We start from the raw sequence: 140,333 nt of genomic DNA on the forward strand, positions 1-140,333 counted from the left end.
ATTTCACCATATGGCCACAAATACTACACACTTGAAATAAAACCTCCCGTGTTTCAATAAAACTCAAGCATTATGTGTCTATATGATATAAAAAATTATAATGTACCTTCTAGAGTGCCTTGTCCAAAATGTGATGCAGTGCCTTATAGGCTGGTAGAAAAAAAGATGGCCATATGTCCCTCTAATAGGTTATATAGTTCCCTGTGTGTTTTTACTGCAGAGATTTTACTTCAAGTCACAGTCATATAATAAAACATTTTTATGTTAACAAGGAAGTATTTCACTAAAAATGCATCATGACTTTCTAGACACTGGTGCGCTTTTCCAAATTTTTTCCACCACTGTCACTGAGGCTGCAACTACTGATTATTTTTAATTATTATTAATGATTATCATTTTCACAATTAATCAGTCGTTTAGTCCAGTGGTTTCCACTCCCTTTTCCTTAATAAATTGTTATTTTAGTTAACATATGCATATCTAATTTTGATGACTTAACAGCAGACAAAGTCTTGGGGACTCCACTAATAAATAAAATAATATAGGCTCGGCTATTTAACAAGATAGACATAGTTTAACAATTAAGTGTAATGTTGGTCAACACCTGTGGGTGATATAAATGCGTTGTATTTAAGTGCTCCTGTTCTGTAATTGTGATAATTGGATGAGGCTTTTGATTAATTAGGCCTGGGACTCATTGACTTTAATTATCATGTGGGGGGGGGGGGGGGAATCAAGCTCTAAAGATTTTATGGCGACTAAAAAACTTTTTGACAAACGATGAAGCATCCCAAAAATGTTTTTATTATAATTTTTTTGTATTTTAACATTTTGCGTGTAGAATATTTGTGTAGGTGTAGGCGTTGCATGGCTCAATGTATAGGCTACTGTGACTTTAAAGGGGTGTTGGTTCCCTGAGAGGTAACAGATAGGTTTAATTTAGTCGCTAAGAACACATCGTGCATCTCGGAGGCTCTCTGCTGCCTGTTGTTGTCGCTACGCTGCTCTCATCACCTCAGAGCTGAACGTGTGAGCCGCTGCGCCCTGCTGCACCCGGAGCGATGGGAGGTACAGCCGCCGCCGCCGCCACCACCGCCGTTATTCTTCTTCTCCTGTCGTGAGCCTGTCATCATTTATTACCGATACAGCATCTGATCAGCATCTTCATCATGTTTTTTCCCGTGACAGAGGCCGAGACGCGCCAGAAACTGCTGCGCAATGTGAAGAAAGAGGTCGGTTGCGTTTTATTTCTTCCTCCCTCATCATCACAGTTGGTGTTTACTGGCGCTGTACGCTCAGACAGTGTGTGTGTGTGTGTATGTGTGTTTGTATATGAGTGTGTACGTGTGTGTGGACATCGTTCATCGGGGTTGAGCCACGACTACGCCACACAGGCCTGTTTATCATTAAAACTGACCAGTTATTTTTACATAACAAGAGTGGATGCACATAGGCTACCAGCAAAATGGTATACTGGTGTGTTTTTCACTGCTGGCGTAAAGATGATGACGATGATGGTGATGATGATGATGACGACAATGATACAGATGATGAGGTTTTTTTTATAGCATGAAAGAACTACACATTTAAGAAACCACGCACAGATTAATGTGTTTCTATCAATGCAAAACCTGTTTTTTTTAATATCCTAGTATAGTCTATCTATCTAAAACTTAAAGGTGTGACCTTGGCATCAGTTTCATTGCATTAAATGCACAAAAGTCCAATCCAAACCTTGGCTGGGTGATTTATAATAGCTGAATTCTGAGCCATTTGGAGATGATTCTACACAGAAATTAAAGAGAGCACACACACACACACACACACCACAGAGATCTTCTTCCAAACTGCTCAGTGATTCCCTCCAGGGAGAGAAAACAGGATGTTTTATTCATTGTTGAGGAAACCGGGTGCTTCCAGGCTTCTCGTGTCCGTGCTCCCCCTCACCTGTGACTCATTGCCTCTCAAACATCCATGACTCTGGTGCTGCTAGATCCACCATCCTGCAGCAAGGAGGGGCTTAGCTCCCATATATAGATTTAAAACACAGCATAGAAGTAAAATAAAGGATTTTTAGCATTTTGATATTTAGTTCAGGTTAATATAGATGTCTTGTTAGGCATAGTTCAGGGTGTTTGTTCATATGAACAACAGGGACACAGATAACTCTCCTGCAATTGTGTGATTCTGGACACGATGTCTGTATAATTTTAATAGAATTACAGTAAACAGCTAAAAGGGGCAGAATTTTCTTATAATAATTTATGACAAAATCATAACAGTACATTATTTTCCCAATCTGTCAACATACAGCACTCATACATGTTTTGCACAACACAACCTTTTCTAAAAAAAAAAAAAAAATAGGGCTCAAATTCGTTAAGGTAAGTAAATATACTGATCAAACAATCAAGATGTATTTCAACTTCTGAAATTGTGTTCATGACTTTTATTAGGGTTGCTTTCATGTTCACTCTGGAAAAAAGTATTAAATTCATGATGATGTGACATTTGTTGGGCTCTGTAGCAAACAAACATGTTTTCCTACATCTGGAGAACAAGATTTGTAAGACACTGCGTCTCTGCTGCACTACAGTACTTCATTATAATGCTGTTTTTGCAGCCTCTGCGATTTGGATGTTGCACTTAGCCATTTTGTGATTTTGATAATATTGCAATTAATTGTGCAGCAGATGATGATGAGGAGGAGACATTTTATGAAGTGAAATGGAGGGCAACTCATTTTATTTACCCTAATTGTACTTAAAGGGGAAATCCAGCGATTTTACACATCAAGATGAGTTTTATTCACGAGGAGCCAGACCCTTTAAAACAGTTATATAATGTCTCCTGTGTCTGTGGAGGAGCTTTGTCAAGACTGAGAAAACAACCCTGACAGTGTCATCATGGATATCTCAGGTTCAGCTTGTAGATTTATAAAGGAAAGTCTGCCTTATAAACATGGTATTGAAATTAGAAATCAGAATTCCCCAGTTGAAAAGCACAACTTCTGACCTCAAAGCGTTCCAGCTACACAATGCCAAACCTAAACAAAAAACATGGCTGACTGTGACAAATTTCTTTGGCAAGTGTACACACAATTAAACTCTCAGCAGAGCATTGTCCTTACATATATAAACAAATCAGAGGAGGAAACTGTAACAAGCTAGTATAACATACAGTAACATTAGCAACATTGCAGGTTTCACCATATAACAGTATGTATTATTTTAATTAAATACAAGTAAATGCTTTGCTATTTACAATAGGCACATCCATCGGTACTGCCACTGTTGTATGGTGCTTCCTCATGAAGTTGGGGTCAATGGGTCTGACTTTTTCTACAGTCCTTTGTACTCGGGAACTCGGGAAAAAAAAAAAACTGAAAAGTGCAATGGAGTGGTCATTCGATCAGCAGTCCAAGTCCAAGTTACCTTATTGTTTATGTTGTCGAACTGTTAACAACTTTGTATTTGCCATTTCCATTTCCATTCAGTTGATTTGTGCTTGATACAAGTTTCTGCAAGCATGTGGCACTAGCCGACTTCTCCTGTCTCTTTTTAAGTGAGCTAATCTATTAAATCAGCTGCTGTAGTGATGCATTTGCAGTTCTTAGACTTGGCATACAAACATCAGTTTGCTGCGAGCATCCATGTTTTTCCAGATGGACTGGGATACATTAGTTAGGACCACTGACTTGACACTATCGACTTCCAACTTGCAATGGATTGCAGGATTGTACACAAGCAGAAGCTCCGACTTTGAGTGTTGGTCTGATGTCCTTTTTGTAGTAGGATGTTGGGATTTTTCAGTTTCATGTTGTCTGAAATGCAGCAATACACTGAGATGCTTGCATTATGGGAAGTGTGGCAGTGTTTTTGGAGTTTGACCCACAAGGGACTAAGTGTCAGGATATTTTGGCCTCTCCTGCTTCGGTTTGTGACCATTAATAAAAAATTTTCCAACTTAATGGAAGTGCAATACTAAATTGATGGAGTATCCCTTAAAGCAGTGGTTCTCAACCTTTTTAGTGTCACAACAGTGTACCAACAGTGTGCAAAGCTATCATCAAAGCAAAGTGTGGCTACTTTGAAGGATCTAAAATATCAAAGAGGCTGACAAGAGCGTAGGAGAGGACTATGGGTTGACAATGAAAAGCAAAAAGTCACACTGGCACACTGTCTTCTGCACTGACAATCAAAAATTTAATAACAATGTTATTAAATATTTGATTGCAAATGAAGAAGACAGTGTGCCAGTGTCTTTTAGATGTTAGATTCTCAAAAAGCAAAAGCATATTTTGCCATAATTTGATATAATTCCATATTTCATAGGTTTGGTATCTCCAGTAAAAAAAAAAAAAAACATTGAGTGAGAAGATGTGTCCAAAATTTTGACTGGTACTACAGTCTTAGTAATCCTTGTCTGCCCTGCCTCTCCACTCCCCGGCCAGTCAGCATTCTCATTAATAATGTTCTGTACCTGCGTACACTGCATCATAACCTACACGACATTTGTGTTGTTGCTGTGGTGTAGAAAAGCCCGCAAATCACACAATCCCAATAGCAGTCTACTTCCTTGCTTAGGTACAGTTACTTTTCACACTCAAGTACCTTACCGGACCCGAGGTTGGGATCTTCTGGCTTAAAGGACGTAAGACAAACTTGGTCTATTTGATAATGCCTGCGCCGCTCATCTCATCTGTGACATTCCCCAAGGATCAGTCACAGGTGTCAAGAAATAAACTCCTCCAGAAGATGTAGAAAAAGTCAAAAAACATTTAAGACGTCTGACAGAAATAAACTTGTGAGCAGACAGATGAGTGTACACACTAAATAAATAATTTAGTCTGTTTGTTGTCCTCATGGATGTGTTGTGGGACTGTATTGCTCCATCGGAGCTCATCATAACCTCTCATACTTTTTGTTTTGACTCCCTCTCACCTTATGTAACTGTGTCAGACAGATTAAGTCTTGTCTCACCATGTACTTTTTCTCTCTTAGGTGAAACAAATTATGGAGGAGGCAGTAACAAGGAAATTTGTGCATGCAGACAGCAGCCACATCATATCCTTCTGCGGTAAATGGGCTTTTGTACTATTCTGATTGCATTGCACATTAAGCCATGTTTCTTGTACAGGGTGTTCTAAAATTCAGGGTACACGCTCAAGGCCTTTTCCATTAGCTTTGACATTAACTTAAGAATGGGTATTGTAGGCTACACAATGGGGGGGATGCTATAAAGAGGAAGAGACTAGACAAATTAAATAAGAGAGATTGTGGCATAATTTTGTTTTGTGTATCTTAGGAAAATGTGACATATTTGCCTGAAAATATTCAGCCTTTTGAGATTATAGTGCAAGACATGCTGTTAAATAGTATAACTTACAGTACTGGCTACAACTACATTTACATGTACAGTGCAGAATGATGGTTGACATCGGTGTGTGTCAAGCCGTCACCTCCTACGAGTTCATCCTCTCAGTGCCAAATGGTCCTTTACAGTCTGTTCGAGCACTGTAAATCCTAACGATTTATTTTCATAACGCTATTAGTCATGTCTATTTATATTTTATAAGGTGGATGGATGGATATGTATTAAAGTAGACTAACACCCTTCAAAGGTGTTGATACTAACCAGGAGTGAGGCATGTGTGATTCACATCCCTCATATCCTAGCAACGGTAGTCAGTGTTGGGCAGATTTCGGTCTATTTCCACTTGTGCCACCTGTGCTTTCACCTGATTTTTTTTTTGGTATATTAAGGCTTGAGGTTTTCACAGGGAGGATATTATATTGTACGATATGAGATTAAAACAAAATACAGAGGCAAATAAAAAGATCCCTTCTCAAAGAAACAACAACATGAGTAAAACTGAAATAAAAAATATCTAAATCAAATATTGACTAATACTCTCTGTGTTTGTGTGTGTGTGTTTGTAGCTGTAGTGGAGGCCTGTATGCTCCATGGACTGAAGCGTCGTATCGCAGGCCTGCTGTGCAGTAACAAGGTTGCAGCGCTCTTTATGAAGGCGGCAAAAAGCTTCTCGCCTGCTGAGGAACTCTGCCACAAGGTCCAGGAACTCGAGCAGCTTATCGAAAACAGGTGAAATGTCAACTTCCCTCTGCTTTCTGGTCAGTCTGCACTTTATTACACTTACATATCAGCAGACAGCAGTTACTAGAGCAACAAGTAAACTAGCAAGCTGCTATCTGTCCATCAGCTAACTGTAAGCGATATCACCTTGGTACTGTTCTCTGTTGTCAAACTGGCTTTATAACATGTAATGACATCATTATGATAACTCCAAAGACAACCACTTTAGTTTAAGTCCAGAAAATTATTCATGACACACTTATAAAAGTCACATGACAGCCAATATTAAAACCAACTACATATGACACCATTGTGTAATGTTAAAACAAAGCTAAACACGGCCTTTGAGTGTGATAATGTCAAGTTGTCATAGCAAAGACTTTGACAGGTCATTTTGTCTCGATCAGTGTCAAGTTATCATAACAAAGACTTCTCAAACAATGTCAACTTTGCTTTAAAAGTGACACTCAATCACAGTCATAAGCATTCATAAAGACTCCATGTTCAAGACAGGTGACAGGTGTGTTACGACAGTGGAATAACAGTCTTATGCACACCCCTTCAAATACTGTTTTGTATATCTTTCCTGTTTGTGTTATGTGCCATGATGCATCCTAATGCCTCGTCCTGTCCTATATGTCTGTTGCGTTTTTACAGCCTACACAGACATCTCATCAGTCGGGTTTCTTTTCTGTTTTCCAGCAAGCAGAACAGTTCTTCACTGAGTAATGACCGCAGTCGTCAGTCCAAGTTGGCCAATCTTCCTCCTCAGGCACTGAAACACCTCTGGATCCGAACGGCACTGATGGAGAAGCTCCTGGACAAGATTGTCCTGTACCTGGTGGAGAACAGCAGGTATTGTTATACATTATTAAATCCCATTGGCTATAGAAGGTTTTCCTCCTCCATTCAATACCATCATTTTCCTGGAACTAGTGAGAATGGATTCCTTTACTTTTTATTTTTGTTTATCCTTTAATTACGCAGAAAGATCCCATTCAGATACAACATCTCTTCTGCCAGGGAGTTCTGGTCAGGATGGGCAGCAAAAATAAAACAAAAAGCTTTCATACAAAAGTACAGACGGGGACAGAAGACTTCACAATGATGTACAGAAACATAACAGATACAGAACATGTGAGAATCAGGGGCTTTTTAAAAGCAGTAGAAGTGTTCTGTCAAAACTGAAGGTGTCTGTTTTTGTACATCTCTGTGTCACTTTTTTTCTTGAATTTCATGCAAAACATTTTTATTCTTCCAAATGCTCTTCTGTTGCACACACTGTATGTCAACATCCCATGTGCTCATTTTACAGATACCCTCAACAGCTATGATATGCAAATAGGAAATTAGGCATAATTAAAATCAATAATTAAAATGTTAAAAATGTTCTAAATGCTGTTCCTGCAGTGCCTTCTATGAGAAAGAAGCCATGCTGATGGATCCCGTGGATGGACCAATTCTTGCATCTTTACTGGGTATTTACAAACTGCACCAACCTATACATGGACCACACTAGAAGAGACACACCCTTTATTTTGCCATTCTGTACTAACATTCAATTTATATGATTATTTTTTTTAGCTTGAAATATCTAAATTACTGATTAACCTTTATTAAGCAATATTTTTTATTAATGTTTATCTGTTTTAACAAATATAAAATTGTCAGTCTTGGCAGCAAGTACAGTCAACAAATAAATTGCAGTGTAAATAAATACAATATCTAAATAATCTTGAAGATCACATGGGCTGCTACACTTGCTGTGCCCTGTCTTTGGCTTTATCGATCATCTCCAACATTTTCCACAAACCTCCCCCAGATATTATAAAAAAAATATAATTATAAAAAATCCACTTTTTTCCTCTTGTAATGTATGTTAGCATTTCATGTTAATGCGTCCTTAATATATTGATTCATACTGGGTTTATTCATATTTGTCCATCACTGATTAACTTTGTTTTTTACAGTTGGCCCTTGTGCTTTGGAGTACACCAAAGTTAAGACTGCAGACCATTTCTGGACAGACCCATCTGCTGACGAGCTTGTACAGCGGCATCGCATCCACAGTGGCCACTGTCGGCAGGATTCGCCCTCCAGACGGCCTGCCCTGGTCAGATAGTGAAACACTTAATTGATTTTAACGAAATATTGAGCTGTAAACTACTTAATGTAATATTAGATGTGTAATACTCTCCTCTTAATCTGTACCAGATCCAGAAGAGACAGTCCAGTGGGAGCATGGATGACCGCCCTCTCATGTGGGTGAGGGACTATGTTGAGTCACTCCACCAAAACTCCAGAGCCACACTTCTGTTTGGAAAGAACAATGTCCTGGTGCAGCCGGTTCGTGTTTTTCCTTTTTTAATATAATGATAATACAGTCATAGTTCCTGCTATAAAAGAGGGTTGTTTGCTTTGTGCGGACTTTCGGTGCATATGTTGATTTATACTCACTCAGAGAGATGACATGGAGGCCATCCCAGGCTACCTGTCTCTACATCAAACTGCAGACCTCATGACGCTGAAATGGACGCCCAATCAGCTGATGAACGGCAATGTGGGGGAGCTGGACTCTGAGAAAAGGTAAAGCTGCCAGAACACAAGAATAAACATAACACTTTCTATGACGCCCATGTTTATAATGTGTTAACAACATACCTGTGATGCATTATACTAAACATTCTATAATGATCTACAAGATCATAGTGTATTAATGTAGTAGAACTATTAATTCTCATAGTTGTAGTGTATTATAACTATTTTATAATGCGTAACAATCACAGTTGCATTATAATGTGATTATAAGTTGCTGTAAGTGTTCTTTGGGTAATTTAAGTAAAGCCAAAAAATATCAGTGTTCTTAGCAATTATGAAGTATTATGCTTTACCATGTGGTATGATTATTGTATAAAGCAATATGACTAAGTATGAGTGCTTATAACTATGATTATACATTGCTATAAGCACAGTCTAACACATTATTAAGTTTGCTTTTAATTCATTGCATAAATTAGTGTCATAATGTGTTATGATTATTATTATTAAGCATTATGAATATTTATGACTGCTTATAACTTGGATTATATTAAATATGTTTACTGTATAATCCGTTATAATGCATTATAGACATAGACATCATATAAAGTTTTATCTGAATAAATTCTTGCTTTTACGCTGTTGACTCAATGTCTTCTCTTCTCTCATCTTTCTGTCAGTGTGTATTGGGATTATGCTATGACAATTCGTTTGGAGGAGATTGTGTATCTACACTGTCATCAGCAAGGTTTAGTGATCCCCTCATAATTGTTTAAATACCAAAATTAGGAGTTTTAAGAGGTATTTATCTTGGTACATGTTACATTTATCTCTCCAGTGAACAGTGGTGGTACAGTAGTTTTGGTGAGCCAGGATGGGATCCAGAGACCTCCTCTACATTTCCCAAAGGGAGGCCACCTCCTCCAGTTTCTCACCTGCCTGGAGACCGGCCTGCTACCTCATGGACAGCTGGACCCACCCCTCTGGAATCAGAGAGGAAAGGTCAGCATGAAAAGAGGATAATAAAATACCTCTTTAGTCCTCATTTTCAATAATCGAGGCAATCATGCTACATTTATCTACATCTATGACCCGTTATCACAGTTCTTCTATTTCATATACTATTACTGTGAGCATAGATGAGTACATTGCCTTTCCATTCGTAGGGAAAGGTTTTCCCCAAACTGCGAAAGAGGAGTCCACATGGCTCATGTGATTCTGTATCGGATAAGGAAGATGATGAAGCAACCGATTATGTGTTTCGAATCCTCTTTCCTGGCAATCAGATGGAGTTCAGTAAGTGTCTTTAATCTTCCTCCTCTGCCTCCCTGAGGTAATCTAATAAAGCATCATCAGAGATTACATCTACGATTACATTATTCTCTTAATACTGATTTACAGTTTAGACAGTTTCACTCAATATAAATCTGTTTTTCCTGGGCATATACTAAGTGCAAATCTCTCTAATTAATTTCTCTATACTGTAATGTGAAACTGTTACATTTCATATTTTCCCTGCTTATCTATTTCACATTATAGTCCCATCGACAATAAGGAGGTTTTGCATGGACATACAGTAATTTGTCAACCACATCTCCATCTTCATCCTCTCACTTGGTTTGTTTCTTGTGTTTTTCATTTTTTTTTCTAATTATTTCTAGACATGCACTTTTATGTTGAATTTCATCCGGTTTTACTTGCTTATGATGATGATGATGGTGATGATGATGATGATTATAGCAATGGTAATGATTAGAGCTGTTATGCTGTTCAGTAGCCCTGGAGCTGATGGACCAGGGAGTGAACATGTGGCAGCCGACGCCCAGAAAGTCATCCTGCTCCTCTTGCTCACAGAACGGCTCCTCTGACGGCTCTCTGCCTAATGGCTGTAATCAGGAAAGGTGAGAATTTCTTGGGGAGAGGCGCAAATCTATATTCAGATTAACCCAGTTGACTAAAATAGTCATTTTACTTTCCCACCAGGGCTCCCTTAAAGCTCCTCTGTGACACCATGAAGTACCAGATCATCTCCCGAGCTTTCTATGGATGTGAGTACAAGCAACTGTGGGATGACTTTGATTAACTGGGGAATCACTTTATTGATTTTTCCCGATCAATATGAAATTGAATGTTCCTGTTAAACTTAGCAACTCTTATAAAGTTTATTATAAGCACATTCATAAACTGTTATATTGCATTTAGAAAACTTCACAAAAATATAGTTTTTTGTAATCATGCATGTCAACTCATAGCAAGGTCTATTAAGTATTAGTGATGGAAGAAATGTATTCATAATGCTTTACACCTTCATGTCAAAGTAAAAACAGTGTTTGAAAGCATATTATAACTTTTATAACTTTAACCAGCTATAAAGATACATAGAGAACTCCTCTAATGTATCATAACAGATTATACATTTTATTTTTTATATGTTTTTACATGGTTTTAATAATGTCTTATTATTGTTATTTACTTGAAGCTGACAAAGTTGTGTTATTGCATATTATTGATGTTTACTAGACAATATTCCCTTTCAGAAACCTCGAATTTATAATCTGTTACGATATGTTAGAACAGTTTTCTATGGGTCTTTATGACTGTTGGTTGTGTTGTTATAGTGGTTACAATGCATCGTGTAACGCAGGACTCTCAACTGCAGGTTAACCTTAATTAACTGGGAAATCTGAACTTGAGATGCTGAACTTAAAATACATGTACATCACTTACAATACTTTAGAAACCTTGTTATAAGTTGTCACATATGATTATAAGACATTTTAAATGCATTATAATTTTCTGCTTTTTAAATAATGCAGTATAACCATGACAGTCGTAGACGGTGTTTCAGAAAACTTTTATCTTTCCGCTGCAGGGCTTGCATACTGCCGCCATCTGTCCACAGTTCGTACCCACCTCTCTGCTCTGGTCAACACCACTATAGTTGACCCTGATGTGCCCTGTGATGCCCGAGGAGGCCTGTCTGTGGAGGTCTGGAGCAGGTTCCTCCAGGACAGCTCTGTAAGGTTCACACCGAGGCATCAGGCCATAAGATAGACTCCGGTTTTAATTCACTGCAGTATTAAATGGTTCTTTTAAGTTGTGTGTGACTAGACTTCCTGTTGTTCAGGCCTATGAGGAAAGGGAGATACACAGGCTTGTGTATTTTGGTGGTGTGGCTCCTACACTACGCAAAGAGGTCTGGCCCTTCCTGTTGGGACACTACCAGTTCACTATGACTGAGAAAAACCGACTAGAGGTATTTCAACATGCAGTCACACTGTATCATTTTAAGATTGTAAGATACACATACACGCCATTTATGTTACAGTCTTTGTTTACTCAAGGTTTCTGTTACAGATTGATGAGCAGATGCGGGTCATGTATGAGCAGACTATGAAGGAGTGGCAGGGCTGTGAGGCCATCGTCCGGCAGAGGGAGAGAGAGAAACACGCTGAGGCCCTGGCCAGATGTTCGTCCGGAGCCAGCGTGGAACGAGGACCAGTGCAGCGGGACTCCACCATCAGCACAGATGCAAGTTTGACCTTTTAGCCTAAATCTCTTGCGTAACCATTATTACCAAAGGGATCTTTTTTTATTGTATTATGAGGACATTGCTAAGCAAGCTGGCTGACAGTTCTGCTTTTTGTCTTTCGTGTGATGCTTCTCCCCACTGCAGTCGTCTCTAAGTAGCAGCTCAGATCAACAGAACGCCCAATCACAAAGTGACTCCACCAGCAGCGCACAGGTAGTTTCTCACAACAACAATGATCTCTCATAAAACAACATACAAGTTTTTTTCTCATGTGTTAGCCCACTTATCACAATTTATATGTAGTTTACAGTTTTCCAAAGCATACCATAACTTTTTAAATTGATTTTTCCGACCTTTTATTAAAATTAAATTACAGTCAACTTGTTTGAAAGAGGTTAAAGCTGGGGTAAGTGATTCTGGAGAGAGAGAGAGAGAGAAAGTTGATAGTTGAGTCTCATTCCTAGGTTGTCAAATACCAGCGCTTTGGGTTAGTAGCTGGGACTGAGCCTCACCGAAACAATCAACTATCTTTCTCCAGAATCACTTACTCCACCTTTACGTCAAAGTAAATGTTTTGTCAACTTCATTCTTTTTGTTCTTCTTTGTATATCATTGACAAGATATCGTGGTGCCTTCAAGAGCATGCCAAAATCTGACAATCACAGTCTATTGCAAAAAAGTTTGCATGGATGAGCTGTGTGTCATAAAGTTAAATGGAAAAGATAAATTATATGCAGATATGGTGAGCCTGTAAAGACTAATGTGAGGCCGATTAACAGCCATGCTGGTGGCCCTCTGTGAAGTTATACTCAGACTGTGCTGCCATTAGTTTTCCAGGTATTCAGGCATCAATAGTATTGGACAAACTGAAATGTATTGACCTGATGATGGCGCCAGATGAAAAGTACCCAGTTGCAATTCTTCCCGAGGGTATATGGGATTATCTGGCTGCCATGCCAGAAAAACAGATCAGCATCACTTAAAAACTTAAAAAAATATATTGTTATAAAAGGATGTTTTCATATTATAACAATATTATAGTTTTACATCATTACAACATATCCTGTCATAATGAGAAATAATGTGAAAGGTGGTATGTTACAACATGATAACTTAATGTTATAAAAATATTTCATGTTATGAGTTGATAACAAATTGTTAATATATAATGTATAATAAAAATTTAAGTTATCACATCATAACAAGATAAACAGTATATTGTAAAAATTTCTTGCTATAATATGATAAGTTTGTGGGGAAAAAAACGAATAAAAATAGGAAAAACATATTATTTTAACAATAAACCATAATATAAATTCTTCCATTTATAATGTGATACTGACTGTTTTTGTCTGTTAGCATGGACACAGTGCAGCAATTCATCTAATAGCTGTTTCACCAAAATATGTTAAATGTCAACCTCATGATAATGCTAGAGGAAATTTCAGAGGCTCACCAAAGTCACTAGGATTCATGGTCTGGGAATTCTTATAATTCTTAAGAAGTTGTTGAGATATTTCTCAGGTAAAATCTTTGACCCCCAGGTGGCACTAGAGGAAAGCTCAGTAGGTCACTGGGTGTCATCCTCTAACAAACACTGTCTGTACTTAATTTCACAGCAATCCATCCTACAGTAATTATATATATTTCTCTCTGTACCAAAGTGGTTAAACAACTGACCAACAAATGTTGCCATCCATAGACCTGTGCCCTGAAATGGATGTATCACTTAATTCATTAAGATAAGGCACAAATGCAAAGCAGTCTGTGGTAATTTGATTATCTCTGATGATGTTAAAAGTGACCAAATGTTCGTGGTGATGAATGACATATTACATCTTATGGATGTTTCAAATTGCAAAGAGATTTTCTCGCATTAATGATGAAATACATGGAAACCAAAGGCTGCCTGAAAGGTTGGAAATTCTAAAAACTTATATTCTGCCTTGGAACATTTCAGCTTTGACATTTATCTGATGTGTAGCTAATGGGCTAGCACATAAAAACCTCTGGTGTAATCCTTCAACATTTATTCCATTTTCTACAGGATAGAAAATGTGTTGCATGTTCACCACTTTCCTTTGGTTACTAGGTATTTGGATCAGTCGAGGCAGTGGATCAGATTGAGACTGAGCCCAGGGCTGAGGAAGGAGAAGCACAGCACAGTAGTCCACTGAAGGACATCACAAGTGACACTGCAGATGCCCCGCAACTTCCCTCAAGCAACCCTGCGTCCCCGGGTGCATCAGGGTCGGAAAACAGCCTTCTTGTGACGGAGGCGGCTGTTGGATCTGCAGCCATTCAGCAGTCAGTGGAAGCATCAGAAGTCTCAAAGGAGAAAACTGCAGCTGAGTCACAGTCAGGAGGGGAGGATGTAATGGACCCAGAAATCAAGGACAAGGTGTCAGAAACAACAATGGAGACAGTTTCAGAAAGCAAGGAGGTTAAGGACTGTGGGACCAGTAAATCACAAGAGATATCTGAACCTTCTGAAAAACCTGAAGTAGAGGACAAAGATAAAACAACAAATGAGCAATCTGAAGATGTAAAAGCGGTAGACACGAATATGAATTTAAGATCCGTTCCCGAGAAAACTAATGTCCTAAAGCTAGAAACGGAGATTCATAACGAGTATTTCCAAGCACCTCCACTTGGGCAGACCTTGACTTTTCAAGCACACACGAGCAAATCTGATCTGCAAGTGGAGTGTCCGCCTACAGCAGAAAAAGATACCAATCCACCAAGTGAAATAAAGACAGAGATGTCTGAAAAACCTGAAACAACGTCTGAAAAAAGCCCATCAGAAGTGTCAAAGGCTTATGCCACAGAGTCAGAACGAAAGGATGCTGGAGCAACAGTTTCCGACTTGTGTGAAACCAAAAAAGCTGCAGAAATTCCACTCGAGAAACCTGGTTCAAATTCCCCTGTCAGGCAAGTACTGAACGCTCTTCAGTCAGCGTCGAGGGGGAGCCTTTCATTATCGTCCCACTCTCGCCAGTCTCCAGACACGGCAGATTCGGATGACTCTCCTTCTGCCCTAGAAATGGAGGACATTCCTGCAGGCATAACGTGTGTGACCTCTGAGGAGATCAAGGCCAGGCCGTTGGCAGGCCTCGCCGCACCCCCCATCTCTTTTGCACAAAGAGAGAAAATGGCGTCAGTGGACTTTGTCCTAGATCACCATCTGGACACGGCCTGTAACACCAGTCCTGAGGGCACCGACCTGGGCCTTTCTGAAGAGGAGCCTGAGATGGAAAATGTGCTCACTGAACCAGAGTCTGCAGAGGCGGGAGGAGACGTGAAACACGACGAATCATCAGAAGAACAAACCTATTCTGTAAGCATTACACATGTCAAACAAATATTCTTTTTCTTTTAAAGGGATAATCTGGATTATTTGAAGTGAGGTCGATCACATAACATTTTCAGTCAAGAAACCACCATTATATAAGTCAAATTTTGCTCTCTCTGCACTCCATTGGCAAAAATCAGTAATTTTATCTGGCACAGTACAGAAGTTACTGGTCTTCAACTGCCTCAATCAGTTTTATTTTTTGTTTTTATGTGACTTCATGAAACCCCACTTCCAATAATTCGAACTATCCCTTTAATAATAAATATGCTCAAACAGAATTTGCTCTTATTTTTGTAGCAAGAAACACTGGACATGTACTTGATCAATTTACATCGCATTGATAAAGATGTCAGACGCTGCGACAGAGCATACTGGTACTTCACCCCCGAGAACCTGGAGAAGCTGCGTAACATTATGTGCAGGTAAGTGTGTCGCCATGCTGAATATCTCTGAAGTTTGTATCAACACAGAACTAAAATTCTGTAAAATCTTGTTATTTTTGTAGTTACGTGTGGCAGCATCTGGATACAGGTTACGTCCAGGGCATGTGTGATCTGCTGGCTCCTCTACTGGTCATTCTGGATGATGGTCAGTGAAACTTTACTTGTAAACCGTTAAGCTGTATATAAAGATGGATGACTATTTTGCATTCCCTCACTGTTGGGAGAAGTTAGCCTTCAAGGCTTTCTGGCAGAAAACCCTTCTTGGTTAGGTTTTGGGGCGTTGGTTTGGCTTAAAATTTCTGCCAGAAATGGCTTTTGTACCACAGCCTGCTCCTGATATTGACTGGAGCTGTGATAGTGAGGTCCCGCCCATATACCCAAGCAACTCAGTCACAAGCAGGACTCAGCTGCCAATCATCAGTCAAACATCCTTTTTATAGCATCAAATAACTAATTAAATTAAATTTGGCTTCACTGTTGGGGGACCTATAAAATATACTACAGTATATACAGTTAATGGTACAAACTTGCACATAAACTGCTAATTGAGTAACTTTAAATATTTGTTTGTGTTTGACAGAGGTCATGGCATTTAGCTGCTTCACTGAACTGATGAAGAGGATGAATCAGAATTTTCCTCATGGAGGTGCCATGGACTCTCACTTTGCCAATATGCGTTCTCTTATCCAGGTATGTACATATATGTGCACACATGTATCCATGCATATACATGAAAACTATAGTAAAGTGATGATTCTGTCTTACTAATGCTTATAGATCCTGGACTCTGAGCTGTTTGAACTAATGCAGCAGAATGGAGACTATACTCACTTCTACTTCTGTTATCGTTGGTTTCTGCTTGACTTCAAGAGAGGTGATGAGAAATGCAGGCCTTGTGATATTTGCTTAAATCGCCCATTAAAAAGAACACAACATTTTGCACATGGTACTGAATGTAATCTGATTTCTGTTTGTTGTTTTGCACAGAAATGGTGTATGATGATGTGTTCTCCTTGTGGGAAACGATCTGGGCAGCCAAGTACACCTCCTCTGAGCACTTTGTGCTCTTCGTTGCTCTGGCACTGGTGGAAATGTACAGGGACATCATTCTAGAAAATAACATGGACTTCACAGACATCATCAAGTTCTTTAACGGTAAGGCCAGATAAGAGAAACACTAATGCTCGAATATAGTTGAAACTGTGTCGAAATGCCAATTTTCAGACCTTATTCATAATTATACCATACTAGTATATGGTTCTTTAAAGGAATATTATGCAGGATTTTACTAAAATAAAATGTACAGAAATCACCACTTTTGATGCATTAGAAGTGTGATGTCTTTGTCTGCAGAGAGTCTGCTTTCTGCCTGTATTTCCTTATTTTCTCTTACTTTGCTGTGTTTGGGACATTGCTGGACTTCAGCCTGTTTAACAGTGATGTGTAGCTCACAGGCAGTAACATCATGCAGGTTGTGAGGCTGGGAATCTATGAAAATGTAATAACCAAATAATAACCAAAATTATATAATAACCAAAATTTACATATTTACATCAACATTTCTTTCCTCTGCTCTCTGGCTTTTGTGCAGAGGTGTGGCAGTGTTTGTTTGTGTTTAAGAGCATAACCAACAAACACGTGGTGAAACAATCAGAAGATAACATTTTGTTTCTCTGATTCACTGGTTTGTTCTTACAAACGCCAGTGCCGGTCCCTAGCTTTATTCACCCTCTACTTCTCTTGTTCATTAAGCCGGGGAAGAGGGACCAACTTCACTTTGTGTGTTTACAAACAATCCTGCATAGTCTACCTTTAAAGAGGTACAGAAATTGCTATAAAGGGAAATACAAAGATAAAAGGTTTGCCTTTACTCAGTGGAGAAAAGTATTTGAAATATGAATTATTAATATTTAATATTATTATAAAAAATATCAAATATGATCACAAGGAAGTTTATCTCAGGCGAGTCACAATAGTTCTCAAATTCTCCTCTCAGAAATGGCAGAGCGACACAATGTCCCGCAGGTCCTGATGATGGCTCGAGACTTGGTCCACAAAGTGCAGACACTCATCGAAAACAAGTGATGCAGGACGCTGCTGTTCCTCTGCTGCTGCTGCTGCTCCCATGTTTCTTTGTGCTAAATTGTTTTAAGATAATGACACGACCACATAATAGTCATATATTCAACAGGAAAGGAGTCAATGTTAATGAGATGCAGTGATTGGTAATTACTGAAAAGACAACTCGTTACTCTAAGATAGTTGTGTAACAACTTTCCAGTTGCTCCTTTCTATATTCTGGAGATGCAACTATTGCCAGTAAATTTATTTTGAAAGTGTTATTGTTCACTTAGTGAATGTACCCTTGTTGAAACTGCTTCAGGATGTTCTTTATTTTGCCTTAAATTTTTGCTATTTTTTCAGGGATACAGCAACCAAATTCTTCACTGTATTGTTACATATTCTGCAAGGTTAATTTTGTTCAGTTATACATCTTGTGACACACTTGAATATAGTTTCAGTATTGTTATTATTATTTCGCTGAAACTGTAGCTACCATGATGAAGCATCTTGTGATGCACTTGAATATATTTTCAGTAATAATATCTGGCATTATTAGATGATTCGGTCCTGTAAACATTAGCGGTACATTAGAGGAGGTTGTGTCAAAGTAGCATGTGTGGTTTGCTTCTCAATAGCCATTCTGAGGACCGGATGCTGGCTTCTCTTAGGCTCTATGGTCCTCTTCTGATGCGCACAAGCTTGCAGGATATCTAGACCGAATCTGTGAACTATGTGCGCGATTGCACACAGTTTGCATATACAGTTTCCCCCTTGCCTCTGGTACCTAAACAAAATTCTTATACTGTGTGCCCCCTCCACTTCTGACCTCCTCTATGCATTGATTAAGGTGTGATTCAGCCTGCTTTATTTAATCTCTTGACCCCTCTACTCACTTTCTGGTCTTTCTTTGAATAACACAATGCTGCTCAAGCTGATGAATTCATCATGACATCAAGACGGTGCAGTGCTAACAGATTCTCCTTCCTTGCAGCATTGCGAGAGCTGCTGTGATGGTTAATTTGAACTCAAAGGGGTGTGCAGTGAAGGCAGTGTGCTTCCTTTGCGCTCTTCTTTCAATTTCACCTTGTGATCAGATTCATGGTTTTCTACTTCAGTCTTGCCCCGACAGTCTTGGTTGTCTTGTCTTTAAGACACTCGAGGTTATTTCTTTTTATACTTAACAAAAATATAAATGCAACACTTTTCTTTTAACTCCCATTTTTCATAAGTTGAAGCAAAAGATCAAAGACTTCTTCAAGGGACACAACAGGTTTATATCTCTAAAATTTTGTTCACAGATTTGTCTGTTTGTGAGCACTTCTCCTTTGCCAAGGTGGAAAACACACAAGACAAACAAGAAGTTCTCCTTAACACAGATTTTAACAAATTTGCAAAGAAATTAATAAATTAACTTTTTGTGTGTACAGAAGAAGTCTTTACTTTAGGTCATAAAAAATTAGAGCAAAAACAAAAGTGTTTATATTTTTTAAGTCTTGGTCTAATAACTGTTGATACTTCCTGGAGTGACTGTCCATTTCTCTTCATTATTACCTCAAGATCTGTGTTCATACCTGTTGAAAAGGAGCTCTCATTTGACACTTAAGTCTACCTTTCCTCAGTTAGATTTTGTTTCGTGTAAAGCTTGTGTGTACCCAGTGCACTCAGCCTGCTGAATTTTATCTGGCATCCTCCAGGTAGAAGTTCTTCAGACTAATGCTCTCCAGATTTACCACTGCACACCTCTTTGCTCAAGGGTTTCTGTTCATTGTACTGTATTACAGTGCTGCTCAGACCGTCATGACGTCAGCTACTTTTAAATTTGATATTTTTGAATCCGTTATCAGGTTTTTACAGTCTATTTAGTACCAGAAGGTCAGAGGGTCAGTTCAGTGGTAGCTAGCCAGTGGTATGCAGCCATTCAGATATTTTCAGTTTTATGTGTGTAAGTTTTGAAAAATATACCACTGAATCTTCTGCTGCTAAGCCGATACGGTGATCGGAATTTCATTTGTTCAGCTGAAAATGAACATTTGGTGGCGACGTGTCTTTCCAGAAACAATGTCCTGGAGACATCTTTAGTGTAAACAAATTCCAGTGTAATCCCAGTAAAGTCAGAGAAAATCCAGATGGATGTCCTAAAATCTTGGCAGATAAATACTATCTACATGGCTTGATACCAGCAATTTGCCTGAAAATATGATTTGATCGGTGCCACTCACAGTTGCAAAATAGCCAAAACACACCCATGTTTGGTTCACTGTGGCTTAAATTCCAGTGTTTTGATATCACTGCTAATGTGTCTCCATATGATCTTCTAAAACATGCCTGAGTATTGCTGTGTGTGTATTGCTGTGTTTGTTGTCAGAAGATTTACTGTAAACAATGTGTTAAAAAGAAACTGACTTATTGTATAACTAAGCTAGTACATATTTATTAAATGCAATACAATGTCTGTATATGGGCTTTATCTGATTATAAAGGACAGGAAGATAAAAATATGCCATTGGAAATAAATATATTTTTTATTTTTTTCTGTGTCTTCTCAAATTGTCAACTGGTATAATTAATTTATTGCGTATTAAAAATATTATATTTTGCATCCTGTGTGCCTTATCTGAATTTCCACACTTGTCATGTTCATAATGTACAATATATATATATATATATACACACACACACACATACACATACCACGTTTTTTACGTATAACAAGATACAACCCCAATTCCAAAAAAGTTGGGACACTGTGTAAATTTCATTTACATTTCAACCCCACTATATGAAACCTTTTATTAAGGTTGAATGGGTTTTATTTCAGGATACACTGTATATTCTCAGAGTCCATTAGCGTGGGATATGTGACAGCTTCCAACTCAAGTACTTTGATTTCACAACTTTCTGTGGAAAAAGCTTATTTCTATTTTAAAATAAGCTTTTTCCACAAACAACATTTTGAGCTGATGCTTTAGGATGTCGCAGCTACAGATGATAAAATATCTGCTTCAGGACTGTTATCAATGCTTGCTCACTGTCAGGGCTTGCATACAACGGTTATCTTTAAGATACTACTAACTTTACTACTAACACCTGTGCTTTTCCCACTTAGCAAGTCAAAATGTCTGCTGTGAAAAAAAGGCCTCTCCTGCAGCACACTAGATGTGCCATAAGAACACAAGCATTTTTGACTTAATGAATACAGTAATGATCTATTAAAAGCAAGTTTGAGGTCAAGGAATGAAGCAGTCACAGTAAAAGTTTTCATTTTATTGATAAAGAAAAAACAAACAAAAATAATATTAGCGATGCATACAAATAATAGTCCACCAACAGGCCACCTCGGTCAGAGGTTCACACATTAAAAAAAAATTATCTGACAGGTGAGGCTCACAGTCAACATGTCACTACTCTAAAAGGCTCACTAATTGTACATGTTTTGAATCAGAGGAGGATATTGATTAGCTTCACAGGTTCTTTGATTGGCAAAAACTTCATACTTGACAAAGCTAAAGAAAAATTTGACACACAAAAACAGGAAAATTTTGCCAACAATTTAAGTAGCAGTATGACCTTTAAGCTTGATAGCTGCAGAATTCTGTAATTTGTTTTGGACAATGTGTGTATGTGTGTGTGTGTGTGTGTGTGTGTGTGTACTAGTTCAAGGTTCAACATCACAGTCCAGGATTTCTTTATAAAAGAAACCTTCAATATGTTAGATGATGATAAAAGACATGTAGCTCACTAAGAAAAAAAACTGAACAACAAGTGCGCTTCCAGATAACTCTTATGGGTGTTCAAAGATAAAAGGAGAAAGATTTAAGGCGGTGGGGAGGAGCAGGGTGTGTTCAGGCAATCCTGATCATGGAATGTATTGTAGCAAGAAATAATGATGTATTCTACAAGGAGGCCTGGGTTAAAAAAATTAAAATAAAAGAATTACAAAATGTTTTCTTCAATTCCTCTATAAACGACAAACCTTTCTACCGGTAATGACGTGGTGGTGGGCTATGGTGCTGTGGAGGGTGCCTCCTGGGGGGTGGACTATGACGTGACATCGCACGGCGTGGAGGTGACTGGTAGCGTGGAGGGGGAGATCCTCGGTTATGGTATGGAGGTGAATAGCGGCCTCTGGATCTGGAGCGGGAACGTGACCGCCCCCAGTTTGGAGTGCCCCTCTCCTCATAGACACGGATGAAAGCAGTCTCACCCTACAAAAAAGGGGAATAAAAATAGACATTTATTTCTTTACATCTACCCAAAAAATGTGAAAGGACAATTAAACCTCATCAGCACTGGAACTCACCTGATGTGAACGGAACTCAGTCCGATCCAATCTGTGCAGTGCATACTCCATGTCCTCCCTACGGAGGAATTCCACCACACCCTCACCATCGCGCTGCACGTCTGCAAAGCAAACATCTCCCGCCTCGCGCATGTGATCCTTCAGATCCTGCCAGCTCCCAGTCGGTGGTAACCCTGGAATGGGAAAAAGATAAATGTGACGGAGACAAAACGATGCTTTAAATCAGCTGGCACTTTAAACCTAAGATCACTGCCAGAACAAGTTTCATCTTTTGTTGAAAGTGTAAACCCTTTGAGATAAACAAGACCTTGATTGTTTCAATGACGTCTGAGCTAAAAAATCAACTGACATTTAAAAACTAGATGTACATAGATGGAAAAGTGGGAAGAGCTTGTGTTTTTTCTTACAAATTTATATACAGCAGGAATGTCTTCTTTTAAAGATACATTATTCGGCACACAGTGACATAATCCCATTATCAATTAGGTATGGAAGTCCATGGAAGTTTTGATGGCAAAAAAATTCTTTAAGTCATAATGAAAAACTATCAAAATGAGTATCTAAAAATATTGACTTAGTGCTTAGATAGGAAGTCTTTATATTTAAGTACCAAGTCATTATTTTGAGAGCTTCTCATTATTTTGAGATACTAACTCATAATTTTAGGACAGCCACTCATTATTTTGAGATAATCATGTCATTACTTTGAGATACAAAGTCATTATTTCAAGAGAGTTTCTCCATATAATAACTTACTTAATCTTATTTTTCATAACATTGGCAGAAATAGGCTCTCACAGTTAAATATGTCAAATGGCTCTGAAACCTACTGTACCTCTGAGCTTATGAACTATGTGATTGGCTGTTTCTTATGGCAATGCTTTTGGGATTTGTAGTTTTTTTTTTCCTCCAATCCAATGCATTGTTAGGTCTAAGATGTACTTGCTTTTCACTATGTTTGCTTACTCAAATGGACAGCCACCTTAACTCTCAACAGGAAAAAATAATTCTACTTAATTCCACCCACTTTTCCACTCAATATTCACTAGTCTTTATATATGTTGGCTGATAGTTTAAGAAATTTAACCCTTACAGACAAAAGAAGGTGTGCATGATAGAAAATTTCTATGAAATTAAATTAATAACCTCAATTTATTCAGACCAGAACCCCCAAGTGTTTTACTTTTAGAAATCTGCTTTAGTATGACTGGTCAAGTCAGGCTACTGTATAAACCTTAAACTTGAAGGGGTCGGTCTTAGATAAGCAGTCTAATTCTAACAGCTTATATAAACATGCTTGTATAAACATGAGATAAATGTAGCACACAACAAATAATTAATGACATACAATGACAAAATGACACCTACCAGTCACTATAGTTGCTGTTTGGGACCAGTTTCAGTTTACTGTTTTGTTTTTCATGACTTAAGGAGCTGAATTGACCTCATCCATTTAGTCTCCTTGACCTCCAGTCCGCCATGAGAGCGAGATATCTGCCTACGACTCATGACGTCCATCTACTAGTTTCCTTGTCCTCCAATCCGCCATGAGAGAGAGAGAGACTGCCTATGACTCATGACGTCCTCTACTAGTCTCCTTGTCTTCTGGTCCGCCATGATAGAGCAAGAGATAAACATATCTGCCTACGACTCATGACGTCCTCTACTAGTCCCCTTGTCCTCCAGTCCGCCAAGACAGAGAGAGAGAAACATATCTGCCTACGACTCCTACCAATCCCCTTGACCTCCAGGATGGCGTGAAAGAGAGAGAAATATTAACTGGCTATGACTCATGATGACGTCCACCTACCAGTCACTATGACCCGGAATTCAGATCTTCGAGTTGGGGGTCCAAACCTTCCCCTAGGTCCTCCTCCTCCTCCTCCACCACCACCTCCCATACCACCAAATTTAGCACCAGAGGATCGAGGGTACTCAACACGCAGCTTGGAGTCTCCATATCCATATCCATTCCTTCCATAGACAGCATCATCTGCATCCCTAAGAGAAGAGAGCAAAGAACTCCTTACCTCCATCCATTCCCTGCTGTCAGTCACTGGAGATGATATTATACGACAAAACTTAAGGTGTCCAACAAGGGGAATGTGATTCGACTTGCCAGAGAGAGCATCCCTAAAACTCACCGTGGGTCTTCAAATCGGATGAAGGCAAAGGGGATAGTGCCTCTATTGTTCTTCAATTCAATATCACGGATTTTTCCATATTTGTAGAAGAGATCCTCAATGTCTCTCTCCTGGACATCCACAGGAAGGTTCCCCACATAGATACGGCCATCCGACATGGTGGTTGAGAGAGTGGCACTGTTGACACAGAATGGAGGCACCTGCAGACTTTAAGATCACTTCTTGCTTTCACAAATAGCTGTGGAAGAGGTCCTGATCCTAATCCTAGTCCCAATCCAAAACTTTGTTGCGTCAAACTTTGTCCACCTCCAATTCCTTAATTTAGACAAAAATAAAAATCTAAAGCAGGGATGCAGCGATGACAGTAGTAAATGATGTAAAAAGAAAAAAAAAAGGCACAGGACGTTGGATCCAAGCCTGAAAGCTTAAAAACACAGGGTAATGAATGTCCATCAACCTCGATACAGAGTTACAGAAGTGTATTGCTTGAGTTTAAGGGCACCCTGCATAATAAACTTAAACATGCTTAAAGTGGGAATTGCCAACTTTTGCTGTCCCAAAGACAACATCGCATCACTCTCCTATTTGCTCAGAGCATAGCTCCGTGGAGAAATGACCAATACTGCTCTGGAAATAAGAAAGAAAAGAGAAGCATGTTTACTGTATAGGTGGGCTAAATGGTGTGCATTGCATAGTAAAAGTAACATTATTGTTTCACACAAATAGCTAACTACAACAGAGGTTGCCATCAGGGTGGAGGTAGAGTAACATTACAACGTTAGGAGAAAAAAGCGTGAATTTATTCATTAATTTAGTCTATAACAGAGACAATTTTCCAGGGAAAAATTGTGCTCAGACAGAATTGCATAGAGATAGCAAGGATAATAGGGAACTAATCTAAATGCAGAATGGTTTAAGTATTTCATAGCTATTACACTGTACAGTCAGCATTTACTGATGGGTGACTAATTAAAGAAAAAGCTGAGATAATTTGATTGTCCTCCAAAATCTCCAATAAGTGGCCAGTGGGGTTGAGATCTGGTGAAGCAAATGATTAACATCATTCTCGTTGTTGCAGCAGTCTGTGACCTGTTGTTGTGAACAGGTACAAACTTACAAGTGTTACATATTGAAGGTGACATTTATTTTATCTTGTTTACATTGCAATGCATCACAACATTATAGCCTTACATAATATTATAAATTTAAAACCAACACACCTCTGATAATGCCCCCAGCATACATATTTTAAATCTAACAAATGAGTGAGAGGAGACTTTACAAAACGCATGTTTTTATTTAGATGGACACTCAAATAGGTTAGTTATCAGTAATAACGTTAATCATGGTAAAGGTGCAAGGGCATTTCAATAACATGAGATATTTCAAAATGCGCTAGAATAACAACTGTCTGGATATCAATAGGTTTCAGGGGCCTTGGAAGTCCCATAAAAGACAACAGTTGGTGAACCGTCCAAACCTGTTTGCTGCTTACCAGCGGAACACTGGTATCGATCGGTTGATGATTAGGTTACTTTTATTATCGCTAGCGAATATCTTGAGGGAACCAATTGTTTTGCAACACAGTTTTGAGGCTACGGCTAAACCAGTCCGCAGCTGCCTGGCTAACGTTAGCTAGCGGCGAGTATACATGGCGGGTTGTTTACGTTACAGTTTCTGAAACGATATCTTGTGTCTGTGACAACACAAAAGAAAATAGTGGCACACTTGACATTTGTGGTTTGAACCTGGGCGTTAGTTTAAGCTATGTGCGTTACTCCAGCTGTTATGATAACAGATCAGTCTCTTTGTTGATAGTGTAGCTAAGGTCAGCTAGTCGGGCTAACGAGCGTCTGTTCCGGCTAAAATGCACAAATATTTCTCAAACGCGACGATAAAAATAATTTGGCAGCGCACGTTTAATGCATGGGGTAAATAATACTAAAAATATATTAAAAATGTACAATTACCTTTCAAACCACACAAGGACGTCTTCTTTTGTAGGTTTAATGCTACCAGTCCGCACGCTGTGTTGCTTCCGTGTTAGCTGAATATTAGCATCGCAGCTTCTTCTTCTTCTTCGATTTCACTGGCGGGCTTCAAATCAACGTTACAGGTGCACACCGCCACCTGCTGGACCGGAGTGTGAAACTTCACGGCTGTACAAAGACTTCATATTCTTGGTAATAAACCTGTTTCATATACTTATATAAATATATCCCTTTGTATCTGCAATTGTTTATCCCCTATCTCCAACAGGTCTTTGCTGCTCCACTCCCTCTCCATTTCTACATCCACTTACCTCCATTATACATTATATTTTTACAGTTTAAATGCGCTGTCCCGTTCTCAACTTGTGCACTGTCACTTTCACTGTAAACATAAATCCTTCAAATCTATATATAGTGTTGGCCCTATAAATACATTTTTATATGCATATACTGTATATGATCATTCAGTCCATCTAGATCCATCCATCATACCTATTTTTTTCACATTCTTCTGTGCATAACAGCCCCATCTACTTTTCATCTTTATTTATTAAGCTTTGTCGTACTTGTTCTTAACTGTTGTGTTTATTTTATATAGGTATACAGTATCTGTAATACTTACAGAGCAATGTAAAACCGGAGTCAAATTCGCTGTAGGGTCAATAAGATGAGAAAAGTAGTTTTGGGTTTTAACTGTATCCATGAAATAGACTGGACACTGGAGACTGTTCAGCATGTTCTAATTCCCTCGCTTCTCTGAGCCACCAGAGCAGCTGCTGAAACAGCATAACCACAGTGCCCACAGCAATTTGGTCACAAAAACAAAACACAACACTGATAACCCCCACTCCTATTATGTATCTGGAGTGACAGTTTCCTCATCAATTGACATAGCTTGGAAGTTATGACTCCATTTAATCACCAAATGAATTTTCCCTCTTAAATCATGGGATACTGTGCTTACTATCTCTTTCATATTTTCACATTTTCTCCCCTAAGACTGTCTATGGCCTTTCAGTTAGCCCCTGTGTTGGTTCTATCCTGTCCGGGTTGGTTCTCTCTGGACATTTCACGGATGAGGTGTCTTAATGGGTTGTTACACAACCAATTATATAACACCTTCTTTAAGCCATTTGCATTCTGTGACCATTAAATATGCTCTGCTGAGGCAACAAATGAGAATCTCCTCATTAAGAAACTTGCAATTCTTTATGGCAAATTACAGGCAAAAAGTTACAATAATATATAATACATTACTATACTGATATATTGATATAACAAACCTTGCAATGCAGTAAGGTAATCCAATAAAAGATAAAAAATTTGCATCAAAAGAAGACATCTAATGCTGTCAATATAAATGTGCATGTTAAGGGAAGGAAGTGAGACCCAAATTGTTGTGATTCTGAAGGGTAACATACTGTGCAAGTTAAAAGAGACTGCAACTAGAAAGACCAAACTGGCAGATAAACTGAGCTACAGTGGGTGAAATACCATGGACACTTATGCTTACATGTGTAATATGGAGTAGACATAATGCATCATCCAATGCATGATAAGGCTGGTAATAAAACGGGAAATATGCAATGTTCATTTTTGTCTCAGGCTGTGATGTGGTGTTGAATTAGATTTTTATTTTATTTTATTGAAATGGCCTAGGAGACACAAAACAATGTGACAGTGTGACATTTTGTAATTGTGTCTTACTGCAGTGTGTCCAAAACTTTTTACATCATGCCCCATCTCAGAAAATATTGAGCTTTCCAAGTACCATACTGCGCCATTCGGTGCAGATTTAAATGAATTTGCGCTTCTTATGTAGCCACTTTCAGCATGGCTTCTCAAAATATTCTTCAACAAAAGTATGTATTTAAAGTGTGTTTAGCTAACATCAGTAGTGTATTTATGCTTGACTGAATCACAAACCATGTGCCCAGGGTGAGAGAGAAAAATTGTCTGACTCATCAGCAGCACAGGTGGTAATTAGAGCCCTCCAGCTGAGCCCAGACGTGAAGTGTGGGAAAACCAGCCCAGCCAGAAAGTAACGGAAAGACAGCCCATCAAAGAACTCAGGAGGACTGTCACAGTACCATAGTTTGAGTCTAGGCCTGAACGCATTGGCACAAACCTGGACTCATTATATATCATTATATCCCGCTGTCTTATGAGACGTTCATATGTGCGGTTCTCAAGAGTCTGCTGATATGTGCTCCAGATGAACATCAACCTGAACAGAATCTGTTGGTGCTCCGTGATGTAAAATGTTCAGATAGAAATTGGGACAAGTTTGTTGTCTTTTACCTGCTGACTGCATGACCAATAATCAAAAGACTTTTCCACCACACCACTTTTGTTCATTCGTGGATGTTTGAACTTTGCCTTTGTGAACACAAACTGGACCAGCTGAAAAACTGAAACAGTGCATCATCCTGGCATTGGTTCGATTCAGGAACTGGACCTTTAGGTGTGAACGAGGCGTTTCTAGAGCAGGGGGGTGGTGGGGTGCCTGGAAATCTGACTGGTGACCCCAAGTGCCACCCCATTATCATCAAATATGATTGGTCATCTGTCCAGTGAGAGGAGGGGGGAATCACAGACTGCTGCAACAACGAGAATGATGTTAATCATTTGCTTCACCAGATCTCAACCCCACTGGCCACTTATTGAATGTTAAGAATGTGGGCGGCTTAATCTGCATCGAGCCTTTTTTTGATGTTCTGCACTTGTGGCCAATTTATTGATGTACTTGTTTCCTGTTGTTTGTACTGTGATGTCTGGTTTTGTTCAGCTTCCCTGTGTCCGAGACAAATTATTCCTAAGGGAGACAAATAAAGGAACCTTAAACCTTGACTTTTAACTTCAAAATATCTGCACACTTCTCTGGAATAAGTTGACACTTAGAGCAAACCAAATGGTCTTTTTCTGGGGAAATATTTGCATGAGGTGGTTAGACAGTTAGACATAATTTATTTGTTAACACAGCCACAGGAAGAAACTCAATCTCACTGTGGTTTGCATTGCAAGGACCTTTCAGATCAATGCAAGAAATGCTCGTGTACGCGAGATGCCAGCCAGCGTGACGTAACACGTGAGGCACCGCCCCCCAACATGAAGTGATTTAAAAATAACCGCCTGGCGCGCGCTCTTTAGGCAGCATCTTGGCTCGAGAAACGAGCGCAACGTAAAGGAGAGGAAGGTAGTCGTCGTTTGCGGGCTTTTTGCTTTCATAAAGTAAAGGGAACCATGTCGTATACTAAATTTCTAGCGGCTGTCGCGAGGGTGAACTCGAACAACGTCAACAAGATCCGCGTTTTACCTGGAAGATGTCGGTCAACAGTCGCATCCACAAAGACCCATGAGGAGAAGGAGCCGCAGATGGACGACTGCACCGTGGTGGAGACTGAGCCGGTTGAGCTCATCACACAGACCAGAAATGTCACAAATACGCAGTTAAATAAAATCCACATTGACTTCAACAACACACAGGAAGCCTACAAAAGTAAACGTAACATTGAACTGCTGCGAAGTCTGCTGGTGTTCAAGCTCTGTACCTTTGACTTCCTCGTTGAAAAGAACAAAGAGGTGAGTTGATTTAATTCAAAAGTTTGCCTCTGATATAAGAAAAAAAAAGATGTATTGATGTAACAACTTGATATATACACACATGTATGTATAACTGTGTAATAATCAGTAGTACGGTATTATAATAGTACAAAATATTGGAAAACTGAGGTAGAATAACTTCCTGTCCTTGTTTTGTGTCCAGCTGATGGATCTGAGTAAGAAGGTTCTCGGTCAGTGGATGTTTGAGAAGATGATGAAAATGACCTTCTATGGCCAGTTTGTGGCTGGGGAAGACCACAACTCCATCAAACCTTTAATTCATAAGAATCAGGCCTTTGGTGTGGGGGCAGTTTTGGACTACAGTGTTGAAGAGGACTTGACACAGGAGGAGGCGGAGAATAAGGAAATGGAGTAAGTACATAATGTTTACATGTGACTTAGCTGAAGTTCAGTAAAGACTATAATGCAGGATGCTCTCTCATTAAATGTCGTGGTTCACATAGTGTTAAAATTTGAAGCCAAGCACAGGTGATCAGTATCTCAACTTTAATTTATGCCATATGCGCCCCAGAGGAGCAGCCTTTCATGAGTTACATAACACACAAAACTGAAAAGGCGTGTGCAGTCAGGTTTATTTGAATACCCAGTATCACATGCTCCACAACAATATCAGTTTCTGGCCCAGCCCATGCTCTTACAAAGACAAAGAAATACCCTCTAAAAACCAAGGGAAACTGGAACAAACGGGAAGAAACTCCTACCCCCCATCCCTCTCTGTGCATGTTTATAACAGCAGTTGCACAAATGCAGTTACAGGAATAAAAGAAATTTGTTGTTATTTCCAATAATAATGGCTTTGCAGCAGTGTCATTATGATAAGTCGAATTTAAAACAGATAAATTGTGGTTAGTCCAATCCTGGCTCTATTAAAGTGAGTGAAAGTATGACTACTGACTTTATTTTAGTCATTGTCCTTAAACCAAAACATTTAGCTCCTGCAGTTTGGATATAGCACTTGTCGTATAGTAATTTCGATAGTAGTTTGAATAATTTTGCAGTACTTTCATAAAAGAAATAAAAAGTTAAAAAAACAGGTGAGGAGATATTAGTAACAGACTGGAATTAAGATGACTTGTTTACAGTACAAAAAACTTCACATTAATTGATTTCTGTTCTTCCAAACAATAGCTCTGTTTCTATGGAGTGCATATTATATGACTCCACAACTCATTTTGTTCTTGGCCTCCCTTGCAGGTTAAACCAATAATGATGCAGGCTAGTTTCACTCCTCAAAATATATGGCACTGATATTTGAAATCCTAGTTAAAAGTCTGGTCAGACCACTTTATTTTACTACTCTGTTTGTGAACTTGAGTTTCTCGTGCCTGTTTCTCCATCACATGTTCTTCCTCTGCAAATAATCTTCTGACACTGTGTCATAAACATTCAAATGAGGTATAATTTGATATCAGTTTATTTTTATTCCTTCAAGTCTGGCCTTTTATCAAATTAGCACGAGTGATATTCTTTACAGTGTATTTCCTCCCTGTAAAGAGAATGTGTCTTTCATTTCATCTCTAGTAGCAAAACAGTGCCTGTCCTTCTATTGGTCGACTAGGGCAGGCCTCCTTTCCTCTGATTGGTTGGGCTGGTTATTCAGCAGGGGCGGGGAGTTTACTTCATGAAAAAGCTGCCAGCCTTTTAGAGTCATGTCCTGGAGCCGTGCATGGGGCAAACACATGGTGTAGTTATGCAATGATCTACAGAGGAAATAAGCTTTTTTTAAAAAACACGGATTATCTTTCTAAGCACGAACGTACATATGCTGAAGCAAATACAAACAGATTTTTTTTATTAGGAGGCAGTTATCTTCCCAAAGGCTCTTACCACAGAAAGTCTCCTGGCTCCACAACAAAAAAACAACACATTGAGCACTGTGTGTTACTTGATGCGTCTCTCATGTCACAACATGCCTAGAAAAGGAGGTCATCATTACAACTGAAAAAAAAAAACCTCAGCAAAACTGGTTACAGTGCCTTGTGAAGTAAAAACATTCGCCTTTCTTGCGTTGCTTCCACCCTTCAATATAATCTTCTTAGATCACAGTAGAGAAATCACAACCTTCCTGTGTTCAGTGTTGGCATAGTGTTTGTTTAATTACCTGATCTGAAATGATCCAAGTTACATGAGAAATTATAAGACTGACAGAAAATATAGATGCTCTTTTTCGCATATCTGTAGAAAATTTTAGCATTTATTTGAGGAAATCTTTGCTTTTTTTTATTCTGATGTCAATCCGTCCTTCTTTTTCAGTTCGTGTGTTTCTGAAGCAGAAAAAGAAAGTCCAGGTTTGTATATCAGTTGAAATGAACTTATTCATTGCTTGTAATGAAGTGTTAACTGTTCAATTTCCAAATTAGTTGCATCATCTTTTATCATCTACTGCTAGCTCAGTTGCAGAAGTTGTAGTACAAACTAGGACAGAGCGCAAATAATATATAAAAACATATATGAAATTTGAAATATTCACAGTGCTAAAAAAAGAACTGATGGCGTGGCTAGGAACTGGCAAGACCAAACTACTGGTGTGCTTTGATATTCAGCTGCCTCATGTTGGCCTGAATGCAACACGAGTGTCACAGTTGGTGTTTCTAGTCAGGCAACCATGTGGTTTGGCGTGGACAGCACTGGTTATATCTGGATTTAGTTGGACCTGAACTGTCCAGTCAGGTGCCCACCATGAGAAGCTTGGCTCATGTTTCAGGGTTGATGTTTGAATCTTAAGTATATCATTCACCCACTAGTACTACGGTTGTTTTCAAACCTGTTATGATAATTAAATGTTAATTTATCAGTAAGAAACACAGCTTCCTTAATATATATTCTTCGGATCATTTTTTGTGGTGTAGTTTTAGTATTTTTGGTACCACATCAACAGAAACAGATGGCTGTTCATTGGCATTAGAAGAATATTATGATACTTATGATGCTTGTGATACACTTGTTGTAGCATAAATAAATAAATAAATGCACAACTCAAAGCAAAAGCTTATATAATTGAAATAAGTTTATTTCACAGTCAAGTTGTAGAAAAAAGAAAAATACTGTTAATAATTATGTGTAATATGTGTTTGATTTTAATATAATTTCTGAATATAATTAATCTTATGATGTTGTGAATATTATGAATTATTGATATTATTATTAAGTAATCTCAATGATAATAAATATAATAGACATTTACCTTCCAGTGAGCTGAAAATTAATAGTAGTTCAAAATCCAAAATTCTGTCAAAAGCTTTTAAGTTTCAGGCAAAGACTCTTTCCATGGCCAGAAGCTAATGTTAACCTTTGTTCCACCCCAGGGGCTGACCACCGTGAGAAGAAGTACAAGGCCCATCGTCAGTTTGGAGACAGGCGAGGAGGGGTCATCAGTGCTCGTACCTACTTTTATGCAGATGAGGCCAAATGTGACAATCAAATGGAGACCTTCATAAACTGCATTAAGGCCTCTGGTAAATAGGTTTCTGAAAAAGAAATTAAGAAAAATATTAACGTTGGTTGTTATTATTATAATAGATGTACAAACACTAAAATCGCGAGTGATGTAAAATGTGTTATCACTTTCAGGGGGAGCCTCTGCAGATGGATTTTCTGCCATCAAACTGACAGCTCTCGGACGCCCACAGTTCCTTGTAAGTGCACGTCTTCTGTATTAACTTTCAGTTAATGCAGAATTGCAACAGTAGTGCTGCCAGGTCTAACAAGACACAAGATCAACATTACAGGGTAACGGGAAAATAATATATGAGCCATCTTTTTATGGTTTTGAGACAATGCCAATTCATTAGTATGATCATAAATCTCATTACTGTGTACAAACCCTGGTATTTGCCTGTAGTGTTACCAGTCATATTCTAATATAGCAACCAGAATTCAACATTGCAGGAAATGAAACAAGAATGAAACTGAGTCAGGTGTAGGGAAAGCCACATTTTCTGAGTCACATGGTGGAGTCGTACTTCATACCTCACCAAGTCACACTTCCTCCAGATGTAAATTATGTTCCACTTGACAATGAGCAAAATGTGTGATTTTGTGTGAATAAAATACTGATGCTTCCAACTGACCGCATCAAAATATGTTTCATAGCCAGTATTTTCATTTTATCATTGATGAATCACTCTGTGTTTGAACAGCTCCAGTTTTCAGAAGTCCTGGTTAAATGGAGACGGTTCTTCAACTTCCTTGCAGCACAACAGGGGAAATCTGAAATGATGGTTCTGGAACAAAAACTGGAGCTGGAACAACTCAAGGTGTATCATCTTGCCCTCAGCACTGCAGGTTCATGTAATGTTCAGCCATAACGGCATAATAATCTGCTGAAACATCTTTTCTTAATGATTGAATTGTTTCTTTGTAGGAAAGTTTGACCAAGATGGGTGTTGGAGCCAAGGACGACATTGAGAATTGGTTTACTGGAGAGAAACTGGGCTTGTCAGGGTAAGATAAGTGCTAACAATGATAACAACAAATACTCCACAGTAATAGTTTTGTACTCTGCATCAATACAATAAAATCTCTGGCCTTAAACAGGGAGTGTATAGATGGACAAGTACCAGAAGTCCTGTTGTCTCACCATATTGCATTTAACTGAACTGAAGCAGTGATATTTAAGTATGTTTTAATAGAATTTCACATATTTTAACATAGATTTTCTCATCTTATTTCCAGAACAATAGATCTGCTGGACTGGAACAGTTTAATAGACGATACAACAAAAATCTCCAATTTGCTGATGGTGCCAAACCTTGAGGTGAGTCATGTAAACATTTAATGGTGGCAAGCGACAAGAATGGACCATTTTTTGTAGTTCAGAAATGACCGCAATTGAAGTGATCCTTGGTTAAATCAGTCCAAATAAACACAGATAGCATTAATATAATCTTCCAAGAGGGCATGTCTTCAGAAGTGTTACTGCATTTGATAGCAGTAAACCATATCATAAGTCAGTAAAATAGATGTAAAATAACAGTTGTTGTTTCCCCCATCAGAACTGGACTTCTTTATCATACTGTGGGAACATGTTAATATGATTCCTGCAAGTACAGTTGATCTTCTTCCCACAAGATAATAACTTGTATCATATGTTCTTCCCACAAGTAAACATTTGCTCCGGTGAAGAAAAATCTACTTTTCCTAACATTTGGGACATGGAGTGCTCTTCACATTTCTACAGCGTTGGTTTATGCCGAGTCATAGTGCCCTTGTTACTGTAGCCAGCGTTACTGAGGGCAGCTGAGAAACTCTATCAGCTTGAAAAGGGACACGAGACAAAATGGCAGGGACACTCATGCTGCTCTCACCCCAACCCACCTAATGTCTGCCCTGCCTGTCACATACTGATAGAGTTTGCCGTTTTAACCTGCAAAACAAATGCCAAATGATTCAGTGCTTTATGTGTTGGTTGTGCAGACGGGCCACCTGGAACCTCTGTTGAATACGTTTACTGCTGAGGAGGAGAGGCAGATGAAGAGAATGCTGCAGAGAGTGGACGTTCTGGCCAAGGTGAGCATACCAAAACAAATAAATGTGCAATTAATAAATTATTTCAAGAGCTGATATAGAACTCTAAATCCAATTTATCGCAAACAAAGAGCTGGGTTAAAGTAGAGATGCACTAATACACTGTCTTGCTTTTCTGTGTTTTGAGACTAAAGTATCTCCAAACTAAGGACATGTTGAGGTAGCCGACTGTTAATAGCTCACTCAGTTGCAGTCTGTCTCATGTTACGGCACAGTGGGTTCATGGTCTAAGCCAGTGCAAGCTCTGCCTGCACGTCTGGATATCTTTGTAGAACAGTTAAATTACTAATTAACTAACATTTTGGATATGGGATTAAAATAGCATTATTACATGTTTATAATTAATAAAAAGCAAGGATTGGCAATGTCAGTATCAGCATCCGATACTATTATCGGAACACATCAGTCCCAGCCAGGTCTAGTTAAAAGAAATCAGGAATGAATTGTGTTTGCTGAAGTGATGAACCCCTGCTCGTCTTGCACATTAATTATTCACTTATAAAGCCTAATAAACTGTAAAGACTCTTTGTCTATCCGTCCTAGTATGCCATGGAGAATGGGGTAAGGCTAATGGTGGATGCCGAGCAGACGTACTTCCAACCGGCTATCAGTCGACTCACCCTGGAGATGCAGAGGAAATTCAACAGAGAGAAGCCGATCATTTTCAACACTTACCAGTGTTACCTCAAGGTGACGGCACAGTTCCATCATTACTAATCATGACCATTTTAGGACACATTTCCCATGTAAATATTGTTTGTGTAGCTATAGATTTGCCCTGGCCTTAAGGAATGTTTGAATGCGGTCATATCTTTTGGTGTTCTTTAATTCTTTTAGGAAGCCTATGACAATGTAACTGTGGACATTGAGCTGTCACGACGGGAGGGCTGGTACTTTGGTGCCAAACTGGTGCGTGGAGCCTACATGTACCAAGAAAGAGACAGGGCCAAAGAGATTGGTTACGAAGACCCAATAAACCCAGACTACGAGGCCACAAACAGGATGTACCACAAGTAAGTTTTGAATTATCATCCAAGCCATTTGTGGTCCGGCTACGAAATGTCTTATATCCTAACCATCTGCCTTGTTTGTCCAGGTGCTTGGAGTATGTGCTGGAGGAGATTGAACACAACAGGAAAGCAAATATCATGGTTGCAACTCACAATGAGGACACAGTGAAATTTACCCTAGAAAAGTACGTTCTCATGCCTGCATGAAAAATTCAAAGATTTGGCATTTGGCACATACAAATTCCAGATTTTGTTTGAACATACTCTAGAGCTATAATCCTCTCATTCATAAAGAACTAATCCTAATGGTTTAAACTAATTCCTAGAGCACTGAGCTAAGTCAAATACATTCTTTGTGAACTTTCCAAAGCAATTAAAGGAATTATAGAGTGATATTGCCACATCAGTGGCGGAATACTGCACTTTAGCTCTTATTATGTAACTTAAACATATGTGTTTTCTTTGTGTTTTTTCAGGATGAATGAGATGGGCCTTTCACCCACTGAGAATAAGGTTTACTTTGGACAGCTGCTGGGAATGTGTGACCAGATCAGCTTCCCACTAGGTATGTTAACACTCAGCTCATATACCAAAAGTAAACAGTATGTTATGGAATCACGACATCTTACATCACATAGTCATGTGGTCATAGATTTTCCACTGAAACGTAGCCCCTACATACGTCAGCTTTTCAACACTCAGACAGCCATTGACCTTACAAAATGTTCTGTCCAATCTATAGATATCCCTGGAGCAAACAGCTCCAAGTTCTCAATTACCTTGACTGTCTATTACAGAATGTTATGTTAGTTTGGTTCAGCAGAGATGCACGCTATGGGTCTGAAGAGGAACACACCACTACCCAAAATTGTTGGACAGTAATGTAGTATACATGTTAAATCCCAGGATTATGATGATGTGAAACCAGTTAGCTCACCAGATTTTTCTCAGTAGAAATTTAAACAGTCAGTATACTACTGGGTGTGTAATAGCTTTTTAAGTTGTGCTAACATTAAGTTTTCTCTAAAAGTAATCTTACAGTTTCTCTTTGCATGGTTAAGATGATTTAAAATGTGTCATGCGACTGAGATATAGAAAATTGAGACATTACATCAACCTCATGCCAATGTGAAGGGCACTGAGCTTTGATTTTCAATAGTTAGCTGATGTTTAAATGATGGTGCAATAAAATGCTGTCGCAGTCCGACCTTTCCTCCCACAGAGCTGGTTCGACCTTGTCATATCATTTGACATTCAATATCAAAACTACATTTTTATATATGAGTGCTATCTTAATACAATATTTATTTGTGATAAATTCATTCCTTATTAAAAACATAATGTTTTAATCTACTTTACCATTATTTCATTGAGCTGACTAAATATGAGTCTACCTTGTTAACTTTATGAGCTACTGTCAGTTATTGTGATTGTGATATGATTCACAATTAGTGGGAACGGGAATTATCGATTCACATTAATCTTTTTTTTTTTTTTTTTTGATTAATCAATGTCAGAAAATTGTGAAAAAAGTTGAGCAGTGTTTCCTAAAGCCCCAGGTAATGTCCTCAAATGTCTTTTTTGTCCACAACCCAAAGATATTCAGTTTTCTGTTGTAGAGGAATGAAGAAGGGGAATGGCGATTATTATTTTTATATAATTATTACTTTATAATTGACAACTAATGAATTAATAATCTAATCGTTGCAGCTCTTTTTGCGTCACAATTTTAATTTTCACTGGAAAAAAATATATATGATACAACCTTTATTGGGGTCTGCACCAAACAAACATGTTTTCCTACATATGGACAACACTATTTGAATGCAGGGACATCTCTGCAGCATCACAGTACTTCATTATAATGATATTTTGTGACACATTAACTGGGTGGCCCTAGTGAGCTGTAACTATTCTGGCTATTTCTCTGCTACATTCATATTTAAATTCTGCTGCTGGACATGACATACAAAGTCCTTGAATGCACACACGGTGGAGATGGTGGACTTTGATTTAAGACTTGTCTTCTGGCTCTGTGTTGAAAACAGGTCAAGCAGGTTTCCCAGTCTACAAGTATGTCCCGTATGGCCCCGTCAACGAGGTCATTCCTTATCTGTCTCGCCGCGCTCAAGAGAACCGTGGTTTCATGAAGGGATCCCAGAGAGAGCGCAGCCTGCTGTGGACGGAGCTGAAACGCAGGATGCTGGCTGGTCAGATTTTCTACAAGCCTGTCTACTAAGTTACAGGACCACAACATACTAACTGCAGTGTAAGCATTCCACCATGTGTACTGTACCAATACCTGCTGCTAGCTGCTCTTTGTAGAGGAGGAAGATTAATGTCCTTCCTTGGCTTGTTAGGTTGCACTGTGTGAAGGAAAGTTTTGCAATTTCACTGATGGATATTTTAAAGTTTGGTATGGTTAGTGATAGAGATTTCTTTTATTTTTAGCTGTATTTTTTAACACATACGTGTTTAAAATGCAGCTGTAATAATACACTGTGGAGATACATGTGCTGTTCCATTAAGAAATGAAATCAAAATTACTTTAACTCAAAAATCAGCTACCAGAGTGGAATCAAAAACTTACTCCTTTTTATTGAATGTTTGTACCTCTAAACATTGATCCTTTCTGACATACACCATGGAATTATTCAGTACAGGCAAAGAAAAATATTGTGTATGTTTGGTTACTTGTATTTAAAATCTGTTTTGTGCTTTTTTAATGGTAAAAGACACTTTGTACTGTATGTTCTGTTCAGTTTAGTTTGTCGGATGTAGCTGTCATTCACAAGTGCCTTATTATTGTTTCCACAAGATTAACTGGAAGCATTCAGCTACTACTTTGTTTTTGTTAGGATATACTCCTCCAAACCAGTTGTATTGTAAAGTATGTTAGCATGGTCATTACCAATACTATGGATCATTGTATTAATCTACAGTATGAATAGCATAACGCTGCATAATGAAGAAGTAGTTCATTATGTAGCATGATTTTGATTACATAAAATGACTTAGATTTGTTAAGATCTATGTTCATATTCTTGATTTTAAGCCAATCTGTTGTTCATCAAAGTATAACTCTAATTTCAGCATTACAATCCAAATAAGTCAAATAGCAGATAAAATGTAAAATTTGACAAAAAGCAGATCCAGGTTTTCGTAATGTTGACATTAAATGAGCCACTTGTTATTTGGAAGTGGCCTTTCAATGTGCTGACAGAAGTCCTTTTACTGTCTACTGAGCAGTACAAGGATGAGGAGCGACTCGGTCTGATCCATTTCATGGAATCATTCACGCCTGTAGTCAAGAACATCCTCTGTTCATCAAACAGCAACAGATGTTCAAAGCAGAAAACCAGGAACTGTTGTGTGTCCTGCGTTCCAGAATGTTCCATAAACATGTCGTGGTTACTGCTGTGATTTTTTTTTTTCGTGGAAAAGTGCACACAAGTACTCAAAGAACACCTGCGCTGTTACATAAGCTGCATGGGTGGAGAAACGGCCTGCGAGTTCAGTCTGTAAATTGAAGTGTTGTTTTTTTAGGTGTAGAAATTGATTTTTTAAACCTTTGCAAAACTTAAAATTAGAAACTGAATTGAAGTTGATCCTTTTTAACTGAAGTTGAATAAAATATACAAGATGTTTTTGGAGATGAATTATACAAAAACAACTTCACTGTTACTGTTTTTTTACACAACCGATGAAGTGATGATAATTTGATAGTCATAAAAACATAAAGTAATTTAATTTTTTTCTTTTTCCAGTCTCAGTGTCAGAATTTTAACACCATGACAGGAACACACAAGCTGCTTTTGTTAGTGTGGAGAGAGAAGACCATAAGAGAATAACCAGTTTGAGTGGTTTACTGTAATCTGAGAGAAAAGCCTTTCATTTTAATATCTCTCACCTGTAATGAACGTCTGTTAGTACATTTTCTTTGGTGTTTTTCACTCTTTTGTTTTTGGTTTCCTCATCATTGCTGTATCAGTGTATACCATGTTTTGTACAGTTGTAAAATATTTGTAATTATTGATTAATACAATAAAGTACAGTTTACATAAAAGGAATTGCGCTGATGTATTCTTATTGCAGCTGTGGATGTTGGAAGTGGACATTAACGAAAACAAAACTGAGCTACAAATAACCAAATAAAAGCTCAGATATTGCACAGTAATCATAATGACAATATTTTTAACTGTCCTTTTCAAAGAAATGTATAAAATACATACAATTATAATAAAAGACAATAGAAGCAGTTGATGCAATATTGTGTTGTTTAATAAAACACAAAGTTAATAAGACAGTGAAATTATAAAAAACAATATTAAAATCCATAAAAAGCAAGTTTAAAATACTGACATCATGACTAAACTTTAAACCTTGAAGTTGTACAAACTTCACCTTCTGCCAGTGTAGGCGACCATCACTCCAGCACCTCAGACTGGACAGATCCAGGATCTTATCTCGTAGTAACAGAGATCTGTTTGTCCTCGCTGCTGACGTATTTTATTGTCAGTGACATCAACAACGATGCCACACAAACACCAGTGGACTCCCTGTGCCAAATCAATGTGACCTACTGAATCAGAGATGACTGCCAGCCAAAGTCAACAGCAGCTGAAGCAGCACCTGTGGCCAGATGTCTGGAAACGAAAGAACAACAGTCACTCAGTCCCACAACACAAAGATGTGTTATACAATTATTATTTTTTATTGTTTTGTTACCTCATTGTTTTGTCTTTGTTGATTTGGAACTAACAAACGTTCAGTCACATTGTTGAAAATCACCAACAAATGTCTTCAGTGTTTTCATTTTTGTGAAAACAAACCGTGGTTTGTCATAAGATGTTGAGACACAGCAAGTTTCGGTATGTTTTCTTGAAACTATAAAAAGAGAGGGTTTCAGGAGAGTTTTAACATTCACACAACGCATACTGGGGAGGCTGCTAAATGTTGCTTTGGCTCATTTTTTACTAAATTGCGAGTACAAGAACATAATGAGTTGGTAAAAACACAGGAAGTTGCTGCAGTTTAATGTTGCAACAGCAAAAGATTTTTTTGTATTTTTAAGTGAACACAAATTTCACTGAACAAGAGACTGAAATACGTGTGTATTTTTGCAATCACTTCTTAGTTCATTCAACTATCAAAATATATGCTGCACAACGTATGTGTTGTTGACTGATCTTGATCTTGATTTTAATAAAATCAACTCAAAAATTAACATTAAAAAAATGTCAGTTTCATAAGGGAGTATTTGTGACAAGTGAACATCAAGTGAAATTTTTCATGTTGTTTGGACAGTCCTGAACATTTGTGTGGATTCTGCACCAAAATATGTTGTCATGGATGAATTATGGTTTACAGTAAATGTAACAACATATTTCCTAACCTCAGTCATCTTACTGGGTGAGACAACAATGTAAAAACAGAAAAAGGCTCTACTGGGCGGACCAGTGTTCTCATGACTGGACCAACTAGTTTTCAAACAATAAACAAGATTTTCATCAGTTCATCATTCATATCTGCATTCTCTGATCAGCTGCTGGGGTTTAAATGGTCAAATGCAGACAAAAAAAAAAAAAAAAAAAAAAAACACTTGGTGAAGGTTTGGAAAATCTTGTCATAGTATGGTAATACTGGTGATAATTCACCATACTCACATGGCGGCTATGCTCAGGGTGGGACGCTCAAATGCTGTTATCAAAAGGATAATATTGTCCTACTGTGTTTTAAGTATAAATGGACACAATCAGACTAATTATTATTATATTATAACTATTTAAATTTTTTTTCTAATTGATCAGGAATTGAAAAGACAATGTACAGTGAAAATCATGGGGGATCATGGGGTCATATTTCAAGGTAAAACTACAAATTTGATAACTGGTAGTTGTTTAATTGCCCAGGAAGTGGTTGAATGCTAATGTTAGCAATTGTCTAATGCTATCAGGTTATCAAATATGCTGTTTTAGCTCCAAATTTTTACTATCCATTGTCTCTTCAGATTCTGATCAATCAAGAAGTGGTTAAATTCTAAAAAAAAATCTGGATAACAGCAGTATGACACTATGACACCTGAGTGCAACATCAGAATATGGTGAACTGAGCATTTTCTTTGAAAATACTGCATAATATTTCATTCTTCAAATTAGAGTTTGTTTACAGCTTATGCATTTAAGTACAGTTTTTATTACAATATGTTCAGTTTAACACGTCTTAAATAGCAGTTCTGTGTGTGTTGTTTTTCAGACTGCAATCTGTTCTGTCTGAACAGGTATATGTAGGTGTGCCATCCAACAGCAACCAATTTTACAAAACTATTCGGCGTCTGTGGGAGGAGAGTTTACATCTGATAGCTTCAGTCCTCTCAGCCAATGAGATCAAACCTCGAGGAGTGCATGCTGAGCAGTAGAGGATTTCCCTTCACCTTGTAGAGAATCCTCACCCTGACACTGCTAATGCTGTCGTCTGCAGGTAAATAAAGCTCTTTACTTGTATTTCCTCCACATGTTATGTTCTTTTTTGATTTACAGCATCAGTTATAATCTATCTGTTGTTCTGATTATCAGAAGAAGTTTTGAATTTTTGAAGAAAATTGGTCTACATAATAGTTATTTCAAGTGAAGACATCTTACATATAGGTTAAATTCTTTAATAATATACTACAGTTACTCTATGAGACAAACATGTGAAATGTAGCAAATAGAGAACATAGAGGACTGAGATAAGAAGTAAAAGCTGGTATGTAGAGAGACACACCTAACCACATGCTCCCACCCACACAAAAAATTTATGTGAAATGATTGTTCTATCAAGAGAGAGCATCTGTCCAGTGTCACCGGCAGAAACCTGTTTTAATATTTATCCATTTTCACGAGCCTTAAGATGCTTGTACTGAAACTGTTTTCAATATTAGTGGCTCTTTTCTTCTTCCGTTTTTGCTGTTGTTGTAAAGGCAATTTTACCACCATAAACATGTTTATACTGTAAACATGTGGACTCTGTTTTATTCGACAGAAAGAATGATGCAGCAGTTTTCTTGCTTAGGCAATCTATTCTCTGTAGCTGCCCTTTTTCTTATGCTACAGTTGATCATATGTCTTCCTTTAACCTCTTCTTTTCAGCAGGGATAAATACCAGGTTGCATTTAATTTAAATGGATCAGGTCTGTGCTCTACAGAATAATTACTCTAGTGTATTAAGGGATGAGGTGAGGTTAGGGGGTAATTAGCTGGCCCCTGTGTAAAAGAATTACCACAGGGCATTAGGCTACAACTGTTTATGAGCTTTGTGTAACTGCTCACACAACAGTTACACAGCGAAATCCAGCAAGATGTGTATCAAAACGTATTTTGCCTTCAATGTTCTCCTCATCTGTGGTCTCTAATTTCATTTTCAGGTTTTCATTTGGATTTCAGTGATGGGGTGCATCAAAGGAAAGTGCACATTTGTAATACGAGGCCTGATTCTCTGGGTTTTACTGACCAACATCATATTGCTGCTGTACTGCTTGACAAATCCAACCCAAGTGAAGATTAGGTAAAGATTTACAAGTAAAGTAATGCTGGACATTGTGGAATAATTTCAAATATTGCAATATTTTTGACCAAATGAGACTAATATTGTGGTGATGACTCTTGCCAGGGACGTAGAATTGGGTGGGCACATGTTTCTACCACTATCCAGTGATTACTGAGTTCCTTGCAATAATTATTATTTAAATATTTAAATATAACCACAGCTGTCTGTCAGTGTCTAGTAATAATAATGTTAGAGTAAGATTCTGTATTATGACAAAGCACATGTGCTAATTATAGATGCAAAATGGTTCATTTTTACATTTTGAAAGACTGCTTGCTTCCCTTCATTATGCCTCACTTTGGTTTGGTCCTCTAGCTACGGGCTACAGGTCACTTTTTACTGCCAAAATATTTAAGATATGAGTTGGGAGACTAGCAATTATTCAAATGAGTTATTTAGATCATCAGGGAAAGTGAGAAATATACACAAATCTATTATTTTATCATTTATTTACATGAATGCTGTCATCTTAGTCAGCACTCCTCTGGCAGCAGTAGTGTCTCCCCTTGCGCCATGTGGCTCAGTTAACCTCTGGAGACACTGTGTGTTTCTGTCACTGAAACTTTGTGACAACAGGCAACAGGAAAACAGGCAGAGGACACAGAAGGACAACAGGTAGACACGGAACAAATTTATTTTCCCCACCAAACATGACATGTAATTATCCGTCCTTTATTATTTGCCCATTGCTTTCACAAAACATTAACAGAATGAGATTTTTGATAAATAATCATCAATAATGGGGATATAATGACTTAATGAGTAAAGGCAAAAATTAGAAACTGCTAGAACTGTCTGGTTTGTTCAGAAAATTATATCACTTGACTGTAATGCAGCCTTTAAAACCATATCATGATATAATGAAATACAAAATCATAATCAATCAATATTCCTGCTGGAAAGCATTATTTTTATTGAGCAAAGCTAGTTGGCCTGTTTGCTTATCCATGTGTTTTATTTATAGAGGCTCCCAAGAAGACACATGTCCTGTCAGTATGGCCAAATTATTGAAGCAAAATGTCACCACACCTGCTCAAAGCACAACATCCATGTCAGATGAGTGCTCCCCCAGGAGGAACATCATGTTCATGAAGACCCATAAAACTGCCAGTAGCACCATACTTAACATCCTCTTCAGATTTGGAGAAAAGCACAAGCTTAAATTTGCCTTTCCTGATGGACGCAATGACTTCTTCTACCCATCGCCTTTCCAGTGCTCCCAGGTGAAGGAGTACAGGCCTGGAGACTGCTTCAACATTGTTTGCAACCACATGCGCTTTGACCACCAAGAAGTAGCCAAGCTCCTGCCTCCGGATGCTGTGTACATCACCATCCTGCGTGACCCAGTGCATCTCTTTGAGTCGTCCTTCCATTATTATCACAGAGCAGTGCCTCTCACATGGCGCATCAGAGGAGACAAACTGGCAGAGTTTCTTCACAGTCCTCAGACCTTCTACAGCCCAGAGGCTTTCAACTCGTTCTATCTCAGAAATTTGCTCTTTTTTGACTTTGGGTTTGAGAACAACCTGGAGGCTGATGATCCTCGTGTAATGAGGGATATTCATAGCTTATCGAAACGTTTTGATCTGGTTCTCATAGCAGAATACTTTGAGCAGTCTCTTATCCTGCTTAAGGACACACTCTGTTGGACCATGGATGACATCCTGTATTTTAAGCTCAACGCTCGCAGAAGCTCATCTGTATCTCAGCTGACCCCTGAGCTGAGAGCCAAAGCTTTACAGTGGAACGGGGCTGACTGGAAACTCTATCAGCACTTCAATGCTTCCTTCTGGGCTCGAGTAGAGACGTTTGGAAGAGAAAGAATGAACAAGGAGGTTAAAGAACTGAGAAGAAGAAACGCTGAGATGAAGGCCATCTGCATTGAGGATGGAGGCGCAGTAGAAGCTCAAAAAATTCAGGACAGACGCTTCCTGCCCTGGCAGCCAGTTGGAGAGTCGTCCATCCTGGGGTACAACATGAAGAAAAGTGTTGATCCCAAATTCAGGACAATCTGTGAAAAGATGCTCACACCTGAAATACAATACTTGTCAGACCTGGGCGTGAGCTTGTGGCTTACTAGACTGTGGGGATGGTTAAAAGATGCCATTTTTATACTTTGACTTTGATTCTCACATTTACGACTAAATACAGTCATTTATCCTGCAAAATATATGTGATACCTACTTGAAACAAATGTTTTCCTCATTGTCACTTTATCACCCAGAATGTGAATTGCAAATTCAGAAACATTTATAATACAGGTTCTCTCACATACCTCATCATCTGTTGGCAATTAATTGCTTCTAACTGTTAGTTGTATCTCCCAACACTGTGCACTACATAAAAAAATACTAAAAACCATGTTTACACTCTTTAAAAATGGGTTCAGGCTTAAGGTGCAAACACTAATACTCCTCTGTGTTGTTGTACCCATTCTGCAGCTGATACTCATTTCTATGGTGAGATTTACATAAAGTGCAAAGCTTCTGTGTGGCTCTCAGGGGACACAAGATAATATATCTGTCTAGATCCCGGTGCTTTTTGTCAAGCCAAAGACTTAAAATCAGGGTGTGACATCTTCCACTAGTCAGTCACTGATAGTGGTACCGTTGTTGTTTTTCAGCAGGGTGAGAAGTGTTAGTGTGCCCCCTAGAGGCCTATGGTTCAGGTTCACCTGTGTGAAGTGCATTTGAATAGCAGTGACCTTGCTTGACTCTGTCACAGTGGTTTACAAAACATGTCTTCATCCTTGACAGTAATAATGGTGTGTATATTTCATCTTCAACTGAGGCTCAAGGAAACGATTGATTAGATTCATGGGGCTAAATAATCAAGACAGTCATAATTTTTAGTCACAAGTGGAAGCTACTTTGTTGCTGTGGTAATATCATCTAGTTTATAGATACTACTATTTGCAGATTTAGCAAGCTTCAGTGACACACCAACCATACGCTAAAGCTATCCTCTTATCCATGGATATTCAGCATCGGGCCACACAAGTTAATCTGAATAAGAGCTTTATCAGTTGAGTTTAACTATTTTCTTTACTCATTACAATATTTGTGGCACACTAGGCATGTCCTTATAATCCATCTTGAATTAAGATGCTATTTCATTGGATAGTGAAAATATAAGTGGGGTAAAAAATACTTTCTTAGGAGGCCTCATGTACAATTTTGTGTGCATGAGAATGATCATTTACTTCAAGCAAAGCTTGTACATACATTATAAAATACACTGACAAAACTAATTACTGGTATACATCTGCCAGCTTGACAGCCCTTTTCTTTTGTAAATATAATGCTCTTTGTAAACTTGCTTCAAAATATACCATGTAATTATTGTTTTGTTTTTTTTACTCATTAGTCATTAAATTTTGTTTTAATATTGTAAATGTGACAATGAACATCTGCTTGTAGCATTTAGGTCTCAAAATGAGCCAGGAGCCTTTGCTGCTTGTAACATGTCCCTTCCTATCACCTGATTGTCCTCCCATCTTTAACTGCCTAATAAAGTAGAACTTACACAAAAATAAGTCAAACCCTTGCCTACCATATTTTGTAGTTTCTTTGAAATGATATTAATGTTATATATATGTATGTACATATATATATATACACACAACTAATGATTATTAATATAATTGATTAATCTCTTGATCATCTTCACAATTAATCAATTGACTGTTCAGAAAATGGTGGAAAAGGTTTATCACCATTTCCCAAAGCTCAAGGTGACATCCTCAAATGTCAGGTTTGTCCACAACCTAAGAATATTCCGTTTACTCTCATAGAAGACTAAACAAACCAGAATATACTCACATTTGAGGGTCTGAAATCAGAAATTTGGACATTTTCTCTCTAAAACAAGACTGAAAACAAGTATCTGGATTTTTTTTTTAAACACTGACAAATAATCAATGAATTGGCTAATAGTTGCAGCTCTAAAGCCTATAAAACAGCTGATTACCTATGAAAGGACACAAGTATCTGATCATTGTATATTTTGTAAATGACTGCAACCATGCGGTTGGTAAACAGAAATGATCAGTTGTACTGGAAGTAAGTGCATTATACAATAACCCTTCCAAGTTACTCATTAATTTGTATGAGGCAACTGACACAATCTGAAATGACATAATGTGTCTTGTGTGTACTACTAATAACGTTAAATAAAAGAAGGCTAAAAAATGACAGTATAATCTAATAAATATGCTTGGCACACATGCCATTAACGATATGATAAATCAAAACATTGCAAAATTCATACGACATTAACACATGTTTAATTTAACCATTTACAATCTGAGGAGAACGAAGGCATTACAAACAACAACAGAGAAGGGGGACGAGGTGACAAGATCCATTGCTCCATCTGTAAGGTGGCGATCTGGACTGTCAGTCAGCTCCCACAGGTCCCCTGGTAGCCGCTGCCAGCCTGGGCATGACTTTGAGCAAATTGTCCATGTTGACTGATGCTTGATTCAGGTGTTGGAGTCCAGGCAGGGAGAATGGATGGAGGAAGTGTGACAACAGTTGCACTTCAGCCTTAGATAACCCCGGGCCGCGTCCTATTCCTCGTCTTTTTCCTCGTAGTTGTGCTTGATGTGTTTCCATAATTTCTACAGTAAATTACAAATAAAAACGTTACACAGGTTGAACAGGTTGTATAAACAGATTAACAGAATCAACAAACAGATCTAAAAGATCTGATTGGTCGGCTTAGCGGGCAAGCTAGCTTAGCTAGCTAACGATAGCACCGCTTCACCCTCTGCTTACAAGGTCAGGATAAAACAAGCAGTAAAACACCAAATTACAAACTTACCCCGCGATTCATTTGCTCGAAAATCGCGTCGCCACCTTGGTCGAATAGTCGCTCGAAGAAAACCGCTCCAACCATGATGGTTATAGCGAAAGTGGACGTTCTCCTGAAGAGCAGATTGTAGACGGACTTTGCCAGCGCCATGTCGGTGGTGTAATGCGCATGCGTACTGCGCCAGAGCGGATACTCAGGCAGACGCTTCCGCTCGAGAAATGTGTTGAACGCTAAATGGCCCTGCAAGGACACCGTACTTGAGGAATTTGTTGCGTTTTCTCTTTTTCTAACGTGAAATTTTACTCAAAGTGGAGTGCATTGTTTCGTCAAATGGTTTGTGCTCTTTATTGTTTAAATTCAGTGTATGCAGGGTTTGAAACAAACGTTCCTCCGCGTAACAACAAATGTGAGCTAGTTAGCAAGCTAGCTAACATTATGTTAACGTTATGTCACGGTATACAAACACTATAATATTTATCGCTAAGGATTTTATAATGTTTATGTCGATTATCGAACCTCCCATTTACACGATTACTGTATTTCTTGCTGTTGAACCTTCAGACTTTGGATGATTGTATTCTCAGAGTAGAAGATGAAGTCATAGCAAGGCATATTCAAAATAAAAGTTAAGTAGTAAATAAAAGTCTTTCGTCAGTTGCGTTGGTACATTTCTCAGATCAGAATATAAATTCTTAAAACTGGTATAGTATTTGTTCTACCACCATATCAGCTAGTCACTCATTCAAGCCATAAAAGCAAGTCTATATTCTTATGAACTTGCAAACGTTTGGCACATACATGCTGACGATTATGTACAATTTATTCTGGTTCTTTGTTGGATAGTCTTTCCCAGACAAAGAAAAACTAGGTAGTTGTCGATTGCTTAACTTTCTACTTGCAAAATGATTGAACCAGCTGTTATAGTCTGACAAGCAAATTTTCTATACTTTTCTGGTACAGTTTTTATGGTAAATGCATATACAATTATGCCTAATGGGTGTTTCTCATGTTTACATTTCTTATTTTGTCTTTTTTTTCTCATTTGTACTATGCAGTGCTATTAAACAGTACTGTCTATTAACTAATAACTAATTAACTAATGACATGGTTTTTCAAGTGTCAAATAAAAGTAGTACAGTAAAGGCCTTAATGTGAATCCTGTCCAGTCTCTTGCAATCTCCTCCATAATGTGTAACTTTGTAATGTTTGCGTAAATTGATATATGCCAGAAAAAGTGCAGCCTTGTGCATTTTCAATCAAAACCTTAGTCAAATTTTAGGTTACATCAAAAATACCTATAATACACTGTTATATTGACAGCATGGCTAAGCATTTTGACTATCTTGTTTGCAAATAATGACACAAGGATTTGTCATTCTGATGGCACTGACATGTTCATTGACATCAATATTTTCTTTTGAGAGATAAACTCGGGATTGTGAGCAAGGTACAGCCTTTTGCAGATAATCCTATGTGTGGTGCCATTTGTACTAATTGTTTTGAGAAATGCTCTGCCTATTTTGCAAAATAAAAATGATGTACCAAAGCACCCAAGAGAAACTGGAAATGAGGCACCTCCATTATTAACCAGTAGATGGCAGCAAGAGAATGCTACTAATACCACCTGCCTTGCTTTTAATTATTGCTGATGTTCCTGACAGTAGATATTATCCTGGTTCCACTTTGTGCCTCTCATATAATCATTTTTAGTCCAAGGCCAATTCTGTAATTACATGTGTGACTTTTACATGAATTATTAGTATTTAGTGCAAAAGTAAACAAACAAATAAACAAATGAGACCATGATTACTTTAAGTAAATGTAGAAAGACTTGCATTGATTGGGAAATCTCAAATGTCAAAACAGGTCTATCACACAAACAGATCTGTCAAAACAGATGAATACTAGGACCATGCATGATTAAGCATAAATTAGATCTGCAGTGTACTTCATACTGTGCTTTTTTTTTTTACTTTTTAGTGCTGAAGAGTTATTTGAATTGGATTAGTGAATTGAAAGGGAATTAAGTATACATTCTAAAACTGATTTATATTTTGCAGCTTTTTTAAATGTGAGGGTTGCTGCCATTCTGTTTTCTATCATTGTAAATGAACAATATTTGGATTTTAGACTGTTTTGAAAATCTCGTCTTGGGATATGAGAAATTGTGGCAGACATTTTTGACTACTCGCATTTTATAGACAAAACAATTAATCCATCAATCAAAAAAACAACAACACATTTATTGATGACTGTACATAAAAAGTCTGCTAGGAAAGAGTTTGTGTTGTTTTGCTTGTGCGTAATGATGCTTAACATGGCAATGCTCACTCAATTGATGTTGTAGTATCACACAGAAACCATTTCACTTAGCACAGCAATTCACTCACCATGTGTTGACAGAGCAGTTATGTAAAATTGTTTCTTTTTCTATTCACTGTCTTTCAGAGATCTAAAAGGTGACATCTTGCTGCTTTGACCACAGAAACGGCACCATGGGGAAGAGATACTACTGCGACTACTGTGACCGATCCTTTCAGGACAACATGCATAACAGGAAGAACCATCTGAATGGTGTTCAACATCACAGAGCTAAAAAGGCCTGGTTTGACCATTTTAGAGGTGAGACAGCGGTTGCTCCCTAAAGGAATAGTTCACCCAGAAATGAAAATTCAGTCATTATCTACTCATCCTCATGCCGATTGAAGTTTTTCAGTCCACAAAAACGCCATATATATGTCAAAAATATCTTAAGAAATCAGTTCCTTTATATTCATATATCAAAAGCCAATCATGTTATCCTCCGCTAAAACAGTATCACATGTGTTTACAGAGGCTTGAACCAACTGATAATATCATGACATCCACCCACCAAATTTCCGCTTTTAGCAGCACAGGTCTAAGATTCAAGAAATAAACATTATGTCCCCCCTGCCTATCCTGTTTCACTCTGAAATATGTCACGTTACAGAAACTAGATACTCTTGAGACGCTTTTCATCTGGACTTTAATCCTTTAATCCTCCCTAAAGTAAATAAATTCCATGTTATATTTTTATGACACTTGATGATTTAGTGTAAATGTATTTTTTAACTAGTATGTAACTAATACAAATACTGTGTACCATAATGTATTATTTAAAAAAGCTAAGTTTTCAAAGAGATGTAGAATATTTTGACTGGAGAATTAATAAGCACGCACACAGTTTTCTTTTTACAGACTCTTCAGCCATCCTGTATGACGAGCAAACAAAGAAACCCTGCAGGAAATTTCTCCAAAAAGGTAACAGAGCAGCTTAATCTTACATCTATCCAAAAACGAGGAAATTATATTAAATGCCTTTTGATAATCATCTTGTTTTCCCCCTTTTTTGTCTGCGTAGGAATTTGTGACTTTGGCCCTAACTGCAGGTTTTCTCACATGTCCGAAGAGGATCTGTTTAACTTAAAAAGACAGGTGGAAGGTAAGCTGTAGCCAAACAGTAGTGCTGTCTGCCACATGACTGAGAACTTCTATAATGAATACTTCAAAGAACCCCAAAGCAATGTGCCGCATTTAATGCAGAGGGCATGAGACATAACGCACTTTATTTGTCATTTTCGTCATATAAAAAAAAATTATGTTTGGTAGCGCTCAGAGACCAGCAGCTATTGAAAACGAGATAAAAAAAGGTAAGAAAAACAAGAAGATAAAAATATAAACAAGAACAAGGATGAAACCAGATGAATAAACATGATAAATATGATGAGGTAGTGTTATCTATCTACTGTGTGTATTATAAAGGTAAACAGTGACGGTACAAACAGTATAGAAGCAGTATAAAAGTGTAAAAAAAAGTCGTACAAAAAAACAAAATCATACACGTGATGTGAGCATAGATAAGATTACATTTTTAAATATTACAATCTCTCTAAATGATTCTTTAATAATGAGTTGAAGTGGATTGTCATGGAATAGTATACAAGTATAACATACAAATTGTCAAGTAAATTTAATGCAGATTACTGTGTGAACATGTTCACATGTTCATTTCTTTCAGATGAAAGGCAGCTCAGAGAGGACTCTGTAGACAGCATCATGCCTGAGCGAAGTGTAGAAGAATGGCTCACTAGAAGGGAAAAGAAGCAGACTGCCCTCACCACCAAAGGGTAGGCACATCCGTTTTTGTGTATCATACATGGTTAGCATGACTAATGGTTATTCCTGTTGATGTTGAATTCAACTATTCAATTATTTTCTCTCTGCAGAGATCTAAAAACGAAGGAAGACAGTGAAGAGGGCCAAGACGAAAGTGACGTGCCTCAGCAGCTCCTCTCAATTCCTGACCTTCCACCCTCTCTTCTACCTCCTCCTCCAGGAGGATGGAAAGTCAAAGTGAACACAGAATGGGGTTGAGCGATATTCACTTTGTGGTGCAAATCAGTGCAAAGTGGATATGAGACATTGATAGAAGGAGGAATGGTACAGAATACATATGTTCTTAAGAGACGTGTCAGGTTCATATTTCAAGCACTGAGGTCTGCGTGAGGTTTTCAGTTCATACTGAAAATCTGTTTGTTGCTGTTTCTCATTTTAAAAATGGGAATAAAATGTATATTTCATATGCTGCATAGTATGTAGGTCATGTTGGTTTAATTTTGAATTTACACTATTAATTTATTGGATCATACTGTTGCAAGTTTCTTTTGTGAGAAATGAAGTCAACAGTTAAAAAAAAACAGCTTTAAACTGATAAAAAAATGTATTTACATAAAACACACATTTTTAAAACACAGCGAGGCGAATCCGAAAATAACCTTCAGTGAGACTCTTCTAAGGAGCTGCGTTTGACGTCATGAAGTCCCAAAAGGAACAGAGGATTGCTCAGCAGATGGAAATAATTTTTTATTTATTGTAATCCTGTGCTGCTGCGTCACAGGGGAATCACTGATCTGACTAAATTTTATTTCTAACCCAGCCGCTGGAAAACACCATTTTACTTCCTAAATAGTAAAGATGACAAACCAGTGATCTGGATTAAATTTCATCATGAAAGTTTTTTATACCTGGGAAGTTTATTGATACAGTTTTATCAGCAAGATTCATGCTGATCCCTTGGATTTGAGACTAATGGTTTTATAATTATCATTAACCTTTTTGAATCCTCAATTAGGCTGTTCCCTCTCAAAGGCAGCTATGCTGAGATGTATATACCTTAAACTGTTTTCACAACTGCTGTGTATTAACAGCACAATCCTCATTAAATTGTGTTTTTATTCTGTTTGTATCCGTTTGTGTAACTCTTATTCTGCTGTCTTGGCAAGGTATCCTGTGTAAAAGATGTCTCTTACTTAAATGGAACTTAAAGGACCAGTGTGTAAGATTAACAGGGATTTATTGGCAGAATATAGAATAATTCAATGTGATATTCACAAGTATATTTTTATTAGTGTATAGTCATCTGAAAATAAGAATAATTGGGTTTTTGTTACCTTAGAATGACCTCTTTATATCCACCGAGTGTGTAGCTCCTCTTCTGTGGAGACTGCCATGTTACCAAAGACTGACTTTAGATACAAACTTTAATTCTTTGTGTGAGTTTTATGGACACCACAGTTTCTCCTCCATGCTTGGAAGAGGAGAGTGAGATGATGTTTGCAATCTGCGAGTTCACTGCCCATTACACATTGGTCCTTATACCCCCCTTCTTACTTTGTTTAAGACACCCTGGGTATTTCTGACCACCAGTGGCACTATGGAGCTATGTTTTTACTTGAGGTTCCCCATTTTGTTAGCATCAAACTTTTCTTTATCATTACAGGCTAACAAAGGCAGTGAGGAAGAAGATGGATCAAAAAAAGGAGTAAAAATTAATGTTGCAAATGCAATACCTCACACACACAAACATTTTAGTGAGAAACACTCAATGTAAACATAACTTGTTTGTTTACAAGAAAATCCCATAAAGGTACCTTTAAATACAGCTTATGCTGTAAAGGTAGAAAGTTCAATAAATGTAATTTTCAGCCATATTTAAAGGTAGAATGAGTAGGATTTGTCAGTTGCTGTGTGTAAACACACCGAAAAGATCTCTAATTGTCGAGTCTTATTCTCAGGATGTCAAATATTGACGTTTTGAGTTGGTAAAGTGTCCTGAGCACAGCAAAGCAGTGAGAAAATAAAAACTGGTGGGTGGAGGGTGGGGTCTCTGGGGATTGCTGAGAAAGACTATTGTTGTATGAGTCTATGCATTGTTTTTGTTTTGGGAAAATCCTTCATAGTTTGCCATGGTATTGAGCTTGTGGCTTTATTTATTGCTGGAACTTCTCGCCCTGTAATCCCCTTTCACACTCGCTCCCCTCTGCAGCAGTCATTTGTATCTATTAAATCTCACTCTACTTGTAGACAATCAATAGTTCAAATGCTCATTAAGGCAAGTTTGGATCTTATCATGCTCTCTGAAGCTTGTTTGGTTCTCTCTTTTGAATAATTTGGGTCCTCAAATGGCACCTTGATAATTTGACTCGAGCAGTCATGACTCGAATCTAATAACACTGAAGAAAATGACACTACACCTCCTTATCCTGGACCTAATCCTCTTACATCTTAAATATTTCATGTCCATTGCTGCTGTGCTCACTACACTTTCTTGTTAGCCTTTAGTTTACAACTTCAGTAATTCTTAATTCCAAAACCCGGGCGCTTGTATAAATGCCACTACATTTATTGTACCACCATATAGCTGCAAGGAAATAGCCTTTTCCCTCTCTGCAGGCTGTGTGCTGCTGTGCTCTGTTACTAATGCGTGCTTAACATGCCAGATGCCGCACCATCAGGGCCATCACACCAACACATCCTGACTGTTCTCCCCTCTGATCTGAAATTGTCGAATGAGGAAAGAATTCAGAATTTCACTATGTTTCCCTGAAAAGCGTCCCCACCCAGACCCGCTCTTCCTCTCTTTTATCCTTTTTGGTTACAAATTAAAGCAGAATTAGACATGTCTTTTTTAAAAAAGGCCCATTTAATGTGTGCATTTGCACCACACTGTTAACACTAATGTCGAGTACAATGTCACATTTCGAAACAGAAAACCACAGACGGCCGGCTCATTTTCAATGCCTTTGTTTTTTATTGGACTACATGCATCTAGACACCACTTACATTAGTGTATAACTGATGCAGTAACCTCTACATGTGCAGTAACAGTTACAGAAAGAAAACAGCTGGATATTCTCAATCTAGACATTAAACTTACTTGTAATGTCACACAGCAGGATGGTACAACAAATATTAACTGGGAAGTTAGAGAAATTTTTTATCAAGACCAGGGGGGACAGAAAGATAATACATGAATACTTATTGGTACTGGGATTACTGATGAGTCATTTCAATTCAAAAATACATTAAACATTAGATTCATTTTTGTCAAAGGTAATGATTTTGTAAAATGGATCTCCCATCTTTCTAAAAGTCTGTCTAAAGCTACTTGAAGTCAAGGCATGAGAGTGCAGTTTTTACTCCAAATGACAAAGGCACGGAACAGAAGACATCCACAGTCCAAATCAAATTTATAATAACAACAATTAAGACAAAGTGTACATAAATCTGCTCATTAAAACACTAACATACAGAATAGGACACAATATTTGCTTATATGTCTTAAAGACAAGATCTGACACAATAACTATATTTTACATTCACACAAAACCCCATACCTTACATGATATGTCCACATGAGGAGGTAATGTGATGTCATATAAGTAGTTCATACATAAACAGCTACTATACACGAAATAAAATATCAGTTTTATTGCCAGAATGATTTCCACACTTTTCCCTCTCGTGATATAGCTTTGATAAACTTTAAGATAAAAAGAGCAAGAAAAAATATATAGAATTTCGTAAAACTTGTCAAATCTGACAAATATTTGTTAAAGAAATCATTCTGAAAAATGAATCTTAACAAATCAGAAAAGTTAATGTAAGTGCATGGTCTTAATACACACAAGAATCTGTATCTGAATATGTCCAGTCAACCTGGAAATTATACATCAGAAACCTGATTTGTTTTTGTATATTTTTGTATTGTTTTATACAAAACATTATGCTTACATTCATAATAAAATCACATAGATTTAATGTATCACTTTCAAGTAAGAAAATATAAGAATGTTATAGTTTAAACAATATGTTGTTTTGGTGGTCCATGTAAAAGCCAGAAAACAACATTTTTCATGATATGTTAAATTATTTTTCACAGCATACTGCAAAGTGTTTAGTGTTTTGATATCATCAGCACATCCACAAAAATTCGACATTTACAGGAAAATGTCAAATACTGAGATTTTTTTTTTTTTTGCAATGATCACTATACAAATTGCATAATTATTTGAATACATACATCAGAATTCAAAATTTGATCTCACACAGAACACACAATTATCTCTAGTTTAATGTACATGCAGGTGCGTCGTGTGAATTGAATATTCTTCATTTGATATAAACATGACAGTTAACACCTAGTTCTTTTGTCGAAACGTAAAGTTGTGGTGGTGAATTTGTTCACAGCTGGTAGCTCGGGTCATACAGCGGTTCAGTTCAGCGCTCGGTATGTGGCGCCCGTGACAGACGCACAGACTCGAGATACGCAGCGACATTGTGCATGTGTCGTGACAGGCTGAATATGAAACAGATGTGTGATGGTCGAGAGGTTAAAGAGGTAGTTTAGATGATCTGAAGTGAGGTTGTGTGAGGTACTTATATGTAGTCAGTGTATTACAGTTTGGAGAAGCAGCAGGAGTACCGGTGTAGGAAGCTAAGCTGCTGTGACTGGCTCTTAATATACAGCAGTACATTGCTTAGCTTCTTACACCGGTACTCCTGCTCCTACTCCTACTGAAAGTAATACAGTGACTATGGATTCGTACCTTGTACAACCACATTTCAAATAATCTGAACTATCACTTTAATTTTCTGAAGTCTTGAAGTCTGGTCTTTTTGCATAAATACCCATGCAGACACTCTTGTCTGATATTTCTTCAAGGGATTTAGGGATTTCCTTCTGTGTCCTGCTGCTTTTTACTGGATTTTACCGTTCACCGGGAAAACAGCAGTTTGATTTACAAATCAATCCCAAGCCGCTCAGCCACAAAGGCTCACTCTGAGCTTTAAAACAAACCCATTAATTTTTTAGAAAAGCGTGACATCTTTAGAAATGGACTGTGGGATTTCTCTGCAGATCAGCTGACAGGGGTTCACAGCTTGTGTAACGTCCACATGTCAGTCAGGCCCTCTCTTTTTTTCCGTCTTTCTTTTCGGCAGTGCTGTCCAGCGTGTTCCTGTGCTTGTTCACCAGTTTATTCCAAATGTTGGGTTTTTTTGTACTTCTCGTTGTCATAGTGGAAAAGTTTGGCATTTTTCTTCTTGTCATGTCTTAACTTGTAAATATCATGTGCCTTTACGTCAGTTTAAGCTGAGCTGGGTCTTACTGGAAAATAACATGATCCTTTAATATAATATATGTAACAGTTGATGCAGTATTTAATGAAAAATAATTTGAATGATTTCATGACACCCTCTGCATGTTCTGTGTAGTGTCACATCCAGCTGCTGTGAGAGGCTGTACATAGTCATAGCAGAGCTTTGAGCTAAATGCTAGCAAGCATGGAACAAGTGTGGCCTCAGGACTTTCTGCCAGAAAGCCTTTTCTGGCAAAAATCTTCTGTCAAAAAGCCCAGAAAGCTGTCTGCTAGAAGGGGCTTTCCGGTAGAAAGGCGTTAGGGAGTCAGGTCAAAGTTCTCATCAGGATCAAGCCCAGGAGACTCAAGTTTGACTCGCTTATTTATGACTTATTATTATTAGACTTGTTGACTGATTATCTGTCAATGTTTGGTGAGCATTAGGGAACAAAACTATGCTAACACATTGATGTTCAGCAGATATGAGCATGCTAACATTTGTTAAGTAGCACTAAACACAGCAACTGCAGCTGCGGCTGAATATCATTCATTTTACATGAATTTGCGGATAAAGTTTCGGACATGATAGAATTTTAACCTCATGGTGGTGAAAATTTTAGCGATACCAAAGTTATTACAGTTCCCTCAAAACCACAAATGTCAACCTCATGCTGATACAAGAGGAAAAATCAGGGGATCACCAAAGTCGTTGGGCTGCATCCTCAGGGAACCATCAACGCCTGAACCAAATTTTGTGCCGTTTCATGAGAAAAGTCAGTGGGAGTCATTCTCTGGGTACCATGAGTTCTGCAGATTGAGATCTTTCAGTCTGATTGAAATGGGGAACCAACAGACTGACATTAGCGACCCGAGAGCCATTAGTCTAACATAACCACTAATACGTTTTCAGTTATGTTAAATATTCTGTTCAACAACGACTGAGTCAGTGGGGCTACTTTTTTTTTTGTTAAGATATAGATCACAGATGATGCTGGTTTAGTAAAGCATGTTACAGTCAACTGGATGTGAGCTGGACTTCTGGACTGGAAATACTGGAACATAGAGACATAAAAGAGACACATTATGCAGAACCCAGTCATTTATCCTTATGTTTTAGTATGTGATTTAAAACTACTTAATATGTAGCCCATCAACACGTTTGTATTGCTTAATTACTATCATCAGGACTATCATTATTCCAAACAGCAGAGCTCTCATCAACAACATTAATTGTTTTGCTATATTAGACACGGCACAGCTATTACTACAGCACACACTGTACACCGAAATACTGAAGTCCTCTACAGTCATCTTATTTCTTAGAAAATGTCAGAAATTTGAATCAATGTGAATCATCTGTTTTACAATACTAATCAGCCCTTGAAATGTCTTTCTATTATTCCTTCCTTTCTTTTTTTTTACTGGTATGCTGTGATTAGTGGCCATACAAAACCATTGCATGACATCATTTCATCCGTTGTAGAGGGAAGCTGTGATAGCATCACCGTGGGTGTTGAAAACGTTGAACAAAACCGAAAACAGTCAAGTATCTTGGTTGATGTTTTGCTTATTCATTGTCCGTCCTTTAATCTCTTTGTAACCAGCTGGAAACAAGCGTTTACTTCATTCCTCTGCGGAGCATTTGATTCGCTGCAATGAGCATAACGCTGATGATAAATGCAATGGCGAAGGCACAAATCAGGCTTTTACGCACACACGTGTGTTTTTCCTGTTGTGTTGGGCTTGCTGTGGAAAGATTTTGAAAAGATTGTTAGCTCATCTGAGTGTCATAAAGGGACAGTTCACTCACAAATCAAGAATACACAGTTTTCCCTCTAACCTGTAGTGCTATTTCTCCATCTTGATTGTTTTGATGTGAGTTGGTAAATTTAGGAAATATTGGCTTTAGAGATGTCTGCCTTCTCTTGAATATATATTTGAAATATTTAACACCAGTGTCTCTTCTCAGATATCATGACCCAGTTACTCAAGATAATCAGCAGACCTTGCTGTGAGCAGTTTTATGTAGGAACTGTTTTCTTTTTATCAAACTACACCTGCCAACCGTATCACTGTACAGAAGGAAGCGTTCACCTACTCATGGAAAATGAGCACAAGCCTCTTGTCCAAGATTGGAGGCACAGCATATTCTATCTACAACTTTTAGCTTCTGCTGGAAAATGTGTTTTTAGTTTGTTAAGAATCATCACAACACATGAAAGAGAGACTTTTTTTTAATTAATCTCATTGTTTGCAAAGTTTTATATTCTTAAATGTAAATTAGTAAAACCACACTTTCATGTTTTAAAAAAAGGAATGGAGCATTATATTGAGACGGAAACTTCAGCAAAGAACAAGAAAGCTATCAAGACTGTGAATTTGCATAACCAATTTAATGTAAGGTTTCTTTTTATTTTTTATGTTGATCACTGGCATGTTTTGTGCTTCCTTATTACTATTATTATTATTACTATTACTGTTATTATTTTTCCTTCTCCTTTTTTCCCTTTTAAATGTATTTTTTGGTACTTTGAGCACCACAAGCTGAGTGCCATCTAGTTCCATTACATTAAAGAGAAGTGACATCTCTTTCCAGAAATCATGACCCACTTGCACAAGTTAATCTATAGACTTTGTTGTGAGCAGTTTTGCTGAACTTTTTTCCTCCTACCAAAATACACCTGCTAACCGTATCATTATGCAGAAGGAAGCATGCATCTACTCATGGATGAGAGGCTCCTGCTGGTGGTCTATGTCTGATAACTCAGATACTCTGCACTTCACACCAACACTAGCACTACAGGTAATATTTGATTTTGGGGTGAACTGTTCCTTTAACAGAATTTTTAAAAATGCCTGAACGATGTGTGAAATGTGTATACAACGTACTGTCAATGTCCACATGGGACTCTGGGCTGTTCAGGTGGCTCTCCTCAGTCATGATGATGTTCTCGATGTCTTTCATGGTGAGGTGGTCACGGAAAGTGTCGTAAAGCAGTCTCTTCAGCTCGTCCACAGTCAGTTTCTGCATGTCACACTGGGAGGACAGAAGACACAGAGAAGGGTCTAATTAGCAGAGGACGAACTTATGTCTCAATGCTCTGTAGGTCAGCAGTAAATTGCATTAGTACAGGAAAGCTCCTGGCTACGCGGCGATGTGAATATTCACTGGGCTATTGCTTCAAAAAAGTAAATATTTTCAGTGAAATTAGATGGTGATTATGCAATTAAATGCAAGGAAAGAAGGTACTGCATGTAACAACTTTTTTAGTAAAGTCAGAGAATATCAGAATATAATGTATAATGTTGTAATAATGCTAGAATTAGTTGTTTAAATGATGAGGTATTTAAACCAGTGAATTTTGTATTGTAATTTTAATTGAAACAGATGGGTCTTTATCACAAACAACAGAAACACCAGAGGGGAAACTCACTCAAAAGAAGGAAGGATTAATGAACACTGATAGACTTGATTGATGATACTGATGACAACACTTACCTTCCAAAACACTGAATCAAAGTCTGCTCCGTGGAACTTATCCGGCATCCCAGCACATGAGAGTTTAGGACCGAGCAATGTGACAAATTCTTCAAAGCCAACTTGACCATCACCTGATGGAACAGAGACGAATGGAGACATGACATTGTGCAGCTTGTGTTGGATTATGCGCAACTGAGTGAAAGAGAGAGAGAGAAACATACCGTCTATATCAAGTCTTTGGATGATAACCTCCAGCTCCACCTCATTGGGCATGTAGCCCAGCGAGCGCATGGCCATCCCCAACTCCTGCTTTGAGATGAAGCCATTCCCATCTCGGTCAAACACTTTGAATGCCTCACGAATCTCTGTTGGAAAAAGGAGGGCAGGAATTATATAAGAGTGAGGAAGAAGAAGGCATAGCAAAACAAGAATGTTTATGTAGATTTAGCATTTTGAGCAAGACCAGACGGCTCAGTTGAACATGTTGATTTGTGTGCGCAATGTGTATATTACGAGTTTAAAGCAGTTTAAAGCCATAAAAGATGTGCCTGTGTTGAACAGAGAATATCAGGTGGTTAAACTGGGTCATAGCTCAGTTTCTTAGATGTTTATGTATTGAGAAAAGGGAGGCATACCTGAATACCGAACGTTTGAAGAGTGAAAATTGGAGGGGTGAGAGCAGTTTGAAACTTGTTTTTTTTTCCTTGTTACAAACGTTGCAGAGGCCTTCAAGGATAAGTTTTTTTTTTTTTCTTTTTATATATATTTTTCTTATGGTCTGTAATTGCCATGAAAAGACCCCAAACAACAAAGTTCCTATCTAAACATTATTTGTGTAGCCAAATCCTGATAGACTGTAGCTTATTAATTAGCCATGTTCCTTCATTACAGTGAAAATGATGGTTATTTTGAGAAATTCTTACATACAGAATGCACTATTTACCCCTGTTTGAGTCGTGTTTTTAGAGATTTAAGTCTTTTGTAGGACTAAATGGACCATGAAGAGTAAAAGACAGTTAAGGAAGTCCAAAATGCTAACACTGTACTCCCAAATTTACCACAAAGTACACAAAATTTCTGAGACATTGTTTATATAATACACTATGATGTAACAGCACACAACTTTAAGGACATTTGTAAGTGTTTATTAAAGTACAGAAAATGAAAGCAACTGCAGCTTCTCATACAAGGACTTATTTTATATTAGAACAACTTTTATTTTATGATATTGTCAGTCATTATGCGTTTATACACCAGCCTCTGCTGATGGGTGCCCACAGTCAAAAGTTATGACACACCAATCTCCAGTTAGAGCAGGGAGTTTGATCACTTCAGCACAATGGACACACACACACACACACACACACACACACACACACACACACACACACACAGATGTGTCATTCGAATATTTCAGCCCACGGAGAGTGACAGTCACCATTTTAGTAGCACAGAGAGAGATAGAGAGACAGTATTTGATTGCCTCCAAATCGAAGAGACAGAGACACTGTAGTTGAATATTTCAGCACAACCCTGAAACCAGTCCCTTTAGTCAGCTGATTATAAAACTAACCAACCAGGCTCCCATCTGTTTCAAAACACTACAGCAGAATAAAACAAATTCAGTGAAAACATCCATAAACAGAGAATATAAATTGGTTGAATATCTTCACTCTGTTGTAGATAGGAAATAGAGAACTATTAATGCTGAGCAAATACAGGCTCAGTGACCACCGTCTGGGAATAGAAAAGATGTGTGTCAACAGAGGAGACAGAAACAGAGATGCACGTCCTCCTCCACTGTGAGAAGAGATTTTCACTACAGAGAAATAAGCCAAAAAGATACAACACTTCTGAACGTTAACACGAGAGGAGAAACTGACAGTTTTCCTGGGTGCCCAGTTGAAAATTTCAAAGCCATGGAGAGAAATTATAGTTGGATGTTTCAGCACCATGGAGAGACACTGAGAAACTGTAGTTGAATGTTTCAGCATCATAGAGAGACGGAGAGACTGTAGTTGAATGTTTCAGCACCACGGAGAGAGACAGAGAGACTGTAGTTGAATGTTTCAGCATCATAGAGACAGAGAGACTGTAGTTGAATGTTTCAGCACCACGGAGAGAGACGGAGAGACTGTAGTTGAATGTTTCAGCACCACGGAGAGAGACAGAGAGACTGTAGTTGAATGTTTCAGCATCATAGAGAGACAGAGAGACTGTAGTTGAATGTTTCAGCATCATAGAGAGACAGAGAGACTGTAGTTGAATGTTTCAGCACCACGGAGAGAGACGGAGAGACTGTAGTTGAATGTTTCAGCACCACGGAGAGAGACAGAGAGACTGTAGTTGAATGTTTCAGCATCATAGAGAGACAGAGAGACTGTAGTTGAATGTTTCAGCATCATAGAGAGACAGAGAGACTGTAGTTGAATGTTTCAGCACCACGGAGAGACACGGAGAGACTGTAGTTATATATTTCAGCAGAGGACAGGCTCTCTCCATCCTGAGTTGCATTAAAATAGATTATAAAGGATGAATAGTTGCCCCCCTGTTTAAAGGTAGGCCAGTTGATTAATTATCAAATGGTAGTACACATATGAATTTACTTGTCCTATTATATTATAAAATGTTCTCCTGATGAGATCCTATGGTACATATTCTTTGTTCGCTCTGGATGTAAACTAATAGACACCGTCAGATCCAACACCTGTTACAGTGGCCATAGCACAATTGGATGTGGCAGAAGGCAGTGAGCAGGTTCATATGTTTATAATTAACAACAACTTTCGGTAAATAATCCATAAACATTGCCATTTGGCTCCTGTCCTCACCCTGCATCACGGTATTCTGTTTGAAGTGGTAAAAAGAGCAGTTGCACATCAAAGGCAAAGAACCGCCGTGGTTCTTTTTGATGTAGATCCTCAAATATACAAGACTCCTCAACGCTTGCCAGTAGTCACGTGTCTTTGGATAAAACAAGATAGCCAATTAAAAAAATCTGAACCTGTAGAAAAAGAACGTATTCATGAACGATGCTAGCCTGATATACCAGAAGTAGAAAAGGAAACGTGTTGAGAAGAAAAAGGTTAAATTGGAGTAACTGACAGTCGCAAAACCATCCAGTCCCACTTACAGGCCTCATTCTATGTAATCCATCTTGATTTGAAGTTCATATGGGTTTAACGCATGTGATCATACTCAGTGCTTCTACCATGAAGAAAACTAATTTGCATGCAAGTATGTGATTGGGCAAGCAATACCTTTAATTTGCATGCAAACCCATGAGTGGACAAGCACTGACCATCCATCTTGTATACATGGATGACTGAGAGACTGCAATTTACAAGTGATGGCAGTCCATAGCCTTGTGGTAAAATGGAAGAAACTATTATAAGAGGCCATCCTCTTTGGCGCATTCATTGAGGTCCTTCTGAACAAGTGACACTGTCTGTACCGAACCTTGACATATCAGACACAACATATTTGTCTAAATTACAGCCAGCGGTGCTGCTTGAGTTTTGTTATCTTCCTCCAGCACCACCCTAGATTCAATGTCACGACCCCTGGTGCCTGTGACAAATAATGAATTCACAGAGCCAGCTGAGCAGTGGCTGGACTACTGATTGTTTCACACCACCAGGACTGAATATTTAAAAAATGTACAGATGCAACCACGAGACACACAACTCCGTCTTTACTTCTCCGAATAGGCAGAATGCTTCTCTGAAAAGGTACTCAAGAAATTCATTGTAACGTCATCTCTATCATCTGGTTTTAAAAGATAAAATTACCATAATACATCTTCTTGACATAGATAATTTGTTAAAGGCTGGCCTGTTTTGTTTTACGGTGCAACATTCACAAAAATGTTGCTTTCTTTTCTCTATTAGCCACTTTTCTCCATCACAATTGTTTACCTCAATGATGTGTTATGAATAATTAGATTTAATTCTAATATACTTTTAGAGTTGATATTCATTTATTTACCAAGATTTTACATCAGCAATATAGATATTTTCATTTCCAATAAGCCACTATATAATAAAGTGATAAGCTCCAACAGCCTGTGGTTAACAGTGATTTTAGAACAGCTAATGGATGTTGTTAGGCACATTGTGAAGCATAAATATATATATAAATCTACAAATATACACTGTGGATCATTGAGCATTAACATCAACAACATAAGTGTTGAAACTGTTGGGTTGTCTCGACACATCAGATCTGAAAGCAGCGAACAGGCCACGTAGTCTGCTTAATGGTCTCGGCTTTGTTTCCTGACCTTTCCAGCTCTTTAATTTCTCCATCATTAATTTCAGCCTATCTGCTTTCTTTTCCATCCTCTTTCTCTTTCTCTGTCCCGTCCGTCCCTTTCAGCCACTTTAGCCGATCCACTAAATCAAAATTCCCAACAAAATCTGATGTTTTGAAACATCTGCACAGCGATACTGATGTAATGCAGTCACAGGTGAGCGTTTATAGAGATTTTACACCGCTTCAAACACTGCTTAGCCAATCATAATCAAGGACCTGAACTATCCATTTTGTAAGTTCATTTGTATTGAAAAGCAGAAGGTAAACACATATGAATACAGTACAGCCTTGAAAATACACCTGAGATACAGTCTCAACAAAAACTGATCATTATAAGCTTCACAAAGGTCCTTTTGTATTTATTATTTATATTTTTTTTACTTGACATTATTGTGTGCAACTCATGAATGTCACAATGAGTATGAATAAATCAATTTCATTATATTTTCTAGGATGATAACAATGCACAGCCCATTTACACACACCTGCGAACATACAACCATGAAACAGGTTAATTTAGAGACAGATAAGTGCATAAGACTGTAGAAATGATACTACAGAGAGGCTACCATTCTAAAAAACAGTGTTTTTAGAAAATCTTCAGCAGACAAGGCTTTTGTTCCACTGTGAGTCCTTGGTCAGAGCTTCAAAGTAACCTTGTACTGCTCTGAGGGTGCACCAGCTCAGCTGTCTTAAGTCTGGGCCAGGCCATGAAAGTCCTTGTATTATATGTAATCACAGGTTTTCTTTAATACAGCATATTTCCCCTGCAGCAGCAAGTAATCAAGGTCTCTGTGACTACATTTTTTATTGTTAATTCTGCAGAGAGGAGAAGTACAATGGTTGTTTTACTAAATTACAAACTTGTTTTGTCACCATTAAGCAAATCATTAATAGCGGTGTGAAGTAAGTTACTGCTCATGTCAGTGACTGTAAAATGTTGTAAATGGCTAAAATATTGTGACACATCAGTCATAAAAGATGTCAGAGTGTCTGTAGTCTTTGGGCTTAATGGCATTGACGGTAACAGCGAGTCAAGCACAATACGTCATCAGTGTTCAGAGTCGAGCCAAGGGTAAAACATGGTGTGTGTGACACGAGTGTGTCCAGAATGACAAATGTGCTCTACCAGATTTAACTAATTAGTTGTTATTGTTTGTCTTAGGTCATGAACAATAATAATCATATTGTGCAAATACAATGAATATGACAATTAAGAGAAATTGCTTTTGTTTGATTTAGTCACATGAAGCTTGCAGCATACTGTCGCTGTTTACTTTAAATCTAACTAAATCTAGAATTTTCAGAATTTTGGGCGTGCTGCATGTAAATCATCAACAACAAAGTCTTGCACTGCCTCTTTTTGTGCATTATTGCAGAAATGAAGTTGATATGATGACAGAAACAGCATTTTATGGGACTGTTGTTTACATTAAAAAAGTACAAGACATTAATTTCAGTGGGCAGGCTCACAACAATACCAGTAGGTTATAGTAAGTTTTTTGTGATCAAATGTTTTATTTATTCATTTTGTTTTGGAAAAGACACTATAATAAACACACAAAGTAATTACGAGCCAAAGAACAACAGAGCAATAATGACAACAGGATAAAAACAAGAGCAGGGTAAAAAAAAAGAAAAAAAAGATCAGTGACTGCAAATTGGAACATGACCAAGTAAGATGGCTATATCCGCTCTTTCAGTTTTTCAGCCACTGACGCCCGCAAACCAATACTGGACTCCTGAACTCCAATCACACAAGCGGTGACTACCTCCAAGTAAATTACATCAAGAGCTGTGAGAAGCCAGTTGCTCACCGAGAGCTTGTCAGGGTGTTTCCGCCTCGTAGCAACCAATTTCTTGGCTGCAATGAGGCCAGCAAGAATATGTCTTTTGTAGTGGCCAGGAGTCGGCAGCTGAGATTAATCGTTCAGGAGTAAAGCGGTTACCAATATGGGCATAGTCGAGGAGAACGTATCCGACAACTTACAGGAGACCCCGTTCTTTCAGTGTGCTGGCTCCTGGTTGATTGGCGCTCAGGTCATCACGAAACGGAAGCAGCTGGTCACAACTTCCAGTTATTTGCTTTCTTGTATAGTTTATTTATCCTTTGCATAATTTATTTGATAAAATCTCTAATTCTTTTCCTGTCTGCTTCTTTTGTTAAAATCATACATTTTTGTTGCATTTGTCAAATTAACTTAATCTTTGTTACATAAAATTCCCTTCTTTAAGTTAATCCTTCGCATAGGCTGCCTTCATTTGCTGTGGTCTCAGGGCTATGCCATAATAAACTGGGGGCTCCTCCAGGGTTGAGAATTAGGCTGTTAGCAGTGTTCACAAGATGTGTGTTAAAGCATTGTTTCCCAACCCTGGTCCTCAAGGCACACTGCCCTGCATGTTTTAGATGTTTCCCTGCTCCAACACACCTGATTCAAATGATCAGCTCATCATCAAGCCTCTGCAGAAGCCTGACAACAACCTGATCATTTGAATCAGGTGTGTTGGAGCAGGGAAACATCTAAAACATGCAGGGCAGTGTGCCTTGAGGACCAGGGTTGGGAAAGCATTGTTAAAGCATTGATTGATGGCGTTTTCTCTTGTTAATGTGGAGCGCTTCCCTAGAAGTCAACAAGAGGGTGACAGCAGTAGTGGGTTCTCCGGATGGTGACGTCAAATCCGGATTCCTTTGTTTACATTCGGCATGGAAGCTTGTGTGGGAAGCTAAGGAAAAATTTTTCCTTACTTATTTGTCTGGTGTTGTGAGATTTGGGATCATTTCTGTGCAAATTTGGTCTTTGCTTCAATATAGTCATGGGACAATGGAAGAGGGGGCTTTTCCAAAAGGAATGTATCGAGAGCCCCGAGGGATGGTAGGGTCAGAGTTAACTTCTTTATTGACATGACCATTAGAAAATGCAGTATTGCCAAAGCACATTCAGAATACAAAACACATAACATGATTCACCAATTCAAATCACAACCTGTGATGTAACCGCCAGACGAAGTGATCAGTCAGCATTCATCAATGCAAAAAATTCACATGACACAGTGGATTTAACTCCAGCTGCAGCACATAAATGAACAGCTCAGGTCCTGTCAGATACAAATCTGATGAAGGCAGCACTGTTTGCTGAATACTGCTTAATGGATGATCCAAACAAATGTGCATGTGTGGTGAGAATAGCTACCTTTCTCTAAATCACTGAATAAGTATTCTTTACATCTGATGTCAGGTGCTGCATCATCTTAAAAATGGATTTGAGGTTTATCCAGGACATGTTATCCATACAAATACCTCTGAAACCAAGGCTTTCATACCAGGTTTATATACAGCTAATCATAACACCAGGAGCAGGCAACATTTTTTAAAATATTTTTTATTGTTCTGTCACAGAGAAAGGTCAGTAGGTTGTGTATAGGTAAATGGATTTCTGAATTATCAACAAGTCTGCCCTTACATATGGTGCAAAGGTAATAAATCATGCTTTCACAACATCCGGGGTCCTGCCATATGTTATCTTGAGAAAAGAGACTATATGATGAGTAGCTCTCTGGAATGTCTAAATCTGTCCAAGGTTTGTACGTATTTGTTTTTTGTCTGTTCAACCAACAAAATTATGTCTCTGTCTCTGAAGTGGGCAGTTGGCCATGCAATTGTTGTACCTTCAAAGCATCAAGTTGATTTAATATTGGCATATATTTAATTCTGAAATATATTTCTGTATCCTGATACTGTGCTTTTCATCTCTCTCTCTCTCTCTTTTAATGCTTACTTTTAACTGAACTAGGTTCAGTATGAACTGAATCCCACCATGCCGCCATTAAATGAGGGACACTGAAACTGAAAAAAATGTTTTATAAAATCGAAGGATTCTATTTTCCATTGGAAATAGAAACTTTTATATTAAAAAAAATAAAAAATATCCTTCAATTGAAGGGAATCATATTAAAATGCAATAATGCTGCATTCATGATTCTTGATGGGTGCTGCTTAATCTTATCCTAGTTCACAGTACTAGAAAATTATACATATATTAATATATTATTATTACATAGCTTTGTTAAATGCTTGACTCTGTCTGTCACAGCAGACTGCTGCTATTACAGGCTGTTGCTGTGAAAAGCTGGTCATTGCTATGGATGCAGTTCAATCATAGATTCTGGACAAGCAATAAGATGATTTTTAAAACCTTGAAATCATTTTAAATAATATTTATTGTAATAAGCAGAATAATGTACTGTTGTGAAATAAACCCTGACAGGGTGATGCAGGATCCCAGCATGAACCATTTCATGTACATTATCCCTTACATATCTTATAATTATATCATAATATTAAAATTAAGTACCTGTGTAAAAGTGTATTTGGATTGAACTATTAAAGTAGTGCTCTTAACTTTATCTGGGTAATATTTTGGATTTTTTTCTGAATAATAACAAGCAACAAAATTATTTCCCAAATTACGTATTAGGATTCAGGTGCATCCCTAGTACTTAAATAATACTGTACTGGTGATTTTGTTTACATGTTCAGTATTGTGGTTCTTTGATTTAGAGGTACATACATATACTGGTGTCTGTATGTAATTTAAATGAAAATCACTAAATAGAAGTTGGGGAAAACCTGGATGTGCAGAAGAAATATCAGTGTTGTTGCCTTTTACTTTGTGGCACAAGAATATCTTTGATGCCCTCTAGTGAATCCTGGATTACAAACGTTGGAAGGTTGAGTTACTCGAGGCGAAAAGGGGAACAGAATGATATCACATTAAACCACATTTTGAGTTTACCTGAACGAAAGCGATATCACTGATTCATTAAATTTTGCCATGCAAGGAAAAAAATGAAATATTGACTGACAATTTCATGGCAGGTTAATCCAACAGCTGCCAACAGAATCATGATGCTGATTGTTTCCTGGAGAGCAAACAGGCTGATTGATCGTTATTTATTCTTCAACTTATAGCTGTTTGTTTTAGGTTATCTGACCTACTGTAAGATTATTGCCTTCGTCTCTTAGTAAAACATCATCTCAGTAAAACAGGTGTTCTGTGCATCCTTCTTAGCCCTACTTCTTGGCCTGATCCCAAGAAATAAACTGACTTGCGAAGCTTTGGAGATGCACTTTCAGAAGTATGTATACAGTTTGTGATAAGCTTGAAATTATTTGTCCCAAACATCAAAGACCACCACCTTTTCTAACCCAGAGATCTAAACCCAGGACTTTAAAGTCTGCTGACCTTCCAAGTCAGCTAAAACAGAACATGAGGACCAACAGATCCTCCTGACCTTTCTGACTGACCAACAGAGTGATTCATGCTGTTTGTTGGTGCAGCTAAAAAAAACTCCATGAAAATGGTCCATGACGAAAGCTGATGCCAAGAAGCCCACTGCTGCACATTGGCAGAGTGTCAGTGCTACTGGCAGAGGCAGAAAAGGCATTGAAGCTCGCTCACCTAAATAATTGGGGGAAATCCCAAATAATGGCTTTGAGCCAAAAGAAGAATGTAAGAGACCAATATAGCAAATGGTAAAAGAGGACGCTGTTGTGCATTACATTGATATCCTAAACATGTCATTTGTATCCATAACAGAGGAGGACACTGTTAAAAAGTGTTGTCTTCTACTTTTTGTTTGACGTAAGAAGCCAAATCGACCTTGTCTGTATATATAGATACTGGAAAATTTGGGGGATTCATGTGTTGCCAAGGAACAAAATATGCATAAAAAAAAGGCATGCACCACCACCACTGACGGAGCCCTACAGTGATTGTCCAGTTCACTACAAAAATCCCTCTTCACCTTCAGTGAACGATCATGACATTGCTAAGGTAACGGTAATAGAGTTAATACAGCAGGAGGTAGATGAAGAGGTCTCTTCTCTCCACAGGAGCTGAAGAGAAGAGAGTAACAGCAGCTGTCAGTCTCCAAAGTTACTGCATGTGCAAGAACATAACTCACGGCACACAATATATTACATCTTAAAACAGTCGCCGTCCTCTTTCAGCTCATATTAGATGCAGATTCAGTTCTTTCTAATTCAGATCCATATTTTCTTGTGTCCATCATTCAGCAGACAGTCCAGACAGATTCAGAAATGGAATATCAATTCGCACGAGAAAAGGGAGAGTCAGGTCTTTCCGGTAATTGCACTCAGCCAGTCAGGATCAAACAGGATCTTTTGTGTCAGTCCAAGATGTAGCCAGTCACTGTGATGAAAGGGATGTAAATAAAGGTGTCGGATGTCTTAAATTAGGTACCTTTTTAGAGCAACGGCAGATTTCATGTCCGGAGGTAACAAAATATTACCAAGAGTTCCCGAATTGAATTTTAAATTTTAGATTTTTTTCTTAAATCAAGAGCATACTTTTCTTATCAAAAGGCTGTTTATTCAGGTAGTTACAGGAAATTGGTTAGAGGATAAAAATTCCCTGGGAGATGAAAAAGACTCTTTTCATTAAGTAAGAGCCCCTTCCATGTGGTTACGCCAATAATGGTTTGATGACACCCATGACATTGTTCTTTGTGAAAATGAAAGCAGGAAAACATGTGAATCATATTAACCAGAGGCTACAAAAATAAAATATGCCGTACAGCTGAGAGAGCTCCATTAAGGCTCTCTCGGCAGAATAAAAATAAGAAAAGAAAATACTGTCAAAATAATTCAAATTCAGAGGGCTGTGAAAATACCACTAAATTGTGCAGCAACTGCAAAAAGCACTACTGACGCAAGTAAACTGATTTTTCTGGTTGATGATAAACACCAAAATAAGTAAGCAAAGATCTGACATCAGTAACAGTCTGAAAGGGGTTTGATTTGACTTTAGATCTGTTATCTAACTATAGGAAGGAATCTCAGTCTGTATGTATGTGCGGAAATGTATATATGTATGCATGTATGTATGATTTGTATATGTCAGTTCAATTTAATCTTCTTGACAACCGTTCATCTGATCAGTTTCATACTTTGTTCGTGTAGACCCAAGTGTCAAATCTGGCCAGATGGTGGAATTTAAACCATGAACTTCGTGTTTTTGCCTGTCAATTTGAACCATAAATCTCACAAAGAATTTTTTTTTCAGATGAATCAATTCATATAAGCCACACCTATTTGCTACTCCTACAAATTCACAATAATTCAATTGCTGTGGGCAGGGCTTATATTATAAAAAAATGTCATATATCCTGAATGCTTTGTGCTCTTGCAACATGTGTAGATCTTAAGTGTGAGTGAGCATCACAAATCTTGTGCCATTTGGCCAATAGGTGGAGCTGTAGCAAAATCATTAATCTGTCGTCTGTCTATAGCCACGTTTCCACCACAGGAGCTTTCCTCAGGGACTAGGAACTTTTGGAAGAACTCCATGTATTTCCACTACAAGAACCAGAGTCGTACGTACAGGAATCTCTGAGGTGGGGCTTGCAGAACTGAACTTTTCTGATTGGTTGAGTACTCACAGCATTTTATTTCAGACACACAAATTGATTAACAAAGAAGTCCAGGCCACATGGTGCATTTATGCTCAGGAGAAAATCCAACAAAAATCTGTTTACTGTTATTACAGTGTCATTTTATATTTAATTGTTGTGTCAATCAGGGGTGTAGAAATGATGTGTGATTATGTTCTGATACGTCAGTGGACTGATTTGTTTATTCTCAAAGGGTCTTCAGACTGCGGTGGAAACAAAGACAACAACAGCCTGAAGGAACCCTTTAGTTCCTTGAAGCTATCGATCCTCTGCAGCGGTCGCCACTGTATCCCCTTTCTTTTCAGCTGTCCTATAAATACAGGCAAAAAAAAATCCCCCCTGAAATAATCTTAAAACAACGACAAAAAAAGTTGCTCCTAAACATTCTGGGTACTTTGTATGGAAACACAACTCATATGTATGTACTTGTGTATGACCGTCCTTTGCATAACTTGACAACAATTCATCCAATAGTTTTTTTACTTCACACTTAGTGTGTTAATTTGTGGGGACTGAAGGGAATGTAGTGTCCAGTGTGAAGCTGATCGGATGAGTGGTTATCAACATCGCTGCAAGCTGAACTTCTGGGCCTCCAGCAATCAGACCGTTTCAAACAGGCACATGATCTGAGTGTCACTGCACTAGTTAAGTAACTAATTACCTTATCTTCAGTGGCCTCAAAGTCTGTGACTTGGATGCTCTGGAAGTTGCTCCACTATCCTATACACCAACAAAGTGCTGTTTAAATACTGCCCTGAATACCTCACTCATGCATACCTTAATTGAATCTGTGTAATATAATAAACCATGGTGTGACAAGTCATGGTAAACTACACTTTATTGCCCCTGTGGAGAGTTGTACAAAAACACATGCAAATAATAAAAAAAACCCACAAAGCATACCATCATCACAGGTCCCACACATTTACACCGCACCTTTTATTTTCTATCAGAGATTTTAAAGCATCTTCCCTTTGTTACATTTACATTTACCTAAACAAACACACACACAGTCACCAGAGACGGCGAAGACGTGCCGCACGAGCCCTGCAGCTAAAACAACTCCTGCTGTCAAAAAGAACTTGAAATACTCCCACTACCTGCAGCTCTTGGCGGGCTGAGTTGACTTTATCGTTTTAAGAAAGAGAAGAATTAGTCAGAATTAGAGTTTGACTTTACAAGCGGTTGCTGCAGTTTCGCATGACCAAATCAAATTACTCATCAGGAATATAGACAGTACAGATGTGACTTAAGAGTTTATTATTATAAACTGCACTATATTTTACTTGGCGGGACACAAAAAGGGTAGCTAATGGTCAGGTAATGAAGAAGTCATAATGCAGTACTCAGTAAACATGTAGTATTGCGCACAACTTTACTTTAAGGGCCACAAAAAAGGTCATTACAAGGTATGTAATGTATCTTGATTGGTGTGATGATATTAAAACATAACTGGTCAATGGCATAATGTGTTTTGGTTGTTTCTATGAATTCTTGAGCACATTTGGATATAAACATAACTAGTTTTTGTAAATTAGACCCCCAAGGTTTTAAAATTTAATCCAATCGATTGGCTGTACCAGTGCCTCCAGGGCCATGGGCCAGTGGTTGAGAATGACTGCTTTAATGGGACACAAAAAGGATAAGTAATGATAAGTTAACGAAGAACTACTCAGTATTATGTATCACTTTACTTTAGCGGTTAGAAAAAGAGTAAGTAATGTTAAAGTAATTAGTAATTAATGAGTCGTTCCTAGTTTTGTGCCGTTCACTTGCCGGTCCAGTTAATCAGGGACCTCTCATAAAGGAAGAGGACTGTGTGATCAAGTCACAGATATTCATGAATGAATCATTATTATTCAATAATATGGGATCTCCCAATCTGTTCTGTAGTAACTCATCATTAGCACTCATTAATGATTCATCAGTTATCAAGTTGTGTGTTAAACATTAACTAATCATTAGCAGTTTAATAAAATTCGATTAGGAGTTACTCATTAACTAGTAGTTAGTCCCTTATTCATTTCATGGTCACTACAAGAAGTTCTGTCAAGGTTTTAATGATAAACTAACAGTTTAAAATGAGTAAACAGATGATTAATATGCTGCTCTGGCAGCACAGGGTCTTGTTAACCAATGTTTTTTTTGTTGAGAGTATTTTTCAGGTCTCCTACAATGAGACAGAGGCGTGGCTGTGTGAGATTAGGTCAAGACAGACCCATCAGACTTTGAGCCCTGCAATCTACTGTAATTGCTGTGGCCTTAAGTTGAGTCTTTGTGGGTTACTTGACCCGCAGCTCTTCTCTCCTCTCAGTTATTGAAGGATAATAGTGCCATAGATTTTAGTTTTTTTGTCCAATGGCCAGCTAAGTTGTCATCAGTTCTCATTTGTTTTGTGTTGCCCAGCTCAGTTTGATGATGTTAATGAAATATGGATGTTGTCGACAATCAGACAAGGGGAGAGTAAGGACACTGTCTCATAATTAACATGATGTTGTTTAAAACTGTGAATCTCTGTGGACGTCTATGGCAGTAATGACCAGACATTTGTCTTTAGCCATGGAAGAACTCATGTTTGAATAACAAAGACGATGGAGCATATAGTGTCCTGTCTGTAGGTATTTAACCTTGGTGTTGTTGGTTTGCCGAGACTAAACACAATTATTTGTTGTTTATATGCAACATTTCTCAAGAGCATCTCCAGCCACTTATTATCTGTGCTGAAAAATATGTGTGTGTACAGTATATATTGCAATTATAGATTCCTGACACTTGTAATACAGTAACACACACATACAGTAAACATTTACTTGTCTGTTTACAATGTTGCTGCAGAAAACACCCCGTTTGTAAGCACAAAAGAAGACGGCTTTGCATACAAAGTGGAAGACATGGTCTACACTCCACTACAATGCCTGATGTCTGGGGGATTCTCCTGCTGGCTGTGATCTATAAATACTGTTCACATCCTCCGTCAGCGATGCACCGAGGAGTGATACAAGCTCGAGGAGAGACCTCCAAGAGTGTAACTGCTGGGGAAGTCATGACTGTTCAGCCATAAAACGAGAGTCTTATCAGTTTCAACACACATGTGCAGTTGAAGTGGCTGCCAGTTAGCTGGAAGTGATGGTGTGTATTTCAGGGCAGTTACTACAGTCTTTTCATACAGCTTTTGAGTTTTTTGGTTGCAATCTAGAGCATCACCACTAGGTGCCACTAAATCACACGGTGAAATTTCAGTGTAATTTTCCAAAATAAAGCTCCATGTCCATATGGCATGTTTTTTTCTGAGCACCGGCATCTTTTTACAGTTGCCCCCAATGAAAAGATTGCATATGTGGCAGCATTTGGGTTTCTAGAGAAAAGCAGGCTTGGGGAGTAACAGATTACATGTAATGGGATTACGTAATTGGAATACAAAAAAAGGTAACTATGTTCAATTACAGTTAAAAAAGGGGTAATCAGATTACAGATACATTTAGTAAAAATGTATATTCAGGATTACAATTTTAAAATACGTTAACATAAATAACAGCATACTGCTATTCAAAGTGCAACACTTCATGAGTCTCACAACAATACTCTGGTCTCTCTGAAATCAACTAATATTACAGTCAATTCATTATGACGGCCTCAGGTGAAAAAAATGCTTCAACAGGTGGAAATTTCAATTTTCTATTTAGTCTTAAAACAGAAAAAGAGAAATAGCATCACGATGCATTGACAGTTATGACTTCTGGCTGTAAAAATCATCATCAACTCAACATTTATTTTAAATGACCATTTACAGGCAGGTAAATTGTTATTAGCTACACAGAAATCCACCTAGCTAGCTGACCTGATGATACTGCTACTGCTTAAAAAATATTATTATTATCATTATTACATTATTTTTAACTGTGAAGTGTGAATAGCATAATTAACAAAATACATTTAACATGTGCATATGTACTGCTATGAATTTAAATGTGTATAAACCTGACAACCAACATAAAACATTATATTAGGCTAAACAATATAAGAATGTTTGGTGTTAAGACAATCCAAAAGAAATGTGAAGTAATCAAGTTACTTTAGTTACATGTTGTGGTACTAGGATTAGGTCACTAACTATATGTTTTAGTTAGTATCAGAATACATAGCCCTCCCAACTCTAGGGAAAAGGCTTTCTTCCGAGGGCTCCGCCTTACTCTTTTGGCTGCTCAGAGTACTTCCTGCGCAAAATCTCTGAGTTTTTTGAGGTGCTGGTGTCATCACTGTCTTTTTTTTTTTCAGGCAACAAATCATATTTGATGGGGAAGAAAATAGAGAGAAAGCTTGCTCTGGCTGTGTCTGTCTATAGGACTGACAGAAACTTTCATAACAGAAACAGAAAAGCCCTTTTGTGGGAGCAGATCAGCTGGACCCTGAATGTTTCAGGTGAGTGTTTTTCTCTCATCACCTACGTGTTGTAAGCTTTTTGTTTGCTGTATTCAACCTTTAATGTGGTGATATGTTAGCTGCTCAGCGAATGTCAATCATTATATCAAACCCACATACAGTGTTTTTTTCTCACTTGGGTCATACCATATTTTGCAGCTTTCCACAGCGCTCTGCCAGCACTTTTCTGCAAGAAAAAACCCCCCCAAAAAAAACCAAAAAAAAAACAACCACATGCTATATGGGCCTAAGGCCTAACTGAGACATTTTAATGTATGTTAGTAACAGCATCATAGATGTATTCAGCCGTTCATGCATAATGGACTGAACTTGGCTCTTGACCTTGGTTTTAATATTGTGCTCATTAAATGGGGACACACTTGGCTCAGCAAAATGTCCACACAGACATTTAAAGAAAGTAACAGTAACAGTGAGCGTAACTCTCTTAAACAGAGTAAACACATACATAAAGGTGAAATGGATGTGTTGAGCATGAATAATATGGTAATTACTGTTATGTCACTGTCTAAGTAGCTTGAATAGCATGGGTGTTGATCTAATTTGTGATGAAAAAATGGGATTTTCCTCTGAGAGATAGCCATAACAAGAGAGACGACCTAACAGCCCAGTGCCTGGGGTTAATAATTTAAATGATATAATTACACCTCAAACTAATCAGGATTTTGAGGAGAGATTTAAAAAGATCAAATGTGTAAGCATATGTGGCCGTCTTAGCGGCAGCACGGCTGCTTTCACAGTAGTAACGGTTTGAATACATATCAGGGTTTGTGACAACTGCATGACACAAGGGCGAAGAAAAGGGCAGGGAGCCTTGCCACTGACCCTGCCCACCTAGGCAACCATCTGTTCGAAAAACATTCCCTGGAAACCGCAGATCCATTAAGAGCTGTGAGTGCTTAATCAACCTCCCTAAAGCTCACCCAGTATAAACAATCACATCTCCATTTACAGTGTCTGTAATCTTCACTACTCTTATGATTTATGGAGTTTTCTCTAAATATTGTTGCCAAGGTCCATTTTGGTCAATATAGTCAACACTGCAGATATTATTGTGATCCAAACAAAATGTCAGATTAAAGATCACCAATGTCATGATATGGCAGATTTACATATAATCTCTACTGAGTCCTGAGTCTGCTTCTGAAGTAATTATCCGTGTTTTACTGGTTAATCATAATCATTAAATCAATTCATGCGTCTAAAATGAAATTAAGTTATTTGTCATAATTACATTTTAATGAAGCTACTCAACAAAATTATTTGTTAGAAAGTAAGAAAATCCTAATTAAAAGATAATTCTGCATCATTAATCTCTTTGAATGATAGTGTCTTCCTATTATTTAACATCCTACAATTAATTTGTCTTCCTCTTTCACTTATGATGATACGGTCATTTTTTAAAATCCTACCAAGACACATATAGTTTGAAATTAAGTCATCCACTGAAGTGTCCATTTCTTATAAAGACAAAGTTTTCAGTTTTATTCTTTTATACAGAAACTGGGAATTGAGTCATTTGGTTAAATACAGTTGAATACAGTGATACTGAAATAGCACCTAGTGGTCATTTGAGAAACTGTCACCTGTTATGTGTCTTCAGCCTGAAGCTGAAACTGAGCTGAACTCTTTAATGTGTTTATAAAAGGCAGTATGTGTCATGTACTTTCCATGGCGTGACATGCCGTGTCTCCTTGCACAGGATGGAAGGTCTTTTTGTCCTTGTGTGTTGTGTTTGTCAGTGGGCTCTTGAAAATGGTAGTCAGCATGTCTCTGCAACAATGTCACCAAGAGAAACTCCTGTTGATTTAATCACCGAACTCACCGAGGTTTTTGCTCACTTATTAAATAGTGTTAAAGTTTCATGGTCAGTACTTGCAAAAATGTCTTTTTTAGCATCACTTTTTTAGAACTACGATTTATTGATGTTATATTTAAACCACCATACTGGTTTCTGTAAGACATTGTGCAGGTGGTACAGGATGATTTAGGTTAAGGTAAATATAAAACTACTAAAACCTAGATCTATTATAAAGACAACTGAGTGGTATAGTGAGCAGATAATGCTAAATCCATATATAATCGTCTCCTGGGGGGTATCTGTGGGGATTGGATTGTCCCTGTGGATATCTCTGGGGTTGGGCTTAGAGATGCTGCATTTTCTTTCTCTCTCAGTCTGAGGTGATCCTGGGTGTTCGTCAGTCCTGGCGGGTGCCTAAGACTTCTGTTTGGTTCTATAGACCAGTCAAAGTCTGGGTAAACCACTATGAAGGCTAAATGCAAGAAATGTTAGTTTTTCCTTCCAAAATTGTAAATACAGTTATCAAAAGTATTGTTATAATTATGAACATATTGGGGGTTTTTTGCTCATTTTTTAAAATCCACATATAATCGTAAATTGTTACTTGAGCTGCAGTGATCTAGATGTAATGTCTGAGAATTATTCATCTGGGTTTAAAGTCTTGTTAGCTGTGATATAAAACAAATACTGTCTAGCAGGAAGCTGACTGAATAGCATCTTAATGATGGTGTTAGTGTCTTCATGTCATATTTTATAACGTCAAAATGAAGACTCACCATTACTGTGCTCATTTATTGCTTTAGTTGCACAGTCATGTCCCAAACCATAAAGGACCAACTGGTAAGACTGGTAAGACTGGCATTCAGAAATGAATACTGTAGTCCAAACAGCAAGCTGGAGCCATAGATGGTTTACTGAATAGTTTGAAGTGAGCATGCAGGTTGCATGCAGGCTGCAGGGACATTGAACCCACACAAGCGCAAGAAGAGCGCAATACACTCTGACAATGACAAGTGACAACAAGTCCTAAACTGTAAGTAAATCAGCTGTTTTAATTGTCCATTGTCAGTCGATGTAGCTAAGTTCATTATCCTGAAAACAAAAGCCCACTGCTCAGAAAAAAAATACACACTCTGGAGTTGACTGACTTACTGCCTGCCAGACTCAATTAACGTCTTGCTCAGTTTAACTGTTATAAACATCTACTCCTTCTAAAATATTATTGATGATTTCGTAAAACTCATAAACAGACACTTACTTAGTTGGCAAACATTCTGCATTAATTTTAATTCTAATAAATGTGAAACAGCCAAACTAAAACAGCTGTTCCAGCACCGAAATAGAAATTTCAAAGGAGAAGTTACTGGCTGTAGTGTTGTTGTCAGAGAAGCCAGTATTTCAACTTAACATGTTTCCTTCATCTCTGATGACAAATCATCATCAAGTTATGATTTAATAAAGTAAATACATTACATATTTCTCCTTAAAGGATCAGTGCGTGGAATTTACTGGCATCTATCAATGAGCTTGCAGATTATAAACACCTGGTCTCACCCTCCCCTTCCTACAGGGGAAAAATACTTTCGAGAGCCAGTGTTTTGTTTGACTATTGTGAGCTACTGTAGAAACATGGCAGTGCAACAGGGCGTTGAAGACCACTCTCTAGATACAAATGTATCATTTTAAGGTAACAAAAACACAGCAATTCTTATTTTCAGGAGATTATATGCTAATGAAAACATACTTATGAATATTATTTTCAATTTTGTCCAGATTCTGCCAACAAATCCCTGTAAATCTTACGCCCCGGACCTTTAATATATTGCAGTTCACTAATGTATTTATAATCTGTTTCTCAGATGATCCCAAACATGTCAAATTACACTGGCTGTATATATATACACACCTTGGTAGGGAAAAGCTATTATCATGGATATGATTAGGGAGAGTAATTATGTGAGTTGAGCAATCAGGAAACTTCTGCCCTGCGGTAATTAAAGATCTTGCGGATGAAACAATATTTATAGGCTGAATTTCAGACCTCTGTGAAAAAAAAGAGCAATTTTTCAGTAAGGGACATTGGACTGCAGCACTGTTCAGAGACAACAGCAGCTCCCACACTGTTAGTTAAGGCGGAGCAGCTGTATTGTAGAAGGTAGGTGCCCAGTGAGTGAGAGGTTGCTGATTCAAACCTCAGTCTGGCTGGGGTTAATCTGAAACTCTCTTACCTCCCTGAACAACTACAATCACAGGGCTCTTTGACACAATTCATCTGGCGCTGGTGGAGCTGCTCGGTGACAAAAGGTAGAGCAGTGTTTACCCTGGGCACTGCCGAGGTGTGAGACCATGTAAATGTGGCAGTGCGTTGTGTGCTCAGTGAATCTTCCTTGGGTAATACAGTCATGCTTGAATGATCTGTCTCGCTACGTCCTGAATATTTAATGGCTCTCAATTAGTAAACTACAGTTTTAAAAGACCTCACCATTACCATAAAAGCTGTATCGTCATCGTCTGCAACACACAACACTTTGCCATTTTACCGTTGTTCCGATTCTTGTGTTTTCCATAGCCAACCTTTTAATTAGATTTATGTTGTCATTGCAGATAGTGGATTTTCAATGTCAAATGAGTGGCTCAAAGCAAGGGCAGGCAGCCACTTGTGGGCCCGGGCAACCTACAGACAGAAGAAAGGGGAAATGGAATTCCCTTCGCATAAAAGACTTTGTGATATCAAATCTGATCAGAGTTATCTCTTTATTGTAGTCTGCCTGGCTTTGCTCCAAATCACTGCCAGCTGTGCTTTCTCATTGTGAGGACCGTTTGCCAAAACAAAACCTCCACTCTTAACAGCTATGCATGAGGTTACTACAGCCAGAACGATAATAATGAATCTTTTAGGTGGCCATTGTGCTATTGATGGTCAGCGTTATTAATTAGTGACAAAATGCAATAAATCAAACAAAGCCAAAAGAGATGAGAGGATGTAATTTAAGACTCAAAATGAATCAATCTGCTGCCAGCTTATTAATGGATTTCATCTGCCATAGATTCTATAGAAATGGTGTTCTGAGCTACATTTTTATAGTTTTTAATTTGACATTCATCACAGCCATTAATTTTCTCCATTTCAGGCTCCTCTTACTTGTGGACATTTTAAGTCTCCCCGACTCTTCAGTCTCCTGACTTACAGTGAGTGAAATCAGGTGCAATGTAGCCACACAGGTCAGCCAGGAGATACAGAATTGTGTACGGTCAGACTACTTTGAAATCTAGTCATTTACTGAATACAATATTTTGTAATATTTTTGTACTTTGTAACATAATCTGTTGGATTCCAACAAAATGTAATCAAGTCTGATTACTTTTAGATCACACACTGAAACACTGAAAAAAATGGATGCAGCAACCAAAATTGAACTTCCACAAGTATTGTTTTCTTTCTTTTGTTGGTCCATCACAGCTATATCAGTCTCTATTGGTATCAGCCTATATGTTATCCAATATGCACCAATATGAAACTTTTTTTTCATTCAATTCTTTACAGATATGAATGAATTATGTATTATTTGATCCTTTATATACATACATGTAAATACATATATGTAAAATGTCCTGCCTCATTACCTTTGACAATGTAACTTTAATATAATTACACATCTTTCAAATGTAATCTGAACTGATAATAGTTACTAATCCTGATTACATGAAATGTTTTCTTCTACCCAACCCTGGATTTTACAGATGTTGCTCACTCACAGGTAATGACAATGCGCCCTGTATGTAGAACCTGGGGATGTTATGTAGGGAAAAAGCATGAGGATTACGGCAATAATTAGAGGCTGGTGTGGAAAACTGGACTGTTTTGAGTTAAATGTCTGTGTCTGTTTTGTGCTAAATATCAGAATCAACAATATGCAAAAGAAAAGGCAGGTGGAGAGACAAAAATGTATACTAGATTTTGCGCACCATTTAAACCCAAACCATAGTGAAGAACATGTGTACTACTGAACCATTTCACATGCAGACCTACAGTTTTGTGTGCAGTCAGATTTGCGGATGAGGAAAAGAAGCGCACACCGGCTGGAGGAGCTCTCCAGGGTGCTGAACTACTTTGCCATGCAGGTGAACGTTGCATTTAGACTCTTAACACCTCAATAACAAGTTGAAACCACAATCTAAGACACTCACCTTCCACCTCATCTTCAGGCAGGTTAACAGGGGTCCGGTAGGAGAGGACATCTGGAATAGTGCAAAGTCCCTTGTACATGAACCTGGTGGTCACAGCACGCACTGGCATTTCTGCGAGGGAAAACCAACAACTGTGTCGCGATCTTCATATAGCCCAGCTCTCCGGAGTTGTTTTGAGACAGACCCTTTTCCTACTGCCCTTGGTATCTTTGAACAAAAACCTCAAAGCAAATAAAACAGAGAAAAACCCTCCGCAAAGTTCAACACTCGATATTTTCGATAACCTTGCACTGGGCTGCGCGTTAAACCAAGAATGCAGCGCGTAAATCGCCTTTGGATTCAATGCATAGGATGTGGCAGCCTAATGTAAGCAAGATATGAAGCAAAGAGGCATAAAAATAAGATATAAAACTTTTACCTTATAGTCTTTCAGGCATTTACTGTACAATGCCTTAAAATAACCATGATATTAATTAGCTCATGTTAAAATATGGATAAACAGGCTAGTTTGTCATTTTGATTTCCACGTATAGCTCCTGCAATTCAGCATTTATCCTAAAAAAACGTTTTTAAAGGAAATATGATGAATTAAATTAAAAATATTTGCACTAAATCGACCTTTTCGCTATTAATTTCACTGCTTTCTACACCGCGTCTTGTTCTTTCAAACTGTCTCTTCCCGACACAGTCTGTCTCACTTTTCTTCCCCGTTTCGGCATCTTCTTAAAAACAAAAAGAGACACGAATCGATGATACAAGAAAGAGAAAAAAACAACAGCAGCAGCAGCAGTGACGAGCTGATTCTATCCAATAAACGATGGACAAAGAAAATCTTGTAACATTTCTCTTTTTCTTTTTCTTTTTTTTTTTTTTCCTGGAGAGCAGCTTCAAGGGAATCCTGGGTGACCCCCTCCTCCTCCTCCCTCCTTCTCCTCTCCTCTGATACAGACACGCGGTATGAGGCAGCGATCCTCTCTCTCCAGCTGTCTGCTCCGCTCTCATTTGGCCTCTCACAGACACACACTTATTCACTCACTCCACACAAGCACACACACACGCGCGCGCACGCACGCACGCACACTAGTCTCCACCATACTGCTGCTGCCCCTGCCACAGCGGAGTCTGCTGACCGTTTCCACGCTGTCCGCCTGTAATGTGATTATCTTCGTTTTCTGCACTCCACCAGTCTGTGTGTTAAATGTTAACACGAGTCATGAAGCATTTGTGCAAATATAAATGCTTGCCTGGATCAAAAAAAAAAAGTGAGCAACAAGTGATTTTCTTTTTCTTTTACATTTCAGCTCCTGTTCTGGCTCACATTGAGGTCAGAAATTTGCCCCAACAGGCTTGGGGCTAAATGATAAATTGAGGTATTACTACTGAAAAATTAAATTAAGCCTCAGGGCATTCAATAAACAGTTCATAATCAAACATAAATTCACTGAAATGTAGAATGTTAAATTTGAGCCATGGTTTTAAGAGGCTTATTTGATAAAGGGAAACTTGACACTTTTAATGTGGATGTCAGTGATGGGGGTAAATGAAGCCAGTGGCAGCAATAAATTTGTCAGTGGGTGCTATATTGAAAAAAAATTAAGAAAAAATTTGTTTGTCAGTATGCATTGCAGGCAAGCATCTGATGCCTACGCCCACGTTGCCAAGCATCATCAAAACATACTGGCTACCCAGAGGCTGAGAAATCCAAGATAGGGTCATGTCTAGAAGACAACCTCAGACACGTGAAGGATCTCAGGGGAGTGATCATTTTAACCCAAACCAGGATCTTTCCCAAACCTTAACAAAGTGTCGTTGTGTTTTTTTCTGTCACAAAACCTACTCAGATTTTAACCACAGTGTTGTTGTCATATTGTAAATCACAATTAGTCTATTCAGTGTGCACAATGAAGAAGCAATGGGTATAAATCTCGTGAGTGTATTGCAAATTAAAGGTCCTGTTATAGACATGACCCTGACACAGCCTGTAGTCGTTCCTTAAACCTACTACATCACTTTGACATCACACACTGAGGAATTTATTGCTTCAATCGATTTCATTTACCATCAACACTGACTGAACATCAGCGCTAAATTTTCCCTTTAAATCAAGCCTCCATCAAAGATGATGTAAACTGTAACCAAATTAATTAACCAGGCTAAAACATTGCTAAACATTTTGGGAAATAGACTCATTTGCTTTCCTTCCAAGAGTCTGATGAGAAGATACTCTCGTGTCTGTTTCTGAGAAATGAAGCAACAGTCAGCAACCAGTAAGCATAGCTTAACATAAAAGGAAAGCATGCGGAAACTGCTAGCCTGTCTCTGTCCAAAGGTAACAAAACACCACTATCAGCACCTCTAAGCGTTTAATTCCCCCTGGAGTCTTCACTGTTTTCCTGGCAATCTTACATCACTTCCTAACATACAGCGAGTGAAGGATCTCAAGAGGATAGAGGGAGAAACATTGTCCAGATATAATTCAAGCAATGTTGCAGCAATATTGCGTGTGATTTCTCCATCTGCAGATGTGTAAATTAAGTGTTTAAGTTTTTTATTCACAACTAACCAAACTGAAGTCAGCCTTATTTCTATATGATTAGAGGGAAATTTACTTATTTCTAACTCTCAACAGCTCCCTGTTTTCCTTCCAGTTCTTGTCCTTTTTGGGAATATCCCAATAATATGCTACGGATCATTTAAAACGTGCTGCTTCTCAATCTCTTAAATTAGTTTCTTGTCATCCCTGTTGACTGCTGACAGAGAGGAAACAGAGACATCAAGGATGTCAGTGTCATTTCTGACCAAAGAAAAAATAGGTTAGAGGTGAAGCAAGTGGTTGAAACTTTGCAAAACCAAGGCGACACATCTCTAGCCTGTACGCTGATGCACAGGGCAGGTTAAGGCATCTTCACTGGGAAAGACTGAATCTGCCGTTTGCCTACTGACTCATTCGCATTGCTTCCACTTAGGAAGCAGTGTCACATTAATGCCAAGACCACAGGGAGTCACTGCTCCCAATAGAGACATAGTCTATAGGCCTCTGTAAAACCCCAACTTGTCCTTTTTATACTTTGGTTTTTGTGCAGATTAAACAAATTAGAAAAAAATTGTTAATTAATGAGCTTTAGAGGAGCTGCTAGGCACATTTCATTACCTTTGGATGGAGCCAGACCAGCTGTCTCCTCCTGTTTCTAGTCTTTATGTTAAACTAAGCTAACCGGCCACTCAGCACAACTCAAAGCAAAGTACAGCGTCAATCACTTATCAATCGACGCTGAGCAAACACAGTATTTCCCATGTGAAGACGCCTTTCAAGAAATCTTGTGAAGGCCAAGGATTTGTGGGAGATATAACCTGCTTTGTATTATTTAAAAAACTGACAATGGATTACAGGACAAATCTGGATTTGCTAAAAATCCTGATAATGAGCAAGCCCACAGAGAGGGTTCCAGGCAGCACACTTATTTATATATTTAAACATGAAACAAAGCAGGATACACCCTCAGTTTCTGTTGAGAACCGGCTGTATGAATCACTGAGATGTGATGAATGTTGAGTGCAATGCATCCACATCAACAAAGCATCAAACCCTGAAAACACAAACAGACATCGCCCGTCGAGAATGCCTGCACCTTGCATGATGATGCCCTGCGTTAGTATCTTTCCACCCTGGTTCACACCAGATAACTGTGGCGTGTGCTGAGAGAGCTGCATGTGGTTCCACCGGTTGGTTCTTGAAGGGTTTTTTGGGACTGACAGGTCTATTCCCCCTCTAAATGTGGAGGGATTGTCTCTCTCAGCTGCACCTGAGCCTCCTGCTGGCTCTGCACTCAGACAGACAAACTTCTTAAAACCAGAATAACAGGCTTTGTTCTCTCTCAGATCCTACACTACATGGTGGATATGTGATGGCTCAGATTCAGAGGCTTTAATCATTTTCACACAGTTTTTAAAAATGTGGAACCACACGGTGAATAATAGCACCGACATCCAGTAATTTCATACCCAATGCAGCAATATTTGCTTCTCTGAAAATTCACGTTGATGGAAATGATTGTTGAAAATGTCATAATGCAGCTTGTGTTTGCAGCACACAAACACAATGAGATTATCAAATATCCAACACTGACACTGCATGCATGAGTATTTGATACTGTGAATCTTTAAAGGTCCAGTGTATAAGATTGTTGGGAGTTTATTGGCAAAATATGTCACAAATTGTGGGTGATGATGAGATGGGTTAATTTAGCAATGCATGCATTATGCATTCTATGCATTGTTTTTTGAGGAAAATCCTGCAGCATGCCCTTAAATAAGCACACAACACAATAAAATATTGTAAAGCTTTTGTTAAACATCCCATTACTCAAAAGGTCATTAAAACCAACATAGTCTTTTACACATAAAGTAAAATAATTCAATACAAATGTATTGGCAGTTCATCTTAGGATAACCTTCATAAAAAGTCTGACAGACTGTCCTTTTATTTACACAACATCTGAAGTTGTTTCTTATCCCCTGGAGAAGCCAGAGAGAGAAGACTCTGTGTGCAGCTTAGTCACTCTCCAGCTCCTCACGCCCGAACTTGCCAATATTTTATGAATTAGGAGAGTGAGTGTCACCTGCATGCTGAAATCGATGGCTGCAACTGTAAGTGGAGGGCTAATACATGCCTCCTAGGATGAAAAGGGAGCGATGGTGCCCATTCATTGGGGAGAAGCTTATCCCAGCCTGAGGGCTGCCACTGGTTGAGAGCACCTCCGTCCTGACATCCATCCTATCATCATCAAATTAAGCCTCCAGGGAGGGCTGAGGGTTGTCTACAGAGGCAACAGACCTGAAAGCAGGGAGGTAAGAGACATCAAAACCCTCTGCTGCTGACATCCAGGAAGTCAAATGTTCAGCGCTGGATGGAGGAAAACTCTTCTAAATTCAAAGACTGATTCCTCTTGTCCGTCCAGAGAGGATGAGGATAACCTATCACCACAATATGACCAGTACGGCTGGAGACATGTCATCTCTCTTTTTTATTTTTTTCTTCTAAGATTGGATGAGATGTGGAGAAGATTACCTCCAACCTTCAATGTCTGTAATCTGAGGCTGGTTACACTGATATTTTAGACTAGTCTGTAGTGTTAGGCTAGTCTAATGAATAGTCCAAAGCTAGTTAGATAGTTTCACAATAATAAAGCCTGATTTATTGTCTACAGATTTACCCCCCGGCTAACCAAAAGCCATGTTTCCATGGTAACACTCAGTGACACCTGCTGACCAGTGGCACCAAATGACAGAAAAGATGAAAACATGGCTCATAATTTGTGGTTGTCTGACAATCATGTGGAGTGAGTAATGAGAAGGGAAACAGAGAAACAGAGACCACAGAAAGCTGTTGGAAATACACAGCAGCAAAGGACGTCGTTTTCATTTGTCCAAGGAGAGGAGCCTGACGGACAAGTTGGCAGAGATACTGAGCAGTGAGCCGTGCTGCAGCGTCTCAGCTCTGTTACAGGTCTGCAAGGCACTGAGATTTTAAGTTGTTGTATTGTCACACACACGTTTTTCAAATTTTGAACTTTTCTTGAGCCTTAATATTCATGTTTTTTCATCTGAGAAACCATAATCTATGACAAATAAGTCCTACTTAAGATAATTAAAAACTGAATCTGAAGTCTGTTATTTTTATCTAAGTGATGGTAAAAGTATATCTTTAGGTAATCAGTTAAGCAGGTCACTAATATTAAATTACTCAGTGCTAGATTGGATAATTTCCTGTCTTGGTCTGGCCAGATTGATCACATCATCTCCATGATGGGAAGGGCACTGCTATTTCAAGGAAGTGTTTGGCATGTGTTCTACCTTCTGTTATGAGTGATGTTGTTTGGTCACTCGTTCTGTCACACCTGGAGTACTGCCCAGTCATCTGGTCAAGTGTTGCTGAAAAACATCTAAAAAAAAAAAAAAAAAAAAACCTTCAAAGTGCAGTAAAAAGTAGTCTTCTGTTATACAAACCACACCACCACGCTTCTTTTGTGAAACACTCCTGGCTTTTGTCACGGGTGTCTGTGCTTTACAGAGATTGCATGGAGTATGCCATGTTTGTTTAAATCTATATTAGGTGTCATTTATTTGTGGCAGTTTTGTTTGTTTGTTTTTTGTTTTGTTGTTTCCATTTTGGTTATTGGTTCATGTGTAGAATCATGTAATTTATTATCTAATAATTATATTTGACAAACATACAGCAGGCAACACAGTTCCTATTACTTTCCAGGCACAATTACTTGACATTCATGTACGGTCGCTTGTGTCCATTATTTTGTCTACTTCTTGTAAGTGTCGAGGAGATGTCTTACTATCTAGTCGTAATGAGATTCATATTTAACTTATGGAAACGCAGGTCATTTTTAAAATAAACAAACTGGAACAGCATTTTCCGTGCATGGCAAATGTAATCTATAAAGCCAACAGTGCAGAAAGAAGTTCCAGAAATCTCATCAATGGCACCTACATCAAAACAGCTTACCGTCAAAGATTCATTTGGGATTATTGATTGGTTTTGTAATTGACTAAAGAACCTCTGGTTTGAGAACCTATTAGGTCACACCACAGACAGCTTTTATGTGATCAGAATCGCAACAGTCCCACAGGGTCAGACACCTATATGTCTTTTACTTTTTTTCTTGAGGTTTTGTATGAAAAGTGCCTTGTCTTATCCATTGAGCTACAAGTGGAGATATAAATTTAGTCAACTTTATTTAAAAAGCCCCAAATTTTAAATACAAATAAAGAAAAACAGCCATGGTTGAATCCCCAGGAAGAGCAAGAGAGGAGGGATCCCTCTTCTAAATCAGAGAAATAAAAAGCAATTTTCTGATTGTTTCAGAGCTGTTACGTTCTAAAGCACAAGTTGACTGCAGCCAAAGTGATTCTTCATCCTGTCGCCATGTCATCCTGCATGTATGTGTGTGTATCTCGCTCTGCAGCTCTCACAAACAGAGAGCTGGAGAGAGAGACGGAGACAGGACATGTATTCACTGGTTGTTTTCATAGAATCCCAACCTGACAACCTGCATGCAGTCACTGACTAAAGGGTCAATGCATTGTATATTTTTAGGGAAAAAATAACGGGTGTTTTTTTCTTACATGATGAAAAGTTGACAGTCTGGAGAAACATGATTTATATGGGACAAAGCTGATATCAAGCAAGTCTTCTGGCAATAGCTGCTTGGTTAAGCACGTTACTGTGGCACAATGAAAAGGGCTTTTTGTGTGGTGTGTCCAATCAGAAACAATGTGCACACACACTCTCTACCACTCTCCAATCTAAAATAATTTCCTCATGTCCTATCATGCTTGCTAGACTGAGCAGTATATTAAGATTGATATCACAAATGTTTACTTTTATTAGTGTTTGTGTCTGTTCAGATCATGGTGGTTTATGTTGGCACTTGACATTTTTGTGTTGGTTTATAGTTTTAAGCTTTAGTAAGGTGGCTGTTATATTCCTTGAGGCCAGCTGTAATTTTTTGCATATTTTTGTCCCATGTGTTGAAAGTCATAAAGTTGCTGAGAGCTGCTTCCTGGCTCTTATTCTGCAATGCTTGCCACAGTATCTTATTTTATTTCATTTTCCCCCCTAACCCCTTGGGTGTCCCGACCCTCAGGTTGAGAACCACTGCACCAGCAGAGGAGTATTCAGAGTGTAAAGGCTGTAGAAACACACATACTAAGAGGCGTATCTTGACAGGAAAGGATGTGTGTTTTTCTTCGTTCACTACCAAAATGAAGGCTCTTAAGATGTCTGTATAGATGACACGTCTCTTTATCTCCATTGATGGTGTGGCGCTCTCTATTAAATTCTTCTCGAGGTCACTTATCTTCTAACAAAAGAGATCCTTCAACTGTCCTTCAGAACATGTTCATTAAGATGTTTATTATTTTTACGGTTTTTTTCAGCATTTTCTGTTATATTGTTGGAGTCGTTATCATTTTCACCATCGCGCTCCGTGAACTGCAGGTGTAATTGGCAATTAGACATTGGCGTACAACATCGCCTGTAATGCACAGTGATTCATGAATATTTGATAATAAAATGCATTTTTGTAATTCACATTCACCATGAGCACCTGCTCTGGCTCCGTCAACCTCCCTGACACTAATTTGTCCTTGGTCTGGTCAGGCTGTACCGCACTCCAGTTTATACATGAACCAAGGGTGTAATGTGCCGGCCTGTTTGCGGAGGGTTATGATGTCATCATGCTGTAAAACCTCTTCAATTAAAATGTGATGAAAACATGCAGTTCTCCAATTTATTAGTCGCTGCTTTTAATACGTCTTCCGCCCAGTCGTGCTGTGAAACACCAGGCCAGGCTGCGACATACTGAGCTCAGAAACTAAACTTATTACTTGGTTTTGTGGAACAGACAACCAGACATTTGGGTATCGTCTGCAGCCTGTTTGCAGTGTTACTGTATCATTCTCTGTTCACGTCTGTGACAGCAGATTATGATGGATTCCTTAAATTACCTGTTGCTGTGGCAGATGGCACGCTTTGTCATTAACAGGAATGGTGAGAATTCCCTGGCATCCTGATGAAATATTCATCATGAATCCTCACAACCAATAGAGATGTAATTCATTTCCTCTTGCACCCTGTAAGGGCCAAATGAGGGCCAGAACAGCACCTAAAAGTGCTTATTGAATTCTTAGATCATCACATATTCAAGTGATGAATTAAACTATAATGGGGACATCAACTGCTGTTCCTCTCTGAATATCTCTGACTGCCTGGGAACATATCAGGGAACTGGATGAGGATGGTATAGAAGTCTGATTGGGCACCCCCGGTGCAACCCCTAAATCCCAGGTTATGATTGGATGATGGCCATGTTAGAGGCAGGGAACATGCTTTCCAACAGCAGCAGCATCATTTATTTGGAGTTATGTTTTTGAATGCATTTGCCACTATAAGCAACATGTTCCACATTTACACATAGTTATTTTTAACTCTTAATCAATTTTAAAACACTGACTAAAGCAGCTTTAATTAAATAAGATGTTAAATAAGCAAATATGTACCAAATATGCAGTATTTGGTGCATATTTTTCAACATAAAATGTAATTCTGATGGTATATAATCCTTATTCTTTGCTTGTTCATCAGTGTTGGTTTGTCTAAACAGTGAAAAAAGCATTTGCTCTACAATACATTGACAGAACTTGAGTCCATTAAAAAAATATATAATTAACATAATTGATTTATGTATGCTAAAAATGTGGAATTGGCAAATAATATTTATTGTTATTTGAAACTGGATAATTTCAAGTCAGAGATTGTTGTTTTATGTACCCGTCTGTTCTTTTCAATAAATTTCGGATCAGTTCGGTGGCAAGTAGACATAAATAAGAACCAGACATGGTTCAACAACAACACAGCAGCAACCACGTTGTCCCGAGGACAAGTGTCTATGCCATCTCTATCCTTACCCCGTCCATTTAATCCCACAATCAGGAAAACATGGGTGCTGTCCACCCAGTAGACACAAAAACATCCTGACAGGTGGAAAACAGCTCTAAGGGTTCCTTCATGTTCGATAGCAAGGCCCTGGTGGAAGAAAGGACTCTTGGGAAAGATCTGGAGAGAATACCGAAAAAAGAAAGGCCTTCCTTGCTCTTTTATTATATTTCTTTTATTTGAGTTGTAGCTTTTGCCAGTCACATACAGTCTAAGATCTATTCAGTATTAAATAAAACTGGTCATCAAGTTGCTCAGCTCATTTCACAGTGCTTGGATATTGTCCCCACATCGAATGGAAACAATGAATTATTTCACATTTGATTTAAGTGAAAATAACTGGCTGCTGCATACCCCCAATAAAAAGGTTTCTTTTTCTTTTTAATTCCAATTTCTCCTCTGTATCACTGGGACTGATGCAGGGCTCACCCAGTGGGGATTAAAGATTTTAGCTCATTTTACACTTGATAGGAGACAGATTTCGCTCTGGTAAAACTTTCCACTTCTTTTCTTTCCACTTTTATAGTGTAACAATCAGACTTACGTTTGTGTGAAAACTCACTCTTCTTTTATTGCGGACTGCTGCTAAAGCATAATGCCTTTGTCCCAGACAACAGCGAATCATTGCACAGATTGTTCTATCAATGGACGTTTTACCACCAGGATAGTTTATTAGACTCTGAGTGGTTGCTTTTTGAGTCCATCTTCATAACCCGCTGCATCTTGCAATGAAACATTAACAGCGGTTAATAACCCTCACCAAGAATGAGCATTAAGTGCACATTCATCATATATTCTGAATACAACGCACTAGGCTTTCACTTAACATAAATAAATAAATACATGAATCCACCCGCTCGATTTATTGTGCCACAGTCTAATCCCAGGATAAAATGCCAGTATAGACCTTCTGCAAGAAAAAGTTTTTCTCCACCTATAAAGTGTAAATAACCATTCCCTCTGCAGTTTTATAGTCATGAATAATAGAAATCTATGCATATGTAGCATGCATCGTGCCTTGTAATAATCAGATTAAGTTGTTTACCCATTTGTTTGTATGTACTGTGTGTACTCCGGCGCAGACATGCAACTAACTTTTGCTCTCTGTTCAGTCATGGAAGCCTTCGAGCAGGTCATTAACCACAGATAGTGACACGGTGGTCGGATTGCTCACTGTTCACTATACACTAGGGGGTGACCATCAATCAGGGTGAGAGGCACAGCAGACTGACAGATGCTTGATGGGTGATGACACTAAATATGCTGTCATTTGGCCAAAGACTGAAGCCAGACTCAGTGAGCGAACCTCGTTAAATGACAGGAGCAGCTTCCACCTCCACATTTCCTGATGGAAAAATCATATGGCAGGAAGATGTATGTATGTATTCTGCATTTCACACACTGTTTCTCTAGCAAAATATCTCAGCAGTCCTGTAATGATTGATTGTACTCCTGGGAGTAAAATATTACTATCCTGGAGAAGCTCTTGTATTGTCTTAGATTCCATCACATGGCATCCAGAGTTGTTGTGAAATGTGGAGAGTCACACAAAATGGGAAGCACAATGATATTTGTTCATACATATTTATGTTTGTTCCCTATAAAAATAGACAGTGAGGGAGGGACTTGTCATGATATCACTGATAGCACACATTAATTCCACATAGCCCCAGATATAGCGCTTCATTAACCCAGCTGACTCTTCCCAGACTGGGAGCTCCCAGTAAACATGGCAAACCTGGGACTGAACACCACCTCCAAGACTGACATAGGTTGACAGGGAGTACAGTACAGTAGTCAGTTAACTTAGTTAGCTCAGCTCAGCTTAACTTAGCTACCATCAGTTAGACGTTAAAGCCCCTAAAGGTAAAGCCATCTTTCCATCATGAAACTCCTCATTGATGACCTTGGTACTGTAGCCCCTGTCTGTCTTGGAGGCAGTGTTCAGTCCCGGTCCTGGATGCTTTCACTGGGAGGGGACGTAGCCCTGTTCCATTGCCTGCTAACAGCACCTAAGTGAACAGAAACGCTTAAATCACTGACAGTTCAAGCTGAGCAGTGGAGTGACATTGGAGGGAAAAACAGAGAGCATTGTCTTCATAAAATATGATCCATTTTCACCCAAATCAATGACATATAATCATTAAGTTGTGTTTTTGTACATATACGCCATGAAGCTAATGCTGGTTGCTGACCCAGTCTACTGAAACGTACCTCATGCATAATCTGCTGTCACAGATGGTATTTTGGGAAACCAGGTGGTGAACAAGATAGTGATGTAGGTATATGGTATATGTTGCTGTTGCTAGCTAGCTAACTAATAAATCTTAGCCTTGGCTCTGCACTACTAAAAGCTGAAGATTGATTGATGGTTGGATGTCCTGATGTAGCTGGTTGAGACTGGTTGGTTTTAGCTTACATAAGCAGGCGTCATATGTTGTTTTACATGAGGAAAACATGATTAGATTTTAATACAAAGATATGTATATATTTTGTATTTTGCAACGCACCGGGGATGTGATCTAAACTGGTTTCATCTTGACTTTAAATACATGCTGCTGTATGCAAGGTCAAGTATAATGGATCTCTTTGTGTAGTTTACCCCTTTGTTGACACAAGCCTTCCCATACTTCCATTCTGCCCAAAACTGTGACCTTGAGGCTAAACTGTTAGCCCTTGGGGATCTTGTCTTGCACTAAAGTCAATTATGTTGCGGTAATGCATTATGTTAGGTAGCATTCCCCAGACGATCAGTCATTGTCCGCTCAAGATGGTTGCACTGGCTCATCCTCCTCATCTCCCATTCCATTACAGTGCAGCCCAGGTGGGGATCTGTGTAAGGACCATTCTGTTTCCGACAAGGTCACCCTGCACTGAGAATGGGCAGTCCCATGTATATTTACAATTGTATGACTCAGGTTCAATTACAGAAACTTTTAATCTTTATAGAGGGATCTCCTTCACTGTCAAGGTGTTCAGTAGGGAGACTTTCTGAAGGTTTCTATGAATAAATGTCCTAAAAAACATTTCTTTTATAAACTGACGGAAATGACTTCAACTTTTGCAAATTACACTGCAATAATGAAATCTCTGCAATTCATCTAAATCCATATCTTATGTCTCATGCTTTGGATAATAACATCACATGTAGCAGGTTGATTGGAGGTAAGACTGTGCAGAAAGAGAGCATTTACAAAAGGAGCATTATGAGTCTAGTCACAACAGCGCTTTGAAAAGCCAGATCAATACCATTTCTGTGACCAATTTTACAGTTCTCCAGGTCGGTTGCCTCTGGAGTAATAAAGCTGTTTTCTCCACACATCCTTCAGTCTTTGCTGTTTAGTCACTGGTGGCAATATTAAGGCAATACATTTGACAATCGTATGGGCATGTCAGTGTTTTCTAGTCTGCAGTTGATCAACGCCGTCATGATGGTTTTGAGAAGACTAATGCACAGAAAATTCAGCAAGAACATCGAACATCAAAGTTCATTTTCACTGATCTGGCTTTGACTAATACTGTGGCTGAGCCTTTGTTCTCCACTGTTAGAGGAAAGGCCATGAGATAATCAAAATCTTGGCGCTTATAGGCAGTTTATTTATGGCTTCATTGGACAAAAGTTTTATAATAACCCTAAGTATAACATAATTCAAGTAGTCTGAAAGAGAAATAGACTTTTGCTCTCCCTTTTGGCTCCATTGTAAAGCTTTGAAAAATTTTAAAATTTTTCAGGAAGTTGACTGATCAGTCTCATTCCCAAAATGTACTACCCTTAACTATTTAACAACCTGGAAATGAGACTAAACAATCAACTATCTTTTTCAGAGTTGTTTTCTACATAATTATGTGCATCTAATTTTAAGAAAATCTTTGTTATTCATGACATCAGTGGCCATTAAGTGAATTGCAGTCAGCATCCTGTTGCTTGGATGGCACGCAAGACTGAAAGGGATTGACCTGCATCATGCTTATAGATGAGGTAAATTAGGCTTCGGTTGTGGTGGGTGCTGGTTGTTTGACTTTAGCAGACTCCATTACTGAGCTAAAGTTAGCTAGTGTTGCACATTGTTGATACTGTAGCAGAGCTGAAGTGAGGCAAGCCACTTGGAGTACACATAAATGTCATATCCTTTGGGTTTTCCTTTCCCATAGATATCAGTCCACATGCTGTTATAGGCAAGAAAGAGAGTTTGGGAAGGTCTTACATTTCAAGATATTTTACAGTCCATTTACACATTGGCAATACAGAGCAATTACTACGCATAGACTGCTTTGCATAATACCTTTAAAGACAATTTCAGGTACCAACTCATTATTTTATTCTTGATGAATCAGCACCATCTCAAAGGGTTTTTGAACAGATGGTTAGTTTGTACAGGGTCAGTAGTCATCCTTCCTGCCCTCCCCTTTGTCCTCATGTCTTGCAGTTCCTGTATGTAGTCAGCTGACAGCCAATCATGGGTGTGAAAGAGCAGACGACATGCTGGAGTCTGTCCTTGGAAAGCAGAGAAGGTGAACAACGATTTTGACTACGATTTTGAGAAATTGAACCAGGCTGGTTTGAAAACATTTTTTGACCACTAGGGGTGCTGGGGAGCAATAAATCAGGAGCTCTCATATTGTCTGCATGTTTGTTTTACCAGCACATGGAGGATGCACATGCACACCAAAAGCACGGGGGTGATGTAATATTGTCAGCTGGTGGAGCTAATGTGTTGTAAAGATGCAGCAGTGCACCAATAAAAGAGATTAAGAAAACAACAAGCTGGTGTAAACAAATCAGGGGTTTGAAAAAAAAGGCTTTTGCAAATGTTTTATGAGGGTTGAAAATGCATTAAATATGTTTGTTAAGCCTTAAGCATACACGCAATGTGTTTTGTTGAGAAACACTGAATATAAACAAAACCATCTTTGTTTACAATGAAAACTCCACAGGGTACCTTTAAGTCTGTTGTTTCTTCATTTTCAGGGAACGAACATCCTCTGGCTGGATTTCCTAATGAAGCAGCAGATGCTCTCATCCAATTTGAAGGCTTGCTAGCACGCAGGAAGCCACGGTAACTGCCTTCCTCCTGTCAGGATGTCCAATATAAAACAGACAATTGCGGGGGTGTCATTCATTTAGAGGAGTTTACAAAGATGTCGCTCCAGGATGATGAGTGTGATTGTGAAACAAAAGAAACAAACTATTATCTAAATACTGCCATTATGCACTGACAGATTTGTCCTGAGGATCAATTATCACGCCTGTGCCAGATTTCAGACAACATGGTGTCAATATGAACATCACAGGAAGGATGGGGACTGATTTAAGGCAGGCACCCTTACTCTTAATCCCTCTCCCCATCACACAAGATGCACTAAAAGCAGCTCAGTCTTTTGAAAAGTATCTGATAATGTGGCATACAAGTCAGCTCTACACTTTAGAGTAAATAGAAAATGGAAAGCCGTAAAACTGTAATTGAATTTTTTAAGGATGTAAGCACTTTGGGAAACTTCCTTCTTGCGGCTCATTCCCACCAACAGGATGATCCGATGATGAAATTTCTCTGACATAGCAGTTTTGCAACTTTTTCGTGTTCCTCTTTTTTTTATTTTTCCATCTCTGGAACCAAAACATATTAGCTAATGTTGTGTTTCTCAAGAAAAGCAAGCTAACACATGTGCCCAGCATTTCAGCAAATTGTGCAGCCACTTGCCAGCAGAGTGGTCTCCCATGCCTGGTCTCCATCAAATTCTCTGCTGCAGTATATACATAATGGTGAAAAATGAACGTGCTAAACAAAAAAGATAATTCACATTGCCATGAAGGTTTTCATCTCTCAGAAAAGTCACTGTGTCAAAGGTCTACAGCTTGCTTTAAAGGGATAGTTTGGATGGGGTTGTATGAGGTACTTATCAATAGTCAGTGTGATGCCTAGTAAAGAAAGGCCCACCTAAAAAGTAAATATCAGGTTAAGTATATGCTTTATTCAAAATATTTTCACCACTTTGCCTCTGACTCCTCATTTTACCTCACAGAACACAGGAGTTGCTGGTTCACCGCTGCCTCAAATGGTTACTTTATTTGTTATTGTGTGATTTTAGTGAATCTGAACTAACCTTTTAAAAACACCGAAGTCACACCATAACCCAAACAAATTAGAGGTGTGCATTCAATAGAGTGCAGATCCCTGCCAGTCAACAGATGGTGAAAGTTCAAAGTTGCAAAGTTCCACAAGCATGAAACAAGATTTCAAACTGAAGCCGTTGTTGTTGATCACTTGTGGCCCCTAGCAGCTGGTTAAGAGGAGAAGTCAGCTGTTGATAGTCATATAAATTATATAAATAGAAAAAATATAAAATTAATTGAAGATGTTGTATGCCTCTGCCAACCAGTGAAGTTACAGTCTACATCCATGTCTGTCCAGACTCATATAATGTCTGTAGTGAAGACTTTGACACAATTTAATATGGAACCTACCACTATGTTGACCTGTAACTTTGAAGGAATTTGATTAAAGGTAGTGTATTATTTGGCAAAATGGGAATTATCAGTATACATGTGTGATTTCAGTGAATAATTTCCAGTGAGAATCATGCTGTCTTCACTTAGACACTATTCTTACAGAGGAGTACAGTGGAGAAAGCTGAACATTATGATGTCACAGTGAAGTTGATCTTTGACCTTTATAAACTCAACACCTCATCATTTATCCTATTAGATGTTTGTCTGTTAAAGTTAAGGCCAAAATGTATTAAGTGAGGTCACTGTGACCATAACCTTTGACCTTTGACCACCAAAATGTAATCACTACATCCTTGAGTCCAACTGGTCATTCATACCAAGTGTGAAAAAATTCCCCCAAGGTGTTCTTGAGATATCGTGTTCGCAAAAATAAGATGACCTGAAAACATGTTGCCTTTAGCCACAGCTGTCGCCAGCATGAAAGCATAAAAAAATGTTTTTTAAGGTTTTTCAAAAATTGTGAATTACAAAGGTTCTTCAGCATAAAGTCATGTTGTGCACACACACACACACACACACACACACACACACACACACACACACACACACACACACACACACACACACACACACAAAAATAGATGCAGAGTGAAAAAGCACAACTCACAAGCTGCGTAAAAGCAAAGTTGAGTAGATAGGCAGAGCCTTGTTCATTAATGTAAGAGGCAGACAGTCAGACAAGAAAAACAAGTCCAAAGGATCCTCAGGCAGCAGGCAAAAATTTTAAAGGCAGGCAAGCATTATGCATGGAAGGGTGCAAAACAAGGCTGGATGACTTGGGCAAGAAGGCCCAGCAGACGACCCAGCATGCTTCTGGGGCTAGAGGGCAGGCACTGGATTTTTACTAGAGAAGCTAATGAAGGGGAATGAGGAGGATGAATGACAGGAACACTCTGCAGACAGCTGCTGATAAGGAGGTGGTCAGAAATCACAGAAACAGAGAAATGCAGAGAAAAACTATAATCATAATCAATATATAATAATTATGATCAAATGTACTGTAAAATATATAATTAGCATTCTGATTGTATCTGTCTGTGTCACAATTTGAATACTTTTAAGATGCATTATGATTTTGTATGCGATTTTGTCACAAACATGACACATTATTATGTTGGAGAGATGTGTTTTTGTATTTCAGTGACCTTGTGAACTGTATTGTGGGGGTTTCTGTTGGCAAACGTGTCCCCGGTGTGCTTCCAGAGAATCAGACAGTGGCCCACCTCACCAGGACTGGCTGGCTTATCACCTGCGGGGAGAAGAAGTGTTGGTCTACTGCACCGCGGCTCCAGAAACTGGCTGAGAATACAATGAACATCATCTCTCTGGGGAGTGAAGCGGTGTGCAGGAGTGTTACCAACTAGATATGTTGAGCTAATTTCTACACATGAGGTGCTGACCTGGAACAAAGCTGCTGGAAAAAGACCGAACCCATGGTTAAAGGATTACTGTTAGAGGAGCTGGATGGATGCATACAGTATACTAATCTTTAAGGTATACATCAGGGGCTCTCGAAGACGTCTGAGTGCTAATTTAGGGAGCCTGCATAGGATTGACACCCATACAGGAAAACCTGTGAACTCATACGATTTGTGATTGGTCTTGTAATGACATTTAACATTAAATTTGCAGATCACCATTGGCCCACGGGCTGCACTTTGAGAACCCATGGAAGAATCAGGAAATGCAGCACTTGCACGAACCGTGGCTAATTAACTCTAACAAAGACACACTAATGTTTCTCCAAAAACGCATCAGAAGAACAGAGTACACAACAACAGCACACTAGAGAATCAATGTTTTCTAGTGTGGAGAATTAGTATGTAGTGTAGGTTCGGGACACGGCTGCTGACACAAGTCAATTGTAGCAGGAAAAGCACAGGTGTGACTAATAGCATTAACGAAGGCTCTGTTCTGCTCAAGTTTCCCCGTAAGTCATGACTTTGAGCCTGCATGCACAATTGACCTTTTTCGTGGCAGCCACTTCGGCATGAAATAGTAAACACAGGCGTTACCAGTGATACTAATTAAGCTTCAGTTCCATTCAGGTCAAACAGAGTCAAGTTGCTTCTATTGTGAAGTTGGCTGTTGTGGTTTCAATTACTTTAGCTCGTCATCTTGTCATGTGTGCATCTTTATTACATACAACAAACCAATTTTAAGAAGGTGTTTAGTATGTGGTGTGTTCCAACTGGACAGAATTATTAACTGTAAAGTATAAAAATACATATTTCTTCTCCTAACTCTAGTGCTATTTATCCACCTAGATTGTTTTGGTTTGAATTGCAGAGTTTTGGAGATAGCAGCTGTAGAGATGTTTGACTTCCCTCAAATATAGTGAAACTATTTGGCACCCAGCTCGTGGTGCTCAAAGAGTCAAAAATACATTTGTAAAAATCAACAGCAATGTCTCTTTTCAGAAATCATGACCCGGTTACTCAAGATAATCCGCAGACCTTGTTCTGAGCAGTTTCATTCATGAACTTAAGGAATTTTCTTACTTAACTACACCCGTCAACTGTGTCACCGTGCAGAAAGGAGAGTGCAGCAACTCATGGAAGAGATGTCACATTGTGTCAAGCAGGGTAGCAGAGAAGGAGGAGGAGGGACCCAGTATGTAGACAGGAGGCAGACTGATGCAGTTCGTGTGTTTAATACTCAAAACACAAAGTCAAAATACTTAAGGCTTATTTAGGGCAAGCAGGCATGAGTCAACACAGTCCAGGGCAAAAAACAATGCAAATAAGCAGGCAGGAAATCCAATTCAACTGGCAAAGTCCAAGAAACAAAGTAAATGTCTAAAAAGCACAGTGAAATACTGTGGCAAGGGCTGAAATGCTTGACACATAGACGAAGATGAACTGGCAACAAAAGGGGAAAAACACAGAGACTAATGCTGCATCCTGCACAACCTTGGAGGTACAAATTTCCCAGTTGAAATGTACAAACTGTGACCTCAAATTGTTCCAGGTGGATGACAACAAAAGTAAACAAAAACATGGCCGATGCTGACAAATTGGTGAGTTTCTTTGGCAAGTGTTCACACAAATGAACCATCAGCATCGCAGCCTCCTTGCATAAAAGACACAGAGAAGGGCAAACGATGCACGAGGTAACAGATGCCATTGTGCATTTCATTTTGTGATTGCGGCATATTTTGACATCAATTTACATGCAGAACAGGTGTTGCTGTATGAAAGTATGCATTTCTTTAGGCTTCCATGGGTGCTGTCATTACTGTGTGATTTCTTTATGAAGTCAGGGTAGATGGATTTGCTCCAAGTTGGAACTTCAATTTTGAGTGGCATCCAATTGTGCATTTTCTAGTTGGAGGTCGGAAATTTTCAAGTTTGGAGTTATTTGGAACGTAGCATAAATGCGTTGGGAACTATTTAGGGACAGGTGAAACAAATAAGTACTTTGAAGGAAAAAGACAAGCATAAGTAAGGGCCAGGAAGTCATCCAGCTGTTTTCATGTGTTACACTCATAACAGCACAGGGTGTGAACATCAATGGCATCCTCAGTAGCTGAGCTTTACTGTAACCTTTCATCCATAAGTAGATGTGTTTTTCCCTCTGTGTGAACTAAGAAGGAAGACATCTCTACAGCTGATATCTCCCAAAATTGGCAACACACAACAAAACAATCCAGGTGGATAAATAGCACTACAGGTAAGAGGAAAACCATTATATGAACTCAGATGAATCCTATTACGAATTAAAATAAAAAATGAATTTTACTCAAATAAGTGCATAGTCAATTTGTTAGTGTGCTGTTGATGGACACCCCAGTGCACAAACGGAATAAAGGACCTTTCCCAAGCTGCAAAGCTTCTAAATAAATTGGGGATGAAGGTGAAACTCTGTGACACAAAAATATATTAAAACTGTCATTAAATCTCTGCAAACACATTTTGGTTATTGGCTCTGGGATTCCAAGGTTGCAGTTTACGGTGCATCATCATTTCCTGTTAGTACAAAACAGTGAAGTGCATTGATCTCATATTTGAAACGACACCTCGCTGAAAGTAAAGTAATAAAGTGAGTGGAGTTTGTTGCACTGGAGCGAATCTTCATCAAAATCTTTAATCAGCCAAAATAATTTAAAACACCTGTATAATTGAACTGGTAGTGGACAGTAGTTTACATAATTAAACTTTAATTTCAATTTGGTTGAAAGTGAGGAAAGCCATATTTTATATCATCAAACACAGTCTTGTGTTGAGTTAAAATGTTTCTGCCTTGGCATATTAAATCTCCTTTGCTGCCTGTCTCTTTTGAACACCTAACAGAAACGAAAGACAGCTGTAGGATATGTTCAATTAAATGGCTTTTAATGGCCATGTTTAATGTTCATCTTTGAATTATTGCCTTTAAATGATCGTCTTCTCAGAAATGAGTCATAAAACATTAAATTGCCTTTCACATTGCGAGGATTCCTCTGGCTATTAGCAGCATGGTTTGCTTAGCTGTTTGGTCAGACAAGGACATTCCCCATATTTAATTTCGCCTCTTATCAAAGTCAGCAATCACATCCTCTTGATGCAGATCTCATGAAAGGCAAAAGAGCAAAAACTCTCTTTGAAGGACAATGACTTAACAATTTTAGCCATCTGCTGCAAAAAATATTATCAAATTAGTCACGTAAACTAATATACAGAGGTGTCTATATGAAAAGAATCATATTTTTCTTGTTATATAGCATCAAAAACCCTCTTATTTTTGTCTCAGTACTAAAAGAACAGCCAAAAAAGAGATTGTAATCTTTGGACTGAGAGGATTTAGCTTCATCTCTGAGCCCCGTTTCTCTTTTAACAGAAACACCTGTGCCACCTCTGTCTAGGGGCATGTTTTTGATGGTTTTTCTCGAAATATGTCTGAGGAGGAGAAACTTTAGGAGCAAGAGAGAGAGAAAGCTTTGTCATGGCTTCAGAGTTACAGATGACCTTTCAAATTAACCGTTTCCATTAATTTTCTTTAACTAGCCGTGTAATTGCGTACTTTGGGCTTCTTTTATCTCACTTTTCTAAAGATGTCTTTCTGTTTCTGTACTCCCTGTCTTTGTCAAAGAGATTTAATTGGAAAATGAAACATTGTTTAGATTCAAACACCGGATTCTCCACAAAGACTTTATTGTGCGTTCCTGTACCATTTTGATTAACCTGTTCTTTCTGTTTTATTCTCCTACAGTTGTAGCTGTTTTCAATCTTTTCCCATCATCTTTTGTGCTTTTTTTGCTCTTTGAGGAAGACCAATTCATGTTTCCATCCGCTGTCATGTCTTTATCAGCGGTTTCTGTCCCTTCTATCTGGCCCTCGACATCTTTGGGTTTCTTTTCCAACAAACTGTCCCTTTCCTTTTCATCAGCTCTAGCCTCTGACTCGACCAAGCTCAGAATTAAATGGTCCAAAATGCCAACCACATTCTTAAAGGAATAGTTTGACATTTTGGAAATACTCTCATTTGCTTTGTTGTCAAGAGTTAAATGAGAAGATCGATACCATTCTCAAGTCTGTATGCTAAATATGTGGTGACAGCCGGTTAATGGTTAGCTTAGCATAAAAACTGTAAGCCAGGAGAAACAGTTGACCTCTAAAGCTTGCAAATTAACATTTTATATCTCATTTGTTAAATAAAAAACTGAAACCACCTTGTTAAGACATGTGCCAATGCATAACCCCTTGTAACTTAAAAGTTTATTTTTCATTTCAAATGTGGCACGAACCTCAGCCTCCTGCGTCCTGTTGACCCAACCATCCATACACTGGCTTTCATGCTCCTTATATTACACCACATGACAATGTGGAAGGACTGTGAAATTGGGAAAAGTCTATTTAAAAGTCTAAAGTTGTGTTATTGTACACACATAGAAGAGACTGGCCTAGATTTAAAGTTGCTAGTTGGTGGAGTTTGTGGACTGGCCTGTGATTCATGGTTTTAATCAACATTTTTCCTCTAAAGTATTCCAAACTAGAAAATTACTGGAACAACTTTTTTTTTTACATCTTCACATGCAAGACACTTGAGCAAGACTAATAAAACACCTACACATTTTATTGCTTTAATTGGCTTTTTCCTTGTCTGTGTTCAGGATTTTGCATTTGTTTTTGTCTCCGTCCCCAATTATTTGTTCTTTCTGTGTATTTTAACTGTCAACCCTTTGCTGTTTTCATCTGTGCTATTTTTAATATTTTATATCAATGTCAAAAGAACTTTATGATTTTGTATCTGTGAAAGGTGCTGTGCAAATAAACTTTAGTTATTATGACTATGGACTGTCAGTAGCAGATGCTTCAACTAACGTTTAGAGCACAGAAGTGCAGTTTGATTAGCAGTTTCATCACGGACAGGGCAGAAAACACTACACACTAATTTGTTTGTGTTTCTTGGCATCAGCCTGTTCTTGAGACAGCTGCTAGTTAGCATTAGCTACTCAGCAGGGACAGGCGGACCAAGTGATATCCACACAATGCTCAGTCCATTCCCATGGATTCACTTGTTGTGACCTCAGATGATGACAAAACCAAACTGAGAGCTCAAATCAGTATGCAATAGTTGAATTCATTGTGAGACAACCAGGCAGCTAGCCACCTAAAACTGAGAGACACCTGGATTCACAACAGTCCAGTAAACTGCAGCAGATGTGCACATAATGTAACCTTTCCATTCATGTTGCAATTTACGTCACTCAAGATGGCTTTTTATGCCAGCTATCATTTGTGCTCTCTCTCTGCTCTGGACTGAGCCAAACCAACTGATTCCCCCTGTTTCCTGTCTTTATGCTAAGCTAAGCTAAATGTCTGTTTGCTCCAGCTACATACAGGTATTAGCATACAGACATCAGTGTCTCAGCTGGAAAGCAATTAAACATATTCACCAAAGCTGACTGTATAAGAAGCAGCACAAAGCCTAACATGAAGAATTATCAAAGATCAGCTGCTAGATTAAGATTCAAGATGTTTATTGTCCGTTTGGTTAGGCTATACAAGCATAATCGTATGAAATACTTTTGTCTCCATTACAAAACATTACAATAAAATATGTAATAAAACAGACAAATAATCATAAAATATGTGTAAGAATACATAGAAATAAAACAATACAAGAGGACAACAAGGTTGCATACAGACGTGGATCAGTAGGAATTTTAAAGAGGGATATTTCAGTACTGTGGCATGGCAAAATGTCACAATGTTTGACATCAAATAATCAAAAAAGCTGGTTGGACTCTTTCTCTTGGATAAAAACAGGGGTTAAGAGATGGGCGCAGGCTGTTTTGCGGCGAGAGAAGAGCAGATGGAACAGAGCCAGAGGTGAGAGAACTATTTATGAGACAAGACACTGGGGCAATCCTAAATTTGTGGCATCTTTGAGCAGCTTTGTGGTGACAGGGTCTCGGGGATAGAAAGGAATTCAGAGGTCATTTCATGTGAGAAATTATGTCTTTGAGTATTTCTTCAGACATGGGAACAAATGCATTCATATCAGCCTCTGGATCACTGATGTTACAAAACTGAGTGATCCTATCTGCATCAACTTTATTCTTTCTTCATTCAAAATTAAAGGAATATGTCTCAGTCCTCAGTGGAACAGCAGGGAATGGGTGACATAGTCAGTACAAACACTATATAAACTGGGTTATTTATTCATATGCAACATTTCCTACACTCTTATACAGACAGACTGACCTATAAAGTGCCATGTTGACCTACATTCAAAGATCCGCCATGTAAGCACTCAATTGTGTATTTGGAGAATTAGGCCACAAAATATTTCTGTCTTGCCCAGGAAAGATCAAAGGATGATCCGTCTGAGCAGAATAAGAAGTTACATAATTTTGAGTCTGGTCCCAAGGCATCAGCAGTAAAAGGCAGTATCATATTGCTATATTAAACATTTCATCTATCATTAAAGCTGTAAGCAACCCACTGAGGGCATTTGCAAAAACCATTAGATACACAAAAAAATGTGCAAATTGGGGAACGATTGATAAGAAAAAGATGATTTTTTTTTTTTTTTTACAAATCCTGACCTAATAAAACATGAAAGTCTACTGCAGAACCCCCTGGCTGTGTTGATACAAAAAGACAATATTATGGAGGATTAGGGTATTTAAATATGTATTTGTCTGATAAGCTATTGATTACGAAGATTTGGGAGGTAATGTTGCTTAATATTGAAAAAAAAGCGGATGAGAGGAGGGTAACACATCAATAATCTGCATGGTTATTTCCCATGTGTGATGTCCTCCGAGTCAGAATCCTATTGGACTGACTCGTGTATTCCATGTATCTAAGTCACCCTCTAATAGACACCCAATTTCATGGAAATTAAAAGGATTGCTTCCTTTTGAAATGTAAATTGGGTATGCAGATTTGGGATGAATCAAAATCTGCCTCCCTAGTTGACACAGAGTGAAATAAGCTTTTCATGACCCATTACGTCTGTGCCAGTTGTCGACTCCAGACTCATTAAGGATCGGACTCAACTCCAGGACAATTTTATCGGAGAGGAAGCAGCATTGTAATCATTGCTTTCCAAAAACAAGTCATAGGCTTCAAAATGTTAGTCTTTGGTCACAGTTGACAGCTTCTGTCTGAAAGGGAATAATTTTCACACTTCTACTGTGTTGAAGGTAGTTATAGACTCAGTATTCTCCTCTAATAAGGCAGATACTTTTAAGGAGGGGAATCCTATAATTAATCGTACTCTTGGCAGGCCTATACATCATAAAGTTTCTGTCGCACACACATCTCTCTCTGCCCACATACTTTATATTATCATATATTCTATACTTGTATGATGTACTATGAGGTACATACATTTTACAAGCTGCACATCTGTGTGATACCTGTCAATGTTATAGCGTTGCCTTTGGTTGCAAACTTTTTTTCTTTTCATCCTTAAGTTAGTAACTGCACTTTTCACATTTAGTTTGGAACATAGTGTTAATGGTATTTACCATTTGTTTTGTATATAATGTCCTTGAGCATTTGGATAATTACCTCAGTGTCTTAGATAACAATTAGTAACTTTAGGTAGCTAGCTAGCTAGCTTCGTCATCTTCATTCATATTTGACAGAAAAAAAATAAATGTAAATGAATTAAGGGTTCATTTCAACCAAACTAAGATTGGTGATTGTTGGAGCAGTGGAAAGATGTACCAAGCCAATTTTAGTGAATTTTATTTTATTTTTTCTGTCGAGTTTGAATGAAGACAATGATGCTAGATCACTAGCTAGCAAACATTGCTAAAGATTATCTAAGACACGGAAACAAAATACATGTTTGGTGAATTTTACTTTGTTTCTGTTGAATCTGAATGAAGATGAGGATGCTAGCTAGCTAGCTAGCTAACATTGCTAACAGCTATCTAAGACACTGAGGTGATTAGCAAAATGGTATATACAAAACAACAGCAAATATTATTATATGTACCAGCTGAATGTGAAAAGTGGAGTCACTAACTTAAGGATAAAAAGTTTGTTGGCAGAGGTAACATTAATATACTGTAGTGTTGACAGGAAGTAACCAGACGTGCAGCTTGTTAAATGGATATACATCACACTACACTGAGCAAGTAGAGAATTATTATGTTTAACCAAATATTCCTCAGAAAAACAAATAAAATCTAGTTATTTGTTGCTACACAACACACATCAGTCTCAGAGCGTATTCTCTCAATAACGAGTTGTGGAAATTTGCATGAAACAACTTCCCTTAACTAGTTCAAACAATAGTTTCGTATCAGAGATAATTATGTTCTGACAGGCGTTCATACCAAAGACAAAATCATTACCAAGTGAACAGTTTTCCGTCCTTTGAGATCTGGTTCAAGATTGCTCTTCTTAATGTAAACAGAGGAGTTATTCATGCGTATATATTACTGTACCAACACATGGAATAAACAAACACAAGGTCATTGGAAATTGGTTTGTTCAGGTAAACAGTAGCTCTTCTCCAGTTACTGAAATTTTGTCTTTCTTTATTAATTTCTTCCTTTTATCTATAGTTTTTTTTTTTTTTACATATTCAACAGATCAGAAAGAGTTTCCCCAAATGAATACCCTGTTATTAATGTGTATCGCACACCCGGCAATCGTAACAGTGATTGCCATCTGTGTGACACTTGATATTCCACTCATGCCTGCCTGCTTCCTTCCAGTGAGCGGACAGTCAGCTCACAGCAAAGTGATTTCCAAACTAGACAATTCCATCTGAATTAATCTATCAGCAAGTGGGGAGATCTTTAAAACACCCACATCTGTCTGTCTCAGCTTTTTCTGGCACAGTGAAGCTCTGAGTTTTCCAACTGCATGATGTTCTTGTAACATAAACAAACAAAAAGCAGTTTTAGTTAATTAATCACATTTGCATGGTAGGAGATTTGGATGCTTTGGGCAAAAAGCATGACTTTTAACAGGAGAAATGTTAAAGATTGATCACCAGCCCTACTGACCTTGGCCTTGGGTTAGGAGGTCCTAGAGGTCTGAAAAAGACCCAGAGATGCTCTCTGTGGATTCACAAGCTATAGCAATAAATTAATCACCCTTCCTCTTTATGTCAAAACAGGAGTCGGGATGTCATAAAAGCTCTCTGCAGCACTCAGGGTATTCAGAAAATGGGTCAGGTAAAATCTCTCTCTTTACTAATGAAGTCCCTGTGCACTGGGCCTCACACCTGCACAGTTTCAATTACCGCAGTGAAACAGGACGGGAAATCCCGACAGCGCCGGTCCAGCAGATGCAGCAGTGTAGCGTTGTTACTCCACATTAAGAACAGGAGTGAAATGTATCAGCTTTGAATGAGCAAAGTCCTCATGCTGGACACTTATTTATATGAAGATTACTCGGGGAAGTTTCTATCTAATTTATTGCAAGACAATTTATGCATTTATGTATTTATGCATGGTTTTCTGTGTTCATTTCCAAGCCATGAGTTTATTTACTTATTTGCTCATAAATATTTTTTGCTACAGTCAGGCTCACTTTGGATTGAGATTCTGCTCTCACTCTCATGATTTCCTCCCCTGTATTTTATTGATTTAACTGCTAAATAAACAGCATTTTTCATCCGTGATATGTTTCCTCTGCCAAGTGGTGATGCTACAGGACTTTTGTGACTTTTGCTAATTTAATCTTGTGCTTTTGGGAGAAAAGATCAAAGCAGTTTTTGGAGAGGCACACGTGTGTCAGTTTGATCATTTTTAGAGAGTCACATTTACTGGAAATATGCAGAAATTCCTCTTGTATCTATGAATGTCTTGTTAAAGTATCGAATGATTCATTTGGTTTATTTACAGTATAGCTTCAGATTTTTCTGCATGTGTAATAAGCTTTCTCCAAGATGCAGAGTTTGTTCAACAAATTCAATATTATTGAGTTCAATGTTTATTCAGCCCCTCCCAGACCTTTCATCTGCTTATTGTCACTGCTCTCCTGTGGGGTCTGTTATCTCTGGAACATGCCTCCGGACAAGGACTGTTCCTGATAGGACACTGGCCATTGGTACCCACAGGGAGGGGGGGGATCAGATGCTTTGCCAGAACTCATGGTCAGCGAAGATTATCTGGTTGTGTTTGAGCTTCACAGACTCAGCCTTATAACTCTCCGCACTGACTCACACTGATCCGTCCTCTCAAAAGAAGCAGAGACGTGTTTGATTGATACTGAGATTTATTTCTGAGAGGCAGGTTTACTGTGTGGTGAGGTGGATGTGCAGAAATACAGAGTTAATAATAATAATCCTCAAACTTTCTGTTCTATAATGAATATAAACTACAAGTTTGAGCAAGATTACCTTTATTATGAATGGGGATGTACTTAAATCCAAACATGTTATTTGGGAACCAATAATGTGATGGAAATGGACATTTCTTATACCTGAAGTTGCTCTTAATTAAAAAGAAATGTTTGGTTAAGGGTGCTTCCTGGGCTCAAAATGAGTTTGTTTGAAGTGCTCTTTGGATAGGGACATGTACCGAAAAATCTCAAATATCTTTTCTAAAAAAATTAAACTGCCTTTATTGTCACAGCATGGTCATGTTAGACCTTAAAAAGAACAAACTCTGACACGGTTTAGCATCAAACCTTCCTCAGAGAGTCAAACAGATCAAACAGAACAAAGACTCTTCTATAGTGGAAGAATCCTGTTGGTGGAACATCATTATTTTTGTGTTGCTCATTATTTGAAAAAGAGTTAGAGCCACGATTACCTTGGCATAGTTAAAAAAAGGCTGCATCTACCTTAATCAATCACTGATTTAATGGACCACCAGGCAGCACACAAAGTGCCACATATCAAACACACCCAAAAAGCTGTGTGACCAACAGGTGCATGCTTGGATCTGGCTTGATACTAAATGCTGAAAGGCTCACAGCGGCTCCTCCAGTGGTGATTCCCATGTCTGCTGTTTTCTGTCACAGGTCAAAATGTTTGACAACTCTGAGGAGTGCAGGGGGACAGAGAGGCTGAGAGGACTGGTCATACTGGTCCAGAGAAGCTGAGTTGACTGGTTATAGTGCGACAGACAGGGTTAAGTAAAATAAAATGAGATTGGTCAAGCAAAGAAGTTGAACCAAGAGCAGATTGTTGAGCACTTCATGGTGCACAAGGCTCACAGAATGATGTCCAGACAGGTGCGTAAAACCACTGCATCGCCAAGCAACATAGCATTGTGTGTGTGTGTGTGTCTGTCTGTGTGTGGACGACACTGTGTGTAAAAACTTGCTTTAATACATATGTGTACGATTGCAGCCACTGTGGAGTTGATACTGTATTTACATCTCAGTGTTTTCTGCTTCGGTGATGTTTTTTTCTGCTGTTAAAGTGGTAGTTATTTCATTTCTGTATCTTTAATATTGCTTGTAGTACATTTCGGTGTCCATAGTTATTTTTATTTATTGTTGGTCTTTTGTGCTTTAAGTGTAGTGAGACTATACAGAGGAAGACCCTTGATATTTATAATTATCTAATTGTACTTTCTGTCTTTTAACCAAACACAAATACAGAGATAATTTTGTTGGTTGAAGAGATACATATAAGGACGTCTCTGTGCCCTAAATGTGATACAACTTACATAGTATATGGCCCCCCACCATTAATAGAGAGCCCAGATCCACTTGAGGCTTCTGTCTTATGAAAGGAAGTTTTTCCTCACAAAACTTGCTTCAGTGTTTGTTCTTGGTGCACAATGTGGTTTATAAAGAGTACGGTCTCTGTCTGCTCTAAATGAAAAATGCCCTGAGATAACTATGTTTTGACTTGGTGCTATACAGACTGAACTGAATTGATTATACTTGAATATACTGTGTGCCAACATTGCCACTCCAGTGAGGGATTTATTCAAATTGCCCTTTTGTAGCATTAAAAAAAAAAATGCATATCCGTTAATGTTTTGCACATTAATACATTCTTAGTCTCTCTGGACTGTGCTTGTTGCTGCAGGGTCACAACATCAATCATATATCAGGAACTAGGAGGATTATATAATCATTATAGATGCATTAAGCAAGATTTCATTATCAGAGGATTCTGACAGAGCACTGTTTGGTTCAGCAGGTGATAATAACAGTGTTTTTATTTCAAAGGGAAGTCTGTGAAGAAAGAGATTATGGTGTCCTGGCTGCTCACTGGGCTGCAATACAAACCATGAAACCATAGCATGAGTTTGAATCTGGACCAGGTTTGATGCATCGCTTTCAGTTTTCATCCTCTTCTCTCCTCTTTTTGTAGTTCTCAAATACTGGCAAAGTGCAAAAAAGTAGTAAACAAATAACAAAGAAATAAAATTTACATTATGAATTTTTGATCCGTGGAGGTTTTATATTTGCCAAACTTTCACAGAGCGGAGAAAAGCAATTTAAAAATATGTGACATCACAGGAGATATGAGCTCAGTATTACAATACTTGCTTGTTCAAGGCCCGTGTCAGGCTAGCTTTCTCCCCACTCCAGAGTAGGTCCATCTCATGCATGGCTTGATGTGATATATAATTAATGGAAATGCAACTCTGGGCAACAGAGGTTGACTCAGTGCAGAGACGTTTCTATCCTTTACATCCCTCCTCTCTTTACTCTCATGATGTCACTTTATTATACATTTTCCTCTGGTCTGCAGTCAAAATGGACAGAAAAACGAATCATCTTACTCTATCTTACTCTTCTCCATGGTGCTGCTGCACATAAGTTTACAAGCAAATGTAAAGATAAATCCTCTTTTTAATCCCAAAGAAGAAACGAAATGCTGATATCTCATCTGGTTGGTCTGCAAGGACGCAGGTTCTTTGTGGATTGCTGCTGCAAAGGTTGAGGTGCAGGAGTGAAAATAAAAAGTCTGAAACATACACTTTGAGTTCCCCTCCTGCTAATAAAGAAGTTGGCATAAGAGCAACTCCAGTGTTTCTGCCTCCAGAAGCTCCACTCTACCACTGACCCTCTCCTGTAGAGCTCCCCGACTCGGGGCAGCTGTCTGTCGCCTCTGTGTCTCAGCTCCGCCTGGTCTTCTGGTCTGGTCTACCAGGCATGAATGAACTCAGCTGAAGGTGAAGTCAAAAGTAATGGAGTGAGCTGACAGTCTCCTGACCTGAGCATGTTGCTCATTAGCTGGAATCTTTTTAAGATTTTCTGACTTTTCCTGCTGAATTTTCCAACATTGATTCAGGGTCTCTCCAAAGGCCAATAGGAATGCCCGATCTTTAGAAGACATTTGATTGGCTTAAGTCTAGCTTCATGGGCCAGATTCTCTAAAGGCTGAAAACAGAGAAGTTGCAGAAGTGTAGTTCCGTCTCAAACCACATGATTTACAATATGCTGAAGGGTTATTATGAAACTATTTCTCATTGATACCAAAACAACATTGCCTATCCTAGCTCCCTGGTGGGGCTAGTGGGCTGCATACTGAGGAGGTAAAACCAGAAGCTAGAGAATTTATTTGATGTATGTGTGAGGGAAGACAATAGCTCCTATTTTCACGTGTTTAAACACTAATAAAGATATACTTCTGTCATATTCAAATCCCCGTAAGTCTTACACACTGGACCTTTAATTCAATTCAAAATGTACTTGAAGAGTAATGTTCCTTCCCTGTCTTTTTTAAAATAACTAAAGATGTCTTTATGCCATCCAGCTCCTTGGACAGGCTGTGCCAATGCTGCTTTCTTTTTTCTAATCATGCCAGATCTCATTGCGCCGTCATTGAATTAAGTGCCAATTTCAGGCCATGAGAATGTTATGTGGCTGAGAAACCTCTCCTAATCCAAGCATGCAATTCTATGAATAACAATGGTGAAACTCCAGTCTGGATAAGCCATTACATCTGTCTCTCTGTCTCTAATTTACTCTTTATTTTCCTTTTTGGTGTTCAGGCTTTTTCTCCAACAGCCTCCCATCTGCTCTCATACATTTTCTTATCTGCTTTATCTCCATATTTATCATACCTTTAAGTTAAAAATGTAAATCCCTAAACTATTCACTCAGTCACAGCCTGCCTGCCTTTTAGCAATGCAAACAATGTTTGGTTTTTATTATGCAACCAGCACGCGATTATATTCTCCCCATACTGCCCTCTCAATTAAGACGAGGCATTGTTCAATCGAAGTAGGAAGATTTATGTGCAGACAGCAGCTGTCTGATTTAGATATATCAGGGCTATTAAAACACTTCTCATGAATAGTCTGGTCTTTCAACACAATTGCCATATTAATCTCCTCTATGTTGGCATCTCATAGAGGGATCAGTTTCCAGGAGTGGCTGCTCTTGTAATCTTGTAGATTGTGTGTTGCAATCATGTTGATTGCACATGTACAGTCAGCGGGATTCATTTTGTATTGTGTTTTTGAATCAGGACACCCAGATGCTGCTACTTGAGGTCGCTGCTTCTTGAGGTCACTGTTTTCATTTCTGAAAGTGATATGAAACAAAGACATTGAAGGTTCAAGAGAGTCCGTCTTTTTTGAAGCAATACACAAAACCACAGTCAGTGTGGTGCAGCTCATTTTGAGCCTTCAGATAAATATCTTCCCCTCAAAGTCAAGGGCTTTGGACTCATGAATGATAAGACCATTGATGATGAAGCATCCTAAAATAAAATGATGAAATGCTCACATATAAATATGAAATTGTCAGAAAACACATGCATAAATTCTCTTTAAAATGTTTGAATTGATTTTCAACGCAGATGACATTTGTTTCATGTTTTAAGTTGTTCTAATATAAAGTTTTCATGAACATTTGCTCAGCCAATTAAAAGACTACTGAATAGGATTTAGTGGCAACAACTCATCTCACCTTCCCCTTCTTAGGAGAACCCACTGTGGTCACAAAATTCAGGAAATCCCACAAGGCCTGATCTAGAGCCTGTGCTCAATTTGTCTGATCTGGGTTACAATAGAGACATGGCAGTGCAACATGGTGGACTCCGGAAGAGCATAAACTGACTTGTTGGATGCATATACTCATTGTACTTTGAAAAAAGACTCATCTCTACTCTGCTCTGATTGGTTATACCCTTCCAGACATTCCAGGCTTCTGCTAAATGCTAACATCTGTCTGGCTATGAAGCTAAACAGTGCAACATGGCAACTCACGTTTTTTCCCTCCCATTTTTTCGCTGTTGTGATATGTTTCCTCTTACCTTAATCTCTCCCGAACATTATCCCTAACCCTCAGCAGAGGCTGCTGTTGCAGCTACTGGAAGTAAATGGCCCTACCTTGCTGACGCACCAGTTTTCTGGGTAGGGTTAAGGCTTAAGTTGTGGTGAGGATAGGTAAGGCCAAACAGACTTCAACACAACTCCAGGAACAAAAACTGTGATGGCTCTCCACCCGTTCTTGACTAGTTTGTAGAGCTGGTTAGTAACAAAGCTATGCAAATGTTAGCTTTTAGCCTGGAAAGATATAGCCAATCAGTGTAGGGGTGGTTCTTCCCACAAGGTATACTGGGCATGGACATCCAGTCTCCACCAGCAGCCTCTGTGGAAAAGGACCCACACCGTCTGTAGATATAAAGGTATAAACATCTCATTCTAAGCAAACAAAAACACAATGATTCTTATTCTAAGGCGATTACACACTAATGAAAACATACCTATGGATATTATATTACATCTTTTCCATTTGACACCTGCTAAGTCATACGCACTGGACCTGTAGATTAGTCGTGGAAAAATTAGTGAATCAGGATGTATGAGGCATCTTCAGAGGAGCACAAAAACGAGGATAAAATGGAGAAATATGGCAAGTTGAGCAAAATCCAGCCAGTGTTTCTGCACCTCTCCGCTTTCCACTAATTTAATCAGAATCCTGTTTGTCAGAGTTTCTGTTTTCTGCCACAGCAGTGTGGTTTCCCCCCAAACAAGTGAGGGGGTCATTGCCTCTCCTCTCAGTCCATCTGTCATGTTTGCTGGTTGATTTGCTGCCACCACAGCCTATTTACGCATTTGATTATTATGGAATACCCCACTGTGGTTGGTTTACATTTATCATGTTGGCATGGGTGTACAAATTTGGGTGCAACTCATATTTGCAAAAATAACTTAAATACTGAAAATGAGATACTCTAAAGGTTTCTAACTTGTGGCGCCTTGTTTATGAGGTCATCACTTGTCAATCTGTGCTTCACTGTGGGTTCTCACATTTGCAAATTGATTTCAACAGTTACCTTTCACATAAATCACACTTTTCAGTGATTATTTTGTGAAAGTATGTTGTGGATCCACATAGAAAGAGTTGCGCATGAATCAGACTTTGATTGAGTACTTTGTGCTGCAAGCTGCTATTGCTTTTAGAAAAATGGCATGCCGTAATGGGCCCTAAGAAAGGCAAGACCTGTCTCGGCAGCAGAAATTCACGTCTCTTTGACTTGATTTGTTGATGTGTTTCTATCGGGAAACACACTACTGAACAATATTGTGTTTTGACAACTGCAATTCTCTATTTACTGGCCTTAATAAATCTTCCTTACACCGTCTACAAAATGTCCAAAATATGGCTGCTAGGCTCTTAACACAATCCAACAGATGGTCACATATTACAACTATTTTATCCTCTCTGCACTGGTTTCCAATTAATTTTAGAATTCAATTTAAAATTTTGGTACTCATTCATAGAACCCTACATGGCCAAGCTCCAGAGTATATCAAGGGCCTTACGCACCCCCACACTCTGCACTCAGAGAGATTGTTCTTTCCATCCCCCGAGCTTTTGTATAGTCTCTTAATAAGCTTGAGATCTTTGGACTCTGTGGACTGTTGTCCTTCCAGATATGTGGGATTTTAGGCTATAATTTGTGTGCCTAACTCAGGTAACACATAATGTTCCCATAAAACTTCCTGGGACATTCCATACAGGTTTCTATTTGGCAACCCTCCCACAATATTTAATAATGTTCTACTAAATGCATGAAGTAATGTATTGGGGTGAGAATAATAATTATGTTACCCCAAGGTTCCCTGTTGGTAACCTGTACATTAATTTTATCTGTTGTTTTATCATTGTTTTATTAATCTGATTCTATTTGATTTTATTTCCACTGAACCACTTTGTGACTGTAAGGTACATAAGCTGGTCTTATAACCATAGAAGTATTAGACAAATAAAATGTTTCCTTATCTCTATTTACAACAAGCACATTTTGGCATATGGGCAACATTTGACTTAATTAAACTATAACTTGCTATTAAGAGCTTTATGTGCAGGCTTTTATTCAAACATATTTTCTTACATTTTACTAAATACACACCCACACATGTTGATTAATTCTGTTCCCGGGCCCTAATCCTTTCCTTTTCACAAATTGGGGGAAACAGAACTTGACCTTGTTCTTGGCATCAGCTGTTGATCATTTAGTTAATTAACCAACAGAAAGGAGGTTAACAAGGAGACAATATCCGCATTAGTTAAAGAAAACTTTCAGCTTTTCTCACTGGATTTATACCTAAATCCCAAAACTCCTTTGTGAAAGTATAATACTTGTTCATGTACACTGCAGAGGTTTTGTAATAAACCATATTCTGCATTAAAATGCTGCAGGTGTACAGTGGTATGGCCAATCCTTTGTTTATGCAGTACAGCCCAGGTGTTTGTGCTTTATATCCTTCTAACTGATTTCCTGATACGTGAGGGAAATTGCATCCTAAAACTAAATAAGTCTGGCCAACAAAGCATTTCTAATTCTGATGACAAGGAAGTTTGTTATTTTTCCTCTCTCAGTCATGCTTCTGCAGGTCTATCTTTATCTGAGAGAATTTCCTCACCTTGAGAAAAATGACAAATTATTCATGACTCGCATTAATTATGCCACAAAGAGACCTATCTTATTCAGCAGGGGGTTTTAATCCAGATTGAAACCTGACGTATAAAACAACCTGCTGTGAGTCAACCTACACACACACACACACACACACACACACACACACACACACACACACACACACACACACACACACACACACACACACACACACACACTCTGAGGTTTTTCTCCAGCTTTACACTTGAAGGGCCATTCTCTCTCAGCTTCTTCTTAGAAAACTAAAAACAGAAACAGAGCAGCATAGTTTGGAGAACATGCCTGTCACTACAGAGGAAATCCTTCTCTGTCACCCGTTTGACTGAGCAGTAAACACAGCAGAACAACATGTCTTCTCAATAACCCACCAGCCGCGATTTCCCTTTATTTACTAGCCTTTGAAGTGACAGAGTATCAAAAGGATCAAACTTTCAAGCTGTTGCCTACAGATAATAGACATGAGCTTGTTGGGTGCACCATGCACTGGTGCAGCTAAATATCATGTAAATCGCTTAAACAAAGGTTGTCACCTTATTACAAAATACTATAAACTAGATTTACTGTATGTGTGAGTTTTTCCGTGGTTTCTGTGTGTTGTTGACAACATCACATTCAAAATATTCAACATGATGGATCACTTGACTGTTTTCACAGAAATCAGTTTTGTATGATAAAAGGGAATAAATTGCAGAGACGATGATTTGAAATTAAATAGCCAATGAGTTTCATTATGATGATGGTGTGTATCAAGTTTCAATAGTCTACATCTTTCAACTATGGTAATGTAACATTAGCCCCTATAAAGATAACTATTCTTTTATCTCAGACATGTAGCTCGAGGCTGCTCCAGTTCCAGATCGGCTCTCTGAAATTACCCCTCTGCTTCCTCAGGCTTGGTGCCAGCTGTTGCAGCAGTGAGGGCATCTTGAAATACGTCCTGAAGCAGCTGTGTTACAGTTTCAGCTCCTGAACCAAGCAGTGAAACTCATCAAGTTCTTGTCTCTCTCTCTCAATATCCAGGTATGTTGTTTTTCTTCTTTTTATTAAGTAAAAGGAGCACCAGGTCATCATCGCTGATTTAATCTTTTTTGTCATGGTGCAATTTGTTTTTAGAAGATTTGCACGTCAATATTCAAATTTTTTTGCACTTTTGTGCTGTTTATTCACATTGTTACTGGTGTGTAAAGGTTTAATAAGGTAAGCAGCGTAACGCAGGAAATGCAAAAGAACATAATCAAAAGATAAGGCCGTTGGGAATAAAAATTACTTTAGTGATCTATCTAGTGAACAACATAATAAACAGGTTTTAGAGTGTGCTTGTGCAGACACTGACTGACTGACTTTTATCTCCTGTTCATTTTGTTACACCTGTTTGAAAAAAAAATCTCTTTTATAATTTAAAAAAAAATCAAAGCATTATGAAATGCAATTTTAGTAGAATACAGTAAGACTCATCAGAATCATGCAGTTGTTAATGTTATGGAACAGCATTACATAACACCATAACATCATCCACAGTACGAAAAGTACTGATAAAAGATATCTCCTCTTTTATCGTTCTTATTAGCATACTGGTGCCCTCATGTAAATGTAATTTCAGCTCCACCCAACTTGAACCTGAGCAGAGGTCTAATCAGCCTGAATTATTAACGACACCTGTGTGGATGTGCAGCACTAAACTGTGTGCAGGTTAAATCGTGGTCTGACTTCTAAATAGGAAATTCATTCTTCCTTACGTAAGAGCACAAATTGAAATTGTAATAATGGATTTTTTTTTTCTACCCAAGCACGAAAAGAAAATAGAGGTGAAACAATTTATAATAAAGTGAATTTCAATAAATTAAGATTCCTGATATAACTAACTTTTAATTTAAGCTTTATAACGTGTGTTCATGGTTGTGCGCACATGCAAACATAACAGAAAATGCATTCAAGACATTTTTGATAAACTTTTCAACCTTCTGATCTTTATGGAGAGTGAGACCGTACATAAAAACTGCTCTCTGGTTCATCTGAATGCTCCTGCTGCCCAAATCTGATCGGCCAGATGTGGCGTCCCACCGAATAAAAGAGGCTTGTGATTTGGAGATCACTAAACATTTCTCCTTGAAGTTTCTTCTTTCTGGGAACCAAATTTAAAAAAAGCTTCTAAAGCTCTGAGGAGCTGTGTGTATGGCTTTTGTGTTTTGGATTTTTCGATGTCATGTGTCAAGTGTTGCTGCCCGACACCGTGATTGATTACTCTACTGCTACCTTATTATGGATCTACTGCCGGCGTCACAGACTGTGACTGAATGATAATGACCCTGATAAACAATTAAAATCTGAATTTGCAGCAAGAACACAGCAGACGTCAGACTGCAATGACAGTGAAGGTTAGCCGGGGTCTATCAACATAGCTGACACTCTTTAAAGGGACTCAGAACATTTGACCCTCTTGTTCATATTTTTTATCGAACAGCTTGTATGTACCTGCTCAGCCAACCACAGCCCAGTAGACTCCTATTGATATGTTGTAGACAAAATACATGGGTTGGTCTCAGCAGGTCTGATATCCTTTGACTGACATTTGAGACCCCCTGAAATTTGTTACTTGCAGTTGTCACTAAAAATGTCTTATTATATTCAGTATACATTGATCAAATTGCAAAACAGTCATTCAAAAATATGAGTACAGGGCAAAATTGTGGTGTTTTCTTTCATATCGTTGTTGAATACTGGGTTGTTTCTGATAAGGCCTTCTGGCTCCATGATCCAAGTTTTGTGTAGTTTAAAAAAACTTACGTTAGCCTGTACAACCTGAACTGCAGTGGATTTTTCTGCTTTAACATAATGGTTACAGTCAGTTCAAATACAGACTCAGTACACATCAAATAGGGAAAATATGTTGTTCATTACTTGCTAACTTAGGATTCACCTTTAAAAAGCTGAATCAAAATAACAGTGAAACGTGTTGGAGACACCCAGAGCTAACGCTGCTGCTTCTGCAGCTACCAGCACATTCGCAGGCAAGTCTGGGGCTCCTCTCTTGCCCAATCACTCCCCAGAACCAGGTCAAGTTGAAGCTGAGAGCTCCTCTCAGGGAGGCAAAGTGGCGTCATGAACTGTCGAGTTCAAAGGATGGAGGCGATGCAGCATCTGCAAGCACAAGTGACCTGCCGCCTGGTTGGACAATGAAGCAGGTGGGAGAATGGAATCAGAATACTTTCTGATCTGTAGCCTCTGTTTGCTGCAACTGAATTGTGATAGATAGTTCTGTGGTTGTGTAGTTGTGTGAGTGACTTTCTGGTGATGCGTGTGCAAAGCCTTGCATCTAGAGATGCACGGAGATGTCATTATTTGCATCTGCATTTGTTCAACTGTCAAAATGATCTGTCTCTGTATTTGTATTTGGATAGATGATAACAATTCGGTATAATGTTTAATTTTCCAAAATAATACCCATTGGCAATGCAATTGTTGTGCCTACAAAGCATCAGAAGGATTTAATATTGGCATGTAATTATAAAATATATTTCCACATCATCAAACTTTTCATCGTTGTCTTTCTGTTTAAGCTAAATTAAGTTGTATGAGATGTCTGAACCCCACTATGACCCCCCTTTTAACTGGAGTGTATTGAAAAAATAAAACCTGAAATAAAAGATTCTATTTTGCATTCGAAATAGAAACTCCACAATTAAGATAAAGAATCATACAGAAATATTCAGGAGTTGAAGGGAATAATCTTGGTGCATGAAATCAGTGACTGATTAAGGTAGATGCAACCTTTTTTAACTATGCCGAGCTAATCATGGAGCTGACTTTTTCAGAATAATAACGAGAAAGATACAGAAGTAAAGTGATGTAGTTTTCTGAACTTAACAGACTGTCATTATATCCACAAAGCTGATGATTATTTATCAAAATGTCATTGTGTTAAATTTTGTGAAAGCATCATCCCTGCAATATTGATAAATATCGCTATTAAGTCAAAAAATATTAAAAAGATGACATTTGATTTTTTCCATTTTTTCCTGCCCTAGTTTCCATCCCATTGTTTGTGCTTTCCTGAATAACATATTAGAGTTTGCATGCTTCCTGACTTGCATCCATGTAATCTTGCATATTGTGTATCAAGTCTGTGTCAGAGTTCAGCATGACACTGGAGCACTAGGTAGAGGAGGACCCTCAGCTTCCACAGTGTGTTTTGCAAACTGGCTGTCGATTTAGGTTTACAATGTGTAACCTTTCATTTAACTCGCACGTCCCCTGCTAACAGAGCTCCGCAGGCTTATGAGGTGAAGCCCAACACTGGCTTGCACTCCTGCCAAGAAGACTCATGGGAGCTGATCATCTCTGTAGCAACACACACTTCCCGTCAAGCCTGATTGACTGTCACCCTGCAGGAGAATCACTTAGAACCACCACTAAATCGCCCATCCATCTTAGTCTGTAGTTCAAAAGGCTGGTGAGTAAAATAGCAGACACGAGCTGGTCTGCATGTCGAATAAACATCCAACAGCTCCGCACTTCACACGGGTCTCAAAATGCTGCCAGAGCCACAGCTATCACAATCCTCTGACCTTGACTGCAATGCAGCAGGTAAACATTATAGCTGATCGCCCGCATGCCACAGCACAGTATGACATGGGCCGGTATCTTAACACAACAGGTCTTCTCTGAGCGCTAAGCAGGGACCTGGGGAGAGGCAGAGCCGCGGATAACATAATATAACCACTCAAGAGCCCATCCTTCTTGCTCAAGCGCGGCAAGTGAAGCCTTTCACACAGCGCAGGAAAGTGAATAGAAGGAAAAAGAGGACACACAGGTCACAAACAATATCGGGCTGATGTGGGGGGACGACGGCGCCAAGCAGGCGGAGGGACGGGGAGATTCTTCTCAACTTTCAAATGAGAGTCAGCATCTTTCGGGTGAGCCAATTCCCTGACTGAAACCTAGAGCAGGAGTGTTGTCAAGGTGAGCATACAAAACAGTGTTTGTTCTACGGCAAAGCTTGCATTAACTGGGCACAGATCCAAGGAGGCTATATCATTTTTTAAGAACCAGGAAAAAGCCAGATTAAAGACCCATTTTTCTGTCTTTTACTAGAACCACAAAAACTTCCCTCTCACAAAGTTTCTGACCTTTGACAGGTGATTCTTCTACACAGTGGTGAGGTATTTGTACTTAAAAATAAGTACTTCTATTTGACTTTCTACTTTCTACTCCTTTCCTCGCAGGGAAATATTATAGGTTTTACTCCAGCACATTCATTTGGCGCCTGTAGTTGCTAATTGCATTTCACATGAGTTTACATTAAAAAATAATCTTTGTCATTTTAAGAAATACAAGTAATTGAAGATTAAAACAGTAGCTGTTCTAGTTTTACCCTATTGTCATGTCTGTGAGTTGTTGATAGAACGTTTTCCCTCCAAACTTTCCAGATGGTTTCATTTACTGTTCAAATCCAAGATAGATCAAATGATCCAATTTCACTTTCAAAGTCCAAAATATTAATATAAATGTGTATAGCTTGATCCTGTTTTTACCTCTTTCCTCTCTGATTAATCCTCTTACAACCTCTTATATTAATATTGTGACCCATTGGAGGGGCTCCACCCTTAGGTTGGAAACCAGTGGACTAAACTGAAGAATGAATTTGTTAAATTAAATTTTTTTTTCTTTTGATATTTTAAGTAAAATTACTTGTAATGGAGTACTTATACATCATACTTTTATTCAAGTAAAAGATCTGAGTATTTCTTCCATTCAGCTAATTCACAAGTTACGCATAAAAATGTGTTTTCCTCTGATATTTTTTTGTTGTTGTTTGATTTCAGTGTTAATCAGTGTCCCTTCAAACTGCAAAGCTGCTCTCTGTGGACTGATTCCCGTCCCTCATGCAACAACAACAAAAAAAAGAGCAACAGGACGGCGAGGATGAAACCGGTTGAAACTCCCTTGATGGCCAAAAGTCTTTTGAAGCTCCTTCTGACTGCCTTCAGGGAGCCGCTCAAGCAGGAATTGTTCAGGATGAAGACAGACACTGATACTCGGGGTTACATCCGTCTTAGCCAACCCTTTATAAATCACAGGGATGATTCATCATCTGTACATCTTTTTTTAAAAAAACAACAGTATTTGAACAGCAGTAGTTTGATGAAATCCATCAATCAAAAGAATAACCCGAAGACTTGGGATTGTTTGGCACAACAGTCTCTTTGTTGTTTGAAATAAGACAAATTATTCCTGATATCTAAAACTGACATGCCTATACACATGCAGGTAAACAGTGTATATGCACTGACAGGTATGGCTGAGGAGCTCTTTGTGTTTACTAAACGCAGCACTGACCTTGGCTCATGACAATGCATTTTTATGGCAGCTTACATGTGTTGTTTACTTTTTGAGGTCAAATACAAAGAACTGTGCACTCAGACCAGGAGGAATGTGTGTTTTTTCAAGGAAAGCAGTGTAAAATGGGATAGTAGACAGACACAGCCTTAACCTTCAGCAGTATATTCAAATTCACTGAATGTGATGTTATGTTTTATGCAGCACATCCTGATACATGACAGAATAGGTTGTTTGCCAGTGATTCCCAAAGTGACATGTATGACCACTGGAGTACCAGACCTTTGACATCACAGTAATAATAAACACGCGCCAAACATCAAAACCACTTTGTTTCTTTAAGGAAAACATCATGGTTTGGGTTAAAATCAGTATGTCAGTTATGTGACCTACTAAAGTAGTGAAACTTAAACAAAGTCAATGGTGACTTTTGGACCTTCGTTACCATGGTGACAATAATACTGTAAATGTGGTTAACATTGTCAAACAGTCGAAGTTTGATCAGGCTTAGGTGCCAAAACCTACTTGGTTAGGTTTAGGCAACAAAACCATTTGGTTGGGTTTGGGAACCAGTCATGGTCTGAGTTAAAATAAGAAGGTTAATTACTTCACGTAACATACTTCACATGATATACTTGATGAAAAAGATGTAACGAGACAAAGAAGATGTAACAAGACAAAACAAAAACAAGAAAAACAATTTAAAAAGACGCAACAAGACAAAAATGACATAACACAAGAAAAGTGATGTAAGAAGACAAAAAAAAAAAAGTAAAAAGCCCAAAAAACCCTATTGCAACCAGGTAAAACAGATTTTTACTTTTACACTTGGAGAACATTTCCAAACCTGCACTTTTACTTGATTAAAAAAGTTAAATCAGTACTTGTAATTTTACCAGTCTTTCTTTACACAAGTATCTGTACTTCTGCTGGAGCAAAGAATGTGTGTACTTTTACCACTTCTGCTTTCAAGAGACCTAAACCAAAGATTTCCACACTCTCTAAGTCTTTGTCATCACATCTACAGTTGCAAAATTCCTTTATTCCCCCAACCACAAAGTACAGTCATGTCACTTTATTTATTTTACCAGCTGTTCATATTAACTGTGATTGTGTGTCATGATCATGATTATTTAATGGCCTCTAATTTTTTCCCCAGAGACAGATGGGATTGTTTCAATTCAAATATTAACATATTTTTGGTTTACATTAGTGTGTAGATGAAACACAAACACATGTTGAAAATTATGCATTTTTCAAAGAGTATCAAATTCAAGCATGTACGTAAACGTAACTGTTAAAATTAAGTATTTTCCAGACTTTCAAGACTTTGTGCAAAACCTGCCACTGATGACATAGATTGTATAAAAAGGGCTTTTGACCTGATGTAAGCAAAAGATCAGGGGGTCATTACAAGATCATTAGATTTCATCTGCTGTGGACCAGCAGCAGATGTCATGGAAAACAGGGATTTAAGTAACACCACATGAACAACAATCATTTGTCAGGTTTCTCACCTTGATAGAACAGCGAACAGCAGTTCCAGGTCCTGATCCCAAGACCTCCAGAGCTCATGTTTGTTTTCGCTCCAGCTAACAGTGCCAGCTCTGGTCTAGGTGGTGCCCTGGGTGAGATCTGAATAATGCAGGACAGATTTGACGCTGACATTCTTACTAACTTTACCATGGCCCAGAGCTGTTTTCATGTTCATGTCTTGTCAAGTTCAGTCTCAAGTCAGATCTCAAGTCCTTAAGGACAAAAGAAATAAATTGGAGAAATAAACAAACATTTGAGTGACAGAGACAAAGAGTTATAAGTGGGGGGTTATGCACCTGATCGCACCCTATTAAGCATGAAAATATGTAATTAAGAGAAGTCATTCCTAACCCTCCATATCTCAAGTCAAGACATTTTTTATAGCCTAATATCACAAATCACAATTTGCTTGAGGGGGGCTTTACAATCTGTGTGCGTGTGTGTGTGTGTGTGTGTGTGTGTCCTTTAGACTCTTGATCCAGTAAACAAAAACTCCCCCAGCCCCTCTCCCCCTAAAAAACCCTAAAAAACAGAGCCACAGAGGAGGTATCACACTCCCAGGATGGACAGATGAGCAATATGCCATGTGAATAGAACAGAACAGTGAAATGCAGAATTTGATGACATTTCTGATGAAAATTATAAAATTATATGTTAATAATGTGGATCCAGTGGGACATTGAACAACTTTAGGGGTCGTTAGTGGGACCTGAGCCACATGACCTCCTCTCCACCATGTGGTCCTGGAGGAGGACAGGACACAAAATCATATTACAACTGCAAAATTTGGTGCAAAATTTATGACACGTTAAATAAATAAATAAAATATACATAAAAGAGTATATTCTCCATGATGTAGATTAACCTACAGCATAAGTTGTTTTGCAGCTTTACAGTCTGAATATCCAGGCCAATATTTTTTTTAAATATTCACATCGCTGGATTGCCAAATCAGCAAAGTGACATCTGTTGGATTCCCCAAAAAATTGGTACTGACATATTGACTCTTAAAGCTGGGTATATTTTTTGGCATAATGGGGCAAAAGTTTCATAATAACCTTTAAGTATATTAAAATTAAAGTGGTCTGAGGGAAAACGTTTCAGGCTTTAGAAAAACTAGGCCATGATGGGAGACTGTGGCCAATCATAAGTCGGTAAGATGGTTGATTGCTGAGTCTCATTCCCAAAACTTCAGACTCAACAATCAAACATTTTTCTCTAGAATAGTTTACCTATAATCTTGTTAATAAAATTAATACAATCTATGCAGCATAAGAGTATTGATTGCACTGGAATTAATGAGAATGACAGGGTACACACACACGTTGTGCAGAGAGTGGTAAGTGGGGTCAGTTGAGGATGAAGCAGCAAATCTTTGCTTCAGTTTTCTTTTGTTTTTTTCCCAAGCCTTTTCAGGAGACTGCTTTGAGAAATTTCTAAGTCTCATTTTCACCCTGTTTTCAGATTGTTGTGAGGGTCACATCTGAAAAGAAGAGGACCAAAGTACATTGAACATTTGTTAAAAAAAAAAATTACAAAAAAAACTTTTGTCTCATTTAAAATCAGTAATCAAATCAGGGAAGAGAGAGAACCTGGCCCAAATGAGTTGACTGTAATTCATAATCACAGGTTCCTGTGTTCCATCCAATCATCACATATTCATCTGCAGTATACAGTCTACCACCTCTGCGACGCCCCACATCTACTCAATATGCCCTCTCTTAAGGTTTGAACAGCTGTCCTCGCTTTTGATATCAAAATATATGCATATCACATACTATATAGCCTATACTGAGTGAAAAATTGAAATCCAAGATGCCAGTTTTTTATTGCTTTTGCTTTACCATAACTTAAAATGGAAAATTCTACGTATTAATTTTTAATGCATATCTCCCTCTAATTTTGTGCAACATATTGCATCACTGGGATCTTGGGACCAGGACTTGTTTTCACGTTTAGGCTCAATCGAGCGTAAAGCTCTCGATTTAAATTTTTGATAATGAACCACCTGAAAGGTCTATGAGGTTGAACGGGTTAATATGTTGGCATTCAGATCCTGGAGTTCATAAACACCTCTGTTACAGACCTGATTACATGTAAGGTCAGAGTAATGAACCTGAATCCTTGAGATCTGCAAATGCAAGGTTCTTAACGATATGGGCACTATTTTATTTTAGTGTTTCAGTATTTTCACATATGACCTTTACATATTATTATTCCTTCACCATGAAATTTCTGGGAACGATCCATTTTGTGCCACTTAGACAACATTATAAGGCATTAAACATTCATTTCCTGCACTTGATCTTTAGATAAGGATATTGACAAATAAGACATTACTGTGAGCATGACTTCCACAGAATTAGCCATGAGGTTCCTGCTTAACATCAAGGCCAACATGCCCTTCACCAATAAACATTTTAGAAGAGAGATAGCGGCCAATGAGGTGATCCATCTTGAGGGCATGCTGTAAGCGCTGTGCCACAGGCGACCAGCACTTATCTTTTCTGAAGAGTTACCCAGGAGGAGCTGGCACATGGCTGCAAATTTTAGACAGAAAAATAAACCAAGCTCACTTTCTTCTCTGGTTTGCTGTAACTTCAGGGAAAGACTTTAACAAAGAGATCAGCAACCATAACTAGGCTCAGCAGATTGGATTTCTCCACATGTTGAAACCGTGTGTGTGAGAGCGACTCTGCATTTAAAAAATTTGCACAGTGGTGTCAGTGGGTCTTTTTTTCAGGTTGTCCAAAACCAGGAACACATCAACAAACGTGTTAAGAATGGATTCAATTCTCTGCCCTGATGTAAGGTGCAAACATTAGCATGCCTGGCAAGCTAGCTACAGTAAGAACTGAACATTACTTCCAAGATCAAGAAGCACTTCATTGGCTAACAAGTTTGCTTTAGTTTGTGCTGCAAAGAAAGTCCTGTTCCTGACTGGAACGTAGTGTTTTGTCAGCTATGTTTACATGGACAATATTTCTTAAGCTGATCCAACTTTTCTGACAGAAAACCAACCTGCACGGGTGAAGTTTGCATTTGTTCGGGGGACTCACCCTGAGCCCCTCAGTCTTTTAGCTTGATATCATGTATATAACTATCAAGTGCATATTTTAGATGCTTTTTTTTACTAGATTATCAGTGAATCAGCTGGAACATTATGCCACCTGGAGACAGCGATTTGAACCAAATCATGGAGCTAACTTATGAAACAAAGTGACAGTTTGTCTATTTCTGTCTAAAACTGACAATGAATTGTTTACAAAAAAACCCCCCCAAAAAACAAGTTTTTGGATTTTCAACTTGTAAATCTACCACTGTTCTCACTGTAAACTGCATATGTGTCATACAAGAACAGAAAGCTTGACTGGCTAAGTGCTGTCGACTATTTTCAATGGAAAATAGCTGAGCTTATATATACATACATTTTGAGAAAAAAAATCAGGCTTATATAAACAAGATAAATAGGCAAAAGTAAGAACATTTTTCATTTTATCAGTGTCATAATATTGGTATTAGTGCTTTTTGCAGCTTCACTGGATGGCGGCCGTTGTTGTTTAGTTAAAAGGTTTGAAGCTGAATGTGATGCAAAAAGGGTGGATTGCTCATTCTAGGTGAGGCGAGAGCAGCTGTGACAAGTGGAGCAGTTCAAGTGAGGCATTGTAGAGTGATGGTACAAAGGATTGTGAGATTGATCATCAGTTAGAGGCTGGCAGGGCAGGTGTGTATCAGCATGTTATGCTGAGGTGAGAGTTTAGCTATAAAGTAAAACTCTCAACTTATTAGTCAGCCCTCATTCAAATCCCCACCTGTGGTCACACACTTTGAGTAGTGCAGAGAGAACGAGATTGCAAACACAAAGGACTGTAATGGGGTTTTCGTCGCCGGGTGGCTGGTTTCCATCTATGTTAAACAGAGCTCAGTGATTCTGGAAAACGTCGGCATTGAACCTGCTCCTTTGCATTGTGAAGAGCCAGCAGCTCAGGTTGGTTCAGGCATCTCATGAAAATGCCAGGCTCGGTTTGGAGGTGTCCTCGGGCATGACCGGCTGAGAAGAACAGACCAGGACACACTTGAGGGATTCCATCTCCCATCTGGGCTGTGAAAGATGAGGGATCCCCCCAGAGGGGCAAAGACCATTTTTGCTACTCAGCTCAACATTTTTCCATCACCCAAAATGGGATCATTTTCATGGATTATCTTTTATCTTAATTAAGTCTTCCTGATCATGTTCTAGCGACTTTTATATTTCTAAAACTTCCCATTTAAAATCTTTCTTTAACCTTACTGTCTCGTACTGTAACTTGGTTTCGCCTTTGCCTGTCTCTGAAGTGCTTGTACTCTGAAATTGATTTCTTTCTGTCTGGAGATCAGAGCATGCCCTGTCCACGCCTCTGCAATCCCCTCTCCTTTTCTATATTGACAAACCAAGGGCAAAAGCAAAAAAGGGGCTCATCTTTCTGTCCTTTTATGTGCTATCAATTGAAAAGCAAACTGAAAAGAAAGCTGTGAAATGACTTTCCCGATTTATTGCACTAGAATGAGTAATAAGATTTAAGACGACAATACAAGCAGTGTCATTCTGACTCACAGTTGGACACAGATTCATGGGTTGTGAAATCCAAGACTCAGATAGCACATCTTTTTTTCTTCTTCTCTTTACCCACTTAGACAGAAGGTATTTTTCAGCAAGTATCCTTCTCATGAGATACAGTAATTATTTCTCACTCAATTCTCAGCACCCCGCCCGGCCTTTCTGGCTGTTTTGATTTTAGAACTGGGTCACCTCTAAAGTGATGAAAGTAATTAAAAGTACCCAAACAAAAACTGGCAACTGAATCTTATTCCAGATTCATTTAAATTAATGTTTAGCATGTCTTATAAATGTAATGTGACCATTCATAAATGTATCATGCGCAGATTCATTTGAACTGAAACGTTCTCTGCAGTCTTAATGCGAGAAAAAAAGAAAAACTTCTGAGGCAACACAGATTGATTAGCGCAATATTTTATAATGCTTTTTAGCATTCAGAAGCAGTGTGAAAACAATTCATTTTTTTAACACACAGTTGTATATAGTTATGCAGAGGTTGGGGACTCGAGTCACATGTCTTGACTTGAGTCAGACTTAAGTCACAAATTTTAGGACTTCAGACTTGCTGTACTAACAGTGATAAAAGACTTGACTTGAATTTGACTTAGTATTCATGAGACTTGAGACACACGACTTAAAAGAAGGCCAGTGCACAAAGCAGCTATCATGGATGAGGCTAGTCCAACATTAGCAAGAACACTAATGTGCAACTCTTGGAATCCCCTCACTCTGTTCATTTTGGAGGCTTGTTATTGATTGCCACAAAATGCCAAATATCAGTAAGATTTAGGCATACTTATGTATGAAAATAACTATGTCCATTTCAAAGAATATAACCGTCACTGTCTGCATACTTCCATGCATCTTTTACGTTATTATTTAGCGATACGTCTCAAAGTTATCCCAAAGTTAAAGATAGTAAAAAGAAAAAGAAACAAAAAAAAAAGTAGAGTCAAATGTTTCTGACAAAAATAGACATGGGGACGCTGGAGGAGGAGGATGTAATGATGTTCCTGTGGAGAAAGAGGCAAAAACGGAGGCAGCACTGCAGACAGCGATGGTCTGTGCGGCCATTAAATATGCCACAGCATGTGGATGGAGGATTCCTTTCACTGACTAACTGACAGTGCATGTCAATTCTAATGCTTTCGGATATTTAAAACTTCTTTGTCGTGTTCTGTGGTCATATCTTGCATGAACTATTCTATACTTCCGGTGGTACTGCTTCATTTCATCCGTATCTGTAACCTGTCAGAAAATGTGCACAAACACGGACAAAATGAACGCAGAGAATGGACATAAGGCTACGTTCATATCCATATACATACATATCTAACATTTAGCACGAATGAGCCTTGACTTGAGACTTGCTTGAGACTTGAAGGTTAAGACATGAGACTTGCTTGTGACTTGCACATGAGTGAATCACTCCCACCTCTGCAATTATAACTATAAATTATACTTTTGTTCAACTAAATTGTCATTTATTCTGTTTATGCACCAGCATCCACTTACGGGTGTCCACAGGAGGAGTTACTGACAAAGACATTACTAAACACTTATATTTGCTTACAGCTACATTATAGTGTGTTAGAATCATAATTGAATCATTAAATGTTTATATTCTCCTCATGAATGCTAAATAGTGTCCACCTATTTAGTATTCATAAAGAGTAAATAAACATTTAAAGTGCTGCAGAAGTTTTTTCCTTTTAACGAGCCTCTGTCTGTGAAAAGAAAAGGTTTCATCAATCCTGAAGTATGTGAGCCGTCACTTCAAATAATCTTACAGTGTTATTGTGAGATATAAAGGCATCACTCTCACCGGGAGTCGTAGATCTAAAAATATTGCAGCGTGCGGTTCTCAGGTTGTGAATAAAATTACTCAGCAGAAATTGGTGTTTTATTATTGGCATGAAGAAAATAATCAAAAACTGTCACACAAATTTAGGAGTAACCAAATTACACCAATGCAAATAAAACAATTGGGTTTTTGATGTTAAGACAAAGGCTTGTCTTTTTGAATTTCTGTCATCAGCAGCTTGGAAAACAGTAGAGGAAGAATATTCCATTTCCATTAAAATGCTGTTATAATTATTCTGCATAATTATACTTCATAAACATCTTTCCAAGCAAGCAGAACAAACAACAGATTCCATCAAAAATTCAGCTTTACCTGGTTTATTTTGAGTGTTTTTGTTTGAGCGCAGGCAGCCTGCCAATTCCTTATGAATCTCACAACCCACAAGCCCCGGTGTATGTGTGTGTGTGCGCGTGTCATTGACAAAGAGATGTGTGTGAAGGCGGTGTGTTGCACATGTGTCTAGCGTGTGTCTGTTCGGTGAAAGGAAGAGGCAGACAGGTGAAAAGAGAGATGGAGAAAGAGCGAGACATGTCGCAGCACCCTCAGGACGTCTCTTCTTTCTGAGCAGCTGTTGTCTGAGAGCTGGAGGCAGCACTGCGGCGCCCTGTCAACTCCTTCTCCCACAGAAGCCCCCGTGCATGCAAAACAGGCTCAGGCTGCCCTCTCTCCTTGGCCACGCTTTTCCGCCCCTTTTTTCTCTCCGTATATAACAAACACCTCCTTATTTTCTCCCCCTCTCTCTCTCTCTCTGAAGCAGAGTCTTTATTCAAATCAATTTCAAGCCATCAAACGTAGTGCGCTCTGTAATAGTTACAACACACACAAACAGACAACACGGCAAGTGAGACAATTTTATGGGAAAGAACGTTTCAAGGGCAGAGTCTGATAAAGAAAAGAAAATGTAGGCTATTGTTGATTTGTTTCTTTTTCAGAGCAGATTGATTGTGTTCGACCAGATGCATAAATTTCCCTGCACAGGAAAATAAATGAACGTGTTCTGTGTGCTCTGATGTCGGAGGTCAGTGACTTACACATATTTAATCCATTTAAAACTGTTTTGAAACATCATTATTTTTCATTGACAGTAGACGGACAGGTTGCTCTCAGCATAGTGTGAACAAAACAGACCAAAACTACAATCTACACTATATATGTGATTGTCAAGTTATTTAACAGAGCAGAGACTATAAAGATTAGAATATTTGACCTTGTGCATTAAACTAAATTCAAAGATCTAGTCTAGCTTAGTGTTTTGTGTTTGAGCCGATTAAAACTGTCATGTCAAGTCCCAAGTGAAGATAAGTAAGTTCCATACCAGGGCTCACCCAAATCCCAAGTCCTAAACTTTGAGTTTCGAGTCCTAAACAAGTCATGATGCACTCTTCACCAAATGTGATGCCATTTTAACAACAAAGCTTCAGTTTTTATGTTCAGTTTTTACTGTGCAACTTCAACTGCCAAACAAAGTTGGCAGTCGATGTCTCCGTCTGTTACTTTTGACCTGTATGTTTGACATATTGCAATTTGGGTTTTTTTTTGTTGATCGACTCATAGTTTTTGTAAGCAGTGTTGAGTAATGCGTCACTGTCATTCCACTTCTTTTGGCAATAACTCGACATGTAACTAATTACTTTTTCCAAATTGAGTACGCAGTCATAACTGCTGACATTTAAATGGGCTTGTTACTCATCATTTTGTCTTACCTGGAAACACTGGATAAGAGAGCAGACTTAGCAGACAAAAGCAGCCTGTTCCCCAATCTGTGATGAAACACCACCCAACCTTTTGGTGGCATGAGACAGTTCAGGTGATGGTTGCTTTTCATAGTTACAGTCTAATATAAACTGTCCATCATATAACTATTAACTAACTGCTGTAGCAACACTTACTTCTCATGCATATCCAGCACCACCTGTGGTCTCTTCTACATCCTACTGTCTCAACCATGGGCAGTAAAAGTGTAGCTTATGTAGGAATAGTAGACATTGCTGCCCTCTGGTGGTCAGGAGTATTAATCACTTTTATTTGTGATAATGGGTATAATGATAGATAAATATTTAACAGTTGTCACTAAAACAATATAGCTATGTGTTTATTAAGAAGAGCAGACAACACTGTTTTTAAGCAAACAAAATGTTATCTGACTCAGGATATGAGGGAAAAAGTATAAATCTATGACATGCTTTTAAAAGGATATACTTTTTAATCTTTGGGTTTGGGGGAAAAGTATCAAGTATTTTGAAGTCAGAAGGGTCAAGTCCAAGTCAAGTCATGAATCGTTGGTTTTAATGTCCAACTTTTGATTAAGCTGAGTCTAAAGTCATGAAATTTGTGACTTGGTTCTATTGTGCAAGGCAAGGCTCGATTACTAAACTAGGAAAGTGGGCGACTTCCCTGGGGCCCCAAAAGCCCTATAAATTAAACTGGTTGCAGGTAATTTGATAAATTTCAAATCTGGCGAGTCCTATATTATTCTATACTTGATTCCTTGTCTTGTAGAGGGACCCTGTGTCAAAATGTAGACCAAGGCCAAGACCAAGAGACTGCCACAGGGCCTCCCAACTAGTCAATCTGGCCACAGTTCAAGGACTAATGTTTGACACTGTTAGCATTTTATGGCACTTACCACACTATATTGGTGGAGAGAGCATAAAAAGCTCTGATTAGCAGATGATTATATCTTGAGGGAGGACTGAAATTAACCAACTTATATCGTGACAGGAGTGAAGTGATATTACTGCACCCTCATTTACTTAATAAGTGATTAGCATCGGAATTGGGTAGATTTCCTTGTTGTCTCATAAGGAGACAGGAAGGTGACAAGACCTGTTGAGCTTTTAATTTTAGAAAGCAACATTTTCCAGTAAACCTTGTACATGAATACAGTGTGACAAAGGAATATTGCACACACGTACCCCGGACTTTAAAAGAAATGTGGCTCTAATCATTTTTGGCCCACTTATGAAACCATGCTGGAGGAAAGTCTCTAGAAGAATACAAAAAGAGGTGGTCTCTATTTTGCACCACTGTCAGTCAACATGTAAAAGAGATTAGTAGGATAAAGGAATAGGATAAGACGATTTTCTTTTAAACAATTCAGTTGCATTGCTACTGTCCTTTCATTGCCTGTTGATTCACCATTAACACTGACAGCTATTGCTCATGACTGGAGGACAACAGCTACAGAAGGTGGGGCTCAGCAGCTTTGGAAACAGCTGTGAAACAGGACAGGTTGGCATCAACTTATTACAGTTTAATAAAGACCTGCATAATGCCTTACAAATGATGTGACCGACAATTCACAGTACAATACATTCAACTCAATTAATATAAAGCAAATGACACAATATGGAACCATAAATGCTACCAATGACTGAGATTAAACCTGTATAAAATAAGCTTTAATGCAATTTAAAGTGTGTGTACTTTAATGCAGACACACACTCACACCATATATATATATTTTACCCCTGCTCTGGTGAAAACGGAAACTGACATCAGAGATAACTGACATTTCTCTACAGTCAGAAACTGGTGTTACATGACATACTTGACAAAATGCTGCCACCATGTGGTGGGTGTTAATACTACATTGTTTTAATCAATAATATATTTAGCATGTACCTTCTAACTGGTTTCACTTTTGTTATTTCAATTCTTTCAAAGCTCAAAAGTCAGAGCCAGCACTACAGGCATCAATTTTTGATAATTTATGGAAACCTTTCAGGTGTCATAGTGTTTTGGATACATTTACACAATGTAGTTCTGCATAAGCTGCAATACAAAATCAAGCAAGATCAGAACTACAATAAACTTTGGATTCACAGTGGGATATTTATTGGTAAAATCACACATTTTACAGACAACTTCAACAAAAACTGACTGGACTCTTCGAGATTACAAAGATGACCTAAGGTGATTTTAATTTTGTTTTTGTTTGGGTTTTTTTCTTTTGACAATAGAAAGACATTGGAGCTCATTTAAGTTCTAGACCCCCTACATGTTGCCTGTAAGTATTCATGAGACATGTTTTAGGTGTTGATACTCTGAATTTAACAGTGACTCACTCAGGGGAGGGACCTGCTTTCTGTAACTGCCGATTCCTTTGTGGTTTGAAGCGTTCAAACACGACAAACTTGTTTAATGTCAGGCCACACCCCGATAATCACAACGGGCCTGAAGCACAACACTCCTCATGGTTTAAACCAACGCAACGATTTTCCGCCTGAGGCTTTACTTCTTTAATAATTACAGTCACATCTATTTCTGTATTGCAACTGTTGTTTTCAAAAAGTGAATCATTTGTGTCTGATAGCACGTTGTCAAGTCACCATTCCCGCTCATGAATCAGAGGTCAGAAGTTAAAACTTCCTCGTCTTGTTAAAATGTGATGAAAATAGCATTCACTGCTGAATTCTAACAACCAAATGACAAACATTTCAACATCCAGTTCAACATTCAACAAGTCATGTTATCTCAGTATGACAGAGCAGGCTTCAATACAGTCTCACCTAAAGTTGATTTAGTAGAGCTGTTCAAGAGTTTTCACTTGTATGAATATCAAGAATAAACTTTTTAACCTCAGCGTTCAGTGGGTGAGAGAGTCCTCTGAAGTACTCAGCAAACATCGATCAAAATGCCTTGATTTTATGTTCATATAAATATTAGGATGGTGTGAACATTATTTCACAAGTATTTTTCAGTAATTCAGCTTGACATAGTTCATAATTTTGGAAGCCTTGAAATGTCTTAAATGTCCAGAATCTAAAATGAGGTATTGTGAACATTCAGTCCATATTTTGAACACAGTTTTGCTGGAAATTATGAGTTAAAAAAGGTGAATCCACCTATGGAACTGACAGTGTTAATAATCTATGATGAGGCAAATATATGTGAGTATCTAAAAATAAGTAAAATACTTTAAATTATTGTTTAGTATGAAACACTCTGTTTACAACTGCTATATTTTATTTGAGTATTTTCATTTTATATAATTACACTTCTATCCTATGCACCAGTAATATTAATTAAAAAATATCTAGCTATGACCAAGACACTGGTGACCTCTGTTTGGATCGGGTCATTGTAAACATTGTGAAGGACTACAACCTGAGAGTGTACATGGACAATAAACTGGACTGGACTAGGAACACCGACTGAAGTCCTTCGACATCTGTCGGATTATGCTGTGGATGTTCTAGGAGTCTGTAGTGGCCGGTGCTCCTTTATGCTGTTGTGTGATGGAGCAGCAGGTTGAGGGTAGCAGACAGCAGCAGATTCAAACTGATCCGTAAGGCCAGTGACTCAGCTGTGGTGGAGCTGGCCTCACTGACGGCGATGTCAGAGAGGATGCTGCTGTCAAAGTTACGTCTCCCACCCAATCCATAATGTGCTGCTTTGGTACAAGAGTACATTCGGTGCAAGAATCATTCCACCAACATGCACCACAGGGCGCCGCATAAGGTCATTATTGCCTGTGGCCATTAAACTTTTCAACTCCTCCCTCAGCGTCAGACACCGTGAATCAATAGACTGACCCTTGACTTATTTCACACTGCTGGCAGCTATAACCCCATCTTTTATTTATAATTTCTATCTTCAACTGCGCAACACTCACCTAATATTACAATAATTTTGTGCAATAATAATTCAGTGGTGATTAGTGCATAGCTCCTGTTGCATGTGTGTGTATTTCAGGCTTGTATGTGTGAAAACTTGTAATTTCCACAAGTTTTTCTTCTTTTTGTTCTTATACACTGACATCAGTACTGCATTTATTCTGCACATTTCAACACATACTCATTTGATCTGTTACACATGTATTTTCCTTTCTCTTTCTCTCTATTATTTATAATGTTAGCTATATATTTAAGTATAGTGTAACTGTAACATAACCCAATTTCACCCTGTGGATGAATTAGTATTTCTAATTGTGATAATAGTAAAAAACTCTCTAAAAGACTTTCTGCAAAATACTTTTAACTACAATTAGATAATAATACTTAGTTTTACTTGAGTAAGGTTTTTAATGAGGCATCTTAACTTCTAGTAGAGTTTTTTTTCACAGTGTGGTATTTCTACTTTTACTTAAGTAAAGAATCTGAATACTTCTTCCACTGCTGGGTATGTGAGAAATAGTCGTGTACTTGGGACTGCACGTATGAACAAACAGGTCACAGTCAACGGTCTCAGCCTCTGAATATATAAATTTAAAATAAAGTCTGCATCAATAATTCAAGCTGCAGCCTGTTGTGTCCCAAAACTGTGTCGTCATCAGGACGGTAGTTGCGGAAGTGGCTGCGCTGTTTGCAGGATGAGATGAGACAGACCTGCCTGACGACAACTCAGAGTCTGGTCATACAAACAGTCCGGTGGAGGAGATGGATGATCCCGAAACGTGATCATCTCAGATCCGCTTCACATCCAACAGTTTTTCGTTTCGTTTCAGACCTGGCTCGGGTCCTGGCTCGGGTCCTGGTGTAGGCAGCAGCTGTTTTTTTTTTTTTTTTTTTGTTTTTTTGAGGTATGGGTGCTCTTC

At 38.4% G+C, this 140,333-nt stretch overlaps 8 protein-coding genes across 13 annotated transcripts in view; 5 read left to right on the top strand and 3 right to left on the bottom strand.

The window, feature by feature from the left end:
* The first annotated feature begins 950 nt into the window (after nucleotides 1-950).
* sgsm1b (small G protein signaling modulator 1b) lies at nucleotides 951-19,419 on the top strand. Of its 3 annotated transcripts, XM_084746188.1 has the most exons (25): nucleotides 951-1,068; nucleotides 1,189-1,232; nucleotides 5,004-5,079; nucleotides 5,943-6,105; nucleotides 6,799-6,951; nucleotides 7,507-7,574; nucleotides 8,067-8,209; nucleotides 8,311-8,442; nucleotides 8,558-8,682; nucleotides 9,315-9,382; nucleotides 9,473-9,636; nucleotides 9,801-9,930; nucleotides 10,409-10,535; nucleotides 10,618-10,682; nucleotides 11,507-11,652; nucleotides 11,762-11,890; nucleotides 11,992-12,165; nucleotides 12,311-12,379; nucleotides 14,259-15,503; nucleotides 15,819-15,943; nucleotides 16,027-16,109; nucleotides 16,545-16,654; nucleotides 16,742-16,838; nucleotides 16,952-17,119; nucleotides 17,961-19,419. In XM_084746188.1, the coding sequence occupies exons 1-25, from the start codon at nucleotides 1,062-1,064 to the stop codon at nucleotides 18,047-18,049; spliced, it is 3,900 nt and encodes a 1,299-aa protein (XP_084602314.1). In that variant the 5' UTR covers nucleotides 951-1,061; the 3' UTR covers nucleotides 18,050-19,419. The 3 variants fall into 3 exon arrangements, with proteins under 3 accessions (XP_084602314.1, XP_084602312.1, XP_084602313.1); XM_084746186.1 differs by having other exon boundaries at nucleotides 958-1,232; XM_084746187.1 differs by having other exon boundaries at nucleotides 958-1,232; nucleotides 10,412-10,535.
* Nucleotides 19,420-21,271: 1,852 nt separating this feature from the next.
* On the bottom strand, nucleotides 21,272-26,595 carry srsf9 (serine and arginine rich splicing factor 9). 2 transcript variants are annotated; one of them, XM_084746094.1, is made up of 5 exons: nucleotides 26,443-26,595; nucleotides 24,473-24,649; nucleotides 24,139-24,329; nucleotides 22,329-22,501; nucleotides 21,272-22,233 (listed from the first exon to the last, which is right to left on the bottom strand). In XM_084746094.1, the coding sequence occupies exons 2-5, from the start codon at nucleotides 24,628-24,630 to the stop codon at nucleotides 22,006-22,008; spliced, it is 750 nt and encodes a 249-aa protein (XP_084602220.1). In that variant the 5' UTR covers nucleotides 24,631-24,649; nucleotides 26,443-26,595; the 3' UTR covers nucleotides 21,272-22,005. The 2 variants fall into 2 exon arrangements, with proteins under 2 accessions (XP_084602220.1, XP_084602221.1); XM_084746095.1 differs by having other exon boundaries at nucleotides 24,473-24,672; nucleotides 26,443-26,591.
* A 3,003-nt stretch (nucleotides 26,596-29,598) lies between these two features.
* On the top strand, nucleotides 29,599-40,693 carry prodha (proline dehydrogenase (oxidase) 1a). The gene is made up of 14 exons (XM_084745835.1): nucleotides 29,599-30,045; nucleotides 30,230-30,438; nucleotides 32,341-32,375; nucleotides 33,393-33,542; nucleotides 33,658-33,722; nucleotides 34,227-34,343; nucleotides 34,451-34,530; nucleotides 34,762-34,843; nucleotides 35,503-35,595; nucleotides 36,157-36,303; nucleotides 36,451-36,626; nucleotides 36,710-36,808; nucleotides 37,100-37,188; nucleotides 38,672-40,693. The coding sequence occupies exons 1-14, from the start codon at nucleotides 29,707-29,709 to the stop codon at nucleotides 38,860-38,862; spliced, it is 1,872 nt and encodes a 623-aa protein (XP_084601961.1). The 5' UTR covers nucleotides 29,599-29,706; the 3' UTR covers nucleotides 38,863-40,693.
* Nucleotides 40,694-43,020: 2,327 nt separating this feature from the next.
* Nucleotides 43,021-46,467, top strand: gal3st1b (galactose-3-O-sulfotransferase 1b). Of its 2 annotated transcripts, none has more exons than XM_084745940.1 (2): nucleotides 43,021-43,103; nucleotides 45,175-46,467. In XM_084745940.1, the coding sequence occupies exon 2, from the start codon at nucleotides 45,206-45,208 to the stop codon at nucleotides 46,328-46,330; it is 1,125 nt and encodes a 374-aa protein (XP_084602066.1). In that variant the 5' UTR covers nucleotides 43,021-43,103; nucleotides 45,175-45,205; the 3' UTR covers nucleotides 46,331-46,467. The 2 variants fall into 2 exon arrangements, with proteins under 2 accessions (XP_084602066.1, XP_084602065.1); XM_084745939.1 differs by lacking the exon at nucleotides 43,021-43,103 and adding an exon at nucleotides 43,635-44,168.
* Nucleotides 46,468-48,476: 2,009 nt separating this feature from the next.
* On the bottom strand, nucleotides 48,477-49,201 carry uqcr10 (ubiquinol-cytochrome c reductase, complex III subunit X). The gene is made up of 2 exons (XM_084745942.1): nucleotides 49,035-49,201; nucleotides 48,477-48,831 (listed from the first exon to the last, which is right to left on the bottom strand). The coding sequence occupies exons 1-2, from the start codon at nucleotides 49,173-49,175 to the stop codon at nucleotides 48,781-48,783; spliced, it is 192 nt and encodes a 63-aa protein (XP_084602068.1). The 5' UTR covers nucleotides 49,176-49,201; the 3' UTR covers nucleotides 48,477-48,780.
* Nucleotides 49,202-49,206: 5 nt separating this feature from the next.
* Nucleotides 49,207-54,288, top strand: zmat5 (zinc finger, matrin-type 5). Its single transcript, XM_084745941.1, has 6 exons — nucleotides 49,207-49,358; nucleotides 51,474-51,647; nucleotides 52,245-52,307; nucleotides 52,408-52,488; nucleotides 53,065-53,173; nucleotides 53,273-54,288. The coding sequence occupies exons 2-6, from the start codon at nucleotides 51,521-51,523 to the stop codon at nucleotides 53,418-53,420; spliced, it is 528 nt and encodes a 175-aa protein (XP_084602067.1). The 5' UTR covers nucleotides 49,207-49,358; nucleotides 51,474-51,520; the 3' UTR covers nucleotides 53,421-54,288.
* A 5,558-nt stretch (nucleotides 54,289-59,846) lies between these two features.
* Nucleotides 59,847-84,987, bottom strand: cabp7b (calcium binding protein 7b). Of its 2 annotated transcripts, XM_084745988.1 has the most exons (5): nucleotides 84,160-84,987; nucleotides 62,168-62,311; nucleotides 61,965-62,077; nucleotides 61,355-61,502; nucleotides 59,847-60,211 (listed from the first exon to the last, which is right to left on the bottom strand). In XM_084745988.1, the coding sequence occupies exons 1-5, from the start codon at nucleotides 84,266-84,268 to the stop codon at nucleotides 60,084-60,086; spliced, it is 642 nt and encodes a 213-aa protein (XP_084602114.1). In that variant the 5' UTR covers nucleotides 84,269-84,987; the 3' UTR covers nucleotides 59,847-60,083. The 2 variants fall into 2 exon arrangements, with proteins under 2 accessions (XP_084602114.1, XP_084602113.1); XM_084745987.1 differs by having other exon boundaries at nucleotides 61,965-62,311.
* A 55,306-nt stretch (nucleotides 84,988-140,293) lies between these two features.
* The window catches only part of tescb (tescalcin b), a 5,360-nt gene continuing 5,320 nt past the window's right edge, over nucleotides 140,294-140,333 (top strand). Inside the window, exon 1 of the mRNA XM_084745828.1 lies at nucleotides 140,294-140,333. This exon is cut by the window's right edge and continues 51 nt beyond it. Within this exon, the coding sequence (XP_084601954.1) occupies nucleotides 140,321-140,333 (13 nt within the window). The 5' untranslated portion in view covers nucleotides 140,294-140,320.

The sequence above is a fragment of the Lutjanus erythropterus genome, chromosome 20, assembly GCF_056507025.1.
Source record: "Lutjanus erythropterus isolate fLutEry1 chromosome 20, fLutEry1.hap2, whole genome shotgun sequence".
In the NCBI taxonomy this organism is placed as follows: domain Eukaryota; kingdom Metazoa; phylum Chordata; class Actinopteri; order Lutjaniformes; family Lutjanidae; genus Lutjanus; species Lutjanus erythropterus.

What these genes read in the sequence shown, in the direction of transcription:
- sgsm1b (XM_084746186.1), top strand. Translation starts at nt 1,170, where the DNA reads ATGTTTTTTCCCGTGACAGAGGCCGAGACGCGCCAGAAACTGCTGCGC. An exon ending in ACTCCACCATCAGCACAGAT is followed by an intron (nt 12,166 to 12,310) that starts GCAAGTTTGACC and finishes TCCCCACTGCAG; the next exon opens with TCGTCTCTAAGTAGCAGCTC. An exon ending in CATCATCAAGTTCTTTAACG is followed by an intron (nt 17,120 to 17,960) that starts GTAAGGCCAGAT and finishes TTCTCCTCTCAG; the next exon opens with AAATGGCAGAGCGACACAAT.
- gal3st1b (XM_084745939.1), top strand. Translation starts at nt 44,050, where the DNA reads ATGGGGTGCATCAAAGGAAAGTGCACATTTGTAATACGAGGCCTGATT. An exon ending in CCAACCCAAGTGAAGATTAG is followed by an intron (nt 44,169 to 45,174) that starts GTAAAGATTTAC and finishes TTTTATTTATAG; the next exon opens with AGGCTCCCAAGAAGACACAT.
- prodha (XM_084745835.1), top strand. Translation starts at nt 29,707, where the DNA reads ATGTCGTATACTAAATTTCTAGCGGCTGTCGCGAGGGTGAACTCGAAC. An exon ending in TCGGACGCCCACAGTTCCTT is followed by an intron (nt 33,723 to 34,226) that starts GTAAGTGCACGT and finishes GTGTTTGAACAG; the next exon opens with CTCCAGTTTTCAGAAGTCCT. An exon ending in CTTACCAGTGTTACCTCAAG is followed by an intron (nt 36,304 to 36,450) that starts GTGACGGCACAG and finishes TAATTCTTTTAG; the next exon opens with GAAGCCTATGACAATGTAAC.
- srsf9 (XM_084746094.1), bottom strand. Translation starts at nt 24,630, where the DNA reads ATGTCGGATGGCCGTATCTATGTGGGGAACCTTCCTGTGGATGTCCAG. An exon ending in ATCCGATTTGAAGACCCACG is followed by an intron (nt 24,330 to 24,472) that starts GTGAGTTTTAGG and finishes CTCTTCTCTTAG; the next exon opens with GGATGCAGATGATGCTGTCT. An exon ending in ATTCCGGGTCATAGTGACTG is followed by an intron (nt 22,502 to 24,138) that starts GTAGGTGGACGT and finishes TTCCCATTCCAG; the next exon opens with GGTTACCACCGACTGGGAGC.
- cabp7b (XM_084745987.1), bottom strand. Translation starts at nt 84,268, where the DNA reads ATGCCAGTGCGTGCTGTGACCACCAGGTTCATGTACAAGGGACTTTGC. An exon ending in TTGATTCAGTGTTTTGGAAG is followed by an intron (nt 61,503 to 61,964) that starts GTAAGTGTTGTC and finishes CTGTCCTCCCAG; the next exon opens with TGTGACATGCAGAAACTGAC. An exon ending in GTCCCATGTGGACATTGACA is followed by an intron (nt 60,212 to 61,354) that starts GTACGTTGTATA and finishes ATCTTTCCACAG; the next exon opens with CAAGCCCAACACAACAGGAA.
- uqcr10 (XM_084745942.1), bottom strand. Translation starts at nt 49,175, where the DNA reads ATGGCGCTGGCAAAGTCCGTCTACAATCTGCTCTTCAGGAGAACGTCC. An exon ending in TCGAGCAAATGAATCGCGGG is followed by an intron (nt 48,832 to 49,034) that starts GTAAGTTTGTAA and finishes AATTTACTGTAG; the next exon opens with AAATTATGGAAACACATCAA.
- zmat5 (XM_084745941.1), top strand. Translation starts at nt 51,521, where the DNA reads ATGGGGAAGAGATACTACTGCGACTACTGTGACCGATCCTTTCAGGAC. An exon ending in CTGGTTTGACCATTTTAGAG is followed by an intron (nt 51,648 to 52,244) that starts GTGAGACAGCGG and finishes TTCTTTTTACAG; the next exon opens with ACTCTTCAGCCATCCTGTAT. An exon ending in CAGGAAATTTCTCCAAAAAG is followed by an intron (nt 52,308 to 52,407) that starts GTAACAGAGCAG and finishes TTGTCTGCGTAG; the next exon opens with GAATTTGTGACTTTGGCCCT.